General features: G+C 32.1%; 15 protein-coding genes across 21 annotated transcripts; 9 read left to right on the forward strand and 6 right to left on the reverse strand.

Annotated features, from left to right (window-relative positions):
- Positions 1-4,743: 4,743 nt before the first annotated feature.
- On the reverse strand, positions 4,744-14,291 carry LOC105800808 (serine protease SPPA, chloroplastic). Of its 2 annotated transcripts, none has more exons than XM_012632149.2 (13): positions 13,722-14,288; positions 12,340-12,523; positions 11,730-11,867; positions 10,828-10,998; positions 10,643-10,746; positions 10,034-10,101; positions 9,281-9,447; positions 8,499-8,568; positions 7,918-8,072; positions 7,292-7,397; positions 6,255-6,342; positions 6,024-6,167; positions 4,744-5,172 (listed from the first exon to the last, which is right to left on the reverse strand). In XM_012632149.2, exons 1-13 carry the CDS (start codon positions 14,145-14,147, stop codon positions 4,942-4,944), a joined length of 2,052 nt encoding a protein of 683 aa, XP_012487603.1. In that variant the 5' UTR covers positions 14,148-14,288; the 3' UTR covers positions 4,744-4,941. The 2 variants fall into 2 exon arrangements, with proteins under 2 accessions (XP_012487603.1, XP_052477066.1); XM_052621106.1 differs by having other exon boundaries at positions 5,090-5,322; positions 13,722-14,291.
- A 3,790-nt stretch (positions 14,292-18,081) lies between these two features.
- On the forward strand, positions 18,082-21,454 carry LOC105800810 (protein Dr1 homolog). The gene is made up of 6 exons (XM_012632153.2): positions 18,082-18,306; positions 18,421-18,484; positions 19,625-19,714; positions 20,263-20,357; positions 20,898-20,966; positions 21,106-21,454. Exons 2-6 carry the CDS (start codon positions 18,430-18,432, stop codon positions 21,265-21,267), a joined length of 471 nt encoding a protein of 156 aa, XP_012487607.1. The 5' UTR covers positions 18,082-18,306; positions 18,421-18,429; the 3' UTR covers positions 21,268-21,454.
- A 2,109-nt stretch (positions 21,455-23,563) lies between these two features.
- Positions 23,564-27,871, reverse strand: LOC105800809 (probable serine/threonine-protein kinase WNK3). 2 transcript variants are annotated; one of them, XM_012632151.2, is made up of 8 exons: positions 27,420-27,871; positions 27,196-27,233; positions 26,686-26,913; positions 26,365-26,588; positions 26,107-26,264; positions 25,133-25,316; positions 24,945-25,055; positions 23,564-24,825 (listed from the first exon to the last, which is right to left on the reverse strand). In XM_012632151.2, the coding sequence occupies exons 1-8, from the start codon at positions 27,504-27,506 to the stop codon at positions 23,990-23,992; spliced, it is 1,866 nt and encodes a 621-aa protein (XP_012487605.1). In that variant the 5' UTR covers positions 27,507-27,871; the 3' UTR covers positions 23,564-23,989. The 2 variants fall into 2 exon arrangements, with proteins under 2 accessions (XP_012487605.1, XP_012487606.1); XM_012632152.2 differs by lacking the exon at positions 27,196-27,233.
- Positions 27,872-38,439: 10,568 nt separating this feature from the next.
- LOC105800811 (uncharacterized) lies at positions 38,440-43,067 on the forward strand. Its single transcript, XM_012632154.2, has 5 exons — positions 38,440-38,957; positions 40,588-40,624; positions 40,722-40,958; positions 41,064-41,111; positions 42,120-43,067. The coding sequence occupies exons 1-5, from the start codon at positions 38,656-38,658 to the stop codon at positions 42,681-42,683; spliced, it is 1,188 nt and encodes a 395-aa protein (XP_012487608.1). The 5' UTR covers positions 38,440-38,655; the 3' UTR covers positions 42,684-43,067.
- Positions 43,068-44,897: 1,830 nt separating this feature from the next.
- Positions 44,898-48,347, forward strand: LOC105800812 (autophagy-related protein 16). Of its 2 annotated transcripts, XM_012632155.2 has the most exons (5): positions 44,898-45,184; positions 45,347-45,473; positions 46,234-46,415; positions 46,509-46,704; positions 47,194-48,347. In XM_012632155.2, coding segments are annotated over exons 1-5 (1,530 nt in total). In that variant the 5' UTR covers positions 44,898-45,182; the 3' UTR covers positions 48,217-48,347. The 2 variants fall into 2 exon arrangements, with proteins under 2 accessions (XP_012487609.1, XP_052476567.1); XM_052620607.1 differs by lacking the exon at positions 46,234-46,415.
- A 492-nt stretch (positions 48,348-48,839) lies between these two features.
- Positions 48,840-53,803, reverse strand: LOC105800813 (CBBY-like protein). The gene is made up of 8 exons (XM_012632156.2): positions 53,408-53,803; positions 53,244-53,314; positions 52,604-52,762; positions 51,749-51,815; positions 50,975-51,070; positions 49,928-49,974; positions 49,466-49,546; positions 48,840-49,148 (listed from the first exon to the last, which is right to left on the reverse strand). Exons 1-8 carry the CDS (start codon positions 53,708-53,710, stop codon positions 49,025-49,027), a joined length of 948 nt encoding a protein of 315 aa, XP_012487610.1. The 5' UTR covers positions 53,711-53,803; the 3' UTR covers positions 48,840-49,024.
- A 2,366-nt stretch (positions 53,804-56,169) lies between these two features.
- Positions 56,170-64,281, forward strand: LOC105800814 (lysine-specific demethylase REF6). The gene is made up of 7 exons (XM_012632159.2): positions 56,170-57,195; positions 58,164-58,242; positions 58,399-58,466; positions 58,540-58,690; positions 59,854-60,551; positions 60,992-61,579; positions 61,686-64,281. The coding sequence occupies exons 1-7, from the start codon at positions 56,319-56,321 to the stop codon at positions 64,064-64,066; spliced, it is 4,842 nt and encodes a 1,613-aa protein (XP_012487613.1). The 5' UTR covers positions 56,170-56,318; the 3' UTR covers positions 64,067-64,281.
- Positions 64,282-66,354: 2,073 nt separating this feature from the next.
- Positions 66,355-68,724, reverse strand: LOC105800816 (uncharacterized). The gene is made up of 2 exons (XM_012632160.2): positions 67,825-68,724; positions 66,355-67,553 (listed from the first exon to the last, which is right to left on the reverse strand). The coding sequence occupies exons 1-2, from the start codon at positions 68,619-68,621 to the stop codon at positions 66,929-66,931; spliced, it is 1,422 nt and encodes a 473-aa protein (XP_012487614.1). The 5' UTR covers positions 68,622-68,724; the 3' UTR covers positions 66,355-66,928.
- A 2,330-nt stretch (positions 68,725-71,054) lies between these two features.
- Positions 71,055-74,133, forward strand: LOC105800817 (26S proteasome non-ATPase regulatory subunit 6 homolog). The gene is made up of 8 exons (XM_012632161.2): positions 71,055-71,278; positions 71,388-71,502; positions 72,527-72,617; positions 72,721-72,866; positions 72,967-73,186; positions 73,277-73,385; positions 73,470-73,638; positions 73,731-74,133. The coding sequence occupies exons 1-8, from the start codon at positions 71,140-71,142 to the stop codon at positions 73,903-73,905; spliced, it is 1,164 nt and encodes a 387-aa protein (XP_012487615.1). The 5' UTR covers positions 71,055-71,139; the 3' UTR covers positions 73,906-74,133.
- A 759-nt stretch (positions 74,134-74,892) lies between these two features.
- LOC105800818 (protein ACTIVITY OF BC1 COMPLEX KINASE 8, chloroplastic) lies at positions 74,893-81,718 on the forward strand. 3 transcript variants are annotated; one of them, XM_012632162.2, is made up of 14 exons: positions 74,894-75,047; positions 75,347-75,486; positions 75,653-75,781; positions 76,219-76,413; positions 76,677-76,724; positions 76,848-76,976; positions 77,495-77,619; positions 78,354-78,464; positions 79,235-79,343; positions 79,479-79,597; positions 80,300-80,453; positions 80,842-80,986; positions 81,179-81,262; positions 81,434-81,718. In XM_012632162.2, the coding sequence occupies exons 2-13, from the start codon at positions 75,361-75,363 to the stop codon at positions 81,241-81,243; spliced, it is 1,455 nt and encodes a 484-aa protein (XP_012487616.1). In that variant the 5' UTR covers positions 74,894-75,047; positions 75,347-75,360; the 3' UTR covers positions 81,244-81,262; positions 81,434-81,718. The 3 variants fall into 3 exon arrangements, 2 of the variants coding, with proteins under 2 accessions (XP_012487616.1, XP_052476961.1); XR_008188794.1 differs by having other exon boundaries at positions 74,893-75,486; positions 81,189-81,262; XM_052621001.1 differs by lacking the exons at positions 74,894-75,047; positions 75,347-75,486 and having other exon boundaries at positions 75,653-75,764.
- A 142-nt stretch (positions 81,719-81,860) lies between these two features.
- On the forward strand, positions 81,861-83,369 carry LOC105800819 (uncharacterized). 2 transcript variants are annotated; one of them, XM_012632165.2, is made up of 3 exons: positions 81,861-82,647; positions 82,762-82,919; positions 83,024-83,192. In XM_012632165.2, the coding sequence occupies exons 1-3, from the start codon at positions 82,548-82,550 to the stop codon at positions 83,048-83,050; spliced, it is 285 nt and encodes a 94-aa protein (XP_012487619.1). In that variant the 5' UTR covers positions 81,861-82,547; the 3' UTR covers positions 83,051-83,192. The 2 variants fall into 2 exon arrangements, with proteins under 2 accessions (XP_012487619.1, XP_012487618.1); XM_012632164.2 differs by having other exon boundaries at positions 82,762-83,369.
- Positions 83,370-84,060: 691 nt separating this feature from the next.
- On the reverse strand, positions 84,061-86,819 carry LOC105800820 (nucleoside diphosphate kinase 2, chloroplastic). The gene is made up of 7 exons (XM_012632166.2): positions 86,506-86,819; positions 86,318-86,374; positions 85,701-85,787; positions 85,432-85,512; positions 85,232-85,344; positions 85,096-85,145; positions 84,061-84,312 (listed from the first exon to the last, which is right to left on the reverse strand). Exons 1-7 carry the CDS (start codon positions 86,764-86,766, stop codon positions 84,245-84,247), a joined length of 717 nt encoding a protein of 238 aa, XP_012487620.1. The 5' UTR covers positions 86,767-86,819; the 3' UTR covers positions 84,061-84,244.
- Positions 86,820-89,634: 2,815 nt separating this feature from the next.
- LOC105800821 (GRAS family protein RAD1) lies at positions 89,635-91,471 on the reverse strand. The gene has a single exon (XM_012632167.2). The coding sequence runs from the start codon at positions 91,443-91,445 to the stop codon at positions 89,874-89,876; it is 1,572 nt and encodes a 523-aa protein (XP_012487621.1). The 5' UTR covers positions 91,446-91,471; the 3' UTR covers positions 89,635-89,873.
- Positions 91,472-97,787: 6,316 nt separating this feature from the next.
- LOC105800823 (uncharacterized) lies at positions 97,788-102,803 on the forward strand. The gene is made up of 8 exons (XM_012632168.2): positions 97,788-98,511; positions 99,557-99,724; positions 99,927-100,028; positions 100,121-100,222; positions 100,339-100,458; positions 100,937-101,074; positions 101,251-101,544; positions 102,367-102,803. The coding sequence occupies exons 1-8, from the start codon at positions 98,014-98,016 to the stop codon at positions 102,649-102,651; spliced, it is 1,707 nt and encodes a 568-aa protein (XP_012487622.1). The 5' UTR covers positions 97,788-98,013; the 3' UTR covers positions 102,652-102,803.
- A 5,233-nt stretch (positions 102,804-108,036) lies between these two features.
- Positions 108,037-111,814, forward strand: LOC105800824 (4-coumarate--CoA ligase-like 9). Its single transcript, XM_012632169.2, has 6 exons — positions 108,037-109,196; positions 109,708-109,897; positions 110,202-110,347; positions 110,418-110,485; positions 111,370-111,472; positions 111,596-111,814. The coding sequence occupies exons 1-6, from the start codon at positions 108,156-108,158 to the stop codon at positions 111,719-111,721; spliced, it is 1,674 nt and encodes a 557-aa protein (XP_012487623.1). The 5' UTR covers positions 108,037-108,155; the 3' UTR covers positions 111,722-111,814.
- The last annotated feature ends 826 nt before the right edge of the window (positions 111,815-112,640 follow it).

Below are 112,640 nucleotides of genomic sequence, written 5' to 3' on the forward strand. Positions count from 1 at the left end.
AACGGGCCTTATTTTTTTGCCCAAACTCATATTTCGGGCCTATATTTTTACCCAAACCCTCCCATATTTTAGACGGGCCATTGGGCCGGGCCGAGCTACCCGGCCCATGATCACCTCTACCTTGGTCCTTCTAAAAATAAGAAAATTTTAGTTCATTCCCTTTAGAAATAATAAATTGCACTTTGTCTCCCAAATATGAAAAAAAATCTATTTAATTCATTAAAAAATAGTAAAATTATATATGATAAAATTACATTTTAATTTATCAAAATTTCATAATTTAATTTCGGTTTTTTTTGTGGCTTTACTCCTAACCATTAAATAAGAAACTAGATTTTTCTTAAATAAAATATTTGAGTTTAAGTGTTATGAATGATGAAAACAAAACCGATAAAGCTTTACTCCTCGTTTATAAATCTTATCCAACTCAAGCAATGTAATTAGAAGGTAGAAAATATTCTCTAATCATAAAAACGGAAGAGACATGTTTTTAGTAACCTGAGATGGTGTTGAGAGGTCATTTTCATGCATTAGCGTGTGGGGCTGTGGGCCACGTGAGTCGACCCCCTTACTCACGTGCATTCTTACTCGATGACAACAGGATAAGGACATCATTTGTTTCGCAGACCAACATCTCAGTAGAGTAATTTTATTTCGTTTAATATACTACTTGTTATTTAAATTTGATTTTAATATTAATTTAGTATTTAAAATTTTAATTTGATACTTAAAAGGGTTTTTTTTCTGTTAATATTAATTTAGTATTTAAAATTTTTAATTAAGTACTTCAATTTAGTATTAATATTAAATTTGGTATTTGAACTTTTTATTTTTCTCTTGGTCAAGTGAGTATATTTTTATTAGAGTACAGTTATCAAATATTCATTGGGTCACATGATATCATTTAATTTGAAAATTAAATTGAACATTGAAACCAAACTTAGATACTAAATTAGAAAAAAAACACTCAAGTACCAATTTGAACTTTAAAAATTAAAATTAGGCACCAAACGGTAATATTAACTTTTATTTTTGTTGGAGTGTTGTTAATATAATATAAAAAAATTTAAATTAATATTTACATATTTAATAAAATTTAAACAAAGTACTTTTAATGTTAAATGATAATTTAAACTTGACTCTAACTATTTTATCCAAAGTTTGATCCAAGCGTATCGAGCGAATAACTCGACCAAGGGCAAAGTCAATAATGATGTGATGGGGTGGAGATAAATTTTAAAGACAAAAATTTGCATTTGACAAAGAATTAAGAAAGGATTAAATTGGACTATTAATATTTAGAAGATACTAATTTTGTAATTGTACCATCGACTAAGTGAGCCCAATGCCATAAGTACACATGCTCATACTTTAATTCATGCGTTTTAAGTGCAAATTACATTTAACACACAAATACAGTAATACCACAACTTATATGATATTAATACTTTAAAATAAAATTCAATTAAAAGATTTTCAAATATAAAAGTGAATTTAAAATTTAAACCGTAATTAAAAACATTTAATATTTGAATCCAAAAATAATAGAATGTTTATTTTTAAAACAAATTTCGAAATTAAATATGAAGTCTAATTTTTTGTGTTATTTTATATATAAAATTTTAATTTGATTTAATTTTCACAAATTATTAACAACATTATCAATTATTACTATTTTGCGTTAATATATTACATACACAAATAATTATATTTATCAAATATAAAAATAAATATATATATTAATTTTCTTAAATATGTACAATTAAATTAAAATTAAAATTTTATGTATACATATAAACTACAATACAATATTTATATATATAATTGAATCAAATTAAAACTCGTGTATCAAATTTTATATATATATATTATTTTCTCGTGCATTATCATGTCTATCGACAATAATTAGTTGACACTAAGAACAAATATATTTTAACGAAGAAATCTTTTGTTTTCAGTAACAGAAGCTTCCTATGAAAATATGGACATTCCTTTGGTAAGGAATCGATTTAGGGATCAGTTAACAATATATGGACTTTTAATTTAATTTAATTTAATTGGAGTTTTGATTTTAATTATTTAATGTTAGTGAAAAGACAGGTGTAAGTTACTCCGTTAAATCCGCACACATCACGTGATTAAAAATGTCTGCCCACCATATCTTCACTTCCCTAATCACGTGTACAACTCACGCTGCCATAATTGTGGGGGCCCAGCCCGCGATATTACGCGTCCCATTTTCCCATATTTAAAACAGATAATTTGGGCGCTACGGACAAAAATGGAAAACTAAAATGCGAATATATTATCTAATAAATCAATTTAATTGAAAAATATGGTTAAATTTGGATATTAGTTCCTTAACTCCGCATAAGTTTTAAATTTAGTCTCTATCTTTTAAATTAGACAATTCTTAATCTCTATATCTCTTGAATTGGTCGATTTTAATTTTTGCATTTTTAAATTTCAATTTTGATGAAACTATAGCAAATAAATTTATTTGATTAAATTCGATATTAACCACGTATTTGCTTAAAGTTATAGATATAGTCTATATTTTTCAATTTGATCATTCTCAATTCTTATACTTTTAAATTTTAAAATTTCAATCTCGATTCAGACGGTAGCGATTAAATCCATTTGGTTAAATTCTACTATTAGTTTTGTATTATGCCTAAAATTAAAAATTTAATCCATATTTTCAATTTGATCATTCTTCGTCCTTATACTTTTCAATTTTTAAAATTTCTATTTTGATACGACAACAAACGCTAAATCCATTAACTATTTTTTTTGTGAGTAATATATGAAAATAGCAAGCTAACATAACACTATATGTGATAAAATGCTTTTCGTTTACGATTTTGAAAATAGTAAAACTTACGCCTTTGATAAGGATTAAAATTTTTAAATTTAACACGTATATAGATTAAAAATGATAAAATTAAATTATAGGGACTAAATTGATAATTTACGTATAATACAAAAATTAATAACAAAATTTAATCTAAAAATTTATGGTTTGTTGTTTTGTATATAAAAAGAAAAGAAAAGAAAACAAATTATAAGCATATATAGCACGTGAGGTGGGGGTGATAACTGATAAGGGAGCAACTACTCACGTGCGCCCATCCCTTGGCGTTCATCAAACACACTACCTGCCGCCTTGCTTGCGGTGGGGTGGCGGACTGGCGGGGTCCCACCTCTATTATATTTTGTTCTTTTAACGCCGTCAGTCGCCGTTAATACTGTTTTAACGATTTCACGGTAGTCTCTATTGGTAAACTTTAGGGAAAATATGCAAAGGTGCATTGGAGAATAAGAATTTATTTTTGTAGTTATTTAATATATATTTTTATTGATTGAGGTAATATTTAGATTTGAATTTTATAATATTTCTATTTGCGACAGATTCAATGTATATGCTTTTATATATAAACTTGGAATAAATATTCATAAACTGTAATTAAAATTGGATACTTCTTATGAGTTTGAATAAATGTAAAAGGATTCTATTTTAAAAATTTTGTAACTAATTTTATCAAAAATAAAAATATATTTTGAGATTTGAGATTTGAGATTAGAGTTTGATTTAATTTATATAAGCACACTAATAATAGATAAAACTAATTATAATTTTAATGCATTAAAATTGTTGAATTAACTATTAATGTTTAAATTTAATATTTTAATATTATTTTAGCATTTTACATTTTATTTTTTCTAATTTAAAACCAAATAAAATGTTATTAATTGAAAATTAAATTTAAATTAGATCAAATATAATAAAGTTAAACTTTCTAAATCATTTATTTTCATAAGTGAAATAATTATTAAAATTAAATAATTTAATGGTAATAATTTAAAGATATATTAAAAATCTAACTTTCTAAAAATTTGAAATAAAACCTAATTTAAAAATAAATACTAATACTACAATATGTTTAAAAAATATAACTTAATTTTCTAACTTCAATCCACCATTCTTGTCAGGATGCGAGGGTGTCCTTGGGAATGAAAATGCCAACATAATTGCACTTCCTTTCAGTTCTAATTGTTGCCACCGAAGTTTACCAAGCCAATTTCCTTGCCATCTGAACAGCTATTGAGGTGTTCATGGATTTGAGGTGAGTGAGTAAGAGAGAATCGGATTCGGCTATTGCGATTAGGTGGATACTTAAACTTACATTACGTCTATGGAGAGTCTTGAGTTTGTTAAAGGAAATTGGTTCGAGAGTCGCTCCGATGGGGGAGGTTCATTTTGTGAAATTTTCCGGTCATTGAATCACTTGGCTGACGTACTTGCTAGAGATGGGTTGAAACGAAGTGTTCTGTTTTCAGCCTTGTGGTAGGGTATTTTAGTGGTGTGTGTTTTTAATCACAATTTTTTTTTCGAATAAAAATATTATGAAAACCTTTATATTATATAAAAATAAATTAATCTCTATTGAAAATTTTATTCTTTTATAACACGTTGCATGAAACTATTTAATTATTTTATTAATTACGTTAGCTTTTAATAATAAAAATAAAAAATTTCTGCTCTTTACTCTAATGAAAAGAGATTAATTTGTTAATTTTTAATAAATAAAATAAAATCAAGACAAATTCCTTTAAATAAAAAGAACAAGATGTCCATAGTAATTTTACCTTGAAATGAGACCAAGTAAACTATTTTATTTTTAGCCATTATATAACTAATTCAACTGCATAAATTTGAGCCAATCCGGTTTCCATAAAACGTGACAAGTAAACATGTGTATGTATATAATATCCTTAATCACACCACCGCAAACAATGTTATTAAATACATATATTGAACATTACAGGGATAAAAAAAAACTAGTTTCAACATAAAAAAGGTAACTTCATGATTTTTTGAATCTAAATATAGTTTGACAAAAGAGCAAAAATATCTCCCCCAAAAATAGTTGTTTAAGCTCAAAGTGAACTGAGGTAATCTTTTATCAAACTGATGAGTGGGGTAGCATTGGGAAATCCCTCCAATCTCTGGAACATAATTCCGTCCATCCGAGCTTGAACCCCGTCGGAAAACGTCAAGTCTTGCAAAAGTTCTTTTACCGTTCGGTCTACTCCGACTATGGAGCTCCCTATCCCACTTAACACCTCTGGTAGTGTTGGCGATGGTCTCGATAACTCAACGAGGGTAACCTATCCATTATTACCACATACATCAAATATTTCCGAAAGCACGAAAACACTATCTTAGTAAAAGTTGTTGTGGATGAAGAATAACTTAAATGCCCTTGGCTCTTGCAAGACAACAAATGATGCTTATTCTGATAAATGAAAATATGTTGTCTGCAAAGAAATCACGAGTCTAGATTATGTATTATCGATGCCGAATACCATAAATGTATATCTTATTCTATTCTATAACAGGGAGCAGTTCTATCATACAGAATTTTGTTTCAGTACTCAACGGATATACGGTCGCTTAATTTTCTGTTGTAGGTGGATACTAACAATGCTAATTACTTAATTTCCTCCACGACATCAGTCAATGAGAACATAAATGAAACAGAGTGATGCTTTGTCCTACCGGAAAAAAAGCAGAGTAGCTCATGACCAAAAACTAATAGACATAACAAATCTTACAATAAAAAAACTAGGATGAGAATAAGATGCAAAAGCGGTAAAAGTACCATGAAGACTCTTGTACTAGAAGTCAGATTGCATTTTGTCCCCTTTACTCAAAAAATTGGCAAATTACTCCCTATTTGTTAGATCAAAAAGCAAATGGGCCATTCTGTTAAAAATTCCATCCATTTTTATTATTAAAAATTGGTCTATGTACATCAGAATGAGGTACACGTGGCACGCCAAGTGTAATTATCTGGTTATTCTATTCGGCACGCCAATTTTTAACAATAACAATGGATAAAAATTTTAACAAAAGGGACTAATTATGGTATTTCATAAAAAAATTGACATACAAAACCTTTCTAATATCTTGGAACAAATTTCGAGTGTCCTAAAACGAAAGAGTTAAAAGTACTAACAGGCCTGTCTTGTGGTATCTTGATTTTATGTTTTGCAATGGCGATAGCCCGAGAAAGTCCCCCAATAGCATCAACCAAACCATGTGATGCTGCATCTTTACCTGCCCAGACTCTACCTTGTGCAACGTCTTCCATCTTTTCTACCTGTTGAATGATTCAAATTAAGATTTTTTTCCCCTTTCAGAAACTTTACATTACATCTAAAACTCAAGATGAAAAAAATAAACATACAGGCATTGATCTTGAAAACGCAGCCTTGTCTCGAAATTGTTTATAAGCATTCTGCGCAGACTTCTCAAAAAGCTTGGCTTCATCCGGCCTGGTATATATTAAAGTTAGTTCTATTTTAATTTAATAAAGAGTAAACTACACTCAAAGTCACTAAACTATTAGTCAGTTTACATTTTGGTTGCTCAACTTCAAAAGGTTACAAAATGATTATTGAACTATTCGAAAGTTTTTATTTAAGTCAATAGGCTGTTAAAACTGCTGCTTTATTCACACCACTTCTACCAATCAAAAGCTCTCCTTCCCCTTCTCTTCTAGCCGGACTAAAAAAGAAAACTTAACAGCCTAGTAACTTATATAAAATTTTCAAATAATTCAGTGACTTAAATACAAACTTTCGAACATTTCAATGACCATTTTGTAACTTTTTGAAGTTCAGTGGCCAAAAGTAAACCTTTAATAAAAAGAGAATCTAAACAGAAAAGCAGCTGTTTGTATGAGATCTAAAACCCCCCAAAGAAGAGAACAGCTAAGAAAAGAAAAAAATAATTAAAAGAAAAGGGCCAAAACTTGGCTTTAGAATTCAAATATACGTTATTTCGACTCTTTCAAGTGCTAGTGTGCCAAAGACCTACCAAGACATGGATCTGAGGATATAACCTTCCTAGGATCCTCAAAATATATGTAAAAACTCGGGAAGTTTTTTGACATACCATGTTTCACATATACTCATATCTAACACTCACACCTAAAACAGACATCTTTCACATTCCAAGGGAAATATGCAACCATGGCATTCACCTTAAAGGTCGCTGCTCAGCTGCAAGAAGTTCAGCATATCTTCCCCTTGATATAACCTTCCAAGGACACTCAAAATATATGGACATTCAAAAATCTTGAACACACCTGTGTTGGACTTATACTTGTAACTAATACTCATGCCTAGATCCAAGTAACATAGATTCCAATATCAAATCATACAGAAATCCTGACATCTTTTCATTTTCTATCTAAATGAAATACAAAACTACGACATTCACCTGAAAGGTCGCTGCTCAGCTGCAAGAAGTTCAGCATATCTTCCCCTTGAAATGACCTCCTTATTGAATCCTATTTTTTCGTATAGTTTGCCCAAGTTAAACTTCCCTGCAAGCAAGACAAAAGGGAAAACAAAATCAAACTGATTTTCATGACTCGCACAGAATCAGAAAGGCTTATGTAGGAAACCAACATTTCTGGTTTTCAGCCAAAAAGGCAATTTGTTCGTTAAAACGAGGAAAGGCACAATTTGTTTGACAAGGGCATCCAATTAAAAGAAAAAAGATAACAAAAAATACAATAGTTACCAGGTAAAAGATGAGATATAAGGACCATTTCATGTCTCAGATTTCAGCAGCAGGTAAACTGGCCTGAGGCTTGAAGATTTTATTTTCGGAGGACAAATTCAATGGTATAATATTTGATTTTCAAGGTTAAAGAATTTTTAAAAGTATCTTGTTAAGTTTCAGATGAGGAGGAGCCCAAAAAAGTTTGTAACTCAAATATTTTAGATCTGTAATTTTTCACCCCCAGACCACAGTTTAAAGTCCTTTGCAGCTATCTTTTGGAGAAACAGTTTCTAGTCATACAAACTCCACGCTTATCAAATTTCAGAGAGTTAGTTCACCTGTAACAACTCCAATTGAACCAGTTAAAGTCAAATTTTCAGCAACAATAGTTTGAGCTGCCATAGCCATATAATATCCTCCACTAGCAGCCACATCACCCATGGATGCAATGACGGGTTTCGATGCAGCTAAAAGTTTGATTTCCCTCCACATTCTGGATATTGTAAACATAAACTATAGTTAGTAAATGGACCGATGTAGAATATTATATTATGTATTTCAAGAAGAAATTAAAATGATGAAGATTAGCACATAATACAAGAGTTTCAAAATTCAGCATTATACAAAAGGGTAGGGAAACAAAAATGATAACTCGTATCAGAGAAGACAGGGAGATTTTTTTATGACATTCTCTTCTCATTGTAATATGTAAAATGACCATAAAATATTCGACGACTAAAGACTAAAAAGATGATCTGAGGATTTCAGAATGAAGATGACACATAACGTCATGCATCACTTACAGATAAACAAGATACTGCACGGATATTGAAAGCTTATATATTCTTAATTGTTTCAACAATTATTAGATCCTAAAACGAATATTCACTAGAAAGAGTCAATCTTTAAAATCACTTACAAATCTGAAGCAAGAGCATCACCTCCGGGGCTGTCAATTCGTATGATAACAGCCTTGTATCTTTTTGATTCTACAGTAAAACAAAAAAAAATATTATTTTAAAAAACTACTTTAGGGGAAGGGGGTTACCCGTAACCAACCTAAATAAAGCAGCACGTATACAGAAAGTAAAATCTTAGACACTTTCTGCACACAGATTTTATTTTGGATACAACTAATAGTAAGCACCAAAGGAATTCAAAATTAGCCATTTTGTGGTATAAAAACACTTAAGTGAGGTTTGTAAAATCCATGATTTTATTTACTCCATTTTCTGCATTTCAACAAGAAAAATATATATTTGTATATTTTAGTACCGAATATGATTTAATAGCCTTTATGAATAAACAAGTAAAACAACTGCAACCCAACACCATTCATGCTACTGTAGAAGGCTGAAATTTAAAAGCTACAACTTGGTCTTATCATAGACTTTTTTTATAAGGAACATTTATTGATGTGATAAATGTAGGTCCATTTTATCAACAATAATACTCTAATATTTCAAATTCTATAAATCAGCCCCTTTTGACAATACATTTGTCTCTATCTTTTGAATCCTAATTCTCTAATATTTTGTAACTTTGACTTCATGAGAATGATCAATTGCATGAGCTGCAGTTAACTTATATGTCAATACAAAGTGTTTAGATATAGGATATGGTCCTCCTATATGAAAACTTTAGAGTTGGATATTTTCCCCAATCTACACATCATTGCAAGCAAGTTAAAATGAGGTATACCTCGGACACTACGAATCTTCTCAATGATTTGCTCTGCAACGATACCAGAACTTGGCGTACTTAATGGACTCCGCACACGGCTAATGCTCCCAGTAGCTCTGATCACAGCTATTAGGTCTTTACCACCAGTTAAACCGAGAGTCCACTTCCTAACTTTGGAGTATTTCCTACATTTACAAAGAAATAGGAATCTTAAGTAAAATGCACAGCAATTAAAATTGCAAGCAATGGCATAAATATTATGCTAGTGTGTGTGTATAAGCTATATACACCATTAAAGATGATATTCCTTTGATAAAAAGATAAGGAATGTAACATACAAGTGTCTAATAGATTAAACATGCATCGCAACATTATATACACAAAAAGGGAAAAGGGGGAAAAAGCAAAGATTATCGAAAATGAAATTTATAGAACATTTCGTAATGTAAGTCTTTGGTCACCCAGAGTGGGAGGTTATATGATCAACAGTAGCATATACCATAACGCTCAGCTTAATGTATGACTTCAGATGTGCATATAATTAGGGTTCAAGCCACAAATGAAGATAAACCTATCTAACCAACCTTTTTCCAAGGGGTTTGAAACTATAGGGCTATAAATTTCAAGTTGACAATTCAAAGATTCAATGGTTGGAACTCCCTTAAGGTAATATTGTAGGAATGTTTTATCTTCAAAATTTTAAAATGACAGGAAGTAATATAGAAATTTCAATGCCCTGAAGATTATATAAAAACAAATGAAAGAACTCACTTGTAATCAACCATAGAAAGCTTTTTATCCTTCTGGACACCAAGCCTTTCTTTCAACATTGAGATAACCTGCAGAAGTTACAAATATCAAATATTAGTCATATAAATTTCTACAATTCACTTAGAATTAAACTATAGACCAACCCGTCATGACATTTTTTTACTACTCTCAGTCGCATTCTTCAATATATGTTACAATGCAGGCAAATAGTACAGAGAGGAAATAGTTTGAATAGCCCGAGCTTATGTAACTCCAAAAACTTAAAATAAAAATAATGATGGATACATAGTTGCTATGTTTTAGAATATTTTTTCTTCCCTTTTATTCTCTTAAGGGCTCTACATCTTTGAAACCTTTACCCCATAACAACTCTTAAAGAGATAGGGTGATGCTGCTCGGACTCAAGTGTATAAGTACCGGACATGGATGTGTCCAACACAGGTATGTTCAATTTTTTTCAAGATTTCTGTGTATTAGGAGAGTTCTTGGAGGATCACTTCCCCATACCCATGTTTGGATAGACATCGAACACAAGTACTTCGAGAAAAATGAAGAATCAACGCAACATGGAGATAGGGAGCACTATTATCAACTGTCTGATGATTCTACCTCATCATCATAATGTATATTTGTTATGAATCCCTCCTCTTTTAGCTTTTCTACTTCATAGACCCCTTCATTAATAAAGTGCTCAACATCTTCTCGTTTCATTCCTGTATAAGATTTGTGTGAGCAAAAATTGTCTTTTATGCTTTGAAATAAAAAACACAACAAAAAAAGAGAGTAAAAGGTACCTTTTGAAGAGGAAACTACATCCAGCCAATTCCCATATATGTTATCAAGCAATGAAGTAAGCATCTCGCAATTTTCTTCAGACATACTTTTCCGTGTAAGTTGGTCCCCAGCACTTTTGTATTTACCAATCCTTTGAACCTGTGGTTCAATTCCAATTTTCTCAAGAACTCCTGCAAATAGATTTAGACCACCAACCTAGTGTTAAATTCAAGTCACAACATGGCATTAACAAATGCTATTAAACAGAGAAGACGAAAAGTTGAAATTATGAAACTATAACTATCGCAAGGAGGTAAATAAAAGAAAATAAAGCGATGAAAAGAGAATTATTTTATAAATCTATAAGATGCAAACAGACTACCTACAGGTTCCTGAATCTAGGATGCTCCAACTCTTCATTTTTCTTAAGGCATTCGTGTCCACAAGTCTGGCACGTATTTAAACATTGGTAAGGGAATACGGCCCCCTCAAAGACCCTCCAATACATTGAAAAACTAAAAAGGAAAACTCAAATATACCCATGTGGGACACATCCGTATCAAACACTCACCCCAAGTCCAACTAATTTAGGCCATGAAGATAATAGAGGCAGTTGAGACTATTTTCTTTTCCAAGGGTCACTTTAATAATCTTAAAAGTGCCATCAACTGTTAAAAGGATTGTAAAAACTCTGCTAAAAGGCATTTAACTAAGCGTTAGTTACAAGCTAATAGAAGCCAACACCATGAATATTAAACCATCTGGTCCTAGACTATTATCTCACACAGATGTTCATTTAAAAACCATATCGCCAGTGCTTTAACCATAAGGTTAAGGTTCCCTTATGTGCAAGCTTCTCGATAAAATGAAAGAATAACAAAAGAAAGAACAGAAAATACGAGAGAAATTTCAGTCAACTAACCTCCAAGGAATGAAGCTTGAACAGTCAGACCATACAAAGAAAAATAAGCACTTGGTGGTGCATAAATCTCTTCGCATGCACAAGCAAGGTAAAACTCTTTCTCCCCACATGCAGGGATGTAAGCAATGATGAATTTACCTATAAGTTCCATAAAAGATTAAATTTCCAGTTTAATTCCTTTAACAATAAATTAAGTATTTAAATCAAATCTAACATTTGGATAGAAGAAACTTGTTTTATTCAGATACATTTACTATATGTTAAACTTGTAAATTTGGGAGAAATATGCTTGAAAAATTATATAGTTATCCAAAATAAAAAATTATTTAAAAAAAAAACTGAAAGTCCAGGCTAAAACTTAAGATACAGCCATTAAGCTTGCATAGTCTGAACTCCAAAGAATCCATATATGCATACATTGAATCATGCACTTGTCAATTAAAAACTGCTTTCATGTTCTTTAACAGTATTTTGGTCATAGAAGCTATTTTCCTTCTCAAAGAATAAACTCACTGGTTTTTAGTGGATTACAATACCCAAAGTTGTCCAACAGTTCAATTTGTGTACAGATATCAAACTTGAAGTGAGACAATGAACTAAATGAATCTACCTGATTTCTTAAAGTTCAAAATATGCCTTCGGATTTCTTCAACTTTTCCCCATCCGCAGTTCAAAGGTTCTATGTGGAGATAGACACCGGAAATGCGAGGATCGTATGCAGCTTTTACAAAATTCTCGCAAATTTGTGGCAGAGATAGTCCTGAAGAGAAACGGCTCTTTAGCTGATCAGATATCTGAACATGGAAAGAGCAGAATTTTTTCAAATCCAAAAAAAAAAACTATAAAAAGCTAAATATTGCAAACAATTTCTTGGGAAAACGAAGTTCAAATGTAAATTAATGGCAATAAGGAGGTTCATTTGAACTAATCCAGGTGCCATTGTTAAGCAACCTCTAAATCATATAATTTTATCTTTACCCAGATTTTCCTTTCTCAAATTGCAAAATATAAAAATCTAAAGTATCAAGATACGTGCTACCAGACGTATTTACAACTCTGCTAAACAAGACTAAAAACACTTAATTCTTTAAAAATGAAGAACCATTTTCATAAAAAATGGATGATGTAATCCTTCTACAAACTGAATTCATTTCACCTTAAATTAGTATCTCCATTATCATCAGCAAAATCCCATTTCTGTTTTTCAGGATTCTCAGCGCAACTATTTAGTATTTACTACCAAATGAATAAAAATTGAAAAAAATTATTATCAAACAATCAGAAATATTTACCACTCAACTAAACAAGATTAAAAACACTGAATCCTTTAGGAAATGAAGAACCATGTTCATAAAAAATGGATATAAAATTCTTCTGCAAACAAAATAGTTCCTGAAACTGAATTCATTTCACCTTAAAGTAGTGCCATCATCATCATCATCAAAACCCATTTCCTTTTTCAGGATTCTCAACACGGCTATTTACTACCAAATGAATAAAAATTGAAAATATGATTATCAAACAGACAATAAGACACATTTGCTACTCAGTTAAACAAGATTAAAAACACTGAATTCATTAGAAAATGAAGAACAATGTTTGAAAAAATGGATATAAAATCCTTTTGCTAACAAAATAGTTCCTGAAACTGAATTCATTTCACATGAAAGTAGTGTCACCATTATCATAAGCAAATAACACCTTTTCTTTTTTCCTGATTCTTAACAACTATTTCCTACCAAATAAATAAAATATGAAACTAAATATGATCAAACGATCAAGCATATTAAACTCAGCTGAACAAGATTAAAAACATTGTTTCTTTAGAAAATGAAGAACAATGTTCATAAAAAATGTATATAACATCCTGCTGCAAACAAAATAGATCCTGAGAACTGAATTCATTTCACCTTGAATTACTGTGAATTCCCAATATATACTGCCAGGTCAGAAAATAAGCTTAAAGAAAAGGGAAATTGAGAAGAAGCAAACCTGGCCACGCAGTTTCATAGTCAAAACACTGCCTTTTCGAACCCTTTGCCAAGGGAAAGCAATAAGCATCTTTAACTTAACAACGAAACTCTTCCACCCACTAATTTTCTCATACTCCATTTCCCCACTAGGATACTCTTCGATCTCCGATTGTTCACCAACTTTTTCTTCTTTTTCATTTTGGGTCTCGATAGAAGACGAAGAATCATCGAAAGCTCGAGTTGGAAAAGAAGAAGGGAACGAAAAGCTTGGGCTATGGAAATAGTGTTTAAGAGCTGGCAAAGAAATGGAATGAAATGGAGAGATGGGAGAGTAACATTTGGAAACTGATGGGATTATAAGAGGCTTTGAGAGGATGGAAGTAACAATTCTGGGATGGATTCTGGGCGTTGAATGAACAGTTTGGAAGAATAAAATTTTAGACATGTTATTGGGTTTTCGATTTGGAATTGGACTAAGCTAAAGAACTGAAGTGAAGAGAGAAAATATATAGTAAAAGTGGCGGAAAAGAAATGGCGGAAATGGATGAGGATTGAGGAACAGCAAAATTGGGAAAAAAATAAAAAGGTAAACTTTCCTCCACGTAACACTGTTATGCATTACTCGTTGTAGGTGTACTTTTTGGGCTAAATTAGAACTGTAGTTCGATTTGAAATATCTGTTGAAATTTTGTGTAACTAGGAAATTGATTTAAAGAATCATAAATGAATAACTTTTTTTAGAAGCAGCAAAGCATAATTTTATTATTATATTAATTTGATTTTTTAAAATTAAAAAATATATAAACAAATCTTTATTTTTGGGGCCAAGTCTAGCTCCTCCTTCCCGGATTAATTGAATAAAAAATTAAAATTTCAGTTTAATTTAAATAAAAAAGATAAAAATACGTAATTTTAATAAATATTTATTTTTTAAAGTTAAAAATTAAAACTATTAAATTAAAAGGTAAAATTACTTCATTTTGATAAATGTTTATCCATCGACTTTACTTATGTAGTTAAATAATATTATACTTCGTCTACTAGTTAAATAATTAGTCCATGTAAACGCAACATTGAGTATAAATAATAGAATTCGTTAATTTGACTCGAAAATTTTCAACTCAATTCGAAAAAATTTCAAATTGAGTTCGACTACTAAAACAAGATTTGTCAACTCGACTAATTCGAATTTTTTTTACTCGACTCGACTCGATTGAATGCTCACCCCCACCCTAAATTAAAGGTAAAAATTGAGATTTTATTTGTGAGTCGAGCATTCTAATGAGGTGTTCTTGTTTTATGAATCTATCATCTCTTAGAGTCGAGAGGTAAAACTATCAAAATAATTTAATTCGTTGAAGAGTTTGTTAACTTTCTATAGACAACACACTTTATATATTTCTCTCACCAAATCTAATCAAAAGGTTAATATTTTGTTTAGGTGATTATGTGTTAGGTCAAGCACTCTAAAAAAAAAGGTCAAGATATAGCTTGATATAAAAAAGGAAAATAAAATCATAAGTTATATAAATGGGTACTATTGGACGATAATGATCCTATTACCCATGCATCTTTGGAGTGATGTTTACCATGTTTTTATTAGAGTGCATGGGCTAAACTTGCCTATAATAGACCCCATATAATATGAATATGGAAAAAGTCAAATATGATATGAAAATCATATAAATACGCGAATATATTAAAACTTGCGTAGCATTTTTTAAAGAGTGTAATGTAAGTTATTAATTTATAAAACATATGTAAATACAATACAAATATATCAAAATCAATCGATTGCATCAAAAATTAATTTACGTTGTAAATATAAAACGTGATAATATTTGATACATAGTCGATAGTATAAATCTTATGCACCATCGGTGAATAATAGCATGATATTTTATTATTAGATAAAACAAAAAATAATAGATAACTTATAAATAAATATAAATAACTTTTAAAACATAATTAAATAGTAACTAATTATAAATAAAATATCCTAATTTAGAGAATTATTAATATTTATACATAATAGTTATGATTATTATTTAATTATGTTGAAATAAAATTATTAGTATTTATTTATAACTTTTCCATATTTTTTGTTTAATTTAATAAGAATGTGTCATATTATTATTTATTGATAACGCATGAGACGTATATCTTGACGATACATCAAATAATATTAGTCCATATAAAATACCTTAAATACCAATGATTTTGATAGTGTAAATTTAATATCCCATACTTTGTCTTTCATACTTGTCATGTTTAACGATTCAAAAAAATCATTGTTGCGATAATCGTAACAATATTCATTATATTTACAACTGTAATAAGCAATTAAACATTGTATTACGTAATTACATTTTAAATATCTAAATTCACCACGTTGAGGAACCAAGCATTTTCATGTGCCTCTATTCGCCAATATTCGTCGCCTTCATACTTGCTCACACAGCTGAGCAACGGAAGCGACCGCCACCATCGGTTTAGCCAAGCAACTCGGACTTTCTTCACCGGCCATAATAACAAACACCTCGTCTGATGCCGGCATTTCAGAATCTTCTAATTTATTCATATTCGGCTGATACATTGGTCTTTCCGAGTGGTTGCTTGGTGTTGGATTCGATTCGGGCTGAAGTTTGGGGCATAACAACTTTAACAACAACATCGTCATTAACGAAATTACCAAAAACAGCCCACTGTACAGGCATGCCTTACCTGTGCTCCAATGCAAATTTTCAGGCTCGTTTGAAGATGGAGAAGACATTGAAATTTTGAAAATCCCTCATTTGTTTCAGCCTGGGTTTATATGTGTGTGTATATATATAAGCCATGAATGCGTTAATTGATGGAATTGTTTGAAGTTAAAAAAGGCATGCAAAAGCATCTTTGCTTGGTCAAATATGGGTATTCCAACTATTGTCCTTAGTGCAATCTAGTCCTCATCACTGTAACTTTGCTTAATCGCACTTGGACTTAGATATTGTTGTTAGTAAATTATTAGCGGTCAATTAAATAAAATTCATTTAATTTGATAATTATCAGGTTAAGCTTTAGTTCTAACAACTTGAGATATTGATTAAGTAGAACTCAAGAATAGTAATACTAGATTTGAACGACTCGTGAGCCTAATCAATATTTTCATTTTAATATATTTTTATATTATGAAATTACATTTTTACTCTTGCTATATAAAAACCTAAAATAAAGATGAACTTAATCGAACTCAAGTTCAATATTAAATATGAAAATTGATAAATAAATTTAATCAAGCTTGAACTCAAATAACTAAATTATATTTTGAATCAAATTCATCGATGGAAATTAATCTCAACTATAAAAATACTTCTCATTCACTTAGAGGCGATTCTAGGGGGCTGGCATTGGCTCCGGTCCCCCTAAAATGAAAAATTGCTGTTTAGGCATCTAAATTTTTTTTAAAATTTTAAATTAGTAAAGGTAAAATTATACTTTAACCCTTTTTAAAATTATAAAAATTTAATTTAATCCTTTAAAAATTATAAAGATATACACTATAAAAATTAAAATTTCATGGCCCTAAACAATTATTTTGGCTTCCCCCTGCATTCACTCTTTAAAAAAACCACTCACTCAAATATTGTTTTATTGTAAAATATAATTAAAAAAACGATAGGGTGCGTTTCATTTCGGGCTCAACATGAAAGGTAAAATATCAAATGGACTCCAATTGGCAATATTTGAATATTATAAACTAAAAATAAAATATGAATACAGAATACAACAAATTATACAAACGCCACGTAAATCCATTTTAACTTATCCAACTCAATTACTTATTTCACTTATAACTTTTAAAATAAATTACACTCAAGATTATTAAATTATTAGTAAATTTGCATTTTAGTCACTCAATTTTAAAAAATTATAAATCTCTTAACTTTTGAATAGTTCAATGATTTAAATGAATTTTTTTAAAAATTTTAATAAAATTTTTATAACTTTTTAAAATTAATTGATCAAAATGTAAATTTATTAATAGTTTATGACCTGGGGTGTAGTTTACCCTTTTTATAATTAAAATTAGAAGAACCCCTTTATCTAGACTTTCTCCCGAACTGGACGGATCATCCGACCCGACATTTCGTCAAACACTTTTATTAACAAAGTTTTATTTTCCCCATGGATCAAAAACAAATAATGAAAAAAAATGAAAAATAGAAAAAAAACTTAAAAAAATTAAAGAGAGAGTTAAAGCCATTATCACTCACGCGCTATAAAACGGATTTTTGAAACACGCAACCAGCCCTCATATCCACTTTTTGCGCGAATATTTGGAGGCTCCTAAATTTAGCGCGTGGAATCCCGCGCACCCACTGAATGTTCGTTTTTTATTTTTATTTTATTTTTTAATTGTTTTTCTTTTTTGCCCTAATCGACTGCGATCGAGAGGTTCCTCTCTTTATCGTGAAGCCCCTTGCCTTTATCTGATAACTCAATAAATCAACCATGTCCTTCCCCTTGATCTCCCACTCGACTCGGATCACGACTCCCTCGACTCGTTTAGCGTTTTTCTTTCAATAGGTATACCCGCCTCGACGTCTTAGCTCAGTAACTCGGTGAGTTAATTCCATCCTCCTCTTATCCTCTCGATTTCCTCCCTTTCACGTTTTAGATCTGTTTGTCTTCTGTTTGATTTTTATTTTTTTTAATTTTAATTTTTTGTTTTGAAGAATTAAACGATGGAGCCGATGGATATCGTAGGGAAGTCGAAGGAGGACGCTTCGCTTCCCAAAGGTAATTTTTAATATTTAATATTTAATATTTAATATTTAATATTTTCTGTTTATCTGCTTTCTCGTCGTAATTTTCATCTTATTTGTTTGCTTTTAATTATTGGTGATTTTGATTATGTTTAATTTTTTTCCCTGAAAATCTTCTCTTTCTCGTTTATTTCGATTTTATTGTGTTGTAAAATTTCTTTAATTTAAGACTTGAATTTGCTAGTGTTTCTTTTGTCTACCATGACAGTTAGCTAAGAATAATTTAAATTATCCAGTTTTTTGCTTAATTTAGGGTTTTGGATTGTCTATGCCAACTTATGCTTTGAGTAATAGTAAATAAGTGAATGAGTTGCCATTAAAAGTTAATTAGGGTTCTTCTGAGTAAGCTACCAAAGGGTGAAAACTTGAAGAAACTTTAATTTGATGAGGTTAGGAAGTGTGATGAGATGGACTTAAGAACATACGTATCTTTCATGATAAGAAGATAAATTTGTGTTCAAACCTAATCTTGTCTTTGACTAGCTCTCGGTTGTGAGAGTTTGGAGCTTTTTCAGAGGAGCTGATCTTTTAGCTTAGTATGACAAAGATGTTTAAAAATGATGTTGGTTATTATATGTATTTCTGTGTATATTATACATATTTTTGTTTTCAAACTCCAAGGGAGGTTCTTGCCTAGAGCTTCTGTTAAAGGGATTGCGTAGCGTTGGTTGTGGACTGTGATGTATTTGAGGATGGGTCATAAATCTTGTATGAGAAAAGAGTTTATTTCAAATTTGCTAAGAGCATTATTAATTGACAAAGGTTGCAAGTTTTTGGATGATTATACCTCGTACTGGTTTATGTCTTTGCTTTCCCTGGTAAACTCTTTTACATGGCAAAATGGAGTTTATGAGGCTGTAATATTTTTAAACACTTTACATGGTTCACTTTTGTTGCAATTTGTGATTCTATTTTTCCTTTACATTTTGTTGTAAAAAGAGAATGAGATTGTCAAACTTTTGTGTAAAAATAATTGAAATCCTTCTTTGTGCACATGCAAAATTATAGTAATCGTATGTGCCTGTTCAGGGCTTTGCATCTGAGCATTATGGTTTAGTTTGGATTTGTTTTATTGCTTTATGATGCTAATTATATATATTTTTCCTTTTTTCAGCAACTATGACCAAAATTATAAAGGAAATGTTACCGCCAGATGTACGCGTTGCAAGAGATACTCAAGATCTTTTGATTGAGTGCTGTGTAGGTTAGATCATAAGTTCAATCTTTCTTTCTTCCTTTCTAATCTGCATCTATTTACTGTAACACGTTTTTCCTTGGTTTCTACCGCCAAATTTCTCAGTTTTTGACTTTTGTATTAGTGATCACTACCAGCGCTATGCTTTTGCATGTTAGTGTAAAGTTACTTGGTAAATATTAGTGCCTACAGACATGATGGGAGCATTCTTCTCCTAGGAAATATTTATTTACAATAGTAATTGACAAGTTGAACCATTGTCAATATCTTTTCTCTTGTAAGCACAGGAAGTGTATGTCCCCTAGAAGTTCTTGACCTAACCATACTGTGGGTGCAACTTGCAGATAGTCTCATGTGGTTATACTCGGTATTTGCTGTGTCATTGATGGTTTGGGTGGAAAAAAAAACTTTTCCTTGTCAAAATCATGTTTGGCAAATTTATCCACCATCGATATTATTTTTACATTGTTGGGTGTCTACTGTCCCAAACTATAGTCTAATTGGTAGTATTAGTTTCGTATTTGTTGGAACTGATTAAAACTTCAATCCCCTGGCAGAGTTTATCAATCTCATTTCATCAGAATCCAATGAAGTTTGTAACAGAGAGGAGAAGCGGACTATAGCACCCGAGCATGTACTCAAGGCTCTAGAGGTTTCTCTGTCACAAACCTATTTTCACATTTTAATTTGGTTTCTTTTATGTGTGTAATTTTATTGTCTACTTCTTGTTGCCTTTTTAGGGTTTTAAAAAGTAATGTCTTGAATAGGATCTTTGCAGTATGGTTCAGCAGTAATTTTATGCTTGTAAGCACCTAAGCTTGCTTTCGGTATTAAGTAAAAACAGATAGAATTTTGAAATTGTTTATACCATAAAATTTCCAACTATCAAGTGTCTAAAAGGGATATTTCTGTGTTTATATTAAGCTATGCCTTGACTACCCCTTGCTTGTTCAGACAGAGACTTAACTGTTGAATATGTTCTGCATGTGTACTTTTTCTCAGCACCATTTGAATTGGTTCACACTGGAGATTTCCAGTGATCATCGAAATTGGTCTGTTACCATTGTGCAGTTTACTGCCTTGTATTTATTTTAAATTTCTGATCATACCGAGTTTTGAGTTCTAAGAACGCAAAAAGGGTTTTAGTAATATAATTGTTACTAAAACTTTATGTGTGCACATAATTTGTCAGGTTCTTGGGTTTGGAGAATACATTGAGGAGGTCTACGCTGCTTATGAGCAACACAAGATCGAGACCATGGTAATTATTTTGTCTTCTTTAAGCCTGGCCTCAATTTATCTCTGCCCTTCGTGTTAGTGTAGGCATATAATTTCTTTCCTTGTTATTGACCAAGAAGTTGGCAATCTTAACTGATGGTATTTCTTGAAATACATTTCAGCATGACTCTTTGAAAGGAGGCAAATGGAGCAACGGAGCAGAGATGACTGAAGAAGAAGCGGCAGCTGAGCAGCAGAGGATGTTTGCTGAAGCACGAGCAAGAATGAATGGTGGGGCTGTTGTCCCGAAGCAACCCGAATCTGACCCAAGTTTAGAGAGCTAACCATTTAGGCTTATTTTTCTTTCACAATAGGTAAGCATCCTTGATTCTTCCATTAGTGCTTCTTCTAAAGTTCCAATCTTCGTATATTATGTACAAAAATGAAAAAAAAATGCATTGGCCCATGTGGATATCTGTGAATGCTGTCTATAACTTAATGCAATTAGCAAGAGTTTGTTCGTTTCTATCAGTCGAAACTACGTAACGAATGGTGACTGAGTTATATCTGGTTTGGTAGTTTTTAATATTTTATATAATTGCTCGCAAAAAATGGTATCAGAAAATATTTAAAATTTGATGCAAAATGTAAATATCAAATTTGATATAAATATATGGATTATTAAATTAAGAGTTAGATTGAATTTTGTTTCATTTATTTAATGGGCAAATTAGTCTTTGTGTCTTTGATCAAAGAGCAGATTGATTTTTCTGTTAAAATTTGGCTTCTGAGTTACATATGATATGTCAAAATTTTAACATAAAGATCAGTTTTCTTTTGATATATGGTTAATTTGTTACTTTTTAAGTAGATTAAATCAAATATGATAATATGAAATATCAATGGAGATCTGACTATCCAAATTCATTATTGTTAAGTTTACAGTGTTAACAGTTTTAAATTAATTATAGAAATATTAAACAAAATATTAAATTTTATTTAATTATATGGTTATTTGACTTTTGAAATTTGAAAAACAGAAAGGTAAAAGTCGTGGATATTTTTAAACTTGCATAAAATGTATACCAAATGGTGGAGTGTGTTTCAAAACCCAAAATATAATGTTATTTTAAATATCATATATGAATAAAACATAAAAACAAACGTTTTGATTCAACAACCTTAATAATCAAAATGAACCCTAATATTCCATTTAAAAAGCTACCCAAAAGCTGATATATATATAATAAAGGGTATCAAAAGAGTTGTACAACGTCCTCAACAGCACCAGTTTTCACCATCATCTGGCATATCAGTGGCGGTGCTGTTCTGGGATTCCGGCGGAACAACCGCAGTATCCAGCACCTTGATGATAATCTTCTGGCAGTGCCCGGTTGCGCAACTGAATAAATAAAATAAACCGGGTCGGTTCAATTTGAAGGCTGTGTCACCATTGTTGAAGAACTGAGGTTGCCAGGTCTCGCACTTTTCGTACTCTTCTTTCGTTACCACTAATACCGAATCTTTCTTATACTTGAAATCTTTATATCATATATATAACAATTGAAAATTACATTATTATTTTAGCTCATAAATTTATATATGAAACATCAGTGGCCCAACATTTTTGAATTAAAAAAAAATTTATTGAAAATTATTATTATGCCCTCCAAGTTTTTGAAAAACTTTCATAATGTCTTTTAATTTATTTAAAATTTTAATTAAGTTCTATTTTTTTAAAAATTCATTAATCTCAAAATTTTAATTACTCAGTCTTTTGGAAAAATATAAATTCATAAAATTTTGAAATTTTAGTTAGATCCTTCTAAAACTTAGTCACAAGATCCATTACTATGCATGATACAATTTAAATATTTTTTATACAAGATTTCAACTCAAAGTTTATCAATTTAATTTAAAATTAGAGCGATTCAAATAAATAATCTAAAATAAAACAAATATGAAGCGATTAGATTTAAACTCTAATGACCTCAATTGAAAATTCGAATAATTCAAGCTTAAAAACCACGTAAACTCAAACTGACTTGAAATGAATATATTCAAAAGTTTTAAAATCCAAACTGGACGTATCCACGTGGATTGGATCCAATACCCATGACATGTTAGTGGGGGTGGTTGTGGATATTATAGATATTATTGGGTTGGGTTCGAATGTTAACCACCGAAGAATCTAAACTGTAAAATAATGATAATGTTGGAAAAAATAACACATTTTTAAAATGGAAGATCCAATAAAAAATAGGCTTCTACCTGAAAAAAAGAACATGTTTGCAATTATTTTTTAAAGCTCCACTGGTATAAAAGCAAGTAGAGAATAAATACATTAATTAAATGTAAAATCTAATCAATATAATGTAAAGTTAATGAAGAATAAGAGAAAATCAACGCACAAATAAAAGATAGAGCCAAACTTTTATATTTTGACATAATGAAAAATGGAAGAATATATATCAAAATCTACATAAAATAAATTAATCTTTAAGTTTGTATTTGAAGAATAAATGTGGAGATAAAAATTCAACACATATGTATCAAATAATTACCCAATATATAACACATTATTTTCCTTTCATATATGTATATAATACCTTAGGAACGATGATTAATACGAGCACGATATGAGTCCAATGAAAAACAATAACCTCGATACAAAGCTTTTGAAGAAAACTATAGAATCGTATGTACACGTATATATGCTCCCATGGAAGTTATTTAATGAAATATCAAACCAAAAGAGCCTCTAAAAAAGGGGCAAAAGTCATTACTTACAAGAACAAAAACTTACCTGAATAGCTACTATGCAATGTTCTTCAACCTTTTCCTTTAAGCCGAAATTGGTTTCCATTTTCACGAATACGATCTATCTACTTAGCAAGCATGTCCCGAGATAGGATCTCGAAGGACCCTGTTTCTTGTCTCGCCACTAAATAGCCATTTATCCGATGCTCAACATAGCCGGAGACTATAATCAAACTGCAATGTTGGAGAGACTAGAAGTAAATTCCGATTCCGTGTAGGAGTCTATTGGGTATGTCGGATGAGCGGTTAGTGGTTTGTTGCATCTTGGATATCATATTTGGGAATCTTAAGCTTACACGTAGCCAAAACCTTTTCAAGGATTTCCGGAGGAAGTTCATTCAGAAGGTCAGATATGGTTAACTGATGCTTATTCTTCAGCTCATCTAACTCTAGTTGCTGCTTTACTAACAAGGACTCGAGATTTTCGGTTATTACCTTCACTTCTGATTCAGTGTCCTTTAATTGCTTACAGTTCTCTTTTGATGAATGTGTTCCGTTATTGTCATGAAGGTTGTTCTTCCCGGACACACTCGATTGCATGTCGGCAGGTCGGTTTTCGTCTTTACCGAGGCCATCATCATCACCTCTGCCACTGTGATGTGTGACCTCATTTGCCACTCGATCAAGTGAAGTACCCCTGTTTATGTCAGCTCCGCCTTCATGACAATCATGAGATTGCTCATAATGTTCAGCCCAGTTATCAGGAGACCGTACATTTGAGAACCCAAACCTGGACAGAGAGAATCCACCAGCCGCAATGGGTGAGTCGGACCAGTATCTTCGACCTGATGGCAATCTCTCTAGTGAAAGACGACCTGGAGATGAGGTTGGTTCATGAGCCATCAGAGATCCATCACCCTTACTTTCAGAGATATCGGAATATGCAATTTCTCCAATACTATTGCTAGGACTTTCTCGGGAAATCCAATCAGGAATGTGGGATTGGATTTTAGATTCAATCATTGTGGCAATTGTCAGAACATCTTGATCTGTTAAGTCCAACTCCTCAACCATTTCACTAGCAACAGCAATTGCTGTATCGGCTTCGATATCAAATGGGAAGTGGATGTTGCGAACTTGACCTAGGATCATGTTGAAGCTTTCCAATTTTCAATAAGAAAAAACAATTAAGAATGCAAATGGATTAAATATTTTCCAGTGGTGGAAGGAAAGAATTATGAAGAACAAGGGAGAGAGAGACCTGTTGAATCTGCTATCCTTAGTTTCAGAAATATCGTGTTAAGGTCTTTCGTCTGACCTTGCACTCTAACATCTAGACTCGTCTCAGATTGAAGATCCTCGGTGGTGCTATCTGCATTTATCATGTGAATATGTGAGGGCCGAAATACTGAAAAGCCTTCAAGCTCAGAAAAAGCTCCTCAATTCTACCTGAAGTTTTGGGATTAAGTCGTAAAGAACGACCTACACTGTCATTTTCCTCAACAGGTTGGAGAAATGGGTCCCGTAAAAGTTCCTTAGCAGACAACCGTTCAGAAGCTTTAGCTATACATTTTTCAATAAATAACTTTACTCCAGGATCAGTCACTTTTGCCAACGATGCAGGCTTTATTCCCTGCCCAAGGAAAAGAACCATGAGAATTGAAAAGCAATGTGTTGCATTTTGCATAAGCATAGTGCATGGAAACAGCTACATCACCTAAAATTTCAAGCACTGACATTGATTCAACATAGCAAACTTCGATAAACCGAATTCAGTTAAATCTCTATAGTGGGACATACGGATTTTACAAACCTAACAGCCACGTTACTTGGGACTTGGGATGACTGTATAAATGTCAGATGCAAATATGCACCCAACATGGATATGCTAAAAACAATTCAAGTTTTTTCCACATATTTAGACAACCATACCCGAATATGTGTCGAATATAGGTGTTGGACAAGGGTACTTCAGAGGAAATGAAAAGTCGGAACAACATAACCAAACAATGTTTTAATATTTGGATAATGTAGCAAAAGCCAACATTAGGCTAGAAAATTCCAATAAATAGGAACGGGGGCTATAGTGGTTCTGTGATAAAGAACAAAAACATACTGATACAACCCCTCTGCCCTTGAGGACTTATCCGAGAGGAGGTGATCACGTGACAAGGAGGAAGTAATTGTACAACTTCTTTGCTTATAAACACGAGACTGAACTTCCTTTTTGGAAAATGACAAACCGGTACTCAAGGAAATCGACATTTTCCGGGAACCTGTTATTACATTATGCCTAAACTTCAGCAAGGAACAATGTTCTCAAGAACTATAATCAATCAACATAAGGTGATAAGCAAGGCACGGAGTAAAGAAGTAGCCGATCCATAACTATTTAAAACAGGGAAAGATCATGAACGCCTTACCGATGTCACCTTCTTGAATATTTGAGCAGCATTAGCACATTCAATGTATGGATACTCAAATGTCACTAACTCCAGCAAACACATGCCAAAAGCGTAAATATCTACAAGCTCGTTGTATTCCTCCTCATAGAGTTCGGGTGCCATAAACTCTGGTGTACCTATATTGAATTAACAATTGCTTTATTATTTTGTTGTATTTAAATATGTAATGGTTCCAAACATTGTAGAATTTGAAGTTATTAAGGACAGGAACCGCACCAATAACACTATGTGCTGCACGAGCCTGGCGAAGAATAGCAGCCAACCCTAGATCCCCGATCTTCACCTCACCTTGGTTGCCATTCACGAAGATGTTATCACATTTCAGATCCCGGTGAATCACCGGGGGGTCATGACCGTGAAGATAAAGAAGACCCTCTAAGATCTGCCTAGACCATTTCTTCAATGCCCTCAAATCAACATGCTTATGCTTCTTCCTATACCTACACGATCAAACATAAAAACTTCCGACAATATCATAACGATACACTCAAAACACACACACACACACTCACAGAATTCAGATATAAAAAAACTTACTGCCGCAGTGTTCCCGAAGTAAAAATCTCCGTGATGAAGTTGATATGTTCGTTTTTAGTATCAACCCACGAATTGTAAAACTTAATTATATTCTTGTGCTTCAATGTTTTAAGCAAATGAACTTCAGAATATAAACGCTCCAAATCTTCCGAATTTCGCAATAAATCGGTAATCTTAACCTGATTCCATGCCACTTCTATACCTTCCAGTTCATCAAATGCTCTGTATCTAAATTCCCACAACTTGATCAAGGATTCAACAAATGCTTCATGCACATAAATTAAGCCTATAAATACATTCAAATACAAACTAAAACAACCAAAGAAATATATTATATTCAAGTCCATTAAATGCTCTATATCTAAATTTTCAAGGACTCAACAAAAGCCTTATAAATTAGGCATCTATATGCATTTATATTTTATACACAAACTAAAACAACTAGGGAAACATACATGCATTTTATATATGTGTGTGTATATATATACATGTATGTACGAAAAAAGATACACTTTTTTGAAAGCTCCTCTTCCTAAAACCTCCTTGTACTGCAAAATACCAATCAAAAAGCAACCCATTGATCGTAACATTAAATAAGATGAACCCAAATGCCAATTAACATCAAATATAGAATTAAAACAAACTTTGTTCCGAATTAGAAAAGCTTTTTATTTGAATCAAAACGATAAATTCAAACCAAAAATTGAAAATGAATTAGTGAAAAAGAACTTTACCCGACCATAACGACCCGTTGGATCAATTTCGACGAACTCAGCATCGGGATCATCTTGTTCTTGATCGGACATTGTATCCTGCACCATTCTTTGTCCTTTTTTTTTCAAATCACTAATAAAAACAAGATCAAAAGGGGATCAAAGTTTAGGTAAAATTTTCCAAATTTTCTTACAAAATCCAAGCTATTTGAAAAAAAAAAAAGCCCAAGTGGTAATTTCAAAGAAAAAAATTAAATTTCTGGAATGAAATGGAAATGAAATGAAGATCGGAGAAGGTATCGTTTCGTCAAAGAGAAGCTCGGGGCATTAGGAAACCGACTGTGACTGAATGACTATTGAGGAAATTAATTAAAAAATCTATTTTTTTTCAAGTTTTATTAAAATGATTTGTTTTTTATTTTAATTAGAAGTAAATTATGGAGATATATTTTTTATTTTTCATGAATTGTTGCCGAAATAATTGGAGATTTATTTTTGGAAAATGGCGAAAAAAAAAGAGAAAAAATAATTAAAGAAATTTCCAGAAAAGTCAAAATTTGAGAGCACATGCGAACTGTGATCCCACAAATTTAATGTCAATTTTCCACTTAGAGTCTGCCATCTCATCATGCATCCCGCCGGCGGCAGTAGCGCCTTCTGTATTTTTGGGTTAATATATCCTATCGCACTAGATTTTAACTTTAATATTCAATTTGATATCAGAGTTTTTTTATTTTTAATTTGATATTTGAATTTGATTTTCATGTTCAATTTTGTATCCATTCATGCTGTTAAATGAATGTTTAACATGTATGCTCTAACTACTTAATTGAGATAAAAAATTCATATATTAAATTAAACATTAAAATTGAACTCAATTACTTAATTGAAATTTTAAAAAATCAAGTTTGAAATTGAAAAACTCGTTCAGTTGGAAAATATCATAGTGCGACAAGTGGTAAGTCTCATTGCTTGACACATTAGTATTAATATTTTCATCTATTTTGAATTAATTTAATCACAATAAATAATATTTGTATCAAGTTTAAACATAATATTGACATTGTTTATTATTATTCAAGTCCGGTTTAATTTGAAATATAGGTTTAGAATTTTACCAAATTCATTCATATTTTTAATATTTTTGAAAACAAATATTATTTTTAAATTTAATATTAAATATTTTTATTTATTAAAGTTTTGTCATAATTTATTTAAAATTTATATAAACAACTAAACATTTTTTAATGTTTACGATATAGTATTATAGATTTAATTTTATATCTTATAAATTATATAACATATAAAAATAGCATATAATATAATATAATGTATTACAAATATATAATAAATAATGCTTAATTCTTTTACTTAGGCCTATTTTTTAGGTTTAATATTTTACCCAAGCTGGCTCAATTTTCAAGTGGACCTTCGGGCTTAGACAAGTAAGATAATCCATGAATAATCTAATTCGAATTTGTTTGAACTAACACTTTGTGGATGGAAACAACGTTATTAAAGAACAAAATAAACATATATACAAATATAGATAAATGCATACAAATCAATTTTCTAGTTATTTAATTCATTTGAAGAGTACATTACATGCTTAAATCCTCTCTAATTTGTAATTTTCAAAATCCTGGCATATATTTGTCCAAATTAATACTTAATGAGCAAAAACCTCAGTATTGAAGTACATAAATAGATAGATGGTAAAAGTATCGCTGAGACCTTTGTATTAGAAGCCAGATTACATTTTACTCCCTCAATTTAAAAAATGGACAAATTATTCTATGTGCATTAGATCAAAGAGCTCATCCTGTTAAAAATTTCATCAATTTCTACTATTAAAAACATATTTGGACGCTAGCATGAAGTACACGTAATTGTTTGATATTTTTATTAGTCACACCAACTTTTACTAATAAAAATTGATGATTTTTCAACAGAATATTAGTTCAATCTTTGATCTAACCATCATAAACAATTTACCTATTCTTTCATGCAAATGAGATGAATTATAAATAATTCTAGATATTATACCAAACAGAACAAATACGATAAAAAAATCTATATTAAAATTGTTCAAAATAAAAATACTAAATTTTTTGTTACATTTTTTGTCACATCAAACTTTGTAACACTTCAAACGTTCGGTAACATCCTAATAACTAAAATGTTACAAATTTATAAGGTAATCAAATCGTACTAAATTAAACGTCAATGACAAAATGTAATCATGCCGGTGAGGTTCCCGAGAAAATACTCGACATTTTGGAGAAGATCGGGCACATCGACAGCAACCAAGAGCTCCCGATTCCCAATTCCATGAAGAAAGCTTACTGCGGCGTCGCACTGGATTGCACCGCCAAGTACTTGGCCGGAGATCCAAACACGTACGCCAAGTTCTTGGAAGCTGTGGACAGGATTTGGAGGGGCGGATTCAAGATCTGGAAAAATCCAAGGCGTCCGATTTGGTTTGCGAGCAACTGAGAAACCGTCGATTACAAGGGGAAGCTGCTGCCACCGGGGACAAGGAAGTTATCCGCTGTTTAACTGAAATGAATACACGAGGTAGAGCTATACTTAGCCTCAAGCATTATCTACTCGAAGCGTTTGGGTCGATGAAGCCGCCGGTCCTTGAAGAAGCATGCTTGAAGCTTGGGAAGTACTCTAAATAGTTTCACTATGTATGCAGTATTGCTAAATCTAGTTCTAGCTAATAGCTATCATTTTGGAATCATATGTGATTTTCTAATATAAACCTATGGAAAATGCTATGGTATTGGACTGCACTTTGTCCTCTATGTATGCGGTATGGTTAAATCTGCTAGTTCTAGCTGTCATTTTGGAATCATATATGATTTTGTATATAAACCTATATATAGTAAATGCTATGGTATTCACTTAGTCAGCTATGTATGCAGTATGGTTAAATCTAGTTCTAGCTATCATTTTGGAATCATTGATGATTGTGTTTATAAACCTATGGGAAATGCTATGATATTGGATTGCTCTTAGTCCTCATTTAAGCTTTTAAGTCAATATTAGAAATTTAAAGTGCATGATAATTAACCCAGAAATAGGAATCTTGAAGCAACTAGCTAGGAAATAATTTTCAGATAGGTTTATGGAAATTACCAGAAGGGCCAAACTTTAAGGCTATCAAATTGTACCAGAGTTGCGATGAGATCTAAATAGGAGGTCGAAACATATGGTAGTTGCCCTCTTTAAGGGTGACAGTCTTAATGGCTGCGTATTCAAAGAGGACAATATCGATTTGACGAAGAAAAATTGAATGGTGTTAGAGTTGCGAAGAAACCTCCTATTCATAGGAGATAGGAGGTTTTGGGTTGGAAACTTCATGAAAACACACATTTAACTGAGGATGGCCCATAGCATCCAAAGAGGACAATGCTGATTTTGTGTAATGATGGATTTCATCTACATAAAATTATCAGATAGGGTTTATAGAAATTTTAATTAATGTTGACGGGTCTCTTGGAAGTGCACCGTTCTGGGTCTGTTGTGCCTGATGAATCCTCCCTGTGACCTTGGCGGCCTCCTTCCACACCTGGAGGGTCCTTTGTTCACACTTGGTGGCCATCGTCAGCACATAGGTGTGCTTGTCTCGCATCTTTGGGTGCATTACTTATGAGTGAACCTTGACATTCTCCACCACTTGATCTAGCAATGCCTTCTTTAATAGGGGAGCTCCACACTCGGTTTCTCGAATGGTCGCTTTGCCTATTTTGTGAGCAGCTCCTTTTTGGTTGGGGCCTCGACTCCAGGTGGTCTACCCTTGGCTTCTTGTGATCGGAGTTGTTGCCTTGATCGGTGGAACTCTCTCGATCTCATGTTGTCAAGCTGCCTCCACTCCTTCAGTTGCACTCCGAAAGGGTTGAACCTCTTGCCACAAGGTTTAACATTCCCCTTGGTGCGCTATCGGTCTCAACCTCAAATGCAACTCAACCTTAGAACTCTGGACTTCATAATGCCTAATACCCTTGGCTCGAATCATGTTTAGCCTCCCCACTTGAGGCTCTTCTTGCTCGCTACGTACCTTCGAATTCACTCTTCCAAAGATTTTACGATTGTTGATAACTTAGTTCTAGTGGGGCACTAGAGGGTCCATCGTCCAAGCTGCAACTTAGGTTCCTCACCTAGATTATTCTAAAGCGTTAATCATAAGGTTTTACTCGGACACTTGAGATTTTTTTTCTTGAAACAGCAAATGAAATTTAGTTACGTAATTGTAATAAGTTAGGAACGAAACAGAAGCTGTGAAATGAAAACATAACTAATATTGGGAAGGATCTAGTATTTCCTAGCTATAGCTTCTATAATTTTGTAAGAATTTTTACAATAATTTATTGAAAATATTACAGTGTCATAACAAATTTAATAATTTTAAGGAACATTAAAACTCCGAAAATAAATCTCCAAAATTCAGTAAGTTTATAACATATCTAAAAAATTCTAGTGGGTTCGTCTATACAGCAGAAGAAAAAGGTAGTTATATATATACAAACCCAAGGCAATATAATTATTAACAGTACCTTAAAAATCAACAAATAATTGGGGAAGAACTCTTTCTAAATGAATTGCTTCAATCTTAGTACCACCTTCTGCTTCAGCAATCGTAGCAGCTCGTTGTACAGTCTCTGTTTTCAAATATATATATATTTTAAAATAAAATCTAATTTAGATTCTCAAATAAACACTAAATTTTGAAAAAGAAAAAACCTGTAATAAAAATTCGAAGAAGTTCGCAGCTCAGCTTTAGAGCATTCGGATTAGCTGCAATTAGATTTATATTTGTTTTATCAATTTCGAATTTTTATGATATAGGAAATTATCTCATCGAACTTTTGTCTAATTAGTACATGAATATTGAAAACATGTGACTTCGTTAATGTTGTGATTGGCTACACTTATAATCGCTTCACTTTTGTTTACCAAATAATTTTAATTTAATAGTGTAAAAATATGTTGTAATCTAAATATGGGGTTATGGGATAAAACTTGAATTAGATTACCTGATCAAACTAGTAATCTATTTAGTCGGAAAGGTGGATATGGAATGTTGAACAATCAAAACAGCTTCAACGAAAAAAAACAATTTTCTATATTTTTTTATTTCGAATTGTAATTGTAAATAATTAAGGGATTCAAAACTCTTAATTTTGCATAAAAGATTATAACATTAAATCACATATAAATTTTATTAACACTATTTTAATTATTTAAGTTTAAAGTAAGCCTTAGATGATAAAATGATATCTAAACTATACTTACTTTCTCAATTTCATGATATATGTTCGGTTCATCGGGTTTTTAGATTTTGAATCATTCACATAATTTGATTCGGTTCTTGATTTTTTATATGATTTTTTTATTTTTAGACTCATTTCGAACAAATAAACTTTGTTTTGTGGATTTTGAATATTATTTAACAAAATTTCAAATTTTTTCATAAATATATATATATATTCTTTAAAAAATTAAAAACTTTTAAATTATTTTCACTATTTTAAATATAAAATATTTATTTTATATCATAAAAAAACTAAAATTATTTATATATTAAATAAAAAACAAAAATTTTCAACTTGCATTTTTATAAACGGTCCAAACATCTTACTTCGGATCAATTTTTTTATTCAACCCTCAATTTAGCACTTTTTTTTTTCATGGTACTCAAAACCTTTACCCCCACCTTCATCTAATTAACTATTGTCAATGATAACACTTTGCTCGTTGATCGAGCATTGACCAATAAATTTTTAATTTGATTTTTTTTGAAATTTTTGAAATATATATTCGAATTATTTATATTTTATATGCTTTTTATTTTACATAATTAATCAATTATAAAAAATAGAATTTTAGAACGGAATTGTATATAATTTTATTTTTATTTATATATCATTCAAATTTTATATAATCAATATATTATCATAAAATAAAATTTCATATTGCAACCAAAAAATTCATTAATATTCTTTTTGAATTTGTATATATTTTATTTAAATTTTATAAAAATTACTTGTATATATTTGGAATTGTTTTACGTAACAAGATTTGTGTGATTTTGTGCCATGCGAAAGTTTTTGATTGGTTAGAATTTTTGAAGAAATGTAATGCCGAAAATATAGTTTAAGTATATTTTATAGAAAATATAGTTTAGGTATTAATTTATTATAACCCTTTAAATATATGTAAAAATAAAATAATAGTTTCAGAAAATGGCGCCAATCGAAGCAAGCATTTATCGTCACCATTTTCTTTTAAATTCTCATGTGAAATCTATGAGATGTATCGGATTATTTTGGATCTGGAATAAATTACCGAATGTGGGTCGAATCTTCTTAGATGTTCCAGCTCCAATCTACAATAAAAAATTTGAAATTCTTAGTGAAAAAGATATAGAAATCTGAAAGAAAAAAAGATGTAGGCACCTCGGAATCCATGGCGTCGGTGTTCTGAATTCCGGTTCCTTCACGCTCTGCAAATTTAAATACCAAAATCCTTTTGTTTTTAAGTTTCGAATTGGTGATAAAATGGAAATTAAAAGGTGAAAAAATGGTGAGATCGATAGAGTCGCGAAGAAACCTTGAGCTTTTCTGATCCAAATCTGCTTGAAAATGGCTCTAATCAAATCCTTAAAAGAAAAATAAAAGGATATATAATGTCAAGAAAATTTATTCAAATAAGAAAAAAGAAAAAATAATGTGGAAATTGATAGAAGAAGAAAAGATTGGATTTACTGGTTCAAAAATTGGAGTTTCGTTGTCATTAATGGCGGAACCGATTTGAATTTGTTCCTCGATTTTGCATTTTCGTCGTCTTCTCTCCATTTGAATTGGCTACGGTTAGCTCAAATTGATGGTTTTCAATAATTTTAAAAAGATATAAGAAGGGAAGACGAGAACCGCCATAGCTTAGAGCTTGGTGGTAGAGCGTAACTCTTGTAAATAAAAGGCCCGTAGGTTGAATCTGCGTAGAAAATAGTTCCGAAAAGCTCCGGCTTTTTCTTTGGTTCTCAAAAAAAGAGTTAATTTCTAGTTTAACATCTTAATTTAATTTTAATTTTCAAATTGGTACTCAAACCAATCAACATTATGTGGTCCAATAAATGTTTAACATGTGCTCTAGTAAAAACAAATATAGGTACTAAATTGGGATAAAAGAAGTTAAGGTACCAATTTGAATATTACAACTAACTTTAAGTACTTAATTGAAACAAAAGAAAACTAAAGTATTAAATTGAAAAAGAACACATGTATCAATGTCAACATTAAAATCAGACACCAAATTAGTGTATTAACCCAAGGAAAAAAATCTTTTGGTTGAAATTGTAAAGATTTTGATTAGAAATTTCATCAGTGTTTCAAAGGTTCATGTTAGTATATTTTAGAGTTGAGTTTAAATTAATGTTTTTTAATGATAATATTAAAATAAAAATTATTTAATAATTTCGGTTTATTTAATGATAATCGGTAAAAAGTATTGTTGAAATTATGAGAATTGGATTATATTTTGTCCTTCAATTTAAAAATGAATAAAATAGTTAATGTAAGCTATATCAAAGAATAAACAACTCGTTCTATTAAAATTCCCAACAATTTCTAGTGTTAACAATTAGTCTCTATACGTTAAAATGAGGTACACGTAGTATGCCAAGTGTAGTTGTTTGATTATTCAATTAGCCAAACCAAGAGAAATAAATGAAATTTTTAATGAAATAATCAATTTGCTATTTGATTTAATGTACAATTACTAGTTTACTATTTTTTAGTAAAACAAACAAAATACAATTTGACTACTAATATAAGGACATTCATAATACTTTTACTAAAATAGCCTAATTTTAAAGTACAAATAACTTGTTTATACCTATCATAAAATGCTTTGAATTGGACTTCAAGAACCCGAAAACAAATCGAATTTTAAAGTACAAATAACTTGTTTATACCTATCATAAAATGCTTTGAATTGGACTTCAAGAACCCGAAAACAAATCGAAGTTACTTATATGAACAACATCTATATTAATATTTTCAATTATTCATTATATTCATACTATAATAATAATGTGTATGATTGAGTTTAATTTCATAGGTCACAACTTAATTGACGAAAAGACAACAAAACCAATATATTTATGGACTTTTACTTTTATTTTTTAAATTTACTATCTTTAAAATATTATTATTATTTTAATAACTTATATTTATATATAAACCACTCACGCCTCTTCAAAAACTATAACTACTTATGTACATAGTTACAACTTCCTCTTTTTAAATATATTTATTTACTTAAAATATCAAGCATAACAACAATTTGCAAAACTTAAAATCTATTTTTACAATAAGTATTATGAGTATGTTTTTATCTTTTTATATATTTATATAAAATTTATAAATAAAAAAATTCCTAAAGCAAAATCTAAAAGAAACTCACAAAAAGAAAAAGAAAAAGTAAAGGATTTGAACTTAATACATCAATTATTATTTTTTTAAAATTATTATTTATATAAAAGTTTAATAAATATATTTATACATAAAAAATCACCAAGTATAAAATATTTGCTTAAATTATTGGATATGAATTAATATCTTCAATTTTATTTTCATCTTTCCTTTTAGTCATCTGTGATCTAAAATTCATTCTGGTATACCTTATTTCATCTGTTAACAATAAAAGCAATAAATAATGTTTCTTCCGTAATAATTTGTAGCTATACCGCAATTAATTAAATCATTAAATTTAACATATATTTTTAAATTCAACAATAAATTATTTCACCTACACCAACTTAAATCAATTGTGTATAAAATAAATAAATAAATACCCTTATAGAAGCCTCCGTACGCCACAAATAATTAGATCAAACCTCATTAATCTTTCTTACCGAGTTCTGGTTGTTTGATTTAATAAGTGATTAATGATGTATATTTAAAATAAAGTAATTAATGAATTGTTAAAAGAAAAGTAATTAATGATATTTAATTTAGTATTTTGTGTATTTATATCATGTATATGATATTTTTCGTACTACAATAATATTTAAGATAATATGTGGTGGCGAAATTAGAGGTGGTAGGGCTTTGACATCCTTTAAAATAATTTGTTTTCATATGAACCCTTTAAAATTTTTAAAATTTTAAATTAATAAAAGTAAAATTATACTTTAACTTCCTTAAAATATAAAAATAATTTAATCATTTAAAATTTATAAAGATATAGTCTATTAAAATGGTAAAATTGTATTTTTCTATCATAAAATTACAATTTAATTTGGTTTCTCCTAAAAGCATTTTTAATTTCACCCTAATTAAAATGCTTTATATATATATATATTTATTTATCTTTTATTAACTTTATTTTTCAAAATTTTCTTTAATCTCATCAAATGTATTAATTAGAAACTGTTTTTTAAGAATCTCATTAAATTCTTAAATTTTTTCTGAAAATTTTAGTTAGATGTCAAAAATTTAGCTTCAAAATCCTAAAAATATTTTTTGAACAGTTATAAAAATAAAATCCAAAATAATTTAAAATACAACAATAAGAAGAATAACAAAAACCAAACAAAATTCAAAATAAAATCAAGGACAAATGTAAAAGGGGCAAGAGGGCCTTGGCTTCTAAAAATGGATAATTGTAATTTTTCCACTTATAAATTTATACATAATAAAATTACCATAACCCTTCATACATATTTAAAAAATTTAAATTAATATATAATAAAATTATATTTTATCCCTTTAAAAATTTATAATTCAATTCTAAAATTTTAAAATTCTTTTCTAAATGCCCCTAAATGAAGTAAGGATACACGTATCACAGTTGTACAGTATAAAGCTTTCGCCTGAACAAACAAGAGCGAGCTTACATTTATTGAATCACCGCCGTGCCCGTAAATAAACTTTGAGTTGACATTAAAAATATATTAAAATTTTTTCCATAAAAAATAAAAAAAAAATAAATAAAATGGCTTCAACCGGAAATCATATAGCCACGTGTAATAAAAATGGGACAACCTGGGTGAACCCAGTTCTTTAATTTAGAAAAATGTTAGTTTTTGCATCTTTTGTCCTTCTATTTTTCCTCTATTTCATTTAAGGACTTGATAGACTTTGTCAATTTTGTCAATAATTTTTTTCTTGTTTAAAAAAAACTTGAAAAATAACTTTTAGAGTTTTGAATATAAAAATATATTTATAATTTAATTTGAACAGATTCTTTTATTATGTCTATAATCAAAGGATAACTTGATTCTAAAATTTATTTAATTCTGTAGACAAAAACAATATTCGAAACAATGTTATTATGTTTTTTTTAAACAGAGATCCTAAAGGCTAAATCTCAAAATAAATTTAAATTCAAAATAATATAAAAGAGTTCCTAAATAAGGGCATAGTTGAAAATTTCATTGACAATATGAGGACTCAATAGCAAACACAATAAAAAAGTCAAAACAATTTATCTAAACTAGAAAACTAACATGAAAATTGAGTGATAAGAAGCTCGATACTTTTAAGTAATCTCTAGTATTATGAATGAAAAAATATCAAGAGAGCTTACCACCTGTGGGATCAACTTGACTCACCAATTACTATATGTTAAAAAGTGTTAATATAATGTTTAATTTGTTTCTCGAGCTTTTTGTCTTACTTTGGTATTTGAATTTGATTTCAATATTTAAATTGGTAGTCCGGTCTTTTCAATTTGATCTTAAAGCATGTTTCAAGTATTCCTTAGACTATATAATGCTGTTTGGACTAGATACCTAATTGAATATTGAAGTTAAACTTAAATACCAAATTAAATATTAAAACTAAATTCAGATACTCAACTGTATATTAACCCAGAAAAAAGGGAAAGCAATTTCTAAAAAACACCCCGCCACATGAATTTAAGGACAAACACAGTTCACACACGCTAAAGTAAGTAGTACGGACATCTAGTTTTAAGTGACAGCGCGGTGATTTTATCACTGCCTGTCTCTATCTCTCTCTCTTTTAGTCTTTACTAAGCAGACGCCAAAAGAAAACATCCTCTGAAAAGGAAAGAACAAAGAAATTTATTTAAAAAAAAAAGGAAAAAATTAAAAAAAAATGTTCATCGTCTTCTTCTCCTCAATCTTCTTTTGATTCTAAGTTTCAATCCAAAACCCCAATTTTATTTTTTTGTGCAAAAGGAAGAGAAAAAGATTTTGGGGGGAGAGAAACTTGAAGTAAAAATGGGTGGGGTGACGTCATCAATGGCTGCTAAGTTCGCCTTTTTTCCACCCAGTCCACCTTCATACAAGCTAATTAAGGATGAAGAGACTGGGATTTTGGTGTTGGACCCTTTCCCCCACCGCGAAAACGTTGACGTTTTGCGTCTCCCTACTCGCCGTGGCAATGAAATCGTGGCCGTTTACGTTAGGCACCCCATGGCTACGTCGACCCTGCTTTATTCTCATGGGAACGCCGCTGATATTGGCCAAATGTATGAGCTTTTCATCGAACTCAGCATCCACTTGAGAGTCAATCTCATGGGGTATGGATTTACTTCTCTCTTTTTGCAAATTTGGGTCTTTTGTTTTTAATCAACATGTTTAGGTTTATGAATTTGGTTTGCAAATGATTAATTTTTGTTGCTAAGGTGTTGATATTTGATGAGTTTTTTTGGGAAAGTTTCTAATTTTTCTTTACTTTGTCTTTATGATCTGATCAAGGGTCCTTTTTGTGTAAATTACTTGTTTATTAAGCTTCAATTATACCTGTTTAAGTTTTTCATAATCATAGTTCGGCTGAAATTCAGTATTTAAAATCTTGTGGTGGTCAATTTCTTAATTCAGATCTGTTTTCTCAAGGGTTATTGTGTGTGATTCTTGTTATCGACTCGAAACCCCAAAAAATCAGCGTAGGAAGGTGGTATCCAAGGAATTTTAGTCACTGTCTACCCTGCTTTCATCCGTTAAATAAATGGCAGGATGGTATAGAAGGGCAAATCTGAGTTGTTCTTGTTAGAATACTATCGATTTACGTTATTCGGGTGTGAGCCTAGGGAATGTGTTCCTATGTTCAATTATTTCAAAGGTTTCCTTGTATTTAGAGCATCTTTAGAGGATCGTATTCCTGTTCACATGTCTGGATATGCATTGAACAAAAGTAAGGGTCAGAGCAACTCTCAACTAAGGGTAGATATACCTTTTAGCCGTTTTCTGTATGTTCGGTTGTAGATCTAGGGTTTAACAGAAGCCAATAGTTTATAATATGGTTATGGAGAATTTGGCAGTTGTAATTGTCATGTATGAGAGAGTTAATTTTTTCTATGAAAAATGCAAATTTAGGCTTATATACAGGGGTGAATCTAGAAATTTTTTAGGGGGACTGGAATTGAATTATAAATTTTTGAGAGGTCAAAATATAATTTTATCATTTTTAAAGGGGCTAAAAAGATTTTGTTTTTCATTTTTGTGACTGCCAAAGTGCAAATTTATCGCATATTAATTTATAATTCCAATATTTATGAGGGGACTGAATTTGCCCCTGCTTATATAGCTTACTCGTGTTCATATATTCCACTGTATTGTTGCTTAAACAGTTCTAATAGACTTGCCACTATGCTGTTCTGGCTCTATATTTTTCTTGAAGTACCCGTATTTGACACCCATGTCTAACACATTTGAACACGGGTATGTAGATATACAAGGACGAAGCTAGAAGTTTATCTTTGGGGGGATCAAAATTAAATTTTAAAGGGGTTAAAAGTACAATTTTGTCTTTGCATAGCTTGATATTTTAGAATTTTAAAAGGATTAAACTGAAATTTTTTTCATCTTGGGGGGGGGGGGGGGACAAAGTGTAGTTTTACCATTAAACTAACAAAGTGTAGTTTTACCATTAAACTAACTTATAATTTTAAAAAACTCCAAGGGACTAACCTCCAAATATATGGGAGAACTTAGGAAAAAATTAAGATTATCTGAGTCTCACGCCAGAGTTTTAGTAGCCTAGACTTGCAAGTAGAAGAATATAGGTCTTTGTTTTGGTGTTACATTGCTGTTTGTGCTTCACCCACCATGAAATACTTAATTATGCATAGTTTGTAAGATTAATTTGTGAAACTGGTATTTTCCCCCCCTATTGAATATTTGAACATAACGTATTAAAACCCTTTGCAGGTACGACTACTCTGGCTATGGACAATCATCGGGAAAGGTAGTTGTAGCATGATTCTTCTACTCGTAGTATGTGTGTGAATTAAATGCATCTGTATAGCCCTCTCTAATGTTCATATATACATACTTTTGTTCAGCCAAGTGAGCAGAATACGTATGCGGATATCGAAGCTGCATACAAGTGTCTTGAAGAGAATTACGGTGCCAAGCAAGAAAATATCATCCTGTATGGTCAGTCTGTCGGAAGTGGCCCTACTGTGGATCTTGCTACTCGTTTACCTCGATTAAGAGCTGTTGTTCTGCATAGTCCTATATTATCCGGGTTAAGAGTCATGTATCCTGTTAAACGCTCTTACTGGTTCGACATCTACAAGGTTCTATTCTGCTCTCTTATCGTTTCAGTTCTATAAATTCTGATGTTTGGAGCATTTCTATTTAGTTTCATCATGTGTCTCAACTTGATTTACATGGATTTGCAGAATATCGACAAAATCTCATTGGTGAAGTGTCCTGTGCTGATAATCCATGTAAGTCTCCAATATCAATATTTTGCATTCATTAATTGCATGAAACAATCATGGGAATGCTACTTATTTTTAATTAATTGTTACATGCTATTTGCTTGTAGGTTTTTTTTAAGGCATAATGATAAATTTAGCTTTTAACGTTTACATTTTCTATCAATTTGGCCCCTTTTTTTAAGCTAAATTTGGTCATTAATCATTAAAAAGGAGTCAATTTGCTTGTCTTTAATAGAAATGCTTTTAACGATGCTGGTGTGGCTTTTCACGTGCACTTTGTGCTAACATGGCGTTATTTATCTTATCTACCACGTCAACAAGTAATTTAAAAATGATAAAAATTTTAAAAAAGTTCATAAAAATTCAAAAAATTAGCATAGAGTACACGTGAATTGATATGTGGATTGTCATGTTTAAAAATTTAACATTTTAGTCAATATTTTTATTAAAAAATCAATTCTACTTTTTTTTAAAAGGTTGATGGTCAAGTTTAACTCTTTTTAAAATGTTGAGGGCCAAATTTAGCTCAAAAAAAGAATGAAGGTCAAATTAACAGAAGATGTGAATGTTAAAGGGTTAAATTTGACATTATGCTTTTTTTATCCTCAATTAGTGCAAAATTTGTGCTATTGTTGGAAGAAGGTACTAGTTATGTTACTCCAAAGTATCCGTGTCCTACACATAAAGGAAAAACTTAAGAAAAATTGAACATACTCATGTTGAATACATACCCCTTATAGGGTAATGAAGATTTTGAGAAAAAAGTGTAGGTTTTAATTCGTATGCAATTAAAGAGGAATTGGATGATGAAGCTCTACTCTTAATTCAAAGATTTGATATCAAATGGTCATGTTTGCTTCTTCAACTGTTCGAGATATACGCGAGAAACTAGCTGTGTGTGCGCTCTTGTGTGTGTGTGTATGCATGCATGCATGTATTTATAAATTACAAGGAATATCTACGATGGGCAACTGGCATTAACTTTGGTGATTTCATACTGGTATCGGAATTTAGGGAACTAATGATGACGTTGTTGACTGCTCTCATGGGAAGCAACTTTGGGAACTGTGCCAAGAAAAATACGAACCGTTATGGGTGAAAGGAGGAAATCACTGTGATTTGGAACTGTACCCGGATTATATTAGGCATCTCAAGAAATTCATCTCAACAGTTGAGAAGACACCTTCTCGAAGAAATGCTTCTCGGAAAAGTACAGATGGTATCGAACAGTCTAGGCAAAGTACTGAATATTTCGAGGCTCCGAGAAGAAGTATCGACCGCAGGGAGAAACCAAGGAAAAGCACCGATACCCGGGACAAGCCAAGGAAAAGCACCGATACCCGGGAAAAACCAAGGAAAAGCATCGATAGGCCTGAAAAGCTGAAAGTTCATGAGCACAACAAATTCAATAACATTGACAAGCTTGAAAAGCTTAGAACATCACTAGACCAGATGGAAAGGATGGAGAGATCACGTCGAAGCGTGGAATACCACGAGAAATCTCGGAGAAGCGTTGACCTTCAGCTAGAGAAAGGAAGGAAGAGTGTTGATTGGATAGATAGAATTCCAGCAGTTTAGACGGTCGTAAAAATTGGGTTTACTGAGTTCTTTGATCCGAGTGGGTGGAAGGAATAGAGAAAAGGCTGAAACAGGGAAAAAAAAGAAATGGTGGGATTGTTTTGGACTGATAACTTAAATTGTTTTTAGAATTTGTATTTTGAAACTTCGAAAGCTTCACAACGATGACGGTGTTTTACGGGTTGTAGGTGTCGCAATGGTCGGACAAAATATGGTTACAAATGTAGGGTTTGGTATATGTTTTAGATTTGTTGATCTTTGATTTTGAATGGAAAAAAAAAAGAATCTAACCTGCATGTTCATGTTGTGGAAAACTGAAAAAGCTTGTAATTAACAGCTATTGTTTCACTATAATTTTCAGATTTTGTTGTTTATTAGTTGTTATATGCTTCGTATTTTAGGGGGTTAAATGTATAATTTTATAATTGTATTAACAGAAGTTTTAAAGAGACTAAACTGAAATTTTATTATTTTGGAAGGGTTAGAGTTTTGAAGTGATGACAAAGAAAATTTATAATTTGGGGCAAGGCATCCGCCAAAACCTGAATTAAAATGAAAAATGGTCACTAAGTTTGGACGCTACTTATAAGGTTAAAATATGGTTTAATTCCATGCATTCATATATTTTAATAAAAGATTTTATGGAAAATGTTTTCTATATTTTCTTGTGTTTGTTTTACAGAAAACAGCTTGGTCAACGGAAAATAAAACTTTTTACTTGTAAAATGACTTACCCTTTTGAAAAGCGTAAGTCATTTTCCGGAAAAGAGCTCCTCAATAGATAATTTTACTTTTATATAAAAATTAGCTTAAATCAAGTTTAATATTATTATATTGATAATAAATTTTATTTTTATTTTTAAAATATTTAAAATATTAATATAAAATATTATATTTTTAATATTATTAAACATACATATTTAATTATTTATATTTAGTCATATAATAAATTATTAATATAATTAATATAGTTTATTATTTTTAATAAATTATTTAATATATAATATTTAAATTTTATTTTAAAATTAAATTTTAAAATAATAATTTTAAATAATATTATTCGCATATTATTGAAAATATCAATATTAATATTTTAATACTAAATGTTTATTACAATTATAAATATATTAATAATAAATATTTTGTAGTATAAATGTTAAAAATGTCATAAGTCTATATACTCTTCACAAATTTACAATTTAGTTTCTGTACTTTTATTTTCAAGAATTTAGTCCTCTACTTTCCAGATTTGAAAATCAAGTCCAATCTTACGACATTATTGATTTTTTTGTCAAATTTGTTAAAATCACATTTTAAATAAAAATACTCAGTTGATAGTCATGTAACTAAAAATAATCGTTGCAATGAACCTAAATTTAACAAAATATTTTTAATATAAGTAAAAACAATGTAAAATATAAAATTATAGATATAAAATAAACTCAATTAAACAATGAAAAAAAATCTCAAATGTATGTTTGTTTAATTAAAACGACTTTTATGAAATATTTTTAAAGAACTTGCCAAACAAAAGAAAATATTTTACACAAATTCATCCAAACACCAGAAAATATTAGTTTTTCTAGAAAAGTAAGTCATTTTTCGTAAATCATTTTCAAATGAAACAAACGGATCCTTAGTTTTATATTTTCAAATATAAAATATTAAATTTAATTGTTAATATAGTTAGAAATTTCTTTTGTTAAATTCAAGCGCTTTTTTTGTTACAAAATTATAAGTCAATTTTTTGATTTCAAACACTAAATTTAATATAAAAATTTTAATAGAGTTAACAATTAAATCTGAATTTTAAATTCTAAAAGATAAAAGAAAAACTAAACTTTAAAAATAAAAATTAAATTAAATTTCAAATATAAAAATAAAAACTTGAAACATATTTAATCTAATTATAAAATTCACTAAGAATTAATTAAACGAAAATATTTGATATTAAAAATATTTATAAAAATATATCGATGATTATTAATGAAGTGGTAAGGATATTTATATGATTTTGATGATATTATAATTTATTTTAAATAATAATTTTCAATTATAAAAATAAAAATATTTTATAATAATATTAAATACGGATATTTTGATAATTTTACCTTTACAGTCGTAAAAATCAACTCAATCCGTCATTTTATAGATAATTTTTTTATATTTAATACTAAATAATGATTTAGAAGTATTTTAAAAAAGGTCAAACCATGGATAAGTGAAAGAGTGAACTTTGAAACTATTCTAGAAATAGCTTTTGAGTAATCTCACAATTACAATCTGATTATAAACTCCATTTCATTGGAGAACCCTTTGAGTAATCTCATAATACAATCTGATTACAAACTTCGTTTCATTGAAGAACCCTTTGAGTAATCTCATCCTTTTTCTCTCAATCTCTCGCAATCGCTTACCCCTAAAATCCAAACCCTAATTCGAATTTCGATCCGACTTCGATTTTTCTACTGCAAACATTAATCTTCATCCAATCTTATCATGTATGTCAATAAAATCTCCCACTTCCTTCTTCCATTCTGCAAAAAGAACAAAAAATAAGAAGAAAAATCATTCTTGCAAATTGGGTTCAATTTTTTGAAAGAAAAAACATTTAATGTCAACGAAATTCTGCTAAGAAACAAATTATGCTCAATCTTTTTCAGGTCGCGAGAGGTTTTAGCGAGGGAAGCTATAAACCACGCGTTGAAGGCGCTAAAGAAACGGCATTTAATTGAAGAAGGAGCTCATGCTCCTGCTTATATTGCTCTTTCCAGGCCTATCATCTCCCAGGTATGTTTCTTTTTTGGGTTTTTAATGATTACAATGTATTGAGAATTGCTACTTTTTCAAAAGAAAAAATGTCAATGTTGATATTGGAGTTTATGATTATGTTGCAAGATTATGAAAGCAAATGGGTCTGGATTAAGGAATTAGTTAAATCATTAGGTTTCCATTAGAATAGAAAGGCACTATGCAATATTGGGATATGCTATTTAGACTCGGGTGTGAATTTTGGATCCGAATTAGTGCATGTTCGGTCTTTTAGAAGGTTCTGCAGCTATGTTCGATATATATCGGACACTGATACTTCAAGTAATATGAAGAGTTGGAACAAAATAGATATTTGGTAACTGGATATGATATTTGTACTTGGGTGTGAGCGTCGATATGGATATATTCAATTTTGTCGAAGATTTTCTTGGATTTTTGGATATGTTATTTAGACTTGGGTGCAAATTTCGGATTTGAATTAGTGTATGTTTGTTTTTTAGAAAGTCCCGCAGCTATGTTCCATATATATTGGGCACAGATACTTCAAGTAAAATGAAGCGTCAGAACAAAATAAATGATTGGTAATTGGATATGTTATTTGGAGTGGGGTGAGTTTCGGGTATAGGTATGTTCAATTTTTTGTATTTTTTCCATGGATATGTGGATCATATCTCTGTACCTATGTTTGAATAGGCGTTGAACATGAGTGTTAAACATGGATACTTCATGAAAATTGAAGAGTTTGAGTAACATAGGCACTTGGTGAATTTCTTTGTAGGGTTCAGAATGGAAAGAGAAAGCAGAAAACTTGGAAATGGAACTTCAACAATGTTACAAAGCGCAGTCTAGATTGTCCGAGCAACTAGTGGTTGAAGTAGCTGAATCTCGAGCTTTAAAAGCTTCTCTACAAGAGAAAGAAACGGCTATTGCCGAATTGGAGAAGGAATTGAACCAAACCAGGTTCGGTTTGTGTTCCTTTTCATAGTGTGTGCTAGATTTCTAGATTTGAAGTAGCTGTGAACGGAATAATTGACAGACTGTTTATTTTTGCAGGGATGAGTGCTCTCAGCTAAAGACAGATTTAGAAGAAAAAATTCGAGCTTTGGAATTGTTGATGATCGAGCATCAACAACTGAAAGCTCAATTAGAACAAATGGCTATTAAAGCTAAAAACGCGGAGGCTGAAAATAAGATGTTAGTTGATCGTTGGATGCTTCAAAAAATGCAGGATGCTGAACGGCTTAACGAGGTATGGTATATCGTTGTCACGCTCGGTTCTGACAGAGCATAATTTATTTTTCGGTGAATGTACCTCAGAGGTCCCTCTATTATAGGGACTTGATCAAATTAGTCTCTCTAGGGTAAAATTTAGTCTGTGTACTATTAAAAAGAATCAAATAATTCCAAATTGGAATAGAGTTGACATTTACTATTTAAAAACTATCATTTATTGTTAACTGAGTTAATATTTTTAAAGTTTTTATAGTTCTGTAAATGAAATCTTTTGTTAGTTTTTAAGACATTTTTTATGCAATAAATATTAACTTTGTTACGATTGGACTTCCTTGATTCTTTTTAATAGTATAAGGACTAAATTGATTCATTTAATAATAGAGGGACTAATTTGATCTAGTCTATAATACAGGGACCTCTCAGGTGCTTTAACCTTTATTTTTCAGTATGTGTGTTTTAGATTACAATATTAGTGGTAACTTTAGTTTTTCTATAATTAATTTAGGCAAATGCGCTTTACGAAGATATGATTGAGCGGCTAAAGGCCAGTGGTTTAGAAAAACTTGCCCGAGAACAAGTGGATGGTATTGTCCGTAGAAGCGAAGAAGGTGCTGAGTTCTTTGCGGAATCAACCGTTCCTTCTGTTTGCTCACACAGGATCAATGCACATGAAGGTGGTTGTGCTTCCATACTGTTCGAGTACAATTCCAGCAAATTGATCAGTGGGGGACAGGATCGATCGGTCAAAATGTGGGATACCAGTACCGGATCTTTAACCCATAACCTTTCCGGTTGCCTTGGTTCTGTCCTTGATCTTGCAATTACTCATGACAATAGATTCGTAATAGCAGCAAGTAGTTCAAACAACTTGTTTGTATGGGATGTCAGCTCGGGACGAATCCGACATACTCTCACAGGTCACACTGATAAAGTCTGTGCAGTAGATGTAAGCAAAGTTTCGAGTCGTCATGTCGTGAGTGCTGCTTATGATCGAACGATAAAAGTGTGGGATCTGCAGAAAGGTTACTGCACCAACACGATAATTTTCCACAGCAACTGCAATGCACTTTGCTTCAGCACAGATGGACTGACTATATGCTCCGGTCACGTCGACGGGAATCTCCGTTTATGGGACAGTCGGACCGGAAAATTACTTAGCGAAGTCGCGGCACATTCACTTCCCATCACATCCATCTCTCTGTCCCGAAACGGAAATGTCGTATTAACGAGTGGTAGGGATAATGTGCATAATTTATTCGACGGACGATCTTTGGAAGCTTGTGGTACATTCAGAGCAACCGGAAATAGGGTAGCATCTAATTGGAGTCGCTCGTGTATTAGTCCGGATGACAATTATATTGCTGCTGGGTCTGCTGATGGATCCATATGCATTTGGTCGATATCGAAAGCCGACATAGTAAGCACTTTGAAGGAACATACTGCACCTGTTCTGTCTTGTACATGGAGTGGACTTGGAAAACCATTAGCCTCTGCAGATAAGAATGGGATTGTCTGTACTTGGACATGATCCACTACTTATCCATACAAGGAATGGATATTAAATTATTTTACTATAAATTATAACTCGGATTTGTCAAATATGATTATGTATCTGATTGTTTGTACATGGAATGGATGTTTAACTATGGGTTTGTCAAATACGATTATATATCACAGATAAGAGTTCAATTTTTCAAAAAAAATTTATGTACCTTGAGATTTTTTGTAGGTTCATATATTTATGGGTTAAAGTACTTGGGAGGTTCTAATAGTATAGGATTGGATCAAATTAATCCTTCTATTATGCAATAGATTAATTTAATTCTTATACTATTAAAAATAATCAAATAAGTTCAAATTGTAAAATACATTTATTATATAAAAATATCTTGAAAATATTAGCTCTATTAAATAGTATATGATGTTTTTAAATAGTAAATGTTAATTTTATTCTAATTTGATTTTTTTATTCTTTTCAATAGTACAGGATTAAATTGATTTATTTAATAGTAGAGGACTAATTTGATCTTATAATATAGATTCAATGATCTCTCAGGTACATTCACGTATGTATATATATATACACGTGAGTATATTATTATACCTTTGCATTATTGCAATTCTTTTAGCAGTTTCAGCTTGAACCAACAATTGAAAACCAAGAACAACAAATTGAAGCTTCAAATGGGAATCTAAATTTCCAGTTTTACAGTGATTTTTCAAGTAGTCGTCGCCAAAAAGTTGACAATTATAGACAGCGAAATTAAGGCATTGATCTCAACAAACAATGATACAAACAAAACGAGTGTTTTTCTTTTCTTTTTTTTTTTTTTAAATTAACTAACATACTGTTTCTCAAGAAGGCTTCCACAGAATGCCAAATCGAACCGTTCCTCTGGTGGATCTCCAATGCAATCGAACACTGCATCGGCATTCAAGAAGTCTTCATCGGCTGTATAACTGCAACCATAGGACCAACTCAGTGTTAAAACATGAATCGGTAATGCATTGCATTGACATGATTGGAAAATCTTGCTACCGGTTTTTGAGAAGTTCTTTGGTTCTCAGTTTCCGGTTTTTTACTTGTTCTGGACGGTTTATTTGTTTTCTAGTTAAATGTATATGATTCAACCGTCAGACTGATCGATTCCTGGTTGAACCGACCCATCCAGTCTGTTTAAGCAGTTGGCTCAACAAAAGGAAAACTGAAAATCGATTTTAATCATCCAATTCAGCTTACAGTTTGCAAACACGTCTCGCTTAATAAAGAAATTTACCCGCTCTTTGTCACTATGCAAGTCATTCCGGCAGCTTTGGCAGCAGCAAGTCCTATGGCACTGTCTTCTACAACAACACAGCTAAGGAACAAATTTGGGAAGAAAAAAAAATCAGATCTCATCTCAAACATATATAAGCAAATGTAAGTTAAACAAAAGAGAATATAAATAAGCTTTTCTATTTGCTGATCTTTCAGTATTGACATGTCTATGCGATTGGGACTATTTATTTTTCTTGGAGTACCCCTGTCTGACATCGGTATCCAACAAATATATAGACTTAGGTATGGTATATGATATTCAGAAGACTCACCAAAAAAATTAAACAAGCTCGTGTTGGACACACATTTGTGTCTAACACTCGCAACCGAATCCAAGCAACATAAATATTTCGTTTTTGTGATTAATTTGTTATTGTTTACATTGAAAAACATCGGAGAAGGCTCTGTTATGATGCAATACCTTGAAGGTTCAACACCGAGAGTGTTTGCTGCTAATGTATAGATGGCCTGCCATAAAGAACATGGACTCTTTTAAGTTAATCCATCTTCATGTAGATATACAAATGAATGAACTTGAACTATGTAAACTGTAATGAGTCACTTGTGAACCACAGCGAAAGAAAAAGTCTAATTAGAGGGTGCCTATAGGCTCCATTTAAGACTTAAAAGACTAGATAATACATTACTTTTAGTAAATTCAAGAAAAAAACTAATTTATTAATTACATAGATATCACTTTCATATTAGTGTTGCTCCGATTCTTTTATTATTATTATTATTATTATTTGTGTCCGGAACTCTTATCCAACATATTTTCAGACAAGTATGAAGATATGATTCTCCACCAACCTCTTGACCGAGTGACAAGAGCATTATGTTGTAGGCATGAGATATTGGGTTTGATCCCAAGCAACCCCATTCCCTCTCCCAATTATCAAAAAAAGAAAATGTTGAGCAGAACCATATAAGACATATTCCCATAGCTGACACTTACTCCAAGTCCAAACAACACAAGAATTTAGAAAGCCTCTTCAGTAATTCTTTGGTTAAAATCTTCACAATCTTGGAATTTAGTCTTTGTACCTTTATTTTTAGGAATTTAGTTCCTATACATTTCAGATTTTAAAATTAAAAAAATACTCACTTGGTAGCTATCTAGTTAAAAGCATGACATGTAATGAACTTGAATTTAACAAAATAATTTCAACAGTGCTAACAGTTGAACCTAAATTTTGAAATATGAAAAGTAGAGGGATTAAATTTCTAAAAACAAAAGTATAGGGACTAAGTTCCAAATTAATGAAGAGTACAATAACTTATGGCATGTCTTAACCTAGTTCTTTTTCTTATTTTACATCCAAAACTAAGTTAGATTTCTGTTTTTGAAGGTCGTGGGAGCAAATTCGTACTAAGGCTAGGCACTTGATGGAAGCTTTAAGGCATGTAATAATGTGTTTCAACTAGATGTAACTTGATTAAATTTCAAAATGAGGGATGACATACTCACTGGATCCGGTTTTTTACGAGGAACCACATCTCCAGCAAATATCTGGATTTTTTCTGCACGTTCTGGTCCCAGTAAACAAGAAACTACTGCAGAGACCTATAAAAGAAGCATATACATACATACATACATATATATATTCAATGGTAAGAAATATGATAAGATGATCTCAAAGTCTTTATATAAATCTAAATTTTAAAGGGACAATATCAAACTTTAATGCGTAATGTGTAACGGATTTGTTCATCAAGAATAGAACTGAAAATTCAACAAGAACCCCCAGTGCCTGGTTTATTTGAGACTTCAAAAATATGCCATGCTCGGACTCTTCATTTTGCTTTAGTACTCATATCCGACATATACTTTTGACATGGATAGACGGGTATGATTCTCAAAGATCTTCTAAATACCTGAAAGAACTTGGAAAATATTGAACCTGTATCCAACACTCACACCAGAGCCCGAGTAACATAGCTGAAAATCATCCATAAACTTGGCAATCCGTGTATACGTAATGCTTTTTTGAATATGTCAATTGTGTAAACAATTAAACATGGACACAACACAAACCATTAAAATATGTCCTAACCACGAATATTAAACATGTCAGTGTTAATCACTTCTAAATGCATCGTGTTGTGCTTATTACATAATTTTCGTGCCTAATAGATGTGTTATGTGCGTTTTTATGTTCAAAATGACCGGATTTAATCATCCTTGGCAAAATAAAATCAATCATACAGTTAATCATAGCTGTATAGAACCTGATTAGCATACCGCCTTCTCATTGGATGTACTGCACACTGCAACTTTTACTCCTTCCCCCAAAGCTTGATCAATCAACCTGTTTGATATGATTACAAATAACTCAAAAGGGCTAGAATCTGGAAATCTAAAATATCTCAAAATAAGACTAAATCTTCTAGTAAAACTAAATTAAGTGAATGTTATTATGCTAAAACAAAAACATTTGAGTAATTAAATGCAATGTTATTGGATTCGGGTGAGTGCCAAATATGTGTATGTGTCTCGTATACTAACTTTTTCTAAGTTATTCTTTGTAAACGTACTAAAGAATGACGTTTATGATGAACCCAAATCCTTGAATATTATATCTAACAAACAGTTTGAGTCATAAAATGCAATGTTACCTGGACTCGGGCAAATGCTAGATATGGGTATATGTTCACATACTCAACTTTTCTAAGCTATTATTAGTAAACATGCTAAAGAGTCACATTTATAGTTAACTTGAATCCTCTAAATAATTTAGTGAATGTTATGCTAAACACAAACACTTGAGTAATTAAATCCAACGTTACCTGAACTAAGGTGAGTGTCGGATAAGCGTATGTGACCCGTGTACCGAACTTTCTCTAAGTTATTCTTTGTAAACATATCACATTTATGATTAACTTGAATCCTCTAAACAATTAAGTGAATGCTATACCAAACAAATATTCAAGCTATGAAGTCCCATGTTAACTGGACTCGACTAAGTGTTGGATATGGCATACGGGTATATCTCCCGCAATGGACATACTTTTGGAAGATCATATCATTCTGAATATGCGTTGAACACAAATGTCAAACAAGACTGCATGGATTAATAGAAGTAAGAGAGGGACTAACTTGGCTACACCGGGACGAAGAGGTAACAATCTATTTTCGATAAGAGCCATGAACAACTCGGTTTTTCGTTTATGAAGTGAAGCAATGAATGCCTTTCTTTCTTCTTCACTCTTTGGAGCTTTATCTGGCCAACCTGTCTTGTTAAAGTAAGCTGTCATCCTACAAAACACAGAATTATCTGAGCTTGCTTTTGGTAACTTAGATTTGATTTGGAATTTTTTGAAATTACAATAAATTATATCTAACAGTTTCGATCAGAATCAATACTAAAGGTTTTATTGGCTAGTAATATTAGTGTGTGATAAAATGATATCCAAATTCAAAGTGTCAAATTCATGCATAAAATGTGTAATAAAATACATATAAATGTAGAATTAATGATTATTTTTCAAATTCTTTCATTTGTCTGCCCTAAATACTTCCGAAATTCAAAATTCATATTTTTAGACTTTTCAAAAAAATTAACCGAATTGAATCCTAACTAATTTATACATTCATATCATTCTCACAATTTACATAACAAATGATACGCAAATCCAAAATTCAATTTCATGCTTCCAAACACAGCTGCAGAACTTCAAATTTGAATTAATTTGAAAAAAGAAAAGAAAAGAAAAAGTACTAGAGGATATTAGATTACCTTTCTTTCCCACCACCAATTTTGAGCAACTCTCCATACAAATCCACATCCCAAGTAACACCCAATTCTTTCTGCAAAGTTTTCACCAAAAAACAAGAACCCCTAAATTTCAAAATTTACAAAAGAAATTGACCCAAAAAGATAAAAAGAACATTTGAATTTACTTCATTGAAAGTGTCATTAAACGAAACCCGGTGACCATCCTTCTCAGTATCAACGAGAACACCATCGCAGTCAAAAAGAAGAGCAGATGGAAGAGTATTCGAAAAAGAAGCCGATGAGCATTTGATCTTGAAGGCAGTACGAATTTGCTTCGTTATCCTCGTTGAAGAACTAAAGAGTGAAGAAGATGGTACGTTCTTTGCAATGAATAAATGGTGGTGACTGAATATAGAAGGTTTAGCTTTAACAGTTGAAGAAGATGAAGGAAATGTTGGTAAAGAAAGAGAAAAGGCGGTGGAAGCCATTATCAAGCTGTGATTTTAGCTTCAGCCTTTTTTTTTTTTTTTTTGCTTCTTAGCTCTTTAACAGAAACATTTCAGTTATGATTGGTTGGCCTGTTTTTAAATGTCTTATCTCTCTAACTTATCCGCCACAATTTCACACAAATACATAATCGGTGTTTACAACCATGGAATCGGATCGGATCTCTAATTTAGGATACGGGTCGGGTCAACAAAATATAGTCACACAAATAAAGTGAAAAAATGAAATAAACAAAATAAAGTGAAAATAGATTAGTCAAGGCTTATCGGATGGGATTAAATAGAAATATTAAATTTATTTAAAAACTTGAATTTTAATAATCAAATATTTTTTACGTTTATAACATATTTATATGTATATATTATGTAATTAATATCAAAATTAAAACCATTTTATAGTATAAGTTTTAAAAGAATTAATTTATACTAAATATAAAATAAAATATATATTTAGAAATTGAACTTTTAAATTTATACAGGGTTGGAGTTGACTATGGAGTCAAAACATGAATAGATTTTCTACTCAATTTTCGACACGAGAAAGTAGTGCAAATGTGATATTAGTATGGATCTAATGCAAATTAAATATAATTTGTATTATGACATGCAATTTGCACCAAAAAGAAATATCATGACATGCAATGATTAGTTTAAAAAATATGTAATAAAATTATGAAAAAAGTTGATATTAGGAATTAATATAATTTTAATTGAAATAATAAAATTGAATTAGTTTTTAAAATTTATATAAAATTTAAATTTAAATTTAAAATAATATTTTTATTTTTAAAATTAACGAGTTATTGGTAAATTCACAATTAAATTAGAACTTAATTAATTCATAACTATTCAAATAGACTCTTAAATAATTGTATAAATTACATTAAAAGTCATTAAATTATTAAAAATTTATGTTTTGATCACTCAAATTTAAAAAGTTACAAAATAATTAATAAACTATACGATTGTTTTCATTTAGATCATTAGAATGTTAAAATGATTGATGTATGATTTTTTATTCGCTGTCTATGCCAATAGAAAATTTTAAATTCTTTGCTCTTTTACAATTCAAGTTTTCTATAAAACATCTTTAAACGTTACGGTATTACAAATCAAAAGTAAAACAATTTTTTCTCTAATCTATAACATTAATTGATTAATTTTGATTTACAGTATGTTCATTTACTTCTTAATGAATATCTATCTACCGTATCAATTATCAAATCATCGCTTGAAGTTTATTAACTGTATTTAAAAAATAATTACTCAATAATTTAAATAAAAATTTAAAATAATTCTAATTATAATTTTTTATATAAAGAAACAAAAATGTCGTGACAAATGCAGATCCGTATTTATTTCATACGTATAAACATTTCATAAGGAAGAAGAAGAAGAAGAAGAAGAAGAAGAATTCTTGCAAATTAAGTAACATTATTTTACGCTTGTCTGTGTGCAGCCAAAAGAAGACACCCGGCATTGATGATGAAAATTTGCAGGTTTTCATGACAGAAATAGTCATTGCCTTGGCTTCTTTTCACTTTCAGTTACTGCAAAGCGAAGCAAATCGTCATTACGGTGTATAATAATTATATAATAATGCTATTAATAAATATATTCAAGAGTCGAATTCTACCCAGATTATATCCATCTAAATTGGACAAGATAACTCATAATTCAGGTTTATCTTTATCTTATTCCACCCATTATGAAGATAGATTAGTTTTTAGCCTGCTTATTAATAAATTTATTAATTAATTATATAAAAAATTATCTATTTGTATTACTAAAATTAGTATGACTAATGAAATAATCAGATAATAACACATGATATATCACACTTATCTTATGCTAACAACTGAATCAAATTTCAACAGTAAAAGTGAATGTAATTTTTAACATGAGGATCAATTTATTCTTTGATCTAATGTATAGAAATTAATTAACTTATTTTTCAAATAAAGGAGGCAAAATGTAATTAGTCTTGCTATTAAGAATTAGTCCCTAAACATTATATCAAAAAGTAAATTGGTCATTTTATTAAAAATATCATTAATTTTACTTGATCCTATATGTCAACATGAGAGATATATATACCACTTTCTATAACTATCTGGTTATTTCACAACCACATTAATTTTAACATTAAAAATGAATAAAAAAAAAAGACTATGAACTAGTATAAAAGAACTAATTAAAACAAAAAATATATATACTTAAAAACTAATTTATTTATTTTTTAAGTAAGTAAAATGTATGGTGATAATTTTAACATAAACATATTTATATTTTTCTAAATCCTTAACGAGATTACAATGGCAAGAAGGTAAATTAAAAGAAATATAGTGTCATTTTCAAGGTTTACCTGCCCTGCTCTGCCCCTGCCCTGCCCATCATATCTTCCACTTGCTCTGTAAATTATATCATCAAAAGAAAAACAGAGGAAAAACATAAAGAAAATAGAAAATGGAAGCTTAGAAGAATCTGAAAACTTTAACCTTTCTTTTATTTTTTTTTATTTTTTTGTTTATAAAAATGAACTCTCAATGATTATCCCTATTCTTACCCAGAAAATTTATACTTCATTTTCATGGCTGCTTCAAGCCTTTCACCAGAGCCAAGCCAGGAAGTGTTTCCATGGCTGAAGTCTTTGCCTTTTGCTCCAGAGTATAGGCCTACTTTGGTAGAGTTTCAAGATCCAATTGCTTATATTTTCAAGATCGAAAAGGAGGCTTCCCAGTATGGAATCTGTAAGATCATACCTCCGGTGCCACCTGCTTCTAAAAAAGCTGCAATTGGGAACCTCAATCGGTCCCTTTTGGAACGTGCTGTTGCTAATGCTAGCTCCGATTCGAAACCCGCGCCTACATTCACTACCCGCCAACAACAGATCGGGTTTTGCCCTCGGAAGCAACGGCCCGTTCTGAAATCGGTGTGGCAGAGTGGGGAATACTATACTTTCCAAGAATTCGAAGCGAAAGCGAAGATTTTCGAGAGGAATTACTTGAAGAAATACAGCAAAAAAGCTTCCCTTTCAGCTTTGGAAATCGAAACCCTTTTTTGGAAAGCGACGGTTGACCAACCTTTTGACATTGAGTATGCTAACGACATGCCTGGTTCAGCTTTTGCTGCTTTGGGCTCAAAGAAGAGTAGCGGTGGAGGGCGGGAAACAGGGGAAGGAGTTACGGTGGCGGAAACGCCGTGGAATATGAGAGCGGTTTCGAGGGCGAAAGGGTCGTTGTTAAGGTTCATGAAAGAGGAGATTCCGGGTGTTACTTCCCCTATGGTGTACATTGCAATGTTGTTCAGTTGGTTCGCTTGGCACGTAGAGGATCATGATTTGCATAGCTTGAATTATTTGCATATGGGTGCTGGGAAAACATGGTACGGTGTTCCCCGGGATGCTGCCGTAGCTTTCGAAGAGGTCGTACGGGTTGATGGCTATGCTGGAGAGTTCAATCCTCTTGGTGAGTTTAGTGTCCTATTAATTTTGTCTCCTCTGTTTCTTGGTAAGCTACTGGAGGAAATTTGAAGTACTTTTGTTGACTTCGCATAAGTAGTAATGTGAATGAGAAATCTGTGTCAATAAGCTATATGGGTTCTGGTTGAAAAAATGGAATCTAGGCTGGTCATTGTCGAGTTGAGCTCGAGCTCGAGTAGCTCAAGCTATTAGTGGTTTACTCAATTAGCATAATGCTTGACTCAGTAACTTAAGCACAAATAGTCAAGCTTGAAGTGAAGTATGAGAATCGAGCTTAATTGAGTGAGCTTGAGTACTTCGATTTGTTGTCTCGAATCGAGCTTTAAAAGTGAAATTTTCTCGAGCTTGAGTTGAGCTTTATGCCTTGAGTTTCATCTAAGGTGAGTCTACTGAACTATTAATTTTTGTCTCCTCTGTTTCTTAGTTAGCTAATGAAGTCCATGTCAATTACTTGCGTTGACTTTGCATAAGCATTTGTCTCTATTGGATAGCTTGGTGAGATTGACTGGTTTGAGCAAAGGTCAAAGGAAGAATAAACTAGTTGTAATTATTCCGAAAAAAAGGGGAAAAAGAAAAACTAAGTGCCCCAATTTGAGTTTTCTCTAATGGTGTTCATTGAGTTTTTAAGGAATGTTAGCATTATAATTAGTAAGCCTACATTATCTTTGCATAAGTAGAAGCCGTATTGGATAGCATTGGTGAGATTGACTGGTTTGAGTGAAGGCTAAAGGAAGAATAACATGAAGCTGTAGTGCATAGCATAAGTGTAGCTTTTGATTAAAATATTTTACTTTCTAGTGTACCAATGGTGTTTTTTACCATTTTGGATTGGTTTAAATCTATTCCGGGAAGTTTCTATGCCACGATGTATTTTTTTTTTTTTACTAGAAAAGCAACTCAATCTTTTATATTTAAGTGATGATCCTTATATTGTACCTTTTTAATCTATATTAGTTACATTTTCTACACTTGGTGAAAAGACCACAGTGATGTCTCCAGAAGTATTTGTTCATGCTGGAATTCCGTGCTGCAGGTGATTTTAGTTTGCTCTGCTATGCTTTGTAGAAAATTTTCCATTTATTACTTTTATAATGAATTTATCATCTTAGAGTCTTATAACGCGATTTAATTGACCTGTTGAGGGATGGTTATTGGACTTGTTCTTACATTATCATTATTCTGAAATCAGGTTAGTGCAAAATGCTGGGGAATTTGTTGTCACTTTCCCTAGAGCCTATCATTCGGGGTTCAGTCACGGTGAGACCATCAAATCTTTATTAGATACTATCAGAGGAGGGAGCTTATTTCATCTATATGTTATTGTCATTAGGATTTAACCTTGGAGAAGCAGCTAATATTGCAACTCCAGAATGGTTGAGAGTAGCCCGAGATGCTTCTATTCGAAGAGCTTCAATTAATTACCCTCCAATGGTCTCCCATTTCCAGTTACTTTATGATCTTGCACTCGATTTATGTTCAAGGTACGACTCACAGTTATACAGTATGATTCATTTGGATACCTCAGTTTCTTAATTTCTTGATGCATTCTTGAGTACTTTGAATATGCATTTGAATATATATGACATTTAATTGAGTACTTTCTGCACTGCTGCAAATATGGTAGGTAAATGCTTAGAAAAATATTTACATTTGCTCATTGCTTTTTCGAAGTTCAGTATGAGTAGTGATGGCAACGGGGTGGTTTTTTTCCTTCCCTAACCCCAACCCTATGCTCTACCACCATGCCCCGACATCGACTTTAAAAAAATTTTAACCCGCTCAGAACCCGAACCCAAAAATTAATAGTGTACCCGACTCCAATCCGATCAGACCCGAGTTCAAACATTTTGAATTTTTTTTTTCGGAAATTGTGATTAATAATTTTTTTTTTTTAAACGAAAGGTTTTGGCACCATTTCCCATTAGATTTGCTTTATGATTTACCATTGAAACTGTCATGTGCTAATATGTATACACACACGTTACAATTACAGCACAGCAAAAAAAAGGAGGAGCAAAGGTCTTTGTTCCTTACAAACAGGGGGGGACTTGGGAAATAAATTAAAAAGAGAGAGAGAGGGAGAAATAAACTGGAGTGAGAGAGTAGTATAAAGACTAGTAGTAATACATTTTAGGGATTTTTGACTTAATCAATATTAAATATGTATAGAGGGGTAATTTCATAAATATCCCAGGGCGGGGTGGTTTTATTCTAAACCCGGCCTGGCAAATTTTTTAAAAGCAACCCACCTGACCCTATCTGGTCAAATCGGTTCGGAACCCGTCGGTTTCAGGGTTTTTTGCCATCCCTAGGTATGAGTGTCGGATATGTTTCCGGCACTGGTATGTTCAATTTTTACCAAGTTTTCCCATGTATTTGGAGGGTCATATCCCTATATTCATATCCAAATATGTCTCAAACATAGGTGTCAAACACGGGTATTTTAAGTAATGTTCTTCCTGTACTTTTAATCCTCATTATAATCGGACTTCATACAATTTAAAGGACAAAAATCTTTGAAATTTTATCGGCATGTGCGATATTTATACCAAAAGTTGTTTGTATGATGCTGAACTAATTAATTGAAGAGCAATAACTTATATTGTGTATCTTCTCCTCATTTTTGTTAGGTTTCTCCTTGCAGGGTACCTACGAACATTGGTGCTAAACCAAAGAGTTCTCGCCTCAAGGATAAGAAAAAATGTGAAGGGGAAACCTTAGTTAAAGAATTATTTGTGCAGGATCTCATACAGAACAATGACCTACTTCATATTCTTGGAAAAGGATCTTCAGTGGTACTACTCCCCAAAAGTTCTACCGATATTTCTCTTTCTTCTGAATCACGTATAGCATCCCGATTAAGAATAAACCCGAAGATGTCACTCGGTTTATGCCGCTACAAGGAAGCAATGAAACCGTCCCAAGTCTTAGCTTTTGATGAGATAATGCAATGCAAGAATGAAGAAATCAAGGGAATAAAAGGTTTCTATTCGGTGAAAGGAAAAACTGTTTCTACATATGAAGTTGATCGAGATTCTTCTTTTACGGGAGCTGATTATTTGTGTAAGGTGCCATCACAGACCTTAAACGCGAACATTGAAAGAGAAAGTTCTGTTCAAGGTGATACATTGTCGGATCAGAGACTGTTTACATGCGTCACGTGCGGAATATTATGCTTTGCTTGTATTGCTGTTCTTCAACCGACCGAACAAGCAGCTAGATACCTCATGTCAGCAGATTGTAGCTTTTTTAATGATTGGACCTTTGGTTCTGGAGTAACACGTGACAGGTTCACCACTACTCATGGGGATGGAATCACTTCGGAGCAAAATCCTTCTACAAGTAGGTTATATATGGAATTTTTTGTTTATTAGCTAATTTTGTTTATGTGATTTAATGCCATTCCTTGTGCTTGTGGGGTTATAGCTTTGTCTTTATAATGCATGTAGTGTTCGTATAGGTTAACAACTAAAACAGATGTGGCAGTCCTAGGAATGATCGTAAGCAGAATAATTGGAATTTGGCTCGAAGTTGTTCGGTTCCTAGGATTCTCATTTCCAAAGAACAATAGAGATATGATAATTCGAATAAGCTTTTGTTAGGGCTGGCAAGACTATTGGTTGCTAACATAATTGTCTTGATAACTAGGTTATCCAAACTCAGGTGTGAGTGTAGGATATATATATGGATGGATGGATGGTAGCCTTTCTACTCTACAATTTTCCTTAAAATTCATTTACTTCTTTTTTGACATACCGGGTTTTTGTTTTTCCTTGATACAGGGGGGATGAATAAAACTGCCCCAAATGCTTTATACGATGTACCTGTTCAGTCTGTTGAGTGCAAGTTTCAGACGAAAAATCAAAGTAAAGAAGTTCCGGAAGATACTAAAGAAAGGAGAAATACTTCTGCTCTTGGTCTATTAGCTTCAACATACGGAAATTCATCTGATTCCGAAGATGATAATGTTGAACCAAAAGCTACTGCCTCTGGTGATGAGACGAATTCAACAAACACTATACCAGGAAGGAAACTTCAGCATAATGATTTCAAGGAGGAAGCTCCGGTCCATGTTATCGATTGCGATCCTGAACCTGGATCTAAAAGAAGCCCTCCAACAATCAACCAAGAGTTGGTATCAAATGGTTTGGGGGATAAATGTAGTGATCCAGCCATAGAATCTTACGGTGCAGAGAAAATGAGGTTTAGTAAGGCCTTTGCACGAATGGAAAATGCAGATAGTCCGTTTGCTCCAAACTCCGATGAAGATTCTTCTCGGATGCATGTCTTCTGTCTCGAGCATGCTATAGAAGTAGAACAACAACTTCGTCAAATAGGAGGAGTTCATATATTTCTCCTTTGTCATCCAGGTAGATTTCGGCATACATTATACACAAATGAATTTGTCCCGGGGAAATGTTTCCAGTTACCTCTTATTACACATATACATTAACGAATATCTGTAAAACGATGCAGAATATCCCAGGATCGAAGCGGAAGCTAAGTTGGTGGCTGAAGAGTTGGGAATCGATTATCTTTGGAACAACATCTTATTTGGGGATGCTACTAAGGATGATGAGGTGAGGATCCGGTCAGCTCTTGATAGTGAGGATGCCATACCTGGAAACGGAGACTGGGCAGTAAAGCTGGGAATCAACTTATTTTATAGTTCCAATCTCAGCCATTCTACGTTGTACAGTAAACAGATGCCATTTAATTTCGTTATATACAGTGCATTTGGCCGAAATTCTCCTGCTAGCTCACCGACAAAGTTGAATTCTTACGGGCGGAGGTCTCGGAAGCAGAAAAAAGTAGTGGCGGGAAAATGGTGTGGTAAAGTTTGGATGTCGAATCAGGTTCATCCATTTTTGACACAAAGGGATCCCAAGGAGCAAGAACAAGAAAAAAGCTTCCATGCTTGGGCAACTTCAGATGAAAATCTTGAGAGTAAACCAGAAAATATTCGGAAAGCAGAAACATCCAAGGTGGCTAAAAGGTTTACTAGAAAGAGCAAAACAAGGGCCGGGGCTACACCGAGCAAGAAAGCTAAATGCATCGAGCCAGAGAGTGTAGTTTCGGATGATTCATTGGATGGTAATTCTCTTAGGCAGCAACAGAGATTTTTTAGGGGCAAAAAACCTAAACTAATCGAGAAAGAGAAGGAAATTTCGTATGATTCATTAGAGGATGATTCTCTTCTGCATCATAGAGATCTCTCTCGAAGAAAAGGGGCCAAATTTATCGAAAGGGAAGCTTCTGAATCCGAGGATGTAGAGGAGGATTCTGATGATCAACAGTTTCTGAAAAATCTCGGAGGCAAACAAGGGAAATATATTGTAGAAAATGATGTGGTTTCTGGTGATTCACTTGACAAAATTTCCGCCAAGCAATATCGGAGGATTCCTAGAAGCTCCCGGGACAAATTCATGAAGAGAGAAGGTTCTGTATCAGCTGATGAACAAGAGGAAATTTCCTATCAGTTTCATAAGCGGATTCCTAGAGGCAGACAGATCAAGTTGTTTGAAAGGAGGCTTGCTGTCTCAGATGACTTGCGAGCAGACAATTCCCTTAAGCAGTACCGAAGAAAGCCTAAAGGCAAGCGAGCAAAGTTTTTCGAGAGAGAAGAAGCAATGTCGGATGATGCATCAGATAATGATGGTTCTCAAACTCAGCATAGGAGGATTCCTAGTGGCAAGCAAATGAAGTGCACGGAAAGAGAGGATGAATTTTCTGATGATTCACTCGAGGGTAATCCTCAACAGCAACATGGGAGGATTGCTCAAAGAAAAGTATCCAAATTTTCTGATCAAGAAGACATAGTTTCTTTCGATTCATTGAAGGGTAATTCTCATCGACAGCATAGGAGGATTCCTAGAAGTCAACTAACCCAGTTTATCGAGAGGGAAGATGCAGGTTCATCGGATTCTCCAGATGATAGTTCTCTTCAGCAACTTAGGAGGATTTTGAGAAGTAAGCATGCTAAAATTCTTGAGAAGGAAGATGCAGTTTCCGATGATTCAGATGATACTTCTCCACAGCAGCTTAGGAAGACTCCAAGAAGCCGGCAAGGGAAATCTATTGAAAGTGAGGATGTAGTTTCATATGATTCATCGGACGAGAACTATGGTCAACCGAATAGTAGTCTTAGAAGCAGAAAAAAGAAAGCCCCAACACCACGACAAACAAAACAAGAAGCCCCTAAGAATGTGAAACAAGGGAAACGTCGGACAACAAAACAAGTAATCTCTCAGCAAAGCAAACAAGACACTCCTCGGAATCGGAATACCAAAATTGAGCAAAGTGCTAGACAGGACAATTCATATGATGAAGATGAGATAGAAGGTGGACCCAGCACACGCCTTAGGAAAAGAGCTCGAAAGCCTTCAAAAGAGCTGGAAACAAAACCTAAAGTGAAGAAGCAAGCTCTGAAGAACAAAGCAAAGAGTGCTTCAAATGCGAAAGTAAGAGACGAGGAAGCAGAATATCAATGTGACATGGAAGGTTGCACCATGAGTTTTGGCTTGAAACAAGAGCTGGTTCTCCACAAAAAGAACATTTGTCCAGTAAAAGGGTGCGGAAAGAAGTTCTTCTCACACAAATATCTAGTTCAGCATCGACGAGTTCATATGGATGACCGACCTCTTAAATGTCCATGGAAGGGCTGCAAGATGACGTTCAAATGGGCATGGGCTCGAACCGAACACATTAGGGTTCACACAGGTGCTCGTCCTTACGTGTGTGCTGAGGAAGGCTGTGGTCAAACATTTCGTTTTGTGTCGGATTTCAGTCGTCACAAAAGGAAGACTGGTCATTCAGTGAAGAAAGGTAAGATAAAACATGAATCACGAAAACTGTAAAACTAACATTTCTGATGAACCCGTTGCTTGATCAGCAAGGTAGGTTAGGTGAAGAGAAGGTTAGGCCCCATGGGTTTTTTTTTTCTCTCAAGTAAGTACTTATGTTTTTATATTCATTAGATCACATGACGCTATTTGACCCAGGTATCAAATTGAACATTAAAGTTAAATTTAAGTACCAAATTGGGAAAAAAGGTTCCTAATGCCATTTTGAACATTAAAGTCAAATTAGGATAACATTCTTAAGAGGAGAATGTAAGCTTGAAAATAGGATATGAAATTGTTGAGAGAAATAGTCATGAATTTTAAACATGAGCTGTAAAATAGACATGGATAAAAATGGGGTAATAATAACCCCGAACATAGACATTAAAAGCAATTAAAATGGATTTGAATAGAATAATAAAATATAAATATGTTAGCACATAGTAATAGATATACACAAAGAGAGAAACATGAACTCTGCTGGAATTGATCTTTACAAGAAATATACGTGTTGCATATTTAATTCTCTCTCATAAATGATTCTGATAGAAAATCATACAAAGGTTAATAACAGAAGCAATAATAATATACATTCCACAATGGGTTTTGATTGAACTGGGATAACGTTAACTCGACCAGAATACATGTAAACAACTTTATTAGGTAAGAAAAGAAAAACCATAAATCCTTAAACTCCAACACAGCAAAACCATTTACCCTGAAAAATAAAATAATTTATATATACATTATACTAGAATGGAAGTATTTGAATTTGTTTATTATTTATCTAATTGATATTTAAACTTGAAATTTGACATGTGATAACCTCATTTTTTGACCTGTTACAAAAAATAAAAATATTTTTGTATAAATTTAAAATGTGAAACTATCACAAATCACCATATTATTTATAATTAGCACCACTTCATTGTATTTTAACTTAAAAGAAGGCATCATTTAACTTACAAATTTAGGTGCTAATTAAAAAAGTTAAGTACCAAGTAAACATAAATTGCTAAATTCAGATGCCTTTATATGTATTAGTCCTATATTACTCCAACTCTCTATTTATCATTAAGCATTTGTTGTCAACATCATATTTTCTTACATGAACATATGGATATGGTTAAAGCTATCCAAAGAAAAATTATTATGAGTTTACACAAAAGTTGAGGTTGTTTAAAAGTTTTGGATACCACATTTAGAACTTGCCTAGCTCAATTTATTAAATATAGATAGACTTTTGACTGATGAGCTTGTGTGTGGCTAAAATTAGACAAATATAAAAGATGTTAATAACATTCATAAGAATATCCAAATTCATGGCACCTCTAGATATAGATATAAGAAACTTTGGAAAAATTAAATATACTAAAATCAAAAACATATTTGTATTCAACAATGAGTAACACAACATAACATTATATATATATATTACCTTTGGAGTGGGAGGAGATGGGGGAGGTTGATTCTTTTTAGAGGAAGCAGAGGGCATAATATTGGGAGCAGAGCCTTTGGTTTTCTTCTCATCTCTAGCTTTGTTGAATATCACTGTAAATCCTTCAGCTGCAGCTGGATTGTTTACGTCCCACTCTCCAAATTTAGGCAATGCTCTTCCCTTTTCCTGGTCAATCCAATCAACATTATCATTAACCTCGATTCGATTCCATCAATTACCGATACATACATATGTAAAGAGGAAAAGGAAAATTACCGCCATGACCAGAAGATGTTAAAACGATGAGAAAAATTGGAGATAAGAGAGGGAAACGAACTGAGAGAATTTTTAAGAGACTGAGATGAAACCAAAAAAAAAAAATGATGTTAAATAAGAGAATAAAAGAAGAATGTTTGCTAATTTTGTTTGTTCAGTAAATTTAACTTCAAAACCAAATTTGTCAATTTTGATTCAGTGAGTTCCATTTTAAATTTAAACATTACCTTATCCGATTAATTTTAGTTTGAATATGTTCACATCAACCGTACCTCTCTTCTAGATTTTTATATAGTTCAATTCTTTATAAGATTCATCTATTCATTTAAAAGTTGATAGTTTTTTCAATCCGAAATATTTTATTAATATGAGAGTCCTTTGAATTGATTAACAATGGATTCAACCTATAAAAATTAATAAGAATTTTTTTAAAAGAGGAAACTGTGATCCTAAATAATTAAGAATTCTTAAAAATTACGCTTGATTCAATAGATCGGTACCAATTATCAAGTCAACCAATTCAATGCTTCCTTCAAACAGATATTTAAGTCGGACCGGCTGTTGAACCTTACAAACAACTATGTCAATCTCTACTAAAAACTTGTATGATGTTAAGGTTCGATTTTCAAACATACGAATGAAGAATAATTGCATGTGCGGAAAACCAAGAACATTGCTCTCCAACATTTCTTGTGGTCTCCCTTGCCATGCCAAAAGCCATAATTAGGCTTGGCTGGAAACTATCAGAAAGCTTCATATTTACAATTGTTTTATGCACTTTTAAGCAGCAATTGCCCCAATCACAAAGCATATCAATAAAAAAGAAGCTTCAGATATGAAAGCCCGAATGCAATCGATATCGATTTTCTCGATAAGAGAAAACCACCTTGATCGTGAGCGGAATATAAGCTAATCCTTGCCCGATATCGTCTTCATATTGCATGCAGTTTCAAGCAAAGCAACTTTCAACGAAAGGCTTATAAGCCTCACCAAGAGAAGCTATAACCAAGTTCCCGAAATGCATATCAAGAAGCCTTCAAATCGAGCCCCGTTGGCATCTATATCTGTGTTCCTGGCATGGTCGACCGTTCATAATTGTACATCATAACCCCGAATGCAACATGCACCATAAAAAAAGGTTTAACATTTGAAACTCAAAAGTTCTAGAGAGCAATGACCCCAAATGCAATAGAGATCAATTCGTTCGATAATAGGAAGCCGTCCGGATCACTGAGCCGAATATAAGCTAATCCTCGTCCGATACCATCTTCATTCAATGAGGCATTGAATTCATCTGCAGTTACAACTCTTCTCTGCTCATTCAAGCAAAGCACATGTCCACTTTCAATGAAAGGCTTATAAGCTTCACAAAGAGAAGCTACAACCGAGTACCCAAATGCGCATCGGAAGGACTTCAAATTGAGTCCAGCCGCAGTTCTAAGAGAGAGCATCACAATATCTGATGCCAAGTCTCCAACATTTATATTAGTGTTCCCGGTGTAATCGACCATGCCATTCTCCAAACTCCGTACAAAATTGATGTACCCTCCCATTTTCTTCGGTCTTGAAAACCTCATTCCACGTACATAACTAGCAGACCCTAGGCCAAAACCATAAAATGGTTTGTTTTTCCAGTATGTAAAATTGTGCTTGCATTCAAATCCGTCTTGGCAATAACTGCTGATTTCGTAATGGTTATATCCGGCAGCTGAAAGCATTCTCGACGCCATTCTATAAAAATCGGCAGACTGCACATCAGTAGGTAAAGGAAACTCCCCTGGTGTGTACCTACAAAGGATTCAAATATTCACTTTTCAATCCAGAGTAAAGATAAACACCGTTCCCAACTCTTTATTTTTCTTAAAGTATTCATATTTAACACATTTTTCAATCGCGTGAATCAACTCGTTTTTGATCGGTACCTGACCAGTCCGATCCGATTCGGAAAATAATAGATATATCCTAAAAAAATCTAAATACATGAAAAAGAGTTTGAATGAATATCCGAGTAACATAATTAAAAGCTACAGATTTTCCAAATAAACATAGTAATACTTACAATGTTCCAAATTTGGTGCCTTGTTCAACTTGCAAATCATAAACGGAGACGTGATTTGGCTGAGCTTCGATGGTCAACTTTAAGCTTTCCTCCCACATTTGTGGAGCTTGATTAGGCAGAGAAGAGATTAGATCCAAACTCCAATTCTCAACCCCACACGATTTCATTATCTCAATGGCCTCATTCACCTCGTCAACTCCATGAGCTCTCCCGCAAGCCTTCAACAACTGTTCTTGAAACGCTTGAACTCCCAACGAAACTCGATTCACACCCAACTCCATAAACTCCTCCATTTTCTTAACATCAAATGTTCCAGGATCCATTTCCATTGATATCTCGGCATCCGAAGTCACCCCAAATTTCCCTTTCAACAAATCAAGAATCGATGAAACCAGCCTCGGTGGCACGAGAGACGGTGTTCCTCCGCCGAAGAAGACGGTTTCGAGTGGTGAGTGAGACTCGAAACTCACTCTGGAAGCATTGATTTCTCGGCATAGTAATTGGATGTAGTTCGATATACGGGGATCGTCTTCGTTGTCGTTGGTTTGGGCCGGTGAGTTAGAACCGAGAGCGACGACTGGGAAGTCGCAGTAGTGGCAGCGTTTTCGACAGAAAGGGAGGTGAATGTAAACTGACGTTGGAGGGAGTTGAGGGGTTGTGAAGATGTTGGGTGCGGCATTTTGTCGAACAGTTTGAATGGGATTAAAATTACAGGAAATTGCACGACACAATAGTTTCCGATACCTGGGTTTGGCCGGAAAAGTCGAGAAAATCGGAGTAAGGATTGATTTCAGCATTACTTGATGAACAGAACTTAGCTTATCGCATTAAAAGATTGGCGGTAAAATGATGAGAAATCCTACTAAAACACCCGGGTATAATGAATGGTAGATAATGTATAGTCCAAGGGAATACGGGCCGGGCCGACAGAGATTGTTATGAATTTAATTCGAGTTAATTGATCTGAATTTATATTTAACCCCCGTAATTTGATTAATTTTTAAATACTATATTTTAATTATAGTAATTAATATAAAGTGATATCTCTTATTTTAATTATTGAATAATTAAAACATATTAACTTGTCAATTGAAATATTATAATAAAAAATTTAAATAATAATTAAAACATTTTAACATATTCAACATGCAATATAACACACTTTAAGTAATTAATGCAAATTAATATTATTTAAAATAATAAAATATTATCATAATTAATTTTAATATAAATTAAGTGATAATTAATATGTTTAGAATTCTATTCAAGCAATAACTCTATTTTACATAAATAAAATTAACACAATTTATCAACAAAATTTAACTAATAATTGAAAATTATAATTATAAGTGTTACAAGTTTTTCCATTTATTTTGTGCTTAGATTTTTATTCAAATAATAATTCTATTAAAAATTATAATAACTTTTTAAATTAATAATTATAATTTAAATTATAACTATAATTATTTTTAAATGTATAATTATCATAGATTCTATTTTATTTCAACTTTTAATTAATAATTTTAAATTAAATGATATAATTATTTTAAATGAAAATTTAATAATATGATAAAAATAAAGGATATTCTCGTTAGTTTAATAAATTTTCAAAATTCATATTTTTATATATATTAAATATTATATTGTATGGATTATAGATTGTTAATCAAAATTTATATTATTTAAAATAATAAATTAAATTCCAATTTAATACGATTTTAATAAAATCTTCGAGCAAAATTCTGCCAAGCTTATATTGTTCTTGCTATTTGAGTTTATCCTTTCCTATATGAGTTTATCCGAGATATAAGTTTTAAAATTTTTGAATTTTTTAATCTGGTTTATATTTGCAATTAACTAATTCAAGTTTGATTACATCAATTCATATATTGTTTTTTAATTTGTATTCAAAATATACTTTTTATTAATTATATATTTTAAAATTTTAAACATAAATGATATATTATTTTTAATATTTATATTATAGTATGATAAATTTATTTTTTATATGATATAAATTACATACTTTATAAAATAAAAATTAACATATTATATAATTAGAAAATAAATTGAGCTGCAATTGAGCCTTGAATATTTAGAGCTTGAAAATTGTTTACGATGAGAAGAGGTCAACTATTTCTAAAGAAATTTTTAAATTGTCATTTGAAATCGGTGGATTTCTCAATGAGTTAGTTTTGTCTTTTAACTTTGTATTGAGCTAAAAATACCTAGGGCTACCTAAAAAGGTGGTTGGTTCAACAAAATAAAAGACTCGCTCAGATCAAAATGTGTGTGGCACATGACCGCCTACCATAAAAATGTGAGCATCTTTGTTTTGTAAAGTTTAAACCTTTAACTTAAAGTTTATAGGTCATAAACATAGGAATATGGTACCACTTAAATTTAGTTAGACCACTTAAATATTAGTCAATGTTCAAATATTACCAGATATTTTACTGTCTCTATTTTAAATGGAAATATATTTTTTTAAACTCATTTTTATCTCTAATATTTGTATTCCAATTTTGTCAACTATTAAATGAGCCAATGGACTTTTATGAGTAACTCATTCCTTAAGCATGCTTTCGATAAGGCTAAATGAATGACATGAGTTAGCTAGTTTGTTCTACTTGACGAGTCAAATTTGTATCGGATAAAGCTTGGGTAACGACATATGTATTATTTGGCTTTGATGTTTAAAGGGTAAATTACACCGTTAATCATTTTAAAATAAGGTTGTTTCTATTGTGGTCACTTTATTTATTTTTATCAATTTAGTCATATTCTCAAAATGGTCACTAAATAAAATCATTCAATTATTTGATAATTTATCTTAATCGCAAATATTAAATATGTTAAGTTAAATTATGTTATTTTTAAATTTTAGTAATAATACATCAACTTTTTATTTTCATAATATATATCATTTTAGTTAATAGATTTAATTGTTGTTAGAGGAAATTTTGAAACTCAAAAGTATAATATAAAGACTAAAAGTGATGAAAAAAAATAGAGGTTAAATCCGTAACTTATTTATACTACGAAACTAATAATAGAATTTATCTTGATGGAGTTAATCATAATGGTTTGAGTTGGGAGTAAAATTGATTAAATTAGAGTATAGAGATTAAATTCAAAATTTACATATAGTACAAGGACTAAATACAGAATTTGACCCCAAACGAAAAAAAGTGCAATATTCCCATCCCTGCGACGAAGCCTATGTTATGATTTTCCCCTTTCCCAAGCAAAGTAAAAAAGGAGAAGCAGTACTCGTTCCATTCCAACTCAGTGCTCACTCAATCCGACTCACCAATGGACGCGCAAGACGGAAATCAGCAATCACAGCAACTCATCCTTGGTCACAACGTCTTCCTCCTCAAGCATCCAGATGTCCCTGACATCGAGAAGGTCCGTCTCAAGGATGAAGTCCTCATCTCGGTCAAATCCAATGGTAACTCACCCGATTCAACTCTTCTCTTTATTTTTCCCGACTCAGTTATTTCGGTTCAACTCTAGCATTAATGCTTCTCGTGTTTTCTTCATGGCTGTGGTGGTTGTAGAAATGGCTCCGTATTATGAAACCCTAGCTGCCGATAAAGTGGTGGAGCTGGATCAGGACGTTTTGGACTCGATGCGTGCCAAGAATGAGGAGGAGATTAAGAAGCTCGACGAGAAGTGAGATTTTATTTAGTTTCTTCAAATTTTCTTCTCCTGTTTGTTACTGATTACTTAGGATTGATCTGAAATTTATCATAGGTTTTAGGGATTCTGGTTTAATTTTGTTAGGGTTTTTTTTCATTTGTCTGATAATGAGAATATAATGTAGAACTTTTGGTCTAAAGAGACACAGATTCTGAATGAATTAGGTTTTCAAATACTGAGATTTTAATTATAGTGTTTGGGGGGGGGGGGTTGGGGGTGGATTTTATTTTTATTTTATTTTCTTTGATTAAACATTTTTGTTTAAGAATGGTTACTTCGAGAGGTGCTTTTTTGTTATGGTGTCTTGTTTGGAATGAAAACATTTACTATATTTATGTCTATGAAATGCTGGAGCGATTTATGCTGTTGATGAAATACGGCTGAGCTAAATAGGTATGAGTTGAATGTTCCTCTTTAACACAAAGAAACGTGATGTTACTCGGACTTGGGTACAAGGTGAGTCGAACATGGATATATTGAGTTTTTCCTAAGTTATTTTTACATATTTGGTGGGATATCATATTTCCATGACAATGTTTGAATATGCAATCGACACGAGTATTTCATGGAAAGTTAAAAGAGTCAGAGCGACATGGAAGAAAATAATTGTTTATGTCCTATGTTAACTCTTCATTTTGATTGAAATACTAGTGTCCGACATGTATTCAAACATGAGTCTGAGATATGATTCTCCGTGGACCCTCCAAATGCATATAAAAACTTGGAAAAAAATTGAACATAACCGTGTGTGACATATACCTAATTCCGACTCATCTGAGTCAATGTAAAATTGATGATAATCAATGATGAATGCTATAGTGTATGGACGATAATAGGGGCTTAATTTCTTCTGAAACTCTTGCACTTCAACTATGTCTCTGCAGCTTTTTAACCCTCTGACCCGCTGCAATCCCCTCCTTGAGAAAGTAAAGAAACACATGTTGATATCTGATGAATTTTTGTTTTTGTTTTACCGAACCTGTTTTTGGCATTATAGGATTGCTGATGCTGAAGAAAACTTGGGTGAAAGTGAAGTTCGAGAAGCACATTTAGCTAAATCCTTATATTACATTCGGATAGGTGATAAGGTAATAATAGTTGTTGTTTATTGCTCTTGAAGGTGATGTCTTCTCGTTGAGTTATGCTTGAGTGCTATATTTTTCATCTTGACTTATGTTTATCTCAATCTAGGAGAAAGCATTGGAGCAACTTAAGTTGACGGAAACCAAGACAGTTGCTGTTGGGCAAAAGATGGACTTGGTGTTCTATACTTTGCAGATTGGTTTTTTCTACATGGATTTCGATCTTATTTCCAAAAGCATTGATAAAGCAAAAAAGTATGTAATCATATTTATTAATAATATCCATTAATTCTAGCTTTTGCATAATTTGAGATGTATGCCTTTTCACTCGTCGTTGCTCCTATTTTGATGCTAGTTTATTTGAAGAAGGCGGTGACTGGGAGAGGAAGAACCGTTTGAAGGTCTACGAAGGCTTATATTGCATGGCCACTCGGAATTTTAAAAAGGCAACCGATCTATTTTTGGGTTCCATTTCAACCTTCACAACTTACGAACTTTTCCCTTATGAGACATTCATATTTTACACCGTGCTTACGAGCATCATATCGTTGGATAGAGTTTCCCTTAAACAAAAGGTATTTCAGAGTTTTTCCTCAAACTTGTCCTATGACTTGTGTCACTTCCTATTTAGGCCAGGCAAAGTTACTGATGGCTAAATGTTACAGGTCGTTGATGCTCCTGAGATCTTGACTGTCATCAGAAAAATACCAAATCTTTCGGAATTTTTAAACTCTCTTTATGATTGTCAGTACAAATCATTCTTCTTAGCATTCGGTATGTATAGCTATAGAATTATCACTTTGAACCGAATATCTAAAACTTCTTTCATTGATCAATTTGTTTGGAATTATATCTCAGCTGGTCTGACCGAACAGATAAAGTTGGATCGTTATTTGCATCCACATTTCCGGTTTTACATGAGGGAGGTTAGAACTGTTGTTTACTCTCAATTTCTGGAATCCTACAAGAGTGTTACCATTGAAGCCATGGCAAAGGCTTTTGGGGTGACCGTGGAGTTCATTGATCTGTAAGTGATTATATCCAATGGCGTGGCTTTTCGGAAGTATTACATTGCTTGCCGTGGCATGATCGTTTTGTTTCTCTTCTCCATGATTCCAGGGAGCTATCACGTTTTATTGCCGCAGGGAAGCTTCATTGCAAGATCGACAAGGTTGCCGGTGTTCTTGAAACTAACCGCCCTGATGCAAAGAATGCGCTCTACCAGGCAACCATTAAACAAGGAGACTTCTTATTAAACCGGATCCAGAAGTTGTCTCGCGTTATTGATCTATAAATCAGTTAAGCATTTCTTCTGATTTAGAAACGGATAAACCAACACTTTCGAAGTTCAATGAAATATGGAAACGCAAAGTTATCCTTTTAGATGTTTCTTTCATGCATGATTTTTTATATACATTTCTTTCCCTTTTTTCTTTTTTCATTTTCTGGTTTCTAGGCCAATGAATGTGATGCTACTGAGTTTCCTAAAAAGTTATCTATTGGTTTCTTATTGTTCTGGGTATCTTGATGATTGTGGCTGGGGTATAAGGCTCGAGCTTGATTGAATTTCGCTCTTGAATTTGAGATTAAAAATCGAGTTAAAGTTTCCTTTGTTTACCTAGTCAAAAATAAGTTTTGATTTTGCGAAGTTTTTTTTTTTTGCCACTTTTCCTCTGAATTCTTTTAGATGGAAAAGATGACTGAATCTTTAAAATTTTAGTGGCACTATATTTCATAAAAATTCAGAAAAATAATAAAAATGTTTTAAAATTTAACAAACTTTAAAAAAATCATATTTCTTTTTCTAAAATGTCTATTTCAGTAACGAAACACACAGAGGTTATCACTCATGGCAAAGTTTAATAGAGTGGAGTATTTTTAGTGTTTAATACAAATTAAATTAGTATCGCTATCCATTATAATACTCTATTCAGAGTATTATTGTTTTATTTACTTCGTGGTTGGTCTGAATGTTTGAGGACCACAGATTTAGCTAAAATTCTTTTCCCTTTAAAACGTACATCTTAATATTTTCTGTGAACAAGAGTTTGTGTAATATTTGATTCACTCATATTAATAATTTAGTAATAAAAATATGTATGTTGTATCATTTAAACCAAACTTGTCATTTCAATCAAAATGATTTTTATATTAATTATTATTCAATTATCCGCCTATGTTAAGGTAATTTAATTAAAGGGTAAATTCAGATTTGAATAATTGAGCAATAAAGCACTTAAAACTGAAGCTGGACTCAACTCAGTCCATCTCAAATTAACTTCCTCTCAGAGTACATCTTATCCCATTACACAATTCTCCATCTCAAATAAAAAAGATATATCTTTAATTCTTTATTCGAAGAAAAGAAAATCGAAAAACAAGCCCAGAAGCAAAGACCAGGCAGTTGAAAGGCACACAAAAGCTAGCTTAGCGGCCGTTGTTTCTTCACTACTTGCATTTGCATTTCCCCCCACTTACACCACATATAAAGCATTGCATTGGATTACCCAAATCGCATTTTCTTTCGCTTCTAAGCCACAATTTATCTTTCATAATTCCTACTATTTTTTCTTTTTTATCTTTATTCAAAGGGTTTCTCTCTCTCTTTTTTTCCCCTGAAACTCTCGTCACTGTTCTTCTTCTTCTCTCTCTGTTTCAGCTTTTTTCTTTTTTTCCTTTAATGGTCTAAGAATGAGAAACTAAAAGACGCTGCTGAATTCTTCTTCTTCTTGTAGAAGTGGGAGAGAAAATGAGTGGTATAGCTTCTCGTTTTGATTTCAAAGAGATTCAAGAGAAGGTTTCTCTTCATTTGAGACCATGGCATCGTTCATTTCAATTCTGGGTTCGAGCTGCTGATATTTATACTGGCTACAAGGTCCCTCTCTTACTCTTCTCTCTCTCTCTCTCTCTCTCTCTCTCTCTCTCTCTCTCTCTCTCTCTCCCTATTATATATATACATATACATATCTATGGCCTTTGGTGGGCTTTCTTTATTTTTCTTAATCTGACTGAAATTTGGGTTGATGGGTGATTGTTGAAAGGTGTTTCAAGTCCGGGTGAGTTTCGTGAAGGATGTTCAAAAACAACATGCAATGTGGGAAAGACAGCATGAGCTTGCTGCTGATAAGATTTATGCTATGTGTTCTGACCTTGGTGGGTTCTTCCTTAAGGTAGTTCGATTTCCACTACGTTTTAATCCCAATTGTTTTTTAACCCCTTTTTCTCTTAGCTTGAGTTAATATTACTAGTAATCGAGTGTGAATGTCGGATATGAGCTGATATATTCATTTTTGCTAAGCTTTTTCATGTATTTAGAGGGTCCTTAGACGGTCATATCTCCATTTTAAGGGTCGAATCGACATGGACTTCAGTTTTGCTGTGAAAAACTGTTCAATTCAGATTGGATTTTGTCTGTTTTTACTGTTTGAATATCTTATTGATTGCTTCTTTTGTTGAATTTGGCTGTTCTTAGCTCTTGGAAAACTATAAAGTCTTTTCTTTTTTGTTTTTTTCAGTTCATTCGAAGAATGGGTGTATAGGTGTTCTTCATTTGGATTTAGGGTATCTCTATATTTTTATTGAAAATCTGTTACTTTGGTTACACTAGGTTGCTCAAATTATTGGGAAGCCGGACCTAGCCCCAGCTGCATGGGTGAAAAAGCTTGTTACTTTGTGTGATCAAGCCCCTGCAACACCATTTGATGGTGTTCAACATGTTTTAGAGAAGGAGTTGGGTCAAAGTATTAGCGAAATTTTTGAAAAGTTTGATGTAAATCCTCTTGGTTCGGCTTCAATTGCACAGGTACTATTTTCCATTTCTTTACATAGCTCGAAATCCTGCTGATATGAGCAGGCTGGGAAGGGTATGTGTTGAAATTTGAAGCATTTTGATACTTAGAACGGGTAAAGAACGAATATTTTTGTTAAATAAGCTTCAAACTTGCCTACATACAACGGGATAGAGTCCATTTGCAGCTTTAATGTTACCATTTTGATAATTCGGTTTCTTCTTGTTATTTTTTAAGTCATTTGCTTATAAGATCCCTATGAATATACCTTATATAGGTTCATCGAGCAAGACTCAAAGGCAATAAGAATGATGTTGTTGTTAAGGTAAGTTCTCTTGAAGATGATTTTTAGCATTAAAAATGATGTTACTGTTTAAAGTAAGTCTTGTTAAAGATGACTTTAAAGCCTTATATGTCCTTGAGATTCTGAGTATTAGGTTTATGGCAGGTTCAACATCCTGGAATCCAAGAACTGATGATGACTGACATCCGTAACTTGCAAGCATTTGCATTGTACATGCAAAAGACAGATATCAAATTCGATTTGTATTCTGTTACCAAAGAAATGGAAACACAGGTGGCGATATTCTTTTTATTTTTTGTTTTTTACCTTTTTGCCGTTTTAAGTGGTTAATAACAATGGCTAGGAAAACATTTGAAGAATGACGAGTCTCTTACTTAGGAATAAGGGAGGATCATTCTTGAGGGGGAAAAAAAACTAATTTTCACTGTCGAGGGCTTCCAGGGCTACTGCATCTCATTAATCAATTTCTAATGAATCATTTCCGGTCACTAGAATATAATTCTATCCTTATGGCTTATCTTATTCGCTTAGGCCATTAGCGAATATTGGTGGATAATCTACTAACTGATAAAAGGTTGCAACTTATTCATGTTGGTAAGACTTTTAATGGAATATATAATCATTTTTTACGGTTGTAACTCAAGCCATTAAGTTGATTTGATCTCTTTGTTGGTTGGACTTATGCTTTATATACTCGTTAGATTACATAAATTAAGAGTACCATTCCGCATGATTTGCATTTCATTTTGCTTTTGGATGTCGTTATTTATTTATCCTTTGTGCTTTTGAAGATTGGGTATGAATTCGATTTTCTAAGAGAAGCCAATGCTATGGAGAGGATTCACCATTTCTTATATGAGAACAACAGAAAATCTCCAGTTCTAGTTCCGAGAGTGGTTCGGGATTTGGCTTCAAGGCAAGTTCATACTGATATCTTTTAATGACATATTGAACCAATAAATCAGTAACTTTGCATCTTTCTTGTAGAGGTGTATGTGTTTGAATATGCATCTGTCATTGCACGAGGATCTACATGTTTTGCTTTTAGAATTTTGTGTTCTAGCGGTAAAAGTACCATGGAGGCCTCTATATTAGGAGTTAGATTGCATTTTGCCCCTTCTACTAAAAAAATGAGCAAGTTAGATCAAAGAGCAAACTGATCTTTCTGTTAAAAATTTCATCCATTTCTACGGTTAAAAACTTGTCCATGTATGCCAGGATGAGATACACGTGGCACGCCACATGTTATTGTCTGGTTATTCCGTTAAGCACACTAGTTTTTAACGGTAGAAATGGATGAAATTTTTAATAGAAATGACCAATTTACTCTATAATCTAACCAACAGGGACTAATTTGTTCATTTTTTAAGTAGTGGGGTCAAAATGCAATCTGACTCCTAGTAGAAGAGCCTCCATGATACTTTTACCGCATTTTGGCCTACTTTTTGCCTTTTATTTCTAATGATATCACCTCTTAGCTAAAACAGTATATTGATTTAAATTCTGCGCTATTTTTGACTTAGTATATACATTAATTCATGTTTTCTAGATGGTGGATACATTTTATGTTGTTTCTCTTAATGAACATCTTTTACTGCTTTATTACTGATGCTGGCATTTCTGTAATGCGAAGTTTATCTGTTTAAATAGGAGGGTCTTAGTGATGGAATATATCGATGGAATCCCGATCTTGAAACTCGGTGATGAAATGGCTAAAAGAGGGATTAATCCTGGTGGTAAGATGGCAGCAGCAGCAAAGCAGTAAGTACTAAGTTCCCACTTTGCAGATATCAAATTTTCTCCAAAATCTTTTATCATCCATATGGTCTTATTGCTTAATATTTTCCTTCTTATTGTTCTTTATGTCCACTATGATGACTTTGACTCTTATCATTTTGGGTTTCCTAAACTATGTTTACTCGAACTTAGGTATGAATGTCGGACACTGATATGTGTCTGACGGGTAGTTTCACTTTTTCTGAGATTTCCATGTATTAGGAGGGTATTTAGAGAATATAACCCCACCCCTTTGTTTGGGGTAAAAGTGCTATGGAGACCCTTGTATTAAGGGTTGGATTGCATTTTGCTCCCTCTACTCAAAAAATAGGCAAATTAATCCCTGTTCGTTTGATCAATGGGCAAACCGGTCCTCCTGTTATAAATTCCATCTATTTTTACTGTTAAAAACTGATCCTTGTACATCAGCATGAGGTATTGCATGTAACTGTCTGGTTATTTCATCAGCCACGTATAACTGTTTGGTTTCCTGACTCCCAAGTCTATTACTGCTTTGTAAGTTGTTTTTTGCTTACTCCTCAAAAGTTGCATAATGTTAATTGGGTTATCTATAAGGGCTATGAGTCTATCACGTCGGTTTAGTAAGTTGTTTTTGTTCCTCCTTTTTCGGAAGAGAAAAATAAGAAAATTTCTGCGCCTATCGAGAAATGGCTCCTGTTTCTCCCTCTCCCTTCATCTTAGCTTTTTCGGAATGCATAAAAAAGTGCTTAAAATAATACTTGTCGTAAATGCAGGAACATACTTAAGAGTTTGACACTAGCATATGGCCAGATGATACTAAAGAGTGGTTTCTTCCATGCAGATCCCCATCCCGGGAATATATTGATCTGTAAAGGTTCAGAGGCAAGTTGGCTATCACAAATTTTTGGTTTTCTTTGAATTCTTTTATAGCCTTTGTTGCCAACTCATATTCATATATATAATCTGCCATATAGGCATATAGCATACTAACCAGTTTGCTTTTTCTCCATAAGCCAGGTTGCTTTACTGGACTACGGGCAAGTGAAGGATCTGCCTGACCAATTGAGGCTCGGATATGCTAATTTGGTTCTAGCCATAGCTGATAATGATCCTGTAAAAGCAATGGAAAGTTATAGGTAAACTTTTGAGTTTCGATTCATGCTTTCGATAACCTTTCAATACAGAGAGAGTTTGGTTGGCTGCCATGTCACTTCGACTTTTCGTTTTCTTGAAGTAGACATTTTCTGATACAGGTTTGGGGGTATGACCCTTCACATGCATGGAAAAATTTAGAAAAAAAATTAATATACCCATGTTGGACACATTTTCATATCCTATACTTGCACACTTGAGTTTGAGAAACATAGGTACATGAGTTTTGAATAGAATAAGAATTATAGGCAATTTTTGGAGCGTTCCACATGAATCTAGTGGGAGGTTTAATAATCTACATTACTCCAAGTCTTCATTGTTTTAGATGCTATGTTGATCGGACTCTTCATTTTCTTAAAGTACTTGTGTTGGATACTTATATTTGTCATATGGATATGGGGATATGACTTTCAGTGCTCCCCAAATACATAGAAAAAGTTTTTAAAAGAATTTTAACCATACCTGTGTTAGATACATACCCGTATTTGACACTCACATTCAAGTCCAAATAACATAGTCTAGAAATACTTTCAGTGTTCATGCCGAATGCATATCCAGACTCACACGGTATCCAACACTAGCACTCAAGTCTGAATGACATAATATTTGCATTGGTTTGATATCGTGATCCTGACAACCTGAACCAATAACTGGGATCAATAATGTTATATTGTCCTTGCTTTTAGAGAACTCGGGATAGGTACTGTAAGCAACTGTGGGAATGAACAACAGGAACTGCTTCGCTTGGCCCAAACAATGTTTGATACGAAACTACCTCCCGGAGTGGTAATGCTGCAACCTTTCTCCGAAGATTCTTCAATAAAGAAAATCGCTGTAGAGGTAAGGGCTTATATAAAACAGTTAAATCACCACAGTTTCCCAGTCCCGACCCCCGAAAAAACCCCATTTTCTGTTCTTGCTCAGTTTGTGCTTTTTGCTGAACTCTGAAGTACTCATTAGTCTTATGAACTTTGTCTGTTCATCTATCATCAATTAGTTTCTGAATCGATGATAGATAACAGTTTCTAGTGATCATAACAAACTACATTGCTTCAACTGTTCGTTTTTCTTGGAGTATCCGTGTTTGACACCTATGCTCCAAGATTGTCTAAATGCATGAAAAATTTGGAAAATGAATTGCTATTCGTGTGTTAGACCTATGCCCATATTGGTACTCATACCTGAGTCTGAATAATGTAGATAACAATTTTTTTCTTGCCTATGGCAGTCTTTCCCCGAGGAACTCTTCTCGATTCTTCGTACAGTACATCTTTTGAGAGGACTTAGTGTTGGTCTTGGAATTAACTTCTCGTGTGCAGAACAATGGAGGCCTATTGCAGAAGAGGCTTTGTATAATGCTGGAAGGTTAAAAGGTGTCACTTTTGAGCCCTAAGCTAAGATTAATGGAGCATTTATATCGCATTTAGCAAAGCCTCTCAGAATTGGATTGCTGTTTATTTTCCCCTTTTCTGCATGTGGAATCAGAAAACATATGTTTCGAAAACAATCAGCACAACATTACATTACTCCTGTTTAGTTTTCAATTTATCTGTTCTTATTTTTAGGTGCCAATAGAAAGAGTAGAGTACGAAAGCTGAGTTCTTTCAGGAGATTTACCTGGAGAAATTGATCGGCAGTTGTACAAAAAGGTAGGCTTGAATCAGTCCATAATACCAGTTTGCTGTATATATATAAAATTACCAGCTTGTTTATGAACTGATCGACAGCTGTAAGCTGTTCCTTCTTTTGTTTTTCGATTTAAAAATCAGATTCATTCGTAAAACATAAAATCACTTTGTTTCTTTACTTGAGATTAACAGGAATCAAAGCATTAAGACCAATATACGAAATCTGGGTTCTTTTGGGAGATTTTTTCCAGAGAGCTTGATTGGCAACCTGAAGAAAAGGTAGGGCTTAAACCAGTCTATATAAGTACCAGGTTGCTGTATATATATATAGAGAGAGAGAGAGATTACTAGCTTATTTATGGACTGATTTAACTGTTTCTTATTTTCTTTTTTTGATTTCGATTTTTGAAATTCGATTCATTTGTAACAAATACATCATCTACATTCATTAGGCATCTTCGTTTGTGATTTTTACGATTTCCTTTCGTCAACTGAGTTTATGGTGTAATGATAAAATCACGTCTATGGTTGGACCTAAAAAGAATGATTTCTCTAACAAGCAAATGGCTAAAAGTCATTTTTTTATGCATGTGTTTTGTTAACTGAGCTTGTGGTGCAATGATAAAATCTTAGTTGATCCCTCTTGATACAAAGAGAAGGGGGTGAGAAGTTTAAAAAGTAATGGAGTGTTTCTCTGCGGACCCATTTCCTCTTCTTTATGTATAACAATACTAGATATTGGGCTAGATAAAAAAAGGACTCGCAACTCATTTCCTCTTCTTTAACGAGAGCTAAAAGTCTGTCATTTGAGCAAGAAGAAAATGAAAATCAAACATGATAATTTTTACTTAAACTCGAAAATCTAATTTGATGAATTTAAAACTAAATTCGACCAAACCTACTTTGACAATAATTGTCTGAATTCGAAAAATTCAATTCTGAAATTAAAATATTTAAACTTAAAACAACCCTTTAGGATTCTATGGGTCAAGACTAACCCAGATAATTTATGAAAATGTTAGGGTTAGGCTTCAAAAAGTAAAGGCCCAACCTAGAAGTTTTGGCGGGAATGGATCAGCTATGAAAATAGAGATGGAGAGAGTACGAAAAACGCTTCCCGCTCCTTTAATTTATGGCGCCAAACGAAAGAAAAAAAAAAAAAGCCAAATCCGGAACCAAAACCAAATCTCATCTTTTTTTCTTTTCTTAGTTTGTGTGATTTCCGCCATTTTCAAATACCCCCAAATATCCTTCTTTTGAACGAAGCTATTGTTAGGGTGCCGGAAATACTATCAGAAACGGAGAGATGTTCGGAAGAGTAAGAGCGTCACCGTCGCCGTCGTCAGTTGACTGCTTCGAGATTCCGCCTTCCAAGATCATCAAGGACGATTCCCTCTCCATCTATGGTATTTCTCTATTTTTAATCCTTTTCAAAGATCAATCTCAATTCTACTATAGATCTGAAATGATTAATACTGATTTTCGTTTTCTGAATTTGTAAAACTTCTCTTACTATACAGAGACTACACTGATGAAGCTTAAACTAGGTTCCCAACGTCACCTGATCTCACCACCGCCGACGACGGCGGCTGATTTAACCGATTGCGCTTCTGGGACTGTTCCAAGCAATACGAACTCCGATGATGAATCGATGGTGATTGACACGGATTGTTCTCCTGTGAGTGTTTCATATACTTCAAGTGATTTTGAATCAACGAGTAACTTCAATTCTCAGCAAGGAAGTAACGGTACGTCGATTCGCTACTTGTTTTCTAAATTTAGGGATCATCAACGCGTTTCAACGATTAGTGATCAAACAATGATGATAGAATCGATTGGTTCTACGAGTTTTTTGGGTTCAATTGAGTTTCAATCTTTGAGCAGTGGGAAAAGATCAAGGGAAAACCATGAATCTAGCACTAGCACAAGCAATGGAAGTACTATTATATGATTGAATTTGTTTCAAAGAAGGGCTTAGATTTGGCTTATTTGTTGGATTTAGAAACCTTATGAATTCTTTGTATTACGGGTATGTTTAATTTTTTTAAACATTTGAAGGGTTATATTTTTATATCCGTACGAATATTCATCGAAACAATATAATTGAAGCTTTAGATTCTTTGTTTTTTTCATATTTTATTTACTATTTTCCTTATTTTCTATTTTGAACCAAAATTTAACCTTTTATGTTTTTTTAAACCAATTTGAATGTAGAACTCTATAGAATCTAATTAGCTGAAAATTTTATTTGTCTAAATACCAATAAGATTTAATAAAAAAATCAATTAATGAATCCCCAATGCCAATGACCGAACTGATTGCAAAACATTGAATTGGATTGATAAAAATCAATTTTCTTTTTTTTTAAATTTTATTTATAATTAACGAGATTTTGAACATTCAATCCCACAATAAAAGAATAAAAAAAACTCAAAATTTGAACATTCAAATTGAATTTGGCATTGTAAAGACAGCTTAATATCCATATACTAGTAATCACTTACTTCTTAATAATTTTGTCATCCAATTATTTTAGATTTTTAATGCTTATATTTTTACATTAGTCAATTGATGATAAAAAATAAAATTAAATAATTAGATGACCATTTTGTAATTTTCAAATTTCAGTAATAAAAAAATTAATGGTTAGATAGTTTACCCTTCCAATTTTGAATATGATCATGTGTGTTTGGCATGTTTAAATCTAGTTTGATGAGTGGTGTCTTTTTCTTTGTCCTTTGGCCATTTGTGCATTGTAGTTAAGATTATATTTTGTAAACTCTCTGAAAAATTGGTTGAATTAGAAATTGCAAATCCAATTGTGATAATATTGAAATTTCCTGTCATAAATTAAGGACTAGAAAGCAAAAACACATGAATTTCTTCCATTATTCATACAAAACCTGCAGCTCTAACATTTGCAATTACATCAATCTTGAAGAAATAAATGGGTTGATAAGAAGAGAGCTTACAAATTGCTTTTGCCTCAACAATGAAAAAAGGTCACTCCATTAACCATGGTGCTTGAGCAGGTGTCCACTCACATAATTCACCTTCTTTGAACCAAAGAGCTGAACATGAAAAGCAATGTTTTAAGGAAACTATATCGGGAATTGAACCAGACCTGTCAGACCTTCAATTCTTGATCCAATTGGTTCAACCGGCCAATATTAAGAATTCAAATATCATTAATTACAAATAAAATTTTGATAAAATAAATAAATATATAGAAAATTGGTGGTGGTTATTTTACCAATTCAATCCGGCTTTTAACCTGTTGAATCATTTTTTGATTGGTTCAGCATTCATCTAGTTCTTGCATGCCTGCTAGACTGGATAATTCACCAGTTCCCGATTCAACAGATAAATCCCATCCGTTTTTTTCTTTCTATGATTAAGAGAAAGAGATAGGAGACCAAAGAGGGTGCCATTAAGGGTTCCTTAACGAGCAAAGGGGAAGGGTCAAAAAGGATCCTAGGTGATCTACTTTGGTTCAGAGTTCAAATAACCGAAATTTTCTCAAGAACTAAACGGTGGCTAAAAGCATAAACTTTTAAACCAGTTTACAGTTGGTGCGCGATCTATTGGAGCATGACATTTGAATTTAGAAACATACAAAAGCTATGTTACTCTTGACTCTTTCATTTTTCTTAAAATATCCATGTCCAAAGCATATCTAGATGTAGAAATGGGGATATAACCTTCCAAAGATTCTCCAATTACCATGAAAAACTTGGAAAATTTTGAAAGGATGGATATCAAACACGCCCAAGTCTGGACAGCTTAGTACCAAAGCAGCTAGGAGGAAATCATTTCAGTGATAATATGTTTGAATACCAGTAAAAGGAACCTACCTGTTTCACGCTTGCCATTCTCAGGGCTGTCACTACCATGGACAACATTCCTGCCCACAGTTTCATTATCAGAATATCTGCTGCAAATCGAAGTTGAGAAATTAGAGGCTCAGAAACAGGGTAAACATAGGCTAACCTTCCTGTTTGAACCGCAAGGTCTCCTCTTATAGTGCCGGGCTCAGCCTGAAGAGGATTGGTAGATCCGATCAGCTTACGTGCGGATGCAACAACACCAACACCCTCCCAGACCTTGAAAACATAAAATCATCATCAGATTTCTCGATCAATGACATACCTGAAACTTATGATACAAGAAGAAATTAGAAGGGATTGTACCATACATACGACCGGTCCAGAAGTAATGTAGTCAATCAGGGTAGGATAGAATGACTTGGTCTTGAGATCCTTATAGTGTTCCTATGACCATCATAACACCGATTACGTATATTATTATGTAAGCTCCCAAAGTTAAGAACAATGTGCTTTGTCAAGTCAAACTCGAGTTATCAAGTATTTTAATGTAAAATAACAATAGCAAGCATTGAGTTTCTTAACGTAAAACAAAATGGCACATGAAACATCAATCCAACTGCAAACTTACAAACCTCAGCCAATTCTTTGTGGCATTGAAAGAGCTTCAAGCCGGTCAGCTTAAACCCTTTCCTCTCGAACCGCGAAATAATTTCTCCAACCTAAATAAATGTAAAATATATGCTAAAATTCAGAAGAAAAAAAAATATTCAAAATCAAAAATCCAAAAGTTCTATTATAATTTATAAACAATTCCCTTTTGGATACTAAAATTAGCTAAAACATGATACAAAATACAACACAACATGAAAAATAACAAAAATACGACCCAAATACATGAAAGGCTCAAAATCTATATAATATGAATTATTAACATATCAAAATTTATATAAAAATATAAAATATCTTAAACATAATTATAATACAGAAAATACACGAATTGCCTAATTTACCTAAAATGCTTTGCTAATAAACCAATAGATAGCAAACAATTATAATATGGTAAAATACACCAACACAACACAGAATACACGAATTGTTAAGTTTACCTAAAATGCCTTCACACAAAGTCATAAACAAATAGAAAACAATCAATTTAAGACTCAAAAAATGTGTAATTTCAGCTATTTAGCAACAAGAAATGGATTATGGAGCATAAGATCTTAAACAAAACAATTGAAGCAAAGCTTACAAGGCCACGTTGTACACCATCAGGCTTGACCATAATGTAAGTTTGTTCAACTTGTTCCTTAAACCAAAAAGAAAAGAGAGAGTATAAATCAACAATGTGAACTTCAAATTTTCAAAATATTAATAAATAGGCACTTCAATTATAGCAAAAACATGGGGAAAAAGCTGAAAAGGAGGTAAGAATCAGACCAATGAAGCGACCAAGTGGGGAAGGAAGATGCCATGGGTGGATTTGTTAGCACGGGTTTTGGTGAAAGCGAAAGGACGTGTAGGGGATTTTGTGAAGAGATGGGATTGTTTGTGGAATGCTGCTAAGTGGTTCACGTTAAGGTTTCCGTGAGAGGTGTAGGATAAGCAGGTGGCGCTGCTTCTCTTCGCCGTCGCCGTCGCCGCCACTGAGGCGCCAAAGGATGAAGTGGTAAGCGAAGTGGATAATGTTATTGTCTCCATCGTTTCTTGTTCTTTCTTTCTCAATCCGCCTTTCCCTTGTTTCACTTTCCCCACACGAGCCTAAAATGTACTTTTTGCAACGTCAAAGTTACGGTACTGACCTTCTCTGTTTGCTAGTGGGATAAACTAAAAATTTAGTCCCTGAACTTATCAATTTTTTCTACTTTGGTCCTTTAAGTTTCTTTTCTCTATTTGGATTGAACATGGATTCCTCTAAAGTATTATGATATATCATTTTGAGATCCTATCATGTCATCACTCTAGTACAATGGTATAAAGAGTTTGATTCATTATGAGCTAAATTATATTTTACTCCTTTTACTCAAAAATAGGTAAATTAGTCTATGTACATTAGAGTAAAGAGCAAATTAGTCCTTTGACATACAAGGTTGAGTTTTTAACAATAGAAATGAATAGAATTTTTAAAAAATTTAGAATTTGTTCTTTGACTTAACCTATAGGCACTAATTTGTTCTTCTTTGAGTAAAGTGAACAAAATATTATTTGACTCTTAATGCAATGGCCTCCATAACATTTTTACTTTTCTTTAAAAAAATGTTAAAAAAAAATTTTAATGAAAATGAATAAATGAGATAAAATCTCGCCTTACTAGATAATATAAAGTTACTTTAAAAACACGTGGTATTGAAAATTTTACTAAATCTTATCACTATACAATAATATAGGTGAATTAAACATGGTTATATATAGAGGTGCTCATAGATCAAGTCGGGTCGAGTTCGAGTCTGGCGTAAATATGATATTAACATATTTTATATTTGTCCAAGTCTGGCCCAACCTGAAATATAAGCCTAAAATTTTGTCTAAATCTGCTCATATTTACAAAAGACTAACCCAAGCCCATTTTAGGCTTATTACTTTTAATTTTAAAAAAATTATTTATATTATATTATTTTAATATTTAATAAAATTTATATTTTTTTATTTATTGAAAATTTTTATATAGTTATCTTAATATCATTTTAATGTTTATATTAGAGTAGTATTTTACATTTAGTATAAGTTTTCTTTAATGTGTTTTAAATTACATAATACATTAAAACAACATAATATTAAGTATTATAAACTTAAAAACGGGTCGGGTCTGGGCTGACTCTAACATTAAATGTTCAAGCTCGAGCTTGGCCCATATTTTAAGTGGGTCTAATTTTTTTGTCAAAGTCTATTTTTTGGGCCTAATCTTTTTGTTTAAACCCTCTCAAATTTTGAGTAAATCTTCAAATTTAGACAAATAACCTGACCCACCTTAACAATTTCTTTTACCAAACCTGAAAAAAAAAATCAAATGTTGTAATTGGAATTCAAAATTGTTAGATGTTAATATTTGAAATTAACAATAAAAATAATTAAATTAAATCCAAAATTCTGAAAAATGAAAACTTTGACTATAAGTACAAGTCTCCAAGAAGAACAAAAAAAAAATGACAAAAACACTTTTAAAATTCAAAATTCCTTCTAGTCTTTTGCATTGTGTACCTTAAATTTAGTATTCAATAAAATAATTTATTTAGTTTCTCAAAAAAGAAAAACAATTTAATCAGTCATTGTTCTATGCATCCAAAAACAAAACCTCATTGTTCGTAACGAATCAAACTCAAGTTATCGGACATAGTGATTTGCCGGCCTTAATTTGGTCTGTGGAATTTGACAAAACAAAAATGGGTAAGATTTAAAAAATAATAAAAATCACTACCGATAACATTTTCTTAGTTGATCCATTTTACCCTTTAAATTTTTTTAACAATTCAAAAGGTTTAATTTAAAATTTTGAATTATTTAAAAAAAATTTATTTAAGTTACTAAATTGTTAAGGTTATTTTTATAAAAAAAATTGGTTAGCGAATTTGAAACGACAATTCAATAGTCGATACAATAGATTAGTATATATCTACAAGAAAAAATATGTCTTAATTCCAATTTGATCTAAAGATTTGTGTCAAAGACAATATATAACATTATTTATATTTTGGTTCATTGACTCGTAACATTTAAAATTATTTTATTAAGAGAAAAAAAACTAACTGTAAAAGAGAATGGAAAGAAGAGTTTTTGATTGAGGCAGGCAGTGCAAACAAAGAAGGTCATATAGCAACGATTTTAACAACCTATTAATTTAAATGAAAACTTTTGGACAGCTCAGCAACCGTTTTGCTACCTTTTAAAACGTATATTTATTGATAATTTAGTGAAATTAGATATATATTTTTTAACTTTTTAAAATTAAAAGATTAAAACTTAAATAAAAATATTTGAATAGTTTAGTAACCATTCGTAGTATAGGCAAGCCCAATATGAGGACATGTAATACGTAATATGAGTTTGCCTACACATGGTGTGAACTTTGTGTATGCGAACCCACTTCAAGTATACACGTGCTAACCCTAAGGTAGGGTACGTGCGATCATGCACAGAAACCTACTTAGCATGTCACATTTATGAACAGTGACAGTATCATATAAATACATAGAATTAACCCATCTTAGGGGGCATATAGAAAAACTATCAACAACTCCAATTAAAATTTAGGATTTTTTTTTTTAAATGACGTATCTAAGTTATGCGATAATGAATGTATTTAAAATATCATCTATGTGTTTTAAATATATTCAAGTCCAAATTTGAGCTAATAATTAAAGTTTAGGTTAATGATACAATATTAATATTATGAGGACTTAACTAAAACATCTTAAAGATTAAGATCAATTTTCAAATTAAGCCATAGATTGAGGACGTATGATTAATTAACCTTGTTCTTAATAAAATCAAACAAATTAAAGTCTAATCACTGAAAAAAATGAATCGAATCGTTTAATTACAAATGAAAAATCCAGTTTACTATTACACATACAAAAACACACATTTATTTGTCTTTATTTCAATTCTGTTCAATCATAGTGCGAACAGGTTCAAGTTTCAACAGCCATCGTAGCTGTTCATTCATCTGCAACAAAGTTCTTAAAAGCATAAAATCACAAACATGGTTTACAATAACCATTCCATTTTCACTACTGGAAATATTGTCTTATTGGAATTTAAACAAACAAGTAGTGAGCATCTCTCATCCATGGTGTTTTTGTCCTTGTTCCTTAGCATTTCCAGCAAGAAACTGCAACAATGGGCTTGGCATTCCAACCAAGAACCAAACACCCTTTATCTTCCACAACAGTATAACCTTCGCAAACCTTATTGTTCCCAAGCCATTGCTTGGCTTGACTCATCAACCTCAATGGTGTAGCTTGGAACCCTGCTCGGCTCATTCGTCTTCGCCACTGGTCGACCCTCTCGTGCCGTTCGACCCGATCAGCTCCCTCGCAACTCACGATGTTCTTAATCTCTTCGGCAAAGTAAAACTGTTCCATTTTGGCTCGCCTGGTGTCGTATTTGGGTAACATTGCGTCGAGTGAATCGAAGATTGCAGAGTAATAATGGAGTGCTTCCATGAATCTTCCGAGAAAAAAAGGCCCATTATGGCTTGAATCTTGCTCGACGAGTACTAAAAGCTTAGGGGAAAGCTCATGGATCATTTGAAGAACTGAGTTTAAAGCCCCCCTACTTTCTTTAACGACGCAATGAAGTTGAAGAATGCTGTTAACGACAAGGACTTCATCATCGGAAACTTTGATATTTTCAGGCTTTAGATTCTCTAAATTGCTTTCGACGATGTTGAATTCCAGGTTGATTCCCATGGATTTTGCGTAGGTTTTAAGGTCTTTTCCGATAACGTCGAATCGGTCTACGCAGAGACCGACGGCGGTTATACGGAGACGTGTACAGTGTGGTTTGCCAGCGCCGCCACGTATGGCGGCGAGGCTTTGAATAAGGTGACGCCATTGGTGACCTTGTGGTAAACCAAGGGTCATCCCTAGGTCCACTACGTGGACCAAACTCTCTCCCTCAAAGGCTTCCAATATAGCTAAATTAGCTACGAAGTGACCGAATTTTATGTGCGGGCAAATCTCGTAAACAAGGCGGAAAGCTTCTTGTTTCTTGTCGGAATCCGACATGATGTCCATTATGTTCATTACCGGCGGCAGCTGGACACGGCCGACCGCCGTCCCTGGTGGTTGAACCGAAGCGAGACGGTCCGCCAATCCTTGAACGAAACACGACGCCACCCTCTGGAACGACGAGCCGAACACTAAGGCATTGGCGCGAAGCTCCGATAGTAACGCCGAGGCATGGGACTTGTCGCGGCAAGCCACCGCTTCGGCACAAGCGATGAGAAGCTGAACTAGCCTCATCCCGTATGCCGTTTCGTCTTCTTCGATTCCATTTTCTTCATAACCGGCTGCCATCGCTGCCGCAGCAGCCGCCGCCTCTTCTACTGCCTCAGCAGCAAGGTATCTTTTACTGTAAGTCAATATATGGTCTCTGAAATGAAGACTTGACAAACTACTCAAACTACCATTGCTGCCGTTCCTGCTCATCCCGCCGTCGCTGTTTCCGCCGTTAATAGTTCGTTTCAGCCTCTTATTATCTCTGGTTTCTTCTTCAAAAAACCGGCGGCTCCAGTTATTATCATCGTTGTCCACAATTAAAGGCATAAAACGGTGAGAACAGAAAGTCATGCCCATGGCGGAAAGCGTAAGATCGAGACCGATCACTTCATCGATCTTATCTGACTTTTGAAACTCATTTGGCAAGAAACCATGAGACATTGTTGTTTTTTCTTCTTTTTTTTTTTCTAAAATATCTTCAACAAAGCTCTGAAAGACCCTAAGACAAAGCTTCGATGCTTTAAATAAGAAACCTATGCTATGGGTTTTTCTTGTAAAAGCGTTATCATCGAGATTTTCATGCAATAATTCGGACAAATCTGATTGGCGTTTTCAGAGCATGCACTACTTAAACTCAGACAGACATAAAATAAAAGAAGGGTAAATCAACATTTGGTCCAAAACTTTGACAATTTTATCAATTTAATCCTTCAACTTTTTTATCATATTAGTCCTAGAACTTGACAATTTTTTCTATCTTTTATCCATGTGATAATATAATACTCTAATATTGTAACATATAGTTATTTAAAAAATAATTTTTTCCTAAAAAAATTGAAATGACATTAATTGGATAAATTTTTTAAAAAATTTCTGTGATATTTAAGGATTAATGTAAAAATAAAATTTCTGTCTTGATTATTGTAAATAAAAAATTAAGAGTCAAAATTGAAAAAAAATCAAATTTAGAGAATAAATATTTCAACAATTACCTTGCCTCTTGGCTTCCCAACATTTTGGATGTAATCAATAAACTTGTCTAAACTTCCACTCTAGGTGGTAACCATGAATTTAGTCGTGGTAAATGTCATTTTCTGCAGTCCTACATATTCTCTTTGACTTTTTACTTTTCTTACTTAACAAAGTTGTTTGCTCAAATTATGCTATTAGTACATGTAATATAATAAGTTGTTGATTTAATCCCTATAATCTAATTTGGTTAATTTTAATTATTGAAATTGTTGAATTTTAAAATTTCAGTTTTAACCCAAACGATAATAGTTTAATAATCAAATTATGCTATTAGTCATGTAGTATACATAAGTCGTGGATTTAGTTCTATAATCTAATTTGGTCAGTTTTAATTTTTGTAATTTTTTTATTTTTAATTTTCAATTCCAACCCAAACAATAATAGCTTAATTTGTCTAAATCAAAATCTGATATTAGCCATATATTATATATAAGTTACAAATTTAGTCTATATGGATCATTTTCAGTGTTTATGTTTTTGAATTTTGAAATTTCAATTGTGACTTAAAGATAGTCTTAAATCAATTAAGTAAAAGATGTTACTTTTTGTGAATATTATGAGAAAATAACAAGCTGACATGATATTAAATATGTGATAATATATTTATCAAATAAAATTAAAATTTAATAACTATCATTTGATATAACTAAAATTTTAAAATTTAGAAAACATCCACAACTTATGTGCAGTATAAAGAACTTCCTTTGATAAATACTAAAAACACTTTTTTAATATAATAATAATTTTAAATTTATCCTTTATCAAATATATACTCATATATCATTCGTATATACGTGACAATGCAACAAGATATATACTTAGATGGGAAGCTATATATTGTCGTTCGATTTTGTTAAAATGTGAAAAACATGTCCCCCTATTGAGAGTAAAAATGCAGGTCTTACAATAATATGTTTTTTTTTTTTTGTGCCGGCTCTTGAGAACATTGAAATGAAAGGAACAACTATAATATATTAATTGAATAAGGAGGTCTTAGAGCCCTTTACGCTGCTAATAACTCACTATTATTGGTCTATTGAACTTTTTTCATTTAACTTTTGCAATTGAATTGACTGCATTTCATCAATAATCTTGTTTGATATCACCAATGCTGCCATATTTTCTATGTTCAAATAAAACTCTTCAAATTTTTGAGGCATTCGTATTTGATATTCATATTACAGCTCTTTAAATATATAAATATTAATTGGATATATATGTTTAATCATCTGTAAAGTTTAAAAATTGTTTTAGAGGAATTAAAATAAATTTTAAAAATTAGAGTTAAAATTGTAGTTTTACTATTACATTAATTTGTAATTTTAAAAGTTTTAATGGAGTAAATGAAAATTTTATCATTAAAGGAAAACCCTGCCTATCCCTTGTATATATATGTTTTGATACTCACATTAAAGTCGGAATAATATATAAGATGCTAGCTTTAAATAGTAGTGTAATTACTCAAAATTGCCCTACATTTTGTTATAGGGTATGGGTTTAAACCTCTCGAAGTCTATTTGTTTATATTTCTTTAAAAGGGTGATTATGTGCGCATATATGGGTCCACCTTCTCAAATACTCCACAAGGCGCTTTCACCATATGTTTGGCAACTTTTTCGGGCTCTTTGTAGAGTTAAGAGGCCAAATCCTAACCAACGACAATACTAAGTGTGTTTAGAGCAAGGGCAAATTTAAAAGGGCATACAAGGGTCTTAGTCTCCACAAAATTGAAAATTTGCTATGCAATCCTTCAAGAAATATTTAAATAATAAATTAATATGTGGTTAAATTGCACTTAAGTTTCCCCCAAAAAAAAATATTAAACCCTTCAAAAACAATACAATCATATATTAATATATGATAAAATTATATTTTAACCTTTTAAAATTTTAAAATTTCATTTTACTCTATAAAAAAATTCTAAATTCACCGTGATTAAAAAGTCTACGGACTTTATGCAAATGACAATTCATAATCTTCTCCTAAAAGGAAGAAATCCTCACCAACATCCATATCTAATTACATATATGAACATACCTATGTAGCTTTGATACTTAAAAACTCTAAATATATGGAACTCTTGGAAAATATATATACTCACATAGTTGAAATAACAAATTATGAGACTCTTTATTTTTAAAATATTTGTATAAGATTTATATTCTGATAAAATATAATCGTTTAAATAAATGTAAAAAACCATACTATGTATAGCCGAAGAACTAGAACAACACATATTCTACAAAATATTCATCGTCAATGGCTTTGTCCCCCACCCCAAATTAAATTATATAAAAGAAAATTTAAATATGGTGTTCTCTAAGGCATCTGGCGTGTTTTAGTACAAGGTTGGTTTCTATAAATTATTATTTTAATAGTATCTATCTATTTTAGTGTTAAATGTGAATTTAAATATGATATATTTGCAAATATTTATTATTCATACATAAATAAAATATAATCTCATTAAATTCATTAGTACTTAACGTTAATGTTAATATATAGCTAAATCGAGAGAATAACTTAATCAAGTACAATACTCTAAGATGAGGATTCAATTAAGATATTTTAAAAGTTTATGGGTCAATTTAAAATATGACCCATAATTTGGAGGTCTCCAAATTTATAGAGACAATTTTCAAAATTTCTCATTAACTTACAACTCATATAGTATTGGATTTTGATTTGGTATAATTATATATATAAAGTATAGACTTGACTCAATTGTAAATCAAGATACATATGTTCAATAGATATAATTGTTTGATATATAATAAACAAACATAAAAATGATGTCATAGCAACAGCAATGTTAGCCATATGTTAAAATTAAATTAAATTAAAATCCAATCATGTATGAGATCATAATAAAATTAAATTAAATTTTATGTGTAATTTGTTATTTATCTAAAATATAAATTAAATCGTGCCGTAACTACAAGTGAAAAAATGTAATATATATTTATTAAAAAATATGTAAAAGATAATTAAGGTTTTCAATTGATATGGTAAATTTGAAATATTAAAATTTATGATATCCTTAATCAAATCTCACAGTGTGAGGATATTTTAAATTTTTATTTTATACTTAAATAGTATAGATATATCTTATTTTATATTTAAATTTTATCTTATTTAATAAAATTTCCTCTCTTTTTTAATGAATAAAACTATACATTTTATGGAAAAAGGTGATAAGTGAATATCATGTGAAAATGAGGGATGGTGTCCCGTACTTAAAAAAGCCTTTGATAAATGTATATCAACTTATTTGAATAAGGGACTCGTGATGAAAACAGTGCATGGCCAAGGTGGATAAAGCTTTTATAAATGATTCACAGCCTCAAATGTTTAAAACTCTTTGGTCCCTTAAAACATCGAAGGCCTATGCTTTAGAGGTAGTATGGTAGATGTGGGTCGGGTTTGGATTGAATTTAAGAAATAAAAGTAATAAAAATTATTTAATTCTAATTATAAAAATATTAATATTAATATTAATATAAAATATATTTTTAAAATTGGTTAATGTGGTAAAAGTATCATGAAAGTTTATGTATTGAACATATGTATTAAGAATTATACTGCATTTTGTTTATTTTATTCAAAAATAAGTAAAATAATTCCTATATAACATATCAAAATTTATTTTGTTAAAACTTATGTAACTAGAAGAATAATTAGATAATTACATGTGATGTGTCACATATACCTTTTGTTAATGTACAATGACAAGTTTGAACTAAATTACCCTTTTTGAGTAAAGGGAGCAAAATGTAATTTGAAAATACTTTACTCAAGCCCATAAATTTTATATTAATCTTTATATATTGGTATAAGGCAACACTTATTCTCGATCTTGATCGCTTTTTTTAGTTTTTATTAATGTGATGACTTATCACTTTGAATTTTTCGGTCATATTTAATCTTTTTGGCCCAAATAACTTCAAAGTATTATGTCAAAACCATTTTTACCATAAGTTAATTTGATAATATTTGAAAACACATTAAATTTAATTTTAAGACATCGAATTTTTATTAAGATTATAATTTTTTTCATAGGTGCAATCGATCTCCTATGAAATTATATTTTAAAATATAAATTTAAAATTTGCATTATTGAAATAGAGAAAGAAAAACAAAATTGGGTTGTGGAATCATAAAATTAAAAATTTCAACCTCACACACACATATAATTAAAACTTAATTGAAACATTAATTGGACTTGATCCGGATAAAATATGATTATTACATATTATATCATTACAATTACATGGACTAAAAATGAAAGAAAAAAGAAAAAGGCCCGACTGCTTTTATGGAATCAACATTGCCATTAAAGGGAGGTAATTGTGTATCTGTTTGTATGATTTCTTTCCTTATTTAAGTTTTATAAAAGTATTTAAAATTTAATATGTTGATATAAGTTTTATTTTTATTTGGGTTGGATGTTTCTTTATGCTGCTTTTATTACGTTTGTACTATGTAGTTTTTTTCCCTTTTCATGCATATATGATTGGATTTTAGTTTTATATATTTATATAATTATTGATATGTTTTTATCATTGCATTTCGTTGTAGTTTATATAATTTAATTTTAGTAACCAATTATTATTTTTAAAACAATAATATTTGCAATGCATTAATTAATAAAAATATTACTATCATGATAGATACCTTAATTTTGAAAAAAATACATCAATTATAAACAAAAGCTATTCTTATGCTATGCTCAAGTGGCTTGAGTCGGGCAGAGAGGGAAGATTTTTAACTATATATATACGAATTTTAGTTTTGTGCATTTTAAATATTAGCTTAAATTTAAATAATTTAAAAGGATATATCATATGAATTTTAGTTTAATGTGTAAATTTATACACAAATTTTAATTTTATGTAATTTTGCATTTGAAAATTTTATTTTATCCAATTCTCATAAATTATTAATATAATTATTGATATATCATCATTTTATGTTTATATATTGCATATAAATAATTATATTTATTCCATATAAAAATTAATGTATTTATTTCTTTAAATATGTATGATTAAATTAAAATTAAAGTTTCATGTATATATTTGAACTACAATTAATTTTCATGTATTATTTTGAAATTTGTCCTAACATATTTATATTTAAAATTTCATTATAATATGTATGTTAATATAAACTTATTTTTAATATTTTAAAGCAAAAAGATGGGTTATTTAGTATAATCATTGAAAAATAAATTAGATATTTGTAAATTGATAAATTTACACAAATAATCACCTAATTATGGATAAATATTTTTGTCACTTAACAGTTAAAAATGATTACCCATATTTTCCTTTATTGAACAATAAAAATGTGCATTAATTTTTAATTTAAATAATGATAAATTTAACCTTCAACCTATTTATATATTTTATTAATTTCACTTTGATTCTGTTTATTTTTAAAATATATAAACTTTATATAAATACATGAAATATAAAAGTTCCACGAAATTTTATATATTTTAAAAATACAAAAATCACTAAAAATTATAAAAACTTTAAAAGATTCTAAAATTCAAGGAAATTTCATAAACTAGCGTATATATTTAGTATTAATGTATTTTTATAATTTAAAAAAATATTTTTTTGTGAATTAAAAACTACTAATAAATTACCATAGCAAATATAAAGATCCTTACAATTCAATCAGAATAAAAATAAATAATTACGATTAAGTGTCTATTTTCTATTTTTACACCTCTATATTTCAAATTTCCTCAAATTTCGATCTCTCCGCCAATCTCCCCATTATTTCAAAATCATTTTCTCCTCTGCGGCTCCTCCTGGTCCTGGTTTAGCTGTATCTGTTTTTGCGTACGTTTTAAATTTTCTCGATTCAAAATTAAATGCTCCAAAATCATAAGTTTTCTTCTTCTCTAAATCCCGAATAAATTCCCCCATTCAGTCACTCCTCTCTCTCTCTGCCTCTTGTTTTCTCAATGGCAACTTCAGCTTTCAAGTCAACTACCAGGAGGGCTTCCCTCGCTAACTCTCCCGGTGACTCTTCTTCCTCCAATCGCTCTTCCTCCGGCCACCGCCGCGCCAGGAGCCTCAGCAGATTTTCCCGTCGGATTCCTGGAGTCGGCGACGATGACGATGAGCCTACTCCGGCTCCGAGGAGCAGGGGTAGGTTTGTGAATACAGTCAGGGGATCGGGGTTCCCGGAGATTAGTCTCGACGATCTCGCTGTCGAGCTCTTTGATTCCTCCCTCCGAGGCCGTTCGGTTTCTCGGATGGATGACGTCACACCACGCAATGGTAAAGGAGGAGGAGGAGGAGAGAGTGTGGCTCAGAGAAGAGGAAGGTCGGTGTCCAGGCAAGGATCCAGGGGTAGTGTTGTAAATAATGGTGCTGGAGGACGGTTTACTTCGGACACTGCTAGTTCCAGGAGGAGAAGATCTGTCTCCGTTGTTCGGTATCAAATTAGTGATTCTGAGGTACTATTTCTTTTCAGTTCCTCACTCTCCATTACTGTTGTTTTTATTCTTGTGCATGAATTCATTATTTAGATGAATTCTTTAGTTTGTATAAACATGGTTAAACTAAGCAAATTAGTTAATTTATTATAAAAGTGAACAATGTAATTTTAAAGAATGTTGATTTTTGATTTTTTTTTTCAACATAACTTTAAAAGACTAATCAGTCTTTCTTAACATTCAAAGTTACCGCCATCTAAAATATTCTCTCTGTTGCTTCCAAATTATCTGTATAACGTTAAATTTCTCACTTTGATAGTAGAGGGTCTAATTAGCTCTTCAGAGCTTATAATAAGTGGACCTACCAGGTAGTTTAAACTATCAATTCTAATATTGCAATGAGACATTATCCGGTGACTAGACTTAACTATCTGCTTGTTTTGTGCTTGATGTTTGCTTAATTTGGACTCAAAGATCAAATTACGTGCACAAGCCAACTAAAATTTTTACCGTTTGTGGCATGCACTTGTACCACCTCCTTATTGGCGTTGCTTAGTTGAAGTTTAAATACATTGTCCAAAATGAGAAAAATGTGGGAGTATTTAATAAGGACATCTGGTTTCTCTTTTAAGTATCCAATAATTATCAAACTCTTTATGGTATTGCAATTGTCATTGCTATGTTCCGAAATTTTTAAGTTCATCCAATGGCATTTCTTTTATGGATGACAAATCTGAGTACATAGTTCAGATGTTCTTGACTTGGATGACAAATCATTTTCTATATTTGAATACAGGTCATCTTTAATCAGCTTAGGTATATTGTGTTGCATTTGATGAAAGTAAATGAGGAACTTTAGAATTTTTGCATGTCAAATATGTTTATTTTCTTTTAGTAATATTAAAGGTGAAGTGTCATTGATAATAGATAGCAATGTACCCACTTGGCCAACTTGAATGGTTAGATTGGCTTCAATAAAACCTATTATTTTTTTCATTGTGCAAGGAATAATAATCAAATACTAACTTGTTGATGTGTATGCTTTTGTGGTTCCTAAAATTTGTAGAGTGATCTAGATCAGTTGCAGAACCCAAGCAACCGTGCTAGCATGAAGAGTTCCATTGGTGGAAACAATCAGTTATCCTCCACTCATAAGCCAACAGCTTCAAATAATAGACAAGGCTTAAGAAGATCTCTCAGCCAGAAGGACTTAAAGTATCACGATGGCTACTCTGTAAGCATTCTTTATCTCTTCGAAAATGTATCATTCTAACTTCTACTATCACCATTTAGTTGTGTGGAATTTCTATATAAGGGTTCTATTTAGTAGTTGGGTTAATCCTTACTATACCTAGATATCTTTTAGAATCTTTCAGGCTCATTTATGTCAAATTTATTTCGTTAGCTTAATGAAATTTATACATACATGAAATCAGAGTCACTCTTCTGCCATAACTGATGATGAAGGGAGGGATGCTGCACTTTCCAATAAAAATGGGGCGGAGAGGACAATAAAAGCTGTATATGCACAGAAAAAGGTTGCTCTTCTCTTTAAAAAAAAAACAATTGTGTAATAACCTCTAGGAGATATTTTGGTAAATCTTTTACTTTTGTATTTCCCACCCGCTAGGGAGACCACCCCATTGGGGATGATGTGAATGGTGGATTATATGCCGCAATGCGTAAAGAGCTTAGACATGCTGTGGAAGAGATCAAGACACAACTTGAACAAGTCTGTAATTTTATGTTCTGGTCAATGTGTTTAATACTTTATTCCCTCCTACTGGAGCAGAATTTGCTTCATAAATTGTATGCTAAACTTGTTGGATGGCATCTTGGTTTATGCAGTCAATGGTCAAAACAAAGAACTCTGGCATAGCAAACGTTGATACCTTGCAACCTGACAATTCTGACATTATTCAGGCTATTTCTACAGCTAGAAGGAAGTGCACAACAAAATTGGAAAAGGTATAAAGTCATTATCATCAACATTCTGTGGTGCAGTATTTACCATTTATGTGATGATTATGGTCATTGGTACAATAGTGTTGAGTTGCCTGTTCTTTTGGCATCTTTAGTCTTAAACTATTTATATTTTATACGGTGAACTTTATAGTTTTTTTTTTTTTGAAGATGTATTGGTTCTTGGTTAGCACTCTTGGTTTATGATAACCCTGAACCTATCTTTCTTCCGGATTTTTACTCTATATTGAAAATCAAAATAAGGTTGCGTTTAAGATGCTTTTGATGAAAAAGGATAACTAGCTTTCCATGGTACTTTTCATGCATGTTAACATGGTTTATGGTGTTTTATGCTTAACGAGCTGATGATTATTAATATGTATTAATTGTTTACTCTAGTCTTTGATGAATTTATTCCCTTGATTGAAGCTCTGCATCTCATAATGGAAACATTAGTGATTGATTTTATTTTTTGATTTGACAGTCGGAGAAGCGAAGACAAGATTTATTGGCTGAGATTCTATTGGAGGAGCAGCATGGGAGAGAGCTCTCTAAAATTGTCAAAGAATTGCTTCCTGAACCGAAGAGCTCTATTGTTGAGAAACCAGGACGAGCCCGAAAGGTACAAATTCCCCTTACACTCACTGCAATTATGCATGACTTCGTAATCTATATGGCTATTTTTGAGTCCGCACCATTTTCTTTGTTAAATCCACTAGATTCTGATGTTCCTTGATGTAGTAAAGGTGATTTGATCTTTCTTTTGATTGTTTAATCAACATACAAATTATTTCCCAGAGGAGCAATGACAGATATAGGATGTCCCGACAGTTGACTGAGGAGGCTGAAAAATATATCGAGGATTTCATTTCTAATGTTGAAGATACAGATATTTCATCATTAGATGGGGACAGGAGTGATACTACCAGTTCAAGCATAGGGGGAATAACAAAGACACCAATTTTCCAGAATCCAGCAGTGTTTAAATCTGTCCCTGTTGAAATGGATGGTGTACTGCTGCCTTGGTTACAATGGGAGACTTCTAACGATGTTTCTCCGTTATCTTGCGAGAATAAATGCAGTATTTCTCAGGTAATTTTATGCCCTACAATGGTAGTTCATAGTAAAAAGCTGAATATCCAACACTATTCAATCTGTTTTTTGGCAAATTCGGATAATTTCTGAATTTGGATATTAGAAATATCCAAATTTCCTTTGGCTTTTCTTCAAATAGTGTTGGATATTCAAATTTTTTATTACAATCCATTATACTTATATAACGGATTCAGGTATTCGAATTTGATTTAAATTTTAATGTTACTCTTAACCCTACAAATTTTTTTTCTGAATTATCTATGTTTAACATCCACCTTCGGTCAGTTTTCTAATTTGAGCATGAGGATAAACATATACCCATGTCCAACAATCCTAGATTGAGTAACATCGATCTTTTAACTTGTTTAGACCTGGTTAAATCCTAGGCACAATAATAAATTTAAAAAATCAACAAATTTCAAAGAAGTTGGAAAAATTATTCATCTCAATATTGAAGTATATGTAGACCGTCAAGCATGCTATCTTGTCAATGTTATTAAAATTTTAAATAATTCAGTCAACAAAGTAATTCGACTAGTTGAAGGTTGGGAGCCGAAGTAATTCAAAAAAAAAAAAAAGAAAAGAGTAGGGTTAAATTTGTCTTTATATTTTAATTTTATGTTTCTATGTTTAAAATTTTAGTTTAACAGATTTATCGACGGTAATAATATCTAAATCAAAGGTAGATTCGGATAGAAAGTGGATAATAACCAGAATTCAGATATCAGATATTTCAAAATTTGTGGATGAATACCTAATTTCATCTCTAGCGTTTCTATGTATATGGATTTATATATGTGTTGCATTGTGATGATATAGGAAGCAGTGAGTGGGCAAGATCTAAGCGATCAATTGACCAACAGCAGCAGCCGAGGGAGTTGGAGCCCAGAATTTAGTGATTGTACTCCTTCACAAAATGTTTCATTTGGAAGTGGAAATTACCAAAGCCAGACCACCTCTTCTTCAAATAAGATGATGATGAAGTTGGATTTGGATGATTATATAAACACTGGCAGTGACGAAGATTTTCTACTTGAAATGTGGAGCCAACGACATGGAATTAATTCGGGGAAGCTTTTACTTTGTAACCACATGTTCTTTTAGTTACAATCACAAATCTTTTTTTCTTTCTAAATTTTTAGACTACAATAGTAATTTTGTAATTTATTATTATTTAATAAGGGTTTCTGTTTGGATGAAATTATTTTTTAAAGAATGTTAATAGGAAATTTGTTACTGAAAATTCATTTCAACAATTTTTTTCGGTCAAAATCTTTCAACAAGTTTCCTAATGTTGGATAAGGTGATTTGTATTTTTGTCCTACACATTATTATTATTTTGTAAAAGTTTTATTTTGTTTCACTTAAAAGCATAAAATATTAGTATAAATGTTGATTTTTGAAATAAAAATATTTATATTGCGTCCATCCACTGCCCAATATAAGCTCTCTCACTTTTGGACAACCTTTTAATTCATATGATTACTATTAAAATATACTATTAAAAATAAAGGCTAGATTATGTATCCAATAAGTAAATTAACTTCTTATTAAATAACAAATTTATTATTTCTATTAAAAATAATTATTTTGTATGGTTAAAAATTAACGTGATTAATGGAATAATTAAGTAGTGATACGTGAGGTGTTATTTGATGTAAAGGTCAATTTTAACACTAAAAATAAAAAGAATTTTTAATAAATTTGTACAAAATTAACATAATTAATAAAATAATTAAATAATGATAAATGATGTACCACTTGTAAGTGGCGTGTAAAGATCAAATTTTAACAAGTTACAAGAATTAATTGACCATTCCGAGCTCACCAATGTAAGTAAGCACTAGGAAACAAAATTACGAAATTCATGCCCCAAAACAAAGCGTTAAATAAAACAGCCCCAAAACAAATCGTTAAATAAACCCACAACTAAACGATATTTATTGTTAGCACAAAGATTCCAATAAATACAAACCTAACCTAAAAGCATCACAAAATATAAGCCCTACATATACATACACATACACATACACACACACACAAGCAGAGCTTCATAAACCCACAAGTTAACCCCTAAACAAAAGAAAAGTCTACTCAACCCAAATAAAAAGATTACTAACTGAACAAATAACAGCTTGGATCCTAATTCCTGTATTTAGGTATATAGAATAGACAATTTTTCGCTTACAGTGTCAAAAAATGTTCTATCGAGGACATAATTTTGCAGGAATGCAGTTAGATTCGACTCGATAAGCACACGGAGAAAACAATTCAATCAATTTCACCTTCATTGACATCATTTACTGTTTCTGGAGCACTTTGAGGAGGTTAATCTTCATCGTCGTCGTAGCTTCATGTATAAACCTAGTTGTTCGAGGGGATTACTTACTCCCCGGAGTTTGAAACTTCCCAACTCATTTTGAGAATGACTTGGGCAAGTCTCCTCCATGAAATTAGGCAAAGTGTCATCATTGGTCGTAATAAGCATCTCTAGATCTTCCATAAATTGATTGTTCTCGTTGATATCCACTGTCTTCTCCATCTGCATAGAGCATAAACTTTTTCACATCAGTATAACCCATGTTGCTCAGACTCTTCATCGTGTTAACTTCTTGGTCGCAGAAGCCACAGAAGCACAGACGGACCATGAGAAGCCGCAGAAGCACCGACTGTTCATGCAGAAGTCGCAGAAGCACCGATTGTCCATGCAGAAGCTGTAAAAGAGCCGACTGTCCATTCCGAAGCCGCAGAAGCACCGACTGTCCATGCAATAGCCGCAGAAGCGCCGACAATTGAGGAAGCGTTCTGGCAAGCTTTAAAAGAAGCCGGAGCAGATGGTATGATCAGAGGTGATGTGATAAAAGAACTAGTAGGAAAAGGTTTTGAGGGTTTTGAGCACAGTGAGCTGATAAATTTGGTTGGCACAAGCTTGGACGGGAAACTCGCTCCTGGTGGACATGGCAAGTTCAGGAGATCGAGAAAATCAAAGCAGAATTTTCGTATTTGGTTGGAGAGAAACTCGCTCCTGATGGACATGAACTTGAACTCTCCAACCAAATACAAAAAGCCTTCTTTGATTTTCTCGATCTCCTGAACTTATCATGTCCACCAGGAGCGAGTTTTCCATCCAAGCTTGTGCTAACCAAATTTATCACCTCACTGCGCTCAAAACCTTTTCCTACTAGTTTTTTTTATCTCATCACCTCTGATCATACCATCACCTCTGGCTTCCTTCAAAGCTTGCCACAACGCTTCCTCAATTGTCGGCGCTTCTGCGGCTTTTGCATGGACAATGGCGCTTCATGGGCTTCAGATGGATAGTCAAGGCTTCAGCTTCTAAGATGGACAATGGCGCTTCTGCGGCTTTTGCATGGTCCGTCGACGCTTTTATGGCTTCTGCATGGACCGTCGGCGTTTCTGAGGCTTCTAAGAGTTCTCCATGAACAATCGGCGTTGTGGCAGTTTCTTCGACAACAACATTATTTCTTCTCAGGGAAAGCAACATTGTTATTGCTACATTTTCATCCTTCTTTGTTTTCACCATTTTGAATTGCAAAATGAAAAGAAGGAAGACAATAAGGGAAGAAAAAAGATGGAATGTGAGGGATGAAAACCTTTTTGTGAAAATGAAGAGTATATATAGAATTAGGGGGGTCACTAGAAGCTTCTTTCATTTTTTTTATTGGGTATTTTATAAAAATAATACAATAAAATAAAATAAAAACTAAAATAGTATAACTTTTTTTTATTTACTAAAATGGTACAAAAAAAACAGTTAAAAAAAAAACCTGAAAGAAGGGCCTACCACAGGCGGCACCTTTGGTGCCTGTGGCAGAGGCGGCACCAATTGTTCGTATTTCGGCCCTTTGTTCGTTTTTTTCCCGGATTTTATTACTTTAAAAAAAATACTATTTTCTAATTTTATTATTTTACATTATTTTAGTACATTATGTTTGAAATGTATTAATTTAGTGTATTTTTTATTGAAAGTAATAAAAATCGAAAAAAAAATATGAACAAATGGCCGAAATAAGGGTTTTTACTAAATTTATTTAAAAACACAATTAATTAATACATTTCAAATATAATATACTAAAATAATGTAAAATAATAAAATTAGAAAATAGTATATTTTTAAAAGTAATAAAATTAGCGTAAAAAATACGAACAAAAGGTCGAAATAAGGGTTTTTACTAAATTTATTTAAAAACACAATTAATTAATACATTTCAAACATAATGTGCTAAAATAATGTGAAATAATAAAATACAAAATAATATATTTTATTAAAAGTAATAAAATCCGAAAAAATACGAATAAAGGGTCGAAATAAGGGTATTTTTTAATTTATTTAAAAACACACTAAATGAATACATTTCAAACATAATGTACTAAAATAATGTAAAATAATAAAATTAGAAAATAGTATTTTTTAAAGTAATAAACTCGGGAAAAAATATGAACAAAAGGTCGAAATAAGGGTTTTTTAAATTTATTTAAAAACACAGTAAATTAATACATTTCAAACATGATGTACTAAAATAATGTAAAATAATATATATTTATTGAAAATAATAAAATCTGAAAAATACGAACAAAAAATTTGAAATAAAGGTTTTTTTAATTTATTTAAATAACACACTAAATTAATACATTTCAAACATAATGTACTAAAATAATATAAAATAATAAAATTAGACAATAATATATTTTTTAAAAGTAATAAAATCTAAAAAAAAAATACGAACAAAAGATTAAAATACGAACAATTGATGCTGCCTCTACCACAAGCACCATTGACTGCACAGAATTAGTAAAATAAATGCTTTGTTTTATTTTCGGGCAAGTAAAATAGATTTCCTTACAACAAATGTGAAATAAGACTTTTTTTTTTGGTTACATGTAACAGACATTAAAAGCATCCATCAACATCATCCATCCACTTGCGCAAGCAATTGAAACAAGGCTAAGTGATTGAATTCATTGACCCTATTTCATTTTATAATATATGAATTGAGTCTGACTCAAACTTACCTCTTCTTTTTGGAGTTATATCCTACATTCGATTTTTATTTTTATTTATTTTGCGATATAAAAATAAATATTTTATATTTAAAATAGTGAAATTGAAAATTATTGTATTTTAGAGGTATTTATAAAATAAATTGTCAAATAATATTCAAAATCATAAAATAAAATTTATTTTATTAAAATTTAAAATAAAATTAATATGAAAAAATCGAGATGTGTCCTTTACTCTTTGTCTCGGTACCTTATCTTTCAATATTTTCATTTTACCCGTATCTTTTACTTAAATCCAATATTATCTTATGATTTTTCCTTTTAAATTTAAAATATTATTTCTACATTTATATGTGCTCGAACCCGATAGCTTGGCTATTGGCTTCAACGATATCTATATTTTTAAAATTTAAAAATAAAATAATTAAAAATATTTTACAAAAAAATCACACTCTTTAAAATTATTAAATTAAAATATTATTTTTATAATTGACGTAAAAGATTGAGGTTGCTTGAGATTAAATCGAAACACTTATATCTACAATATAATTTTTTCTCTCAACTAAAAAATTGTTGGCATAAAAATTTATATTAAATCTTCAATTAACATAATTTCTAAATTCAATTATTAAGTAACTCCTATCTTTTCCTTGTTCTTCATATATGTAAAAATAATTACCATATATGTAATAACTTTTCGGAGACGTTTACATAATGATATATTCCGAAATGAGATCACGATATTTAGATTTCGTCGAACCATTCGTAATATTACATTACAACTTCCTCCTTGACTAATCTGGACAGAATCTAAATTTTAAAATAAAATTACCCTCTCTCTCTATTTTTTTTTCATTTTCTTTCTTTGATATTTTCCTATATTTTTCGTTTTTAGGTAAGTTGACTTGATTTTCGTCGATTTTTTTTCTTCGCTGGATCTCGTGTTTAAAATGTGGCCTTAATTACATGGGCCTAAGATTGATTCTTTCTGCAGTGATCTTTAGGCTAATATTTCTACCATTTGCCTATGTGCCATATCTTGCTTTAGAAACTCACCATTTCATCATTAAAAAAATGAAAATAATATATGGCCTATGCTGTCTAGATATGATGAAGATGCATTTATAATCCAAGTAAGAGAATTTCGAAGATAGGCTAACAAAAATTTTGTGAGACTGTGTCTTGGTTGCTTCTTTTTTTTTTAATTTAATTTATTTTTATATTTAGTGGTTTAATTAACTAAGAGCAAAGAGAACAAAGGAAAGAAAAATTACTTTATATATTTTAAATTCATATGTTTTAATTTCTTTTCTTACTGTAAATCAAATACCCGTAATCACTAATCAATATAAAATTCGGCCCAACAAACCCGTACTTCATGTTATCTTCATAAATGAGAAAAGTAATATAAAAAAAGAAAAAAATAGTGATGCACGACAACATATATTTATATTTATTTGAACAATTCGTATATCCCAATCATCTTATCGTCGTCCTTTTGATGCGACTATTGTCTGCACTGAAACATGCTAACCACATATGCTTAAAAGGCAAAGCTGAAAGAGCTAACATAATTGTCATATCCCATGGCGGAATCAGCCAACCACTGCCAGTCGATTGATCCGGCCACCGGCTTTTGTTCTCAAACGAGAACCTTTCACAGTCTCAGGCCGGAAGTACCTCTTCCACCACCTTATCAGCCTCTCTCCCTCCCACAATATACTCTTTCTCTCCTCCGCTCCTCCACCGTCACCACCGGCTGCGGCGACACTACTTTCATCATCAATGCTACTAAAGGCGACAGCCTTTCGTACTCCGAATTTATTGCTCAGTTCCACTCCCTCGCTCACTGTCTGCGGAAGAATTATTTCCTTTCCGGAAACGACGTCGCTTTGATCCTCTCCCCGCCTTCTCTTCATGTCCCCTTGCTTTATTTCGCTCTTATGTCATTAGGAATCGTTATTACTCCTGCCAACCCACTCAGTTCCGACTCGGAGATAGCTCACCAGGTTCAACTCAGTAAACCGGTTATTGCCTTCGCCACCTCGACGACCTCTTCCAAGCTTCCGTCTCTCAAACACGGAACAATCCTCCTCGACTCGCCCGAGTTCATTTCGTTCTTATCCGAACGAAATGTGGATCCTGACGTCATTAGCCGAGTCCAGGTGAGCCAGCATGACACGGCGGCGGTCCTTTATTCTTCGGGGACCACCGGCCGAGTCAAAGGCGTGATGCTGAGTCACCGGAATCTAATCGCGTTGATCGCCGGGTTTTACCACATACGACATCCCCAAAAGGGTCCAGATCCACCGCACCCGGTATCGTTTTTCACGGTGCCTTTGTTTCATGTGTTCGGGTTCTTCATGCTAGCGAGGGCGTTTTCGATGGGAGAAACGGCGGTTTTCACCGAGAGATTTGAATTTGAGGGAATGTTGAGAGCGATAGAGAAGTACAAGGTAACGTACATGCCAGTTTCGCCGCCGCTCGTCCTGGCGTTAACTAAATCAGATTTGACTATCAAGTATGACATCAGCTCGCTTCTGATGCTCGGAAGTGGCGGCGCTCCGCTTGGCAAGGAGGTTGCTGAGCGGTTCAAGGAGAAATTCCCCGCCGTGGAGCTTGTTCAAGTAAGGAAACTGCAACTACTTAATAACATCATATGCACATTCACCTTTCATAACAGTAAGGAAACAGCAACCACTTGATAATTTTATTAAATTAATAGCGAAAATAGATGAAATTAAAAATGAAATTTTCTCTTCCATCTAGCGAATTTGTTCTTTGAGAAAATGCAATATAACTCCTCCTCCTTTTACTTTCACTCGTGATTGTCTCTCCAAGTGACTTCTTATAATATTGGTTGAAATTTGTGCATTTAAGCGGTGGATTTTATGTAAATTTTCCCATAATTAGGTGATGCTTTATGTAGTAATTATCCAATCATAGTCTTGCATTATATAAGACCTACGAAAATGTTACATGAAACTTGTGCTTTTAATTTCGTTTACAATCAATTGATTCGTATCCAACCCTCTGGTGATGCACTAAAGGTGATTGTTAATACCAGCCATGAGTTAGTTCAGGCACAAGTTTAGGGGTTTAAATTCTTATTTTGATTCGTTTTTGTTTGTGCTTAAGGGTTATGGGCTGACCGAGACGGGAGGAGGAGCTGCCAGGGTGATAGGGCCCGAGGAGGCAGCTCGGTACGGGACAGTCGGCCGCCTTTCTGAAAATACGGAAGCCAAGATAGTTGATCCAGTGACCGGAGAAGCCTTGCCTCCTGGGCAGAGAGGGGAACTATGGTTGCGAGGGCCAACAGTAATGAAAGGTATTTACTTTTTGTTGCCTTTTATTTTCTAGTGTTAGGAATGGCTATTGTGGAAATTAGGTTTATGAAAAGTACTTGTTTTTTCATAATCTTTAGGCTTATAAAAGTAACTTAACATTACATACATTAGTTGACATAAAAAATGAAAAGTTATAATAAATTTAGTTTTTAATAATTAAATTTGTTATTAATTAAATTTTTAATTTTTTTAAAGTTAAATTTAGTCATTAATCTTTAAAAAGATTAATTTAATTTTTTTAATGACAATGCTAACTAAAATTATGTTTGGTGTCTGAAAACCTAGGTTACATAGGGGACGAAAAGGCAACCGCGGAAACCATGGATTCGGAAGGGTGGTTAAAAACCGGGGACATATGTTATTTTGACTCACAAGGGTTTCTCTACATCGTAGATAGATTAAAAGAATTGATCAAATACAAGGCATATCAGGTGAATCATATAAATGATGTTTGCTCTATCATCCTTTAATGACTAAAACAATCTCATTTTTTATCTGCAGGTCCCTCCAGCTGAATTGGAACATTTACTTCATTCCCATCCCGAAATCTCTGATGCAGCCGTCATTCCGTATGTATCGTATTTATGTTGCTCCGACTTTTACTTAGCCTATCATCTATAACCAAATCTGAAAATGTAGGGAAAAAAATATACTCGTATGAGACGCATCCGACTAACGTAGTTTTACATTGTTTTCTCATTTTTCTTGAGAATGATTTACATCTCAGTTCAAATCTGCCTCGATGATTAAGTTTTGGGAATAATTGATAGTTATGTTATTTTGATTTTTCATTAATCTTTTGAAATTTTCGAAGCATATTTGGATATAGGTATGAGAATATAATTGTTCAATTGCACAAACAATTTATAAATAAAAACGAAACATGATCATCTGAAGATATGCTCATATCCGAGTAATTCATAAGGGAGAGTCTTAAGGTTGTTTGAACCGAATCAAACCTGTCAGTTTTATTGGAAATTGGTCAAGATATCAGCCTGAAGAAGGACATTAAATCGGTTGACCCAGGAATTAATACAAACTGGTTGAATCGGGTAAAAATCAGTTGAACTAGGTGGTTTAACCAGATTATTAATAATTTTTATTTTTTATAATTTTTTAATGATATATTTAATTGAACCGGTGATTTGATCAGTTTGATTAGTTTTGGAAACCTTGAAGAGTCCAGTTCTGTATTTGATGCATTCTAGATGTAACTATGGAAATATGATCCTTTTTGTCTTTTAATTGAGGTGTTGCTTATGAGGTATTGGCATTGCTGGTTAATGGAGGAGGTTTTGAGTCAGGTTAGAATTTCACCATGTGCAATTATAATATATGAATATCTAGTTCTATCATACACGTATGCCATGTGTAGTTTTTATCTATTATATACACTAGTTTAATTTTATGTTGTAGTTACTCGAACATATGAATTTGATATGTTTGAAACTAGGTACCCTGATGACGAAGCCGGGCAGATACCTATGGCCTATATAGTGAGACAGCCTGGAAGTAGTATCAGTGAAGCTCAAATCATGTATTACATCGCGAAACAGGTATGTTTTATTTTTATTTTTATTTTTATTTTGCTAAAATAACAAGAGGGAATTAGCCTTAGGCTTCTTAATCCTCTATATTATGGCAACCTAATTTTAGGAAATGGTTTTATTCTCTCGCAGGTTGCACCGTACAAGAAGATCCGACGAGTTAATTTTATCGATTCAATCCCAAAATCTCCAGCGGGAAAGATCTTGAGGAGGGAGCTGGTTCATCATTCTTTATCTGCTGGTTTGTCTAAATTATAAATATGTATGTTTGTATGTGTGTACGAAACCTTATGAACTCTCATTTCTTGGTACAAAAGCTGCCTTATGAAAGGGAGATTATTGCTTTTTTCATCTTTGCATTTGAGAAGCAACTAACTATAATAGGCTCAATTTGTCCGAGTCCAAAACAGAAACCGAAAATAAAAAATGAAAAAATAGTAACAAAACTCAAATAAATATTAATAGTCTTTTTATTCTTTTATTTTTCTGCCCTTTTTATTTTTTTTCCCTTTACTTGCATTTCAAAAAGAAAATAAATATAAAATCAAAAAAGGAGAAACCAGATCTTACCTTTCCCTGTGTTTATGCCGTTGTGGGGGGACCAAGGTTGTCGTCTCCGATGAAAGAAGGCATTTTTGGGATCAGGAGTCAAAAAGGACAAAAATGGCCAATTTTTATGATCTCCACAACCGTGGATGGACGTGCCGTCGCCGGCGACCGTTTTGACCTAACCCAATTTTCGACCCGCCCTTGTTAGAGATCCGCGCATTTTTTTACCAATGGGTTATTTGCGTGGTTGATCCTTCTGATTTTTCTCCCATTTTCAATTTAATCCTTTTTTCTTTTTAATTTTACCCTGCAAGTTTGGCTTCGTCTCATTTTGGTCCCTTATGAAACGGTGTACTCTGGGGACTGGGAATAATTTGCCACTTAGTCCCCGTCCTTTTTGCGTGCATTTCATTTAGGCCTCATTATTTGTTTTATTTTTAGATTTGGCCATTTAATTTTATTTCATTTTTAATTAAGTCCCTTGATTTGCCAGAAGGAATGATGCGCTTAGCGAGGTTTGGGATATTTTCCCAATTAATCCCTCATCCTTTTTGCGCATTTCAAATTAGTCCCTTTGTTTTTTTTATCTTGATTTATCCCGTTAATCTTATTTGAGTGACAATTGGGT

This window comes from Gossypium raimondii, chromosome 9 (genome assembly GCF_025698545.1).
Source record: "Gossypium raimondii isolate GPD5lz chromosome 9, ASM2569854v1, whole genome shotgun sequence".
NCBI classification, from domain to species: Eukaryota; Viridiplantae; Streptophyta; class Magnoliopsida; order Malvales; family Malvaceae; genus Gossypium; species Gossypium raimondii.

What these genes read in the sequence shown, in the direction of transcription:
- LOC105800808 (XM_012632149.2), bottom strand. Translation starts at nt 14,147, where the DNA reads ATGTCTAAAATTTTATTCTTCCAAACTGTTCATTCAACGCCCAGAATC. An exon ending in TCAAGCTTCATTCCTTGGAG is followed by an intron (nt 10,999 to 11,729) that starts GTTAGTTGACTG and finishes ATCTATTTGCAG; the next exon opens with GAGTTCTTGAGAAAATTGGA. An exon ending in GAAGATTCGTAGTGTCCGAG is followed by an intron (nt 8,569 to 9,280) that starts GTATACCTCATT and finishes GTTTTACTGTAG; the next exon opens with AATCAAAAAGATACAAGGCT.
- LOC105800810 (XM_012632153.2), top strand. Translation starts at nt 18,430, where the DNA reads ATGGAGCCGATGGATATCGTAGGGAAGTCGAAGGAGGACGCTTCGCTT. An exon ending in ATGTACTCAAGGCTCTAGAG is followed by an intron (nt 20,358 to 20,897) that starts GTTTCTCTGTCA and finishes ATAATTTGTCAG; the next exon opens with GTTCTTGGGTTTGGAGAATA. An exon ending in AACACAAGATCGAGACCATG is followed by an intron (nt 20,967 to 21,105) that starts GTAATTATTTTG and finishes AATACATTTCAG; the next exon opens with CATGACTCTTTGAAAGGAGG.
- LOC105800809 (XM_012632151.2), bottom strand. Translation starts at nt 27,506, where the DNA reads ATGGTGCAGGATACAATGTCCGATCAAGAACAAGATGATCCCGATGCT. An exon ending in CAACGGGTCGTTATGGTCGG is followed by an intron (nt 27,234 to 27,419) that starts GTAAAGTTCTTT and finishes GGTATTTTGCAG; the next exon opens with TACAAGGAGGTTTTAGGAAG. An exon ending in TATTCAAGAAGGTGACATCG is followed by an intron (nt 25,317 to 26,106) that starts GTAAGGCGTTCA and finishes TTCCTTGGGCAG; the next exon opens with GGAATAAAGCCTGCATCGTT.
- LOC105800811 (XM_012632154.2), top strand. Translation starts at nt 38,656, where the DNA reads ATGGGTGGGGTGACGTCATCAATGGCTGCTAAGTTCGCCTTTTTTCCA. An exon ending in TTGAGAGTCAATCTCATGGG is followed by an intron (nt 38,958 to 40,587) that starts GTATGGATTTAC and finishes AACCCTTTGCAG; the next exon opens with GTACGACTACTCTGGCTATG. An exon ending in ACTGGTTCGACATCTACAAG is followed by an intron (nt 40,959 to 41,063) that starts GTTCTATTCTGC and finishes ATGGATTTGCAG; the next exon opens with AATATCGACAAAATCTCATT.
- LOC105800812 (XM_012632155.2), top strand. An exon ending in AAGGAATTGAACCAAACCAG is followed by an intron (nt 46,416 to 46,508) that starts GTTCGGTTTGTG and finishes TTATTTTTGCAG; the next exon opens with GGATGAGTGCTCTCAGCTAA. An exon ending in ATGCTGAACGGCTTAACGAG is followed by an intron (nt 46,705 to 47,193) that starts GTATGGTATATC and finishes TAATTAATTTAG; the next exon opens with GCAAATGCGCTTTACGAAGA.
- LOC105800813 (XM_012632156.2), bottom strand. Translation starts at nt 53,710, where the DNA reads ATGGCTTCCACCGCCTTTTCTCTTTCTTTACCAACATTTCCTTCATCT. An exon ending in TTAATGACACTTTCAATGAA is followed by an intron (nt 53,315 to 53,407) that starts GTAAATTCAAAT and finishes AAAACTTTGCAG; the next exon opens with AAAGAATTGGGTGTTACTTG. An exon ending in ATTGGTGGTGGGAAAGAAAG is followed by an intron (nt 52,763 to 53,243) that starts GTAATCTAATAT and finishes TGTGTTTTGTAG; the next exon opens with GATGACAGCTTACTTTAACA.
- LOC105800814 (XM_012632159.2), top strand. Translation starts at nt 56,319, where the DNA reads ATGGCTGCTTCAAGCCTTTCACCAGAGCCAAGCCAGGAAGTGTTTCCA. An exon ending in TGGAGAGTTCAATCCTCTTG is followed by an intron (nt 57,196 to 58,163) that starts GTGAGTTTAGTG and finishes AATCTATATTAG; the next exon opens with TTACATTTTCTACACTTGGT. An exon ending in GGAGCAAAATCCTTCTACAA is followed by an intron (nt 60,552 to 60,991) that starts GTAGGTTATATA and finishes TCCTTGATACAG; the next exon opens with GGGGGATGAATAAAACTGCC.
- LOC105800816 (XM_012632160.2), bottom strand. Translation starts at nt 68,621, where the DNA reads ATGCTGAAATCAATCCTTACTCCGATTTTCTCGACTTTTCCGGCCAAA. An exon ending in GGCACCAAATTTGGAACATT is followed by an intron (nt 67,554 to 67,824) that starts GTAAGTATTACT and finishes AATCCTTTGTAG; the next exon opens with GTACACACCAGGGGAGTTTC.
- LOC105800817 (XM_012632161.2), top strand. Translation starts at nt 71,140, where the DNA reads ATGGACGCGCAAGACGGAAATCAGCAATCACAGCAACTCATCCTTGGT. An exon ending in CATCTCGGTCAAATCCAATG is followed by an intron (nt 71,279 to 71,387) that starts GTAACTCACCCG and finishes TGGTGGTTGTAG; the next exon opens with AAATGGCTCCGTATTATGAA. An exon ending in ACATTCGGATAGGTGATAAG is followed by an intron (nt 72,618 to 72,720) that starts GTAATAATAGTT and finishes ATCTCAATCTAG; the next exon opens with GAGAAAGCATTGGAGCAACT.
- LOC105800818 (XM_012632162.2), top strand. Translation starts at nt 75,361, where the DNA reads ATGAGTGGTATAGCTTCTCGTTTTGATTTCAAAGAGATTCAAGAGAAG. An exon ending in TGATCTGTAAAGGTTCAGAG is followed by an intron (nt 79,344 to 79,478) that starts GCAAGTTGGCTA and finishes TCCATAAGCCAG; the next exon opens with GTTGCTTTACTGGACTACGG. An exon ending in TAAAGAAAATCGCTGTAGAG is followed by an intron (nt 80,454 to 80,841) that starts GTAAGGGCTTAT and finishes TGCCTATGGCAG; the next exon opens with TCTTTCCCCGAGGAACTCTT.
- LOC105800819 (XM_012632164.2), top strand. Translation starts at nt 82,548, where the DNA reads ATGTTCGGAAGAGTAAGAGCGTCACCGTCGCCGTCGTCAGTTGACTGC. An exon ending in CGATTCCCTCTCCATCTATG is followed by an intron (nt 82,648 to 82,761) that starts GTATTTCTCTAT and finishes CTTACTATACAG; the next exon opens with AGACTACACTGATGAAGCTT.
- LOC105800820 (XM_012632166.2), bottom strand. Translation starts at nt 86,766, where the DNA reads ATGGAGACAATAACATTATCCACTTCGCTTACCACTTCATCCTTTGGC. An exon ending in GCCACAAAGAATTGGCTGAG is followed by an intron (nt 85,513 to 85,700) that starts GTTTGTAAGTTT and finishes TGATGGTCATAG; the next exon opens with GAACACTATAAGGATCTCAA. An exon ending in GAATGGCAAGCGTGAAACAG is followed by an intron (nt 84,313 to 85,095) that starts GTAGGTTCCTTT and finishes TTTCATGTTCAG; the next exon opens with CTCTTTGGTTCAAAGAAGGT.
- LOC105800821 (XM_012632167.2), bottom strand. Translation starts at nt 91,445, where the DNA reads ATGTCTCATGGTTTCTTGCCAAATGAGTTTCAAAAGTCAGATAAGATC.
- LOC105800823 (XM_012632168.2), top strand. Translation starts at nt 98,014, where the DNA reads ATGGCAACTTCAGCTTTCAAGTCAACTACCAGGAGGGCTTCCCTCGCT. An exon ending in ATCAAATTAGTGATTCTGAG is followed by an intron (nt 98,512 to 99,556) that starts GTACTATTTCTT and finishes TAAAATTTGTAG; the next exon opens with AGTGATCTAGATCAGTTGCA. An exon ending in ATAAATGCAGTATTTCTCAG is followed by an intron (nt 101,545 to 102,366) that starts GTAATTTTATGC and finishes GTGATGATATAG; the next exon opens with GAAGCAGTGAGTGGGCAAGA.
- LOC105800824 (XM_012632169.2), top strand. Translation starts at nt 108,156, where the DNA reads ATGGCGGAATCAGCCAACCACTGCCAGTCGATTGATCCGGCCACCGGC. An exon ending in TCAAATACAAGGCATATCAG is followed by an intron (nt 110,348 to 110,417) that starts GTGAATCATATA and finishes TTTTATCTGCAG; the next exon opens with GTCCCTCCAGCTGAATTGGA. An exon ending in TGTATTACATCGCGAAACAG is followed by an intron (nt 111,473 to 111,595) that starts GTATGTTTTATT and finishes ATTCTCTCGCAG; the next exon opens with GTTGCACCGTACAAGAAGAT.